A 143,309-nucleotide genomic window follows, 5' to 3' on the forward strand; every position below is an offset into this window, starting at 1 on the left:
TTGTAATTTCATGAGGTCCCAGTGATTAATCTGTGGTTTTATTGCCTGAGCAATTGGGGTTGTATTCAGAAAGTGTTTGCCAATACCAATATGTTGAAGGGTTTCCCCTACATTTTCCTCTAGGAATTTCAGGTCTGATATAAAGGTTTTTGATCCATTGGGACTTAATTCTTGTGCATGGAGAGAGATAAGGATCTATTTTCATCCTTCTAAAACTACATATCCAGTTTTCCCAGCACCATAAGCTGAAGAGGCTGTCATTTCTCCAATGAGTACTTTTGGCACTTTTGTCAAAGATCAGGTGGTTGGAGCTACCCGTACTTAGTCTCAGGGTAGCCTCCATTCATGGTGATCCTTCTACCTCTTCCCAAGTGCTGGCATTAAATTCATGCACCACCATGCCTGGCCAGTCCTTTTTTAAGACTGCAGTAGTTTATTTTGAGTTGTTTTGGGAAGGGAGGTGGGGTCTCATGCATCACAGGCTAGCTGTATTAATAACAATGAACTCCTAACCCTGGTCTCCACCTCCTAAGAACTTGACTTGCCAGTATAAACCACTACATTCAGATAGACAGTGCATTATTCCTTCCTATTTAAATTTTATTTGGGAGAGGGGAGGGGAGGGATTGTTCCAGGGTCTCTTGCCATTGAAAATGCCCTCCAGAGGCATGTTCCACTTTTGCATCTGGCTTTACATGGGTACTGGGGAATCAAACCTGGAGTGGTAAGCTTGGCAAGCAAGCACCTTTAGTCACTGAGCCACTTACTCATTTCATACCGGGTCTCATGCATCCCAGGAGTGACAAAATAATAGGTGTGAGTCACTATGCCCCATTTATGCACTGCTAAGTATGGAAGCCAGGGCCTCTGCATGCTAAGCAAGCACTTTACCAGCTGAGCTACATTCTCATATTTCCATGGTCTCTATGTAGCCCAGGCTGGCCTCAGACTCACAGTAATCCTCCTGCTTCTACCTCCCAAGTAATGGGATTACACACATATACCATCATGCCTGGCTAACATACATTTCTTTTTTTTTTAATTTTTGTTTGTTTTATTTATTTATTTGAGAGGGACAGACACAGAGTAGAGAGAGAGAGAGAGAGAGAGAGAGAGAGAGAGAGAGAGAGAGAGAATAGGCGCGACAGGGCTTCCAGCCACTGCAAACGAACTCCAGACGCGTGCGCCCCCCTGTGCATCTGGCTAATGTGGATCCTGGGGAACCGAGCCTCGAACCGGGGTCCTTAGGCTTCACAGGCAAGCGCTTAACCGCTAAGCCATCTCTCCAGCCCCATACATTTCTTTGATGATGATGTTTTTGAGGTAGGGTTTCATTCTAGCTCAGGCTGACTTGGAATTCACCATGCAGTCTCAGGGTGGCCTTGAGCTCATGGCGGTCTTCCTACCTCTGCCTCCTGAGTGCTCGATTAAAGGTGTGTGCCACCATCCTGGCTTAACATACGTTTTTAAAGATTTTATTTTATCTATTAGAGACAAAGAAAGAGGGAGGGAGAGACAGAGAACGAGAGTGAGAATGGGCGGGCCAGGGCCTCCAGCCACTGCAAATGAACTCCAGATGCATGTGCCACCATATGCACCTGGCTTACGTGGGACCTGGAGAATGGAACCTGGGTTATTTGGCTTTGCAGGCAACGCCTTAATCACTAAACCCTCTCTCCAGCCCACCATACATTTTTTTTTAACTTTTTTTTTTTTTTATAAAATTTTTTATTTATTTATTTGAGAGCGAGAGACACAGAGAGAAAGACAGATAGAGGGAGAGAGAGAGAATGGGCGCGCCAGGGCTTCCAGCCTCTGCAAACAAACTCCAGACGCATGCGCCCCCTTGTGCATCTGGCTAACGTGGGACCTGGGGAACCGAGCCTCGAACCGGGGTCCTTAGGCTTCACAGGCAAGCGCTTAACCACTAAGCCATCTCTCCAGCCCTTTAACTTATTTTTTAAAGAGAAAGTGAGAGACATAGGATTAGCCTCATACTGGATGCCCCATGCCCACTAGGTGGTGCAACTGTCTAGAGTTCGATTTCAGTGGCTGGGGCCCTGGCGCCCAACTGTGTCTCAGGATAGAAGGGAGGGAGGGAGGGCGGGAAGGAAAGAAAAACCAAAGAAACGGAGAGGGGAGAGGAGGAAGAAAATACAAAGCAAGCCAGCTGTGGTGGCGCACATCTTTGGTCCTTGCTCTCAGGAGGCAAAGGTAGGAGGATCACTGTGAGTTCGAGGACAGCTTGGGACTACAGAGTGAAGTCCAGGTCAGCCTGGGCTAGAGACCTTGTTTCAAAAAGTGGGGCGGAGGGCTGGAGAGATGGCTTAGAGGTTAAGGCACTTGCCTGCACAATCAAAGGATCCAGGTTTGATTCCCCAGTACCCACAATACAGATACACAAGGTGGCACATGCATCGAGTTCGTTTGCAGTGGTTACAGGCCGTGGCACGCCCATTTTCTATTTGCCTCTTTGTTTCTCTCTGTTTCAATTAAATAGAAAAAAAAAAAAAAAAGGACGGGCGTGGTGTTGCACGCCTTTAGTCGCCCTGAGTTCTATCTAGGCCAGCCTGAGTCTACATAGTGAATTCCAGGTCAGCCTGGGCTAGAGTGAGATTCTACCTCGAAATACAGAATAAAAAAAAAAAGAAAGAACAAGAAAATACAAAGCGCAAAGGATTTACAAACGTCTGTGGTTGGTGGTGGGAGGTGGGCGGGGGGGGGGCGGGGGGGGGAAGCGCGAACAAGTTGGAAAAACAGTAAACGCTTGCAGCAAGCGACTGCAGTCGCTCCGCTCGCCTCCGAGCCGCCGTACTCTTCCGGTCCCGGAATCCCCGGCAGCGGAAGTCGTCATTCAGGCGCCGGCGCCCCACGCCGAGCATCCTGCGGTGCAGTGGGCTGCCATGTCGATGGGCCCCGGCGGCGGCGCGGTCTCGGAGCAGGAGGACTCGGTGCTGTTCCGGCGCGGCACCGGCCAGGTGAGGTCGCGGGCGGCGCCTGACCCGGCGCGTCGGTTCGGGGGGGTCCCCGTTCGAACCCCAGCCGCAGGCTCATGCGGGGCCCAGCATGGGTGCCTCGAAGGGTGGGAGCCGAGGCCGCGCTGCGACGCCCCGGTGACTGGGAGCATTGCGGGGACAGAGTCGGGCGGAAACCAATCAGGAGGCTTTGCTGAAGTGATCCAGCCTCTGATCAAAAGGGGAAGCAGTTTAGACTAACGTGTTCGGAGTAGAGACAGACAAAAGGATCCCCTTTCGCAAGCGAAAGCTAGTTTGGCCCGAAAGGGCAACTCAACAGCTGGAACGGTTGGAAAGGTGGAATTGCGTGTTTTTTGAGATACGCTGATTTGGAAAGGTGAGAGACAGCTAGATCTCGTGGGAAGAGGGAAGATGGGTTGGGCTTGGTGGCACAGACTTATAATCTTAGTATGTGTTTGGTTGAGACAGGAGGATCGGGGTTGAGGCCCTCCTCGGATACGTGGTGAGTGAGTTCTACGCCCGTCTGGGCTATGTGAATGTCTCAGAAACCCAGCAAAGGCTGGAGAGATGGCTTAGCTGTTAAGGCGCTTGCTTGCAAAACCAAAGGACCCAGGGTTTGATTCCCCAGGACACATGTAAGCGAAATGCGCAAGGTGGTGCATGTGGTCTGGGGTTGGTTTGCAGAGCCAGAGACCCTGGCGTGCCCGTTCTCCATTTTCTCTTCTCTTCTCTTCTCTTCTCTTCTCTTCTCTTCTCTTCTCTTCTCTTCTCTTCCTTTTGCCTGTTCTCCCATTTTCTTTCTGTCTCCCTCTCCCCCTCTCTCTCCTTTTTCTTCTTGTACTTCTTTTTTGAGGTAGGGTCTCGCTGTAGCCCAGGCTGTCCTGGAATTGACTATGCTGTCTTAGGGTGGTCTCGAACTCATGGCAATCCTCCTACCTCAGCTTCCGTTGTGCTGGAATTAAAGGTGTGCACCACCACGCCTGGCTCAGAATAAATTTTTTATTTTATTTTATTGACAACTTCCATAATGGCAAATAATACCTCAAGGTAATTCCCTCTCTCCCCCCCCTTTCCCCTTTGAAATTCCATCATATCATCTCTCCCTCTCAATCAGTCTCTTTTATTTTGATGTCATGATCGTTTTTTTCCCTATTATGATGGTCTTGTGTAGGTAGTGTCAGGCACTGTGAGGTCATGAATATCCAGGCCTTTTTGTAACTATTGGGGCACTTTGTAAGGAGTCTTACCCTTCCTTTGACTCTTTCATTCTTTCTGCCACCTCTCTGCAATGGACCCTGAGCCATGGAAGGTGTGATATATTTCAGTGCTGAGCATTCCTCTGTCACTTCTCAGCACCGTGGTGCCTTCTGAGTCATCCCAAGGCCACTGCCATCTAAAAAGAGAAGGTTCAGAATAAATTTTTAGGAAGCAGCCAAACTTCAATATAGGAGTCCCACTTTGTGGTCAAATGAAAATGTCCGGTTACATTTGCATTGTATACCAGCAGTGTATGCAAGTTCCATTTACCGTAGATCCTTGCAAATATTTTATTGTATATCCTTTTAATTAGTGTGCAGTGACACCTTGTGGTTTTAGTTAGCATCCTCCCAGTGACTAACAACTTTGATCATTGTTTAACATAATATTTTTCCCCTCTGTGTTGGATCTTGCTGTAGTCCAGGTTGACCTGGAATTCACTGTATAAGTCTCAGGCTGTCCTTGAACTCACATTGATACTCCTACCTCAGCCTCCTGGGAGTGCTGGGACTATAGGTATGCACCACCATGCCTAGCTGGTTTTTTGGTTTTCCGAGGTAGGGTTTCATGCTAGCCCAGGCTGACCTGCAATTCACTATGGAGTCTCAGGATGGCCTCAAACTCACAGCAGTCCTTCTACCTCTGCCCCCTGAGTGCTGGGATTAAAGGCGTGTGCTACCACGCCCGGCTGAAAATGTATTTTTTTTTTAATTTATTTATTTGAGAGCGACAGACACAGAGAGAAAGACAGATAGAGGGAGAGAGAGAGAGAGGGAGAGAGAGAGAATGGGCGCGCCTCTGCAAACAAACTACAGACGCATGCGCCCCCTTGTGCATCTGGCTAACGTGGGACCTGGGGAACTGAGCCTCGAACCGGGGTCCTTAGGCTTCACAGGCAAGTGCTTAACCGCTAAGCCATCTCTCCAGCCCCTGAAAATGTATTTTAAAAGGATTGGATTGAGCATGGTGGCATACACCTTTAATCCCCAGGAGTCTGAGGTAGGAGGATTGCCATAAATTCAGAGACAGCCTGGGCTAGCATGAGACCCTAGTAGGGAAAAAAAATTTTTTTTTTTAAGTGGGTTAGGGCTGGGGATCTGGGTGAGTATTTAAGTTGCTTGCTTGCAAAGCATGGTAGCCTGGGTTTAATTCTCCAGTACCCAAGTAAAGCCAGATGCACAAAATGGTACATGCATCTGGAGTTAATTTGCAGTGGCAAGAGGCCTGGTTCATCAATGCTTTCTTTTTCCTTATAAATAAATAAATGAGCATATTTTAAAAATATTTTTATGGGGGTACACCAGGGCCTCCAGCCACTGGAAAAAAACACCAGACACATGTGCCACCTTGTGCTTCTGGCTTATGTAGGGTGTTGGGGAATCAAACCTGGGTCCTTTGGTTTTTCAGGCAAGCACCTTAACTGCTAAGCCATCTCTCCAGCCCTAAATATATTTTTTTAAGTGGATTGTTTTCTTTTTTTTATGTTTGAGAGTCTTCATATATACTCGATTATATCTAGATGCAATATATATATGTATATATGTATGTATATACACACACACACATATTTTGAGGTGGGTTCAGCTACAACCCAAGCTGACCTCGTATTCACTATGTAGTCTCAGGTTGGCCTTGAACTCATAGCGGTCCTCCTACCTCTGCCTCCTGAGTGCTGTGATTAAAGGTGTGTGCTCAGCAACTCCATACATCTTTTTAAATGTTATTTTATTTATATATGAGAGAGAATAGGTGCCAGGTTTTCTAGCCATTGCAAACAAACTAGACACATGCACCACCATGTGCATCTGGCTTACTTGGGTTCTTGGGAGTTGAACTTGGGTCCTTAGGCTGCGTAGGCAAGCGCCTTACCACTAACTGATTTCTCCAGCCCCTTAATACATATTTTTGATGACACAGATCTGCCCCTAAGTTGTGTTTGTTCTTTCTCCTTCTCAGAGTGATGATTCTGACATTTGGGATGATACAGCATTGATAAAAGCATACGATAAAGCTGTGGCTTCGTTTAAGGTAGGACACAATTACTCTCTCCTGTATTTCCTCATGGCACTCTTCAGTAGACTATTAATGGTATCAACAAAGTACTAAGTGTATATTACTTTTCACTTTGAGGTTTAGATAATATTGCTGGTGAGTTAAATCAGATGACTTCCTTTAGAAGTTGATAGTTTTCTGGGGCTGTAGGTTAGTGGTAGGGTGTGTGCCCAGAAGTTGATAGTTTATCAGTATGTCATCTTCCCTGCAGAGTCAATTTAAATGAGCAGATAATTCGATAATCATATGCAGGATGACTTCCTTACCTTCACCACATGCCTATAATATGTGGTTAAAAGAGGAAGTACACCCACACACAAATAAATAAAAATATTTTTAAAAAAGAGCTGGACATGGTGGCACATGCCTTTAATCCCAGCACTTGGGAGGCAGAGATAGGAGTATCACCATGAATTTGAGGCCACTCTGAGACTACATAGGAAATTCCAGGTTAGCCTGAGGTAGAGTGAAACCCTACCTCAAAAAAACGAAGGAGCTAGGCATGGTGGCACACACCTTTAATCCCAACACTTGGGAGGCAAAGGTAGAAGGAGGACCACCATGAGTTATAATTATAGTTTTATATATATATATAATTATAATAAATGTAGTTATAGTTGTAAGTCTTGAGCCAGTCTTTAATTAAACATATTTTTTAAATTTTTTTGTTTAATTTTATTTGAGGGTAACAGACAGAGAAAGAGGCAGAGAGACAGACAGAATGGGCTCACCATGCCTCCAGCCACTGCAAACGAACTCCAGATGCATGAGCCACCTTGTGCATCTGGCTTACGTGGGTACTGGGGAGTCAAGCCTTGAACCAGGGTCCTTAGGTTCCACAAGCAAGCACTTAACTGCTAAGCCATCTCTCCAGCCCCTAATTAAATATATTTTATTGATTTATTTGAGAGAGAGTAAAACAAAAAGGCAGAGGGAAAAAGATAATGGGCATATCAATCAGGGCCTCTAGCCATTACAAATGAACTCCTGACACATGTGCCATGCTGTGCATCTGGCTTATGTGGGTACTGAACAATCACACATAAGTCCTTTGTAAAAACAAAAATGTATCAGTTTGTAACTTGGACATTTTTGTTCCTGTTTTCATAGCATGCTCTCAAGAATGGTGACATATGTGAACCTTCAGATAAACCAAAAAGCACACCTAGAAGAAAACCTGCTAAAAAGAATAAAAACCAAAAGAAGAATGCCACAGCTCCCTTGAAACAGGTTATTTTATTTAATTATCAGGGTTTTTGCTGTGTAGCCCAAGCTGGTGCGGAGTTTGATGGTATTATTTGAGAGGAATACCTGAGGGCTGTAGACTGAATCAGCAGTATTTACTTGCTTGCTCGCTGTCTGTCTCTCTCTCTCGCACTCTCTCTCTCTCTCTGTGTGTGTGTGTGTGTGTATGCATGTGAAAATGCATACATGCATAGGCATGTGTGTGCAGGTAGAGGCCTGAGGTCAGTGTTGACTATCTTACTCATTCTCTCCCTTATTTATTGAGACAGCGTCTCTCACTGAACCCAAAGCTTGCCCGTTTGGCTAATCTAGCTATACCAATTGCCTGAGGCTCTCATCTCCCTCTTCTGAATGCTGGATTACAGGTTGCTTGCTACCACGCCCACCCAGCATTTTACATGGGCACTGGGCATGTGCAGTCAGGTCCTCAGTCTTATGCGGTAAGCACTTTACCAGCTCAGTTATATCCCCAGTCCTTTATTATTATTTTTTAAAATGTTTTATTTATTTGTTTGAGGAAGAAAGAGAGAGAATGGTTATGCCAGGAACTCTAGCCACTGCAAACAACTCCATATGCATGCATCACCAAATGCATTATATGGGTTCTGGGGAATCAAACCTGGGTCCTTAGGCTTTGCAGGCAAGTGCCTTAACTGCTAAACCATCTCTCCAGCCCTTCCCTTCCCCTCCATCTGGAATAACTATGTGGTCTCAGGGTGGCTTTGAAGTCATGGAGATCCTCCTGCCTGTACCTCTGCCTCCCAAGTGCTGGGATTAAAGGAGTGCGCCTCCATACCTAGCCATGAGTTAACATTTAATGAGCATTTCCTTTGTGCTTGGCTAGACTATTTAACCCTCTGGGGGGCTTCTTTTTGGAAGTGGGATCTCATATATCCTGAGCTGGCCTAGACCTCTAGCTGAGAGAATGACTTTGAATTTCTCACTCTTCTGCCTCTACCTTCCAAGTAATAGGACTATAGGCATGTGCAACATACCCAGTCTTACGGGGTGCTAGGGATCTAATCCAGAGCTCTGTGCATATGAGGCCAGCACTCTACCAACTGATGCACATCCCCACGTACTCCTTCTTATGCTTATGACAAATAGTGGTAGATTACATTACAGCCACTCAGCAGACTGGGCAAAGACTTAAAGTGACTAAGAACCATGTCCATGAGTGTTTGCTGGGAGATTTGTATTTCAGACTTACATGTTTTGGGCTATAAGCCTTTTCCACTATATAACTTTGCCTTCCTTCCATATCCGTTAATTGGAGACCTTGTTCTATACCCACTTTGTCCTAACAAGATTATGTATACTATGCTCTCTGTAAAAGAAATGATGTTTGCATGTGTGTATTTTGGTTTTTTTTGTAGTGGAAAGTTGGTGACAAATGTTCTGCTGTTTGGTCAGAAGATGGCTGCATTTATCCAGCTACCATTGCTTCAGTTGATTTTAAGAGAAAAACCTGTGTGGTGGTTTACACTGGATATGGAAATAGAGAGGAGCAAAACCTATCTGATCTCCTTTCTCCAACCCATGAAGCAGCTAACAGTATAGAACAGAATGCTCGGGAGGTGAGGAAATAAAACATGTTCAGCTCCTGGAAACGTGCTAGATGAGGAACAAAACAGTATAATTTAACCCATTGAGGCATTAAGTAACTCCTAATATGTTCTGTCTCTTTCCCTCCCTCCGTTTCTCCCTTCTTCCTTTCCAATGATAGAAATAAACTCGGGTCCTAATAGACAAGTGCTACACCACTGTATAATGAAAATCTGGTTTGTTTCTTTTCTTTCTAAAGAATGAACATGAAAGTCAAGTCTCAACAGATGAAAGTGAAAGCTCCTCAGGGTCTCCAGGGAATAAACCAAACAAGTCCAAAGCTTCTCCGTGGAGCTGTTTTCTCCCTCCACCACCACCGCCGCCACCAGGGCCAGGATTAGGACCAGGCAAGGTAAACTCTTGCTCAGGAAGTAATTATCTCCTCAACTGAGTGCATGGTAGCTTTCTTTAGGTCTTATAGATACACATCAGAATTCACTGAAAAGGAAATAAGATAGTGATGTAAAATAGTTTATTATGAAGGAGTTGCTAGAATACTTTTGTGGAGCATGAGGTAGTAGAATAATAATTTAACAAATGTTCTTAAAGTTAGAAAGTATAATAATATTGTTAGCTGACTGACATGCTATAGTTTCCCACGTCACGTGTATCTGGTATTTGAGCAACAGTAGTGTGTATTCACATCTAATTAGAGGCAAAATTCCAAGTGGCTCTCAGATGGTTTTGTAGAGTTAAAATGTAAATAATGTATTGTGCCTCTTTCAATTCTAAGTAGTAGAAATCAACTTTAGAAAAATAATTTATTATAGGCTAGGTTATCCTGGAATACTAGCTAGTTATTTTCTTTTTTTTTTTCCTTCCTCAATGAATTAAAAGACAGGAAAAGTTTGAAAGTGAAGCAGAGCAAAAATTTATAAGGAAAAGATGATGACATCAAAAGAAGAGAGACTGATTGGAGAGAATGAAGCTGTGAAAGGGAAAGTGAGGGGTGGGGAGGGAATTTGGTTTATTGTCTATAATTATGGAAGTTATCAATAATACAAAAGAGAGGGGGAAAAAAAGCCAGACGTGGTGGCACATGCCTTTAATCCCAGTATTCAGGAGGCAGAGGTAGGAGGATTGCCTGAGAGTTCGAGGCCAGCCTGAGACTCCATAGTGACTTCTAGGTCAACCTGGGCTAGAGTGAGCCTCTACCTTGAAAAAAATATATATATACAGTTTAAGAGAAGGAAAGAAGACAAAACTCTTATGAAACAGGAGGGGTAGCGAGTGGATAATACCCCTAACTAGTTCTTTTCTGTTTCTACTTTTTCAAGGTAGGGTCTCAGGCTGACCTGGAATGCACTGTGTAGTCTCATGGCAAGACTCAAACTCACAGCAATCCCCCTCGCCTCTGCCTCCTAAGTACTTGGATTAAAGGCACGTGCTGCCCCTCCTGCCCCTAAGTAGTTCTCATATGACAAGTGGTGGTTTCTTCCTTGATGTGTTATTAAGATACTTTTAGAAATCAAGCGTGACTCCTTAAAACTTTTCCTTAAGGGTTTATGTGATAGCCAAGCATATTGGCTCATAACTGTAATCTGTGACCAAAAGTGAGAGTAGCACTAGTCTGTGCCAGAAACAAAGATTTAGAGGGCAATTTGATGGGTACAAGGAATCTATTTAACCATATAAGTGGAGTACTTTCCCCCCTTAGGTCCTATGACCTCTCTATACATAGTCCTTTTTTTTGGGGGGGGTTCTCGAGGTAGGGTTTCACTGTAGTTGAGGCTGACCTGGAATTTATTATGTAGTCTCAGGGTGGCCTCAAACTCACTGCGATCCTCATATCTCTGCCTTCCAAGTGCTGGGATTAAAGGTGTGTGCCACCATGGCCAGCTCTATACATAGTCTTTGATTAGGTTTTTAGTACCAGGCATAAATTCCTTTCCATGGAGCAGGCCTCAATCTAGTCAGATAGCAGTTGAATATCCCCAGAAAGACTGCCACTGTAGGGTTGGAGAGATGGCTTAGTGGTTAAGGCGCTTGCCTGCAAAGCTTAATGTCCTGAGCTCGTTCCCTAGTGCCCATATAAAGCCAGATGTACAAAGTGACATATATGTCTGTAATTCACTTATAGCAGCTAGAGGCCCTAGTGTCCCCATTCTGTTGGTCTGTGTCTCTTTATCTCTCTCTGCTTGCAAATGAATATATGTACTTTTTAATTTAATATAAGAAAACTGCCACTATAGCACTAGTTAGCACACCCTGCCTGGCCGAGCAGTTGTGCAGCTAGCAGCTTCCACTGCTGTTGGGACTGTTGATGACTTTCCTCCCCCAGTAGCCTAAAGGGCACTGTGCAGCGCTGTGACAGGGAGGAGACTTCAGCTCAGATCCACCTTGATTTCTCATCCTCCTGCTGATTGTAATTTCACCTATTTACAACTCATTAAAACTCCATTATGTATATGTAGTATAACATCTTCATTCTGGATAGTAATTTTTCTTGTTTTGGTTTTTATTATTCCTATTACTGATGTTACTAAATTAATTTTCCTTTGAAATATATTTTTTTGGTTTGGTTTTGTTTTTTGGGGGGCATTTTCAAGATAGGGTCTCACTTTAGCCCAGGCTAACCTGGAACCCCGTCTATAGTTCTAGACTTGCCTCAAACCCACAGCAATTCTACGTCTGCCTGCTAAGTGCTGTGATTAACTGTGCCACTACACCTGGATGAAACATTTACATCAAGAATAACTCTTTGGGCTGGAGAGATGGCTTAGCGGTTAAGCGCTTGCCTGTGAAGCCTAAGGACCCTGGTTCGAGGCTCGGTTCCCCAGGTCCCACGTTAGCCAGATGCACAAGGGGGCGCACGCGTCTGGAGTTCGTTTGCAGAGGCTGGAAGCCCTGGCGCGCCCATTCTCTCTCTCTCCCTCTATCTGTCTTTCTCTCTGTGTCTGTCGCTCTCAAATAAATAAATAAAAATTAAAAAAAAAAAGAGTAACTCTTTGTTATTTGGTTTTTATTATTTTCCTATCTCTGAAGTCACTAAATTAACTTTCATTTGAATTATTTTTTATAGCCAGGTCTAAAATTCAACGGCCCACCTCCTCCACCACCCCCTTTGCTGTCATGTTGGATGCCTCCTTTTCCTTCTGGACCACCAGTAAGTACAAAAGGCCTGATTAATTTGCTTTTATACCTAGTTTGGATTTTGTAGAACACAGGAAATTAGAAAATATCACTGTAGACCATTCCCAATGCCAAATTCTAATGAGTAAAAATTTATTTTAATTTAATTTATTTATTTGAGAAAGAGAAAGAGGCAGCTAGAGAGAATGGGTGCGCCAAGGACCTTCACCACTGCATACAAACTCCAGATGCATGCACTACCTTGTAGGTCTGTCTTATGTGGGTACTGGGGAATCAGACCTTGGTCCTTAGACCTCATAGGTGAGTGACTTAATTGGTAATCCCATTAGTAAAAATTTAAGCTAAATTTCTGCTTGGTTTTTTTTTTTTTTTTTTTTTTGAAGACCCTTTATAACTCACAGACCTCTATACTTTGTTTTTTGTCATTCTTTGAGTTTTAAAATTTTTTGTTCCAATGGTAAATTATTTCCATATTAACTGTTTAAAAAGACTCCTCCCCCGCCCTTCCAAGGGTCTCACTATATCCCAGGATGACCTGGAATTCACTATGTAGTCTCAGGGTGGCCTCAAACTCAATGATCTCTTATCTCTGCCTCCTAAGTGCTGTGATTAAAGCCGTGCGCCACCATGCCTGGCCTAAAAATAATTTTTTTTTTTTGTTTTGCTGTTTTGTTTTGTTTTTAAATATATTTTTATTTATTTATTTATTTGAATGAGAGAAAGGCAAAGAGAGAGAATGAGCATGCCAGGGCTTCTAGCCACTGCAAGTGAACTCCAGATGCATATGCCTCCTCGTGCATCTGGCTTACGTGGTTCCTGGAGAATTGAACCAGGATCTTTTAATTTGCAGGCAAGGGCCTTAACCGCTAAGCCATTTCTGTAGCCTAATATTAGGTTTTAAAACAATTTATATAAGAGGTATCAGAAGGTAATAGGAAACAATATGATTAATACTCATCTTTTTCTGTAAAATTAATCTTCAGAGTAATATTTTTGCTACTTGAATTTAATTTGTATCTTTTTGCACTTCCAGATAATTCCCCCTCCCCCTCCCATATCTCCAGACTCCTTGGATGACAGTGGTGCTTTGGGAAGTATGCTCATCTCTTGGTACATGAGTGGCTATCATACTGGCTATTATATGGTAAGAAGTCAGAGGACATTTTCCTCACAACTTTTTTTTTTTTTTTTAAATTATTTTACTTACTAGCTGGGCATGGTGGCACATGTTTTTAATCCCAGCACTTGGGAGGCAGATGTAGGTGGGTCGCTGTGAGTCCGATGTTAACCTGAGACTACATAGTGAATTCCAAGTCAGCCTGGACTAGAGTGAGACCCTACCTTGAACATCATATCTATTTCCTAGGGGGGAGAGAGTGAGTGTGTATGGGTACACCAGAGCCTCTTGCAATTGCAACAAACTTAAGGTGCATGTGTTACTTTGTTCATCTGACTTTTCTTGGTTACTGGGTAATCAAACCAGCAGACTGCAAGCAAAAGCCTTCGCAGGCATTGCAGTCAGGTTCACATTGCTGGTAGAAATCACCCAACCAAGAGCAGCTTGTGGGAAAAAGAGGTTTATTTTGGCTTGCAGGCTCGAGGGGAAGCTCCACAGTGGCAGGGGAAAATAATGGCATGAGCAGAGAGTGGACATCATCCCCTGGCCCACATAAGGTGGACAACAGGAGCAGAAGAGTGTGCCAAACACTGGCAAGGGGAAACTGGCTGTAACATCCATAGGCCTGCCCCCATCTCTACACTGCCTCCAGCAGGCATGAATTCCCAAATCTCCATCAGCTGGGAACCTAGCATTCAGAACACCTAAGTTTATGGGGACACCTGAACCAAACCACCACAGCAGGCAAGCACCTTAACCACTAAAACCATCTCTCCAGCCCTGTTTTAATTCTGTTTAATATGCTAAGGCTGGCCTCACATTCCTGGGTTCTATAATGCCCCTGTCTCAACATCTGTTTTTCTGGGATTGCATATGTTCATTATCAGTACTGGGCAGTTTTCTTTTGGATGTTTTAAAACTTTTTTTTTTATTTATTTGAGACAGAGAGAGAGGAGAGAGAGAAAAGAGTTCACCCAGGCCTCTAGCCACTGAAATGAACTCCAAACACATGTGCCACCATGTGCATTTTGCCTAAATGGGATCTGGATAATTGAACCTGGGTCGTTCAAACATCTTAACCACTAAGCCATCTCTCCAGCCCTTCTTTTGGATTTTTATGGGTTGGAGTCTTTTTTTTATTTGTTTTGTTATTTAAAAGAGAAAATGGGGCTGGAGAGATGGTTTAGCAGTTAAGCGTTTGCCTGTGAAGTCTAAGGACCCTGGTTCAAGGCTCAGTTCCCCAGGACCCACGTTAGCCAGATGCACAAGGGGGCACACGCGTCTGGAGTTTGTTTGCAGTGGCTGGAGACCCTGGCGTGCCCGTTCTCTCTCTCTCTCTAACTGCCTCTTTCTCTCTCTTATCACTCTCAAATAATAAAATAAATAAAAATTTAAAAAAATATATTTAAAAAAAAAAGAGAAAATGTGTGCACCAGGGCCTTTAGTGGCTGCAAATGAACTCCAGATGCATGTGCCACCTTGTGCATCTGGTTTACATGGATCTGGGGAATTGAACCTGAGTTCTTTGGCAGGCAAGCACCTTAACCACTAAGCCATCTCTCCAACCCCCATTTTCTTTTTTGTTTAGTGTTCAGTTTTTTAGTAAGATTGCTTTTCATCATTATGTGTAGATAGAGCTATATTCCAGTCCATCCTATAAGCTTCCTGATTGTTCATCATTACTATTGATAAGTGTTTCTGATGTTTCTATTTTGAGGCTGTAAAATTTTGTTGCTATGATTATTGTTTTTTTTTGCTTCTTTTGGGGGGAAGTTGAGGTAGGGTCTCACTCTAGCTCAGGTGGACCTGAAATTCACTATGTATCTCAGGGTGGTCTCGAACTCTTGGCGATCCTCCTACCTGTGCCTCCCAAGTGCTGGGATTAAAGGTGTGCGCCACCACGCCTGGCTTTTATTTATTTATTTATTTATTTGAGATTGGGTTTCACTCTAGATCAGGCTGACCTGGAATTCACTATGTAGTCTCAGGGTGGCCTCAAACTTGTGCTGAACCTCCTACCTCTGCCTGCCAATTGCTGGGGATTAAAGGTGTGTGCCACTACGCCTGGCTCTCCCTTTTTTTTTTAAATAAATATTTATTTATTTATTAGAGAGAGAGAATGAGCATGACAGGACCTGTAGCCACTGCAAACAAACTCCAGGTGCATGTGCCATCTTGTGTATCTGGGTTATATGAGACCTAGAGAATAGAATCTAGGTCTTTAGGCTTCACAGGCAAGCGCCTTAACCGCTCAGCCATGTCTCCAGCCCTCTGTTTTATTTTTATTTTATGGTAGGGTCTCATTCTAACCTAAGCTAACCTGGTTCTCATTCTGTACCAGGCTGGCTTTGCACTCACAGTGATCTCTTACATGCCCAACATATTTTTCATTAATAACATTATTTAGTTGCAATTTACATTGCATAGAGCTCTCTACTTTGTGGGGGCTGGGCTGTTGTTTATGAGACATGGTCTTAATTTGTAGTCCAGGGTAGCCTTGAACTTCTGGTCTTCCTGGTAATGCCTTCTGTGTGCTGGGATTAGGTTTATGCCACCATGCCCAGGTCACCGTTTGTTTTTTTTTTTAATTGTGGTCCTGACCAATGCAATCTATATTACTTTGATTTCTTTTCTTGATTTTAGAACAGTTGACAGGTAGCAGCATTCTCTGGAATATTTGCCATAAATTTTGTGTTAACCACATAAATTATTTACTCTTAGGAGTATTACTGCATATGTATATTAATTAAATTTAATTTAGGTTAACTTAAAGTAGAAATATATGAACTTCAAAAGTATGAGGGCCCTGAGCTTGGTGGCACATGCTTTTAAACCCAGCACATGGAAGGCAGAGGTCAGAGGACTAAAAATACAATTTCCTGGAGCTTATAGTTGTTTTTTTTTTTTTAATGGTTTTTCGAGGTAGGGTCTCACTCTGGTCCAGGCTGACCTGGAATTCACTACGTAGTCTCAGGATGGCCTCAAACTCACAGTGATCCTCCTCCCTCTGCCTCCCGAGTGCTGGGATTAAAGTCGTGCGCCACCACGCCCGGCTGGAGCTTATAGTTTAAAATTTTCCCAGTTGAATAAGCCTGGCCAGCATCCTCAGCCATTTGTGGCCCCAGACGAGTTGGGTGGTCTGGAGGGAGCTGGCACCTCTGCCTTCCGCCACAGCTACCTGGCGGCTGTGGGTCTCAACAAGGGCCACAAGGTGATGAAGAATGTGGGCTGGAGAGATGGCTTAGTGGTTAAGCGCTTGCCTGTGAAGCCTAAGCACCCCGGTTCGAGGCTCGGTTCCCCAGATCCCACGTTAGCCAGATGCACAAGGGGGCGCACGCGTCTGGAGTTCGTTTGCAGAGGCTGGAAGCCCTGGCGCGCCCATTCTCTCTCTCTCCCTCTCTCTTTCTCTCTGTGTCTGTCGCTCTCAAAAAAAAAAAAAACAAAAAGAATGTGAGCAAACCAAGGCCCTGCCTACACCTGACCAAGGACACCACGTTCATGTGAGCCATGTGCCATGGAGCTGCTCAGGTGTCCAAGGATAAGCGTGTGTTCAAGGACTGAGCACCTGTTCCCCCAGTAAACCCAAATCACTCCTGCTAGGTATAGACCAGTAATGGTTGTAAGCCTCAAGTCTGTCATTAACATGTTTATACTGTGTTCTCATCATTTTGTTTATTTGCTTTTCTTACAGGGTTTCAGACAAAATAAAAAAGAAGGAAAGTGCTCACATGTAAATTAAAGAGTAAGTCTATATTATAAGAATTAATCTTATCCTTGCACAAGTTTTATAGCTTGCAAAAAACAAATATTTTGAACGTGAATGGTTCTTAGGAAAATGGCTGAGTGGTTAAAGCACTTGCTTATAATCTTAATGACCCAAGTTTGAATCCCCAGTAACCTACATAAAGCCAGATGAACAAAGAGGCACATGCATTTGAAGTTCCTTTGCAGTGGCTGAAGGCTCTGGTGCACCCATTCCCTCTGTTTGTGTTTTCCCTTTTTCTTTTTTTTAACTTTTATTAACATTTTCCATGATTATAAAATATATCCCATGGTAATTCCCTCCCTCCTCACCCCCCCCCTTTTTCTTTTTTTTTAATTTTACGTTTTGGTTTTTCGAGGTAGGGTCTCACTCTATCCCAGGCTGACCTGGAATTCACTATGGAGTCTCAGGGTGGCAATCCTTGTCCCTCTGCCTCCCGAGTGCTGGGATTAAAGGTGTGTGCCACCACGCCTGTCTATTTTCTCTATTTTTGTATTTGCAAATAAATAAGTAAAAATATTTTTTTATATTTATTTATTTATTTATTTGAGAGCGACAGACACAGAGAGAAAGACAGATAGAGGGAGAGAGAGAATGGGCGCGCCAGGGCTTCCAGCCTCTGCAAACGAACTCCAGACGCGTGCGCCCCCTTGTGCAACTGGCTAACGTGGGACCTGGGGAACTGAGCCTCGAACCGGGGTCCTTAGGCTTCACAGGCAAGCACTTAACTGCTAAGCCATCTCTCCAGCCCATGAAAAATATTTTTTTAAAAACTTGCAGTATAGGCTGGGTGTGGTGATAACCACCTTTAATCCCAGCAGTTGGGAGGGAGGCAGAGGTAGGAGTATTGGTGTGAGTTTGAGGCCACCCTAAGGCTAATGAATTCCAGGTCAACCTGGGCAGGAGCAAGACCCTACCTTGAAAACCAAAATATAAAAATATAAATAAATTTGGATGTCAAAAAATTAATGCAGTATTTTCCTTCTCATGCAGAAGCCCAATCATCTGTAGCTAGGATCCACATATGAGAGAAAACATGTGGCGCTTGGCTTTCTGGGCCTGGGTTACCTCACTTAGTATAATCCTTTCCAGGTCAATGCATTTTTCTGCAAATTTCATAACTTCATTTTTCTTTACCGCTGAGTAGAACTCCATTGTATAAATGTGCCACATCTTCACTATCCACTCATCAGTTGAGGGACATCTAGGCTGGTTCCATTTCCCAGCTATTATAAATTGAGCAGCAATACACATGGTTGAGCACGTACTTCTAAGGCAATGAGATGATTCCTTTGGATATATGCCTAGGAATGCTATAGCTGGGTCATATGGTAGATCAATCTTTAGCTGCTTTAGGAACCTCCACACTGATTTCCACAATGGCTGGACCAGATTGCAGTGGTTAGAGGCCTAGCACATCCATTCTCATTCTCTTTCTCAAATAAAAATACAAAAAAAAAAACCTTGTATGATTTTTGTTTTATTATTACCACTTTAAACTTGAAGTTTTTGTTTTTACAGGTAACTCATACAGTGTTCTTTAACAGGTGAGTGCTTTTTTCCTTATATTTGGAAGACTAGTCCATGCCAGTTTTCATACAAGTGCTTTGTTCCTTCCTGGATTTATTTATTTTTGTTGTTTTTGTTGTTTTCAAAGTAGGGTTTTGCTCTAGCCCAGGCTGGTCTGGAATTCACTTGGTAGTCTCAGGGTGGCCTTGAACTCATAGCAATCTTCCTACCTCTGCCTCCCAAGTACTGTGATTAAAGGTGTGCGCCATCACACCTGGCCACAGCCCGCTTTTTAACATCCTTATGTCTCATAACAGAAATCTATGAAAATGTTCAAGTAGTATTGCATTGTCTTTAATGTATTTTTGTTTTTGCATTATATAAAAATGTTTTAAATAGTTTTATTTACCATGAAAAGCATGTTGCTTTATATATGTGTGTGTATGTATGTGCGTGTGTGTAAATGTGTGTGTGTGTATATGTATGTATGTATGTATGTATGTATGTATTTCTTAATATTTTAAAATTTATTTGAGAGTGAGCACACCAGGGCCTCAAGCCACTGCAAACGAACTCCAGAGGCATGCCCTACCTTGTACATCTGGCTTACACGGGTCCTAGAGAATCGAACCTGTGTCCTTTGTCTTTGCATGCAAACACCTTAACCGTTAAGCCATCTCTCCAGCCCCTTTTCATAATTCTTACATTTTTTAACTATACCTGTGTTTTCTTTGAAATTCAGGTTCCGTTCTCTCCCAAGGAGATGGTATGTTGATGGTTCCTGGTCGCTGTGTACAAATGTTGTCATGAACATTTTTTGCGAGTCCTCATGATCAGCGGCTTCCCTTGTTCTGTGTGCTCCATATGTAAACAACCACTGACGTGCTTTGAGGGCATCATCAGTTTGAATAACTGAGCTGTGGGAAAATGATGCTTAAACTGAAGGTCATAGAGTATTAAAGTCAACCTTTCATAATCGTGATTGAGCACAACTGAGTGATTGTAACTTTCTTAGTATAAGCTTTTTATTACTGCCTTTAAAAATAAAGAACCTCTTTTGAATCCTTGACTGTATAAATCGCTTTCTTTGGAATGTATTCAGTGGAAGCTAAAATCTCTTTGAAGTGTAGAAAGGCACTCTCCTTCAACCCCAGCAAGAGGGAGGAGGAACACCGTAAATTTGAGGCTACATAGTGAATCTCAGGTCAGCTTGGGCTAGAATGAGACCCTACCTCGAAAAACCAAGGGAAAAAAAATGCTGGAGAAATGTTTCAGTCGTTAAGGCACTTGCCTGCAAAGCCCAGTGAAACAGGTTCAATTTCCTGGACCCACGTGAAGCCAGATGCACAACTTTGGCTTATAGTTCTAGCAATCCAGGATTGAAGACTAATTTGCTGGTGCTACATAAAAAAAGCCAGGCATCTCATTGCAAGATACAGCATGATTGTATGTGTATGATGCATGTACGTGTCACTTTATTTGCCAGCAGAGCTGCTAGCAGCAAACGAACTCCAGACTCCACTGTGTTTCTGACTTATAGTAACAGGAATTTCTCTGGAGTGATTACTCAGACACCAATGAGAGTAGAAAAGTAGTTTATCTGGGGACCCCAGCTAGGATCGCTCCCATGGAACTCCAGACCCCAAGGTCAACCTGCACTTTTATTTTATAATCTACAGCAGCAAGACAGGACTGAGCAAGCAAGCGGGGCTTTCCAAAAGCATGCTAGGCAGGAAGCTAGGCAGTGAAGTTGCCAAGACTGTTACCAAAGGTAGCCTTTACTTTGCCTTAGCCTTTTCCTCCTGACTGCTCTAGGCCCCTTTACTGGGACTTGGTCCATTCCATTAAGCAAGAAGAGGCTGTGTTTGGCAACAATCTGCACCTTCAATAAATCAGCACTTAGATAGTGGTCTTTATTTTTTTTAATTTTATTTGCGAGAAAGCAAGAAAGAGACGGAGAATGGGCATACCAGGGCCTCCAGACACTAAAAACAAACCCCAGATGCATGCACCCCATATGAATCTGGCTTATATGGATCCTAAGAAATTGAACCAGAGACCTTAGGCTTCACAGGCAAACTGCCTTAACCAGAGTCATTTCTTCAGCCACCAAGCTGCTTTATATTTTTTTTTAATTTTTTTTTTATTTTTGGCAATTGTGAATGGGATTCCCTGACTTCATCCTCAGCACGTTGTTAGTATATAGGAAGGCTACTGATTTCTGTGTGTTTGTATCCTGCTATGTTACTAAAAGCATCAGTTCTAACAATTTGCTGGTAGCCTTTAGGGTCCTTTCATGTATAGAATCGTATCATCTGCAAATAATAATTCATCTCTTCCTTTCCAATTTGTATACCTTTATTTGTGTCTCTTATGCTACAGCTAAAATTTCCAGTACTATATTAAATAAAAGTGGTAACAGTGGACACCCTTGTTTCTGATTACAGTGGAAAAGCTTCAAGATTTTCCCCTTTTAGTACTATTTTAGCTGTAGGATTGTCATGAATAGCCTTTATTATGTTGAGATGTTACTTCTATTCCTAGTTTCTTTAAGACTTTTACTATGAAGGGATATTGGATTTTGTCAAAAGCTTTTTATTATTTGTTTTAGCTATTTTTGTTTTTCAAGGTAGGGTCTCACTCTAGCCCAGGCTGACCTGGAATTCACTCTGTAGTCTCAGGCTGGCCTCGAGCTCATGGTGATCCTCCTACCTCTGCCTCCCGGGTGCTGGGATTAAAGGGGTGCACCACCATGCCCAGTCTTCAAATGCCTTTTCTGCATCTATGGAAATGATCATGTGATTTTTGTCTTGCAGTCCATTTGTATGGTGTATTACATTTATTGGTTTGCATATGTTAAATAGTCCCTGCATCTCTGGGATATAACCTACTTCGTTGGGGTGAATGATCTTTTTGATATACTCTTGTATGCTATTTGCCAGTATTTTGTTAAGAAATTTTGCATCAATGGTCATGAGGGAAATTGGCCTGTAATTTTTTTTTTCTTCTTCCTGCAAGTGATAAGAGCTGGGTATTGAAGTCACCCACTGCAACTGTGTTTGGTGTTATCTGTGACTTTAATTTTAATAGTGTTTGATGAAATTGGGAGCCCCCATGTTAGGTGCATATATATTTAGAATTCTAATGTCCTCCTGTTAGAGTGTTCGTTTAATTAGATATCTTTCCTAACCAGTGTTGAAGTCTACCCTGTCAGACATTAGGATAGCAATGCATGCTTTTTTTCTAGACCCATTTGCTTGAAATACCTTTTTCCATTCTTTCACCCTAAGATACTGTCCATCTTTTATGGAAAGGTGAGTTTCCTGGAGAAAACAAATAGAAGGATCTTATTTAAAAAAAAAAATAAGGAAATAAATAAAAAATAAATGAATAAACAGAATATTTAAAAAAACACATCACAAAGAGTCTGGAAAAAAAAAAAAAAGGCCAGGCTTGATGGTGTCTTTAATCCCAGTACTTGGGAGGCTGAGATAGGAGGATTATTGTAAGTTTGAAGCCAGTCTGAAACTAATTTTGAGAGAGAGGAGGAAAGGCAGATAGTCAACAGGTGCACCAGGGTCTCTAGTTGCTGAAAATGAACTCCAGATGCATGCACCACCTTCTGCATCTGGTTTATGTGGGTACTGGGGAATTGAACCTGGGTCCTTGGACTTCACAGGCGAGCAACTTAACTGCTAAGTCATTTCCCCAGCCCTCACTTCATGTCTTAATTGGAGAATCAACTTACTTAAACTATAATTTTACAGTTTTTACAGTTGCCATTTCTTTTTATTTGTACAACATGTTGGCATCAAACACCTGAAGGAGTGGGGACCTTATGAATACAGCCAGGACAGCAGTGGAGAGAGTCATGAACAAAAACATCACAGTCCACACAGAAGACATTCTGGCACACATTACAGACGTAGACCTGCAACCAAAAGAAGAAAAGTTAAATACAGCACAGACGGAAGACATTCGTGTTTCTTTGTTCTTTCTTAAAAATTTAATCTTTTTGTTTCCTTATCTTTCTTAGATATTATGTATTTATTTCCAAGCAGAAGAAAGAGAGAATGAGTGTACCAGGGTCTCCAGTTAGTGTACACAAACTCCAGACACATGCATCACTTTGTGCATCTGGCTTTATGTGAGTACTTAGGAATCAAACCTGGGGATAAGAGGCTTTGCAGGCAAGAGCCTCCACTGAGCCGTCTCTCCAGCCCCATTTTTTTTTTCTATTTATGTTCATTTATTTATTTGAAAGTGACAGACAGAGAAAGAGAGAGAGAGAATGGGCATGCCAGGGCCTCCAGCCACTGCAAATTAACTCCAGATGCATGTGCCCCCTTGTGCATCTGGCTAACATGGGTCCTGGGGAATCGAGCCTCAAACTGGGATCCTTAGGCTTCACAGGCAAGCGCTTAACCGCTAAGCCATCTCTCCAACCCCAGCCCCATTTTTTTAAACTTATTTATTTGAGAGTGATAAGAGACAGACAGAGAATGGGTGCACCAGGGCTTCAAGCCACTGCAAACGAACTCCAGACGCATGCACCCCTTATGCATCTGGCTAACGTGGGTCCTAGGGAACCAAGCCTTGAACCGGGGTCCTTAGGCTTCACAGGCAAGCACTTAACCACTAAGCTATCTCTCCAGCCCCTTTAAAATAAATAAATAAATAAATAAATAAACATATATATATATATATATATATATATATTTGTTTTGTTTTGTTTTGTTTTTTGTTTTTTTGAGGTAAGGTTTCACTCTAGCCCAGGCTGACCTGGAATTCACTATGGAGTCTCAGGGTGGCCTTGAACTCACGGCGATCCTCTTACCTCTGCCTCCCAAGTGCTAGGATTAAAGGCGTGCGCCACCATGCCCAGTTAAAATATATATATTTCTAAGCTCAGCGTGGTGGCACACACTTTTAATCCCAGCACTCGGGAGGCAGAGGTAGAAGGATCACCATGAGTTTGAGGCCACCCTGAGACTCCATAGTGAATTCCAGGTCAGCCTGGACTAGAGTGAGACTCTACCTCAAAAAAACCAAGCAAACTGCCGGATGTGATGGTGCACGCCTTTAATCCCAGCACTCCAGAGGCAGAGGTAAGAGAACTGCCATGAGTTCGAGGCCACCTTGAGAATATATAGTGAATTCCAGGTCTCTGATCTAGAGTGAGATCCTACCTCGAAAAACCAAAAAGCAAACAACAACAAAAAAAACCCAAGCAAACTACCAAACAAATAACTACTTGGGAACGATAAGTAAGCTTAAAACCAGGACTAGAAGCTAAAGAGATGGCTTAGTGCTTAAGGTACTTGCCTGCAAAGCCTAAGGACTCATGTTTGACTCTCTAGGTCCCACGTAAGACAGATACACAAGGTGGAGCATGCATTGGGAGTTCAACTGCAGTGTCTGGAGGCCCTGGAGTGCCAACCCCCCTACCCCATAAAATCAGTTAAAAAAAGAAACCTGGGGCTAGTTTCTTTCTTTCTTTTCTTTCTTTTTTTTTTTTTTTTAGGTAGGGTCTCACTCTAGCTCAGGCTGACGTGGAATTCACTATGTAGTCTCAGGGTGGCCTCGAACTCATGGTGATCTTCCTACCTCTGCCTCCTGAGTGCTAGGATTAAAGGTGTGTGCCATCACACCTGGCTGGGGCTAGTTTTGAATGCTTAAAAGGTAATCTGATAGATTCAAATAGAAGTAGAAAAATTTATCACAGATTTAGTTATTCTCAATTGCAATAGCTATATTCCCCTTTCCATTTAAAACTTTAAGGACTATTGCAAATGAAGGTGGGTGTGGTGCCATACACCCATAATCCTAGCACTTGGGAGGCAGAAGCAGAAGATCAGAAGTTCAAGGTATCCTCAATTAAATGGCAACTTTGATTACTGCTTGGGCTCTAACAGGCTGTCTCAAAAGAAAACAAAAGTCAAGTGACACGCATAAAATAACCTGTTAATCCTGGCACTCAGGAGGCAGAGACAGGAGAATGGCTATGAGTTTGAGTGAATTTTTCAGGTCTGGGCTAGAGTGACACCCTACCTTGAAACACAAGAAAGAGAGATGGCTTAGCAGTCAAGGCACTTGCGTGAAAAGCCAAAGAACCCAGGTTCAATTCCCCAGGACCCACATAAGCCAGATGCACAAGGTGGCACATGTCATCTGGACTGGAGTTCATTTGCAGCCGCCAAAGATCCTGGCACACCCATTCTTTGTCTCTCTGTCTCTCTCAAATAAATAAATGAATATTAAATTAAAATTAAAAATAATAAAGTAGAAAATTCATTGTTCTGGGGATATGAGAAGATGGCTCAGCAGTTAAAGAAGCTTGCAAAATTTACCAGTCCAAGTTTGATTCCCCAATAACAATATGACACCAGATGAATAAAGTAGCACTGAATCTGGAGTTTGTTTGCAGTGGGTAGAGGCCCTGGCATGCTCATTCTCATTCTGTCTCTTTATTTGAAAAAAAAAAAAAAAAAAAAAGGAGGAAAAGTCCCTAAAGCAGAACATGGTGCCTCACACCTTTAATCCTAGTATTCGGGATGCCTAGGTACCAGGATCCCTGCGAGTCTGTGAGGCCACCCTGAGACTACATAGTGAATCCCAGGTCACCATGGGTTAGAGTGAGACCCTTGAACCCCCACCGTCAAAAAAAAAAAAAGGCAATGTGAGGGCGGAAGAGTTAAGATAGGAATGGTGGCACAGGCCTGTAATCCCACACTTGGGATGCTTCATGGCTGCCTCTAAGCTTTGCTGTTGTTTTCAAAACACAAAACAACATTCTTATTTATTTGAGAGAGAGAATGGGTATGCTGGAGTTTCTTGCCCCTGCAAATGAACTCCAGGTGCATGTGCTACTTTTGAGCCTGGATTTATGTGGTTATCTCGAATAGGCAGGTTTTGCAAACAAGTGCTTTTAACTGCTGAGTTACCTCACCAGAGCCAAGCTTTGTTGTTTCTTAAGACAAGGTTGCGTTAACTTTCTAGACCCAAGCACTTTCCCTGCATTTCTCTCCTGGTAGCTGGGCATATAAGAACATGCTCTATCTTCAAGATTTTTAAGTATTTTCTCATTGGCACAATCTTTTATTTGAGATTGTAGTGCTAATTTCAAAATGTGGCATAATAGGATGTAAAGTGCCTGATTATGCGTCTAGAACACTGACACAGTGCAGCTTGGAGACTAAAAATAAGGTACTAGAATATATGTGTCTAGAACACTCCACACCGGCACAGTGAGCTTGGAGACTAAACATAAAGAACTACAATACCTTTACAGTAAAATTAGAATGCAGACTGACAGAACTATCATTCAAGATATTTGCTCCTTCTGACATCAAAATAAAAGACTGACTGAGAAGGGGAGGGGATATGATGGAGAATGGAGTTTCAAAGGGGAAAGTGAGGGGAGGAAGGGTATTATCATGGGATATCTTTTTATAATCATGGAAGTTGTTAATAAAAAAAAAATTGACAGGAAAAAAATATTTTCTCCTAACTACTATAATTATGAGTAATAATCTGGTATAAGTCTGGCAATCTAAAAATGTATTATAGCAGCATTTTTAAAATATTTATTTTGTATCAGTTAAAACATAAATAAAGCCAATGAACTTACATGTTGGTCTTTCAATTCCCCCTGACATCCATAACAAAATCTGAAAAATTTGAAAGTAAGTTTTTAGAATACATTCATTAAAATAACTCAGCAAACTCTAGAACCCTTTAATAAATAATTGTAGGGCTGCAAAGATGGCTCAGAGGTTAAGGTGTTTGCCTTCACAGCCTAACAACCACGTTCCATTCCTGATCACTCATGTAAAGCCAGATGCACAAAGTGGTACATGTGTCTTTTTATATTTGTAGAAACAAGCACAGACTCAAAAAAAGAACAGTAAGTAAATGTCTTATACATGGTTTGTAGGAGAGTTTTAAGAATTCCAATAGGCCGGCGTGAAGATGAACACCTTTAATCCCAGCACTCAGGAGGCAGAGGTAGGAGGACCAGATTGCCGTGTTCAAGGCCACCCTGAGACTGCATAGTGAATTCCAGGTCAGCCTGGGCTAGAGCAAGACCCTACCTTGAAGCTCCTTTTGAAATATTTTGAATATTTTGACTTATTTATTTACAAGCAGAGAGAGGAAAAAGAGAATGGGCACAGCAGAGCTTATTGCCACTATAAACCAACTCCAGATGCATGCACCACTTTTCTGTAACTGGCTTTACGTGGGTACTGGGGAACTGAACCAACTGGATATAAGGATTTGCAACCAAGTGTCTTTAACCACTGAACCATCTCCCCAATCAGAACCAGGATTCTCTCTCTTTCTCTCTCAATCTTTGGCTTTTCAAAAAAATATATATTTCATTTATTTATTTATTTGAGAGAGAGAGAGAATGGGCACGCCAGGGGCTCTAGGCACCGCAAACAAACTCCAGATACATGCACCCCCTTGTGCATCTGGCTTTCATGGGTCCTGCGGAATCAAACCAGGATCCTTTGCCTCTGCAGGAAAATGCCTTAACCACTAAGCCATCTCTCCAGCCCCTAATCTTTGGCTTTTTGAGGTAGGGTCTCGCTCTAGCTCAAGCTGACCAGGAATTCACTATGCAGTCTCAGGCTGGCCTTGAACTCACAGCCATCATCCTACCTCTACCTCCCAAGTGCTGGGATTAAAGGCATGTATCACCATATCTGACCAGAACCCGGATATTCTGTATCTTATTTTCTACAAATATTTTTCCAGATAAGTAATAATCTTTTCAAACATTAGTTTATACTTGTAACATATAAATTAATCAAAATTCATATACCTTTCTCCATTATATTCTTCCAAGGAAATTTCTTGAAAAGCATCCAAAGGAAACAAATGATGATAAGACCGTGCCAAATGAGGTGCAGACACCAGGGTAAGACCTAACACAAAGCAGAGACATCTTGATAACCCAAACTTCAGAAAGAGATTGTAGGTATTAATTTTTAAGCTTACCTATGGCCATAAAAAGATTCCAGGATGAAGTCTTAGTTTTGTAATATGTGTGACTTCTCTTGGCCTATTTGCTTATTCATTAATGAAACAAATTTTAAAATTCTATTGTTTAATTTATTTAATACAATTTTTGTTTTGTCTTTTTCAAGGTAGGGTCTCACTCCAGCCCAGGCTGAACTAGAATTCACTCTGTAGTCTCAGGCTAGCCTCAGTGATCCTCCTACCTCTGTCTCCTGAGTATTGAGATTAAAAACATGTACTTCTCCAGCTAATTCTGTTACTTTAATTCTACTTATTTATAACTATTTTACAAAGGTAATTGCCAGAAAAATGTCTACTACATATATTACAATGCTTTTGTATTGAATGCTGTTGGCTGGGTGTGGTCATGCACGCCTTTAATCCGAGCACTTGGGAGGCAGAGGTAGGAGGATCACCGTGAGTTCAAGACCACCCTGAGACTAAAAAGTTAACTCCAGGTCAGCCTGGACCAGAGTGAGACCATACTTGGGGGGAGGGAACACAGACAATGTATTTCCTTTGCACAGATTAAATCACTAATAGGCAGACCCCAACATCTCCATTTCAGCAGCAATACAGGTGGGAAGTTTTTAAAGACTGATTAACTGAGTAAGGAATAACTGGTTTCTTACCACATATTTTACATTCCACAGGAAGCTCACAGTATTTTGCCCGACACTGTGGGCAGAAGTAGCCTCCTAATGTAAGCCCTGGTTCAGTACTGTTATCCAAATGCCTATGGGAGGAAAAAAAATTAAAACACACACTTTTAAAAAGTGATATGTAATATGGATTTGAAAAGAGCTAAAGAATGTCACCCAGATCTTAAACTATGGATTCTGTTTTCAAATCTATTCAAAATTTTATACTGAATATGTATGTCTTATAGCTCACTAATGCTATTCACTTTTCTCCATTCTCTCTCTCCCTCTCTCTTTTTTTTTTGAGGTACGGTCTCACTCTAGCCCAGGCTAACCTAGAATGTACTATGTAGTAGTCCCAGGCTGGCCTCAAACTCACAGTGATCCTCCTAACCATGCTTTATGAGTGCTGGGATTAAAGGTGTGTACCAACACATCTGACTCCTATTTTTGGCTTTTGGTGACAAGGTCTCAATCTGAAGTTGACTTCAAATTCACAAGTCTCCTTCCTCAGCCCAAGTACTGGGATTATAGGTGTGAGCCTATAATCCCATAGCATGCCTGGCTCCACCTCTTTCTTCTTCCTCTTTTTTTTTTTTTTTTGAGACAGGGTCTCATATAGGCCAGGTCTGCCTCAAACAAATTATATAGCTAAGAATGACCTTGAACTCCTGCTCTTCCTGCCTTTATCTCCTAACTGCTAGGATTTCAAGCATATACCACACTATTTTATGCAGTTTACTAGGAACCAAGCCTAACTGAGCTACATCCCTACCACCACTTTTATTTTATTTTATTTTTATATTTTGGTTTTTCAAGGTAGGGTCTAGCCCAGGCTGACCTGGAACTCACTACATAGTCTTAGGGTGGCCTTGAACTCACAGTAATCCTCCTACCTCTGCCTCCTGAGTGCTGGGATTAAAGGTGTGCGCCACTACACCCGGCTCATTTTATTTTATAATATGTCCTGAAAATCACAACATAAATGTATATGAAAATAGTCATTCTCTTTATAACTATGCAGAAGGTACTCCTTTATAAAAGTCATCACATTTCAAGCCCATCTATTTAAGTTAAAACTCAAGGGGAATGAAGTTTAAATGTTAAATGTTATCACTGACAGCTGCTCTTAACTTACGCCATGCTGAAAGAAGGTTTCGCATCTTGATCAGACAAAGAAGCAATGGTGTGCTGAGGAAATCCTTTGCAGAGAAAAAAATCATTAATTTATTTTTATAAGCAAAGAACAGAATTCTTTTTTTTTGGTTTTTCAAGGTAGGGTTTCACTCTAGTCCAGGGTGACCTGGTACTCACTATGTAGTCTCAGGGTAGCCTTGAACTCACAATAATCCTCCTACCTCTGCCTCCTGAATACTGGGATTAAAGGCGTGCACCACCACACCCAGCAAGAACAGAATTCTAAGACTAGGAATCTAAAAATATTTCTAATAGAAAGTCAACAAAGTTGTACAAAAGCCTCTTCCTGCCTTTTAGATATGTACTTACATGATGATATTATATGATACTGTATGATGAAACTATAATTTTGAGCTATAGAGGAAATGATGAAATATCTGTTTATACATTGGACCTCAGACTCCAAAGTTCATACATATATTTAAACCTGACAACCAAGGTTCAATTACCCAGTTACCACATAAAGCCAGATGTACCAGGTTGCACATAAGTCTAGACTTGGTTTGCAGAAGCCAGAGGATCTGGCATGCCCATTCTCTGCTTCTGTCTTTTCTCACTCTTAAATAAATGAAAATTTTGGGGGAAAGAAAAGAACCCAGGCCAAGAAAGCCAAAAGTCACATGTCCTCTCACATATGTGGATCCTAGCTACAAATGATTGGACTTCTATGTGAGTGGGAACAAAACTCAGTAAGCAGAGTCCAGTAAGCTAGAAAGAAGATATAAAGGTAATAGAAAGGGAGGTGGGAATGAATAGGATGGTATTGTATATATGTAAGTAGAAGAACAGATTAATGGGGGTGAAAAGGCCCAAGTGAGGTCAGGAGAAGAGACTGAGAAAAGTGAAGGTGGAGGGAAGGCTAATCAAAAATCTAAGAGGATATAAATAAGTTATATAGAAACCTACTTTTTTGGACAATGGAACACACAGGAGCCATAGATTGTTACTAGAAAATTTTCAGTGCCAGGGATGGGTTATCTTCCAGTGAGTTGTTGGCCAGGGAGATTCTTGATAACCCCCAAAACGTTACAGGCCATCTATTCCCACCAGGAATAAATGATAAGACCCTATTGCTGAATATTCCACATACTTGGGCTGCAAGGTCACTGAGAAATAAAACTGGAGCTGAGCTGAAAACCTCCTGCATGTAGACCAGCTGACAGAAAGTTGGAAGAAGCTATGCTGCATGCAGCTCAGTGGGAGAGAGAGAAATCACCATGGAAGATACTCAACAATGGATACTGCAAGCCTTAAATTTGGCCAGCCAGGCCAAATGAGCCAATGGCTGCAAAAGTGGTATGTCTGTTATGGGGGAAACCAACCACTTCCTAATTGGACTGGAGAACCACTCCATGGGAGGGAATGCACCCCTGATACTGAAAACCCAAGACAGGGGTTGTCATGAGCCCTAGGAGTGTAACATTTGCTAGTGTCTGGCTAAATATATATACTATGCTCACCAAACTTCCCAGTAAGCACTTCTCTTAATGTCCACACCCATCTACTAATGCTACTCTCACTTTTGGTAGAGAACCTTCTCTTTTCAGATGGCAGTGACCTTAGGATGACTCGGAAGACATCATGGTGCTGAGAAGAAGTGACAGAGGAGTGCTCAGCACTGCAATATCTCTATCACACCTTCCAAGGCTCAGGGTCCATTGTGAAAGAGGTGGCAGAAAGAATGTAAGAGTCAAAGGAAGGGTAGGACTCCTTACAACGTGCTCCTCCAGACACAAAATGGCCTGGATACCCATGACCTCACAGTGCCTGACACTATACATAAAACCATCCTAATAGGAAGAAAAGATCATGACATCAAAATAAAAGAGAGACTGATGGAGGGGGCAGGGGATATGATGGAGAGTGGAGTTTCAAAGGGGAAAGTTGGGGGGAGGGAATTACCATGAGATATCGTTTACAATTATGGAAATTGTCAATGAAATAAATAAATAATTTAGGGGCTGGAGAGATGGCTTAGCGGTTAAGCGCTTGCCTATGACGCCTAAGGACCCTGGTTCGAGGCATGATTCCCCAGGACCCACAAGCTGGCGTTTGCATCTGGAATACATTTGCAGAGCTAGAGGCCCTGGCATGTCCATTCTCTCTATCTGCCTCTTTCTCTCTGTAACACACTAATAAAAAAAAAAAACAAAAACCTGCAAAATCAAAAAGAAAAAAAAAAAAAAGAATTCTTAAATGTTAAAATGACAACTTATGTAGAAAACAGAAAGCCCAGTTTGAACAAAAAGATGCATATTAAAATAACATACCCATACGAATGAGTGAGCACTCAGAACTTGAACTGGCAGGAGGAGGGCTGACGTGATGTGTTAACAACTCTTTATAGTGGGCTTCATCTAAAATAACATGGTATGTGCCTAATGAGATGAAAAGAGAAAGGAAAGGTCAAGTTTTGTACATGTAATAACTTCTGTGATTCTGTAAAAGTTTTATCATGAGAAAATACAGATTTTCATACTAACTTAACTAAATTACCATTTTTAAAATACCTTAATATTTCTACATCAACTTCCTTTTTTTTCATCCACTTCTCTAGGATTAAGAGTAATCACAATTTAATTAAAGCCAAATTACATATAGTTATGTTATTAATTTTTCAAAAGTTATAAAACTCCCTCTAGGGACTGGAGAGATGGCTTAGCGGTTAAGGGTCTTGCCTGCAAAGCCTAAGGACCCAGGTTCGATTCCCCAGGTCCTACATGAGCCAGGTGCACATGGTGGTGCATGGGTCTGGAGTTCATTTACAGTGGCTGGAGGCCCTGGCACGCCATTCTCTCAATCTGTCTCTAATAAATAAATAAAAATAAATCTTAAAAAAAAAAATTCCAGGGCTGGAGAGATGGCTTAGTGGTTAAGGCATTTTCCCGAAGAGGAAAAGGATCCTAGTTTGATTCTAGCACTAGGGAGGCAGAGGTAAGGATCACTGAGTTCGAGGCCATTCTGAGGCTAATAGTGAATGTGAATACCAGGTCAGCCTGGACTACAGAGACCCATATTGGAAAAAGGAAAAAAAAAAAAAAATACAAGCCAGGTGTGGGGGTGCATGCAATTAATCCCAGCACTCAGGATGCAGTGGTAGGACGACCACCATAAGTTCAAGGCCACCCTGAGGCTACACAGTGAATTCCAGGTCAGCCTGAACTAGATATGGTGAGACTCTTCCTTAAAAACAAAACAAAACAAAATCCCTCTAAACATTGACCTATTAAAACTTCTGTACTTAAGCCGGGCGTGGTGGCGCACGCCTTTAATCCCAGCACTCGGGAGGCAGAGGTAGGAGGATCGCCGTGAGTTCAAGGCCACCCTGAGACTACAGAGTTAATTCCAGGTCAGCCTGGACCAGAGTGAGACCCTACCTCGAAAAACCAAAAAAAAAAAAAAAAAAAACAAAAACAAAACTTCTGTACTTAAGAGATGGATACTTATAAAATCAATATGTATTAATATATTAAAGATGACTATCCACATTGGACTACAGATATAGGATTATTTATTTATTTACTTGCAAGCAGAGAAAAATAAGACAGACAGACACACACACACAGAGTGACAGAGAGAATAGGTGTGCCAGGGCCTCTAGCCGCTGCAATCAAACTCCAGATACATTTTGTGTATCTGGCTTACATGGGTACAGGCGAATCGAACCCTGGTCACTAGGCTTTGCAGGCAAGCACCTTTACTACTAAGCAATCTCACCACCCCAGGATGTTTTAAGTTAAAACATCCTAATAAATTATTTCTTACATAATGATTATAAATAACTACTGAAGACAGTAAATACATACCTCCAGTTTCACGAGCCAGTACGGTGCAAACCCGAACCTCTGCAGACAATCCAATAACAGACACTCTAATTTTAGCTGCCTTCAGCATCTTCATAAAAGCCCCCAAAATGAAAGGTTTTTATGGGAAAAAGAAAAATATTTATCAACAATGTCTGTAAGAAATAATGTTCTGAAAACTAGTGATAAATTCACCAAAGAATTTTCTATAGTTTTAACTTCCATTTTGGTTTGCTGGTTGTACCTTGATTAGATCATAAATATTAGATGGATCACAAGTTGTAAGGCTGCTAAAGATGATTAGGACTTCTCTGCTTGTGTGTCCAGGCATGTGTCTGAGGAAAAGTAAAATACACTCCAATTAGGCCAAGTAAACTGAACTAGCTAAAAATGTATCCAAGAAGAACAGTATACATGGTTTATACATTTATAGTACCTCATTTGTTTCAACATCGCAAGAGAAGTTAAAATGTTTATTTATTTATTCGCAAGCAGAGAGAGAATGGGCACACCAGATCATCTAGCCACTACAAGCCAACTCAAGATGCATGTACCGCAAAGTACATCTGGCTTTACATAGGTACTGAAGAATTGAACTTGTGTCCTTGGGCTTTGCAGGCAAGCACCTTAACTGCTGAGCCATCTCTCCAGCCCATCAACATATTATTTTAACTCATAGAAAAATATCTTTGTATGTTTGTTTTCAAGGTAGGGTCTCACCCTAGCTCAGCCTGACCTGGAATTCACTATGCAGTCTCAGACTACCTTGAATTCATAGTGATCCTTTATCTTTGCCTACCTAGTGCTGGGATTAAAGGTGTGTGTCACTACGCCCTGCTAGAAAAATGTTTAACTCAATTATAAAAAACATAATAAGCCAGTCATGGTGGTGCATACTTGCAATTCTAGCACTTGAAAGGTGAAAGGAGGACGATCAAGTGTTCAAGGTCATCCTCAGCTACATAGTGGAGTTTGAAGCCAGTCTGGGCTACATGAGACTCAGTCTCAAAAATACAAAATGGGGAGATGGGTCAGTCACTAAAATGTTTGTCATGTAAGCATAGAAACCTAAGTTTGATCTCCAGAATCCACATGAAAAACAAAAACAAAAACTGAAGCCAGGTGTGATGGTATGATGCCTTTAATCTCAGCACTTGGGAGGCAGAGGTAGGAGGATCTCTGAGTTTGAGGCCATCATGAGACTACAAAGTGAATTCCAGGTCAACTTGGGTTAGAGTAAGACCCTACCTCAAAAACCAATAATAATAATAAAATAAAAAGCTGAAAAAAAACCCCACGAACAAATAACAACATCAAACACTAACTTTAGGGTTTGCATAGCCATGCTTAAAGAATTATAAAGAGATGGTTCTCCATGGCAGGTCATATCTACAGCTTTCTTCAAAGATGTTATATGCTTCCTTGGGTTTCCTAAAGAAAGATGGAATAATGTACATTTAATAAATTATGCTACAAGATACAATATGGAAATTATGTTTCTTCTGAAATTTACATACATATTAAAGAACAAAATGCCTTCAATTTATAAATTTATCAGGTTGCAAATATGTTTGGTAGATAGCCTCAGTCATCCTAGAAAACAATATAATCAATATCCATTAGCACACATTTAAAAATATTAACCCAGAATATGTAACTTTCAGTTAACATCTCTATAGTTCATTCTTCTTAAGATCAACATACTGTCCAAATTCAGGATCTATGAAATCAGCATGCAATTTACAAGCACTGACAGGAGTAGCATCTACGCAGAGCTGTCATCACCTGCTCATGTCTGAATCTAAGACCAGATCTTCACATAGGATTGCTCCGAATGCATTATACATACTGTTGTGTTCAAGTTGGGTATAACTGATATTTTAAATATTTCAGGACAGGATGTGGTGATGAAGGCCTTCGAATCCCAGCCGTTGAGAAAATGAGACAAAAGCATTGCAAGTTCCAGGCTAACCTTGACTACATAACAAGACTTGGTATCAGAAAACAAGAAAGGTTTTGTTGAAATACAAAAGGTTGTGTTATGTGTGTACATATGTGAGGGTGCTATGCACATGTGTGTATGTAGGCCAGAGGTCAATGTTAGGTGTCTTCTCAATCACTTTTTACCTTATTTTTATTCTTAAGTAAATATATATATACATATATATTTTAAATTTTGTTTATTTTTATTTATTTATTTGAGAGCGACAGACAGAGGGAGAAAGAGGCAGAGAAAGACAGAGAGAATGGGTGTGCCAGGACCTCTAGCCACTGCAAACAAACTCCAGATGCATGTGCACCCTTGTGCATCTGGCTAATGTGGGTCCTGGGGAACCAAGCCAGGGTCCTTAGGCTTTCACAGGCAAGCGCTTAACTGTTAAGCCATCTTTCCAGCCCTTAAATATTATTTTTTAATTTACTATTTTATTGACAACTCCAGTAAATATAGACAATAACCCATGGTAATTCCTTCCCTTCCCCCACTTTCCCCTTTGAAACTTTACTCTTTATCATACTCCTTCCCCCTTTCAATCAGTCTCTCTTTATTTTGATGTCATCATCTTTTCCTCCTGTTATGATGGTCTTTTATTCTTAAATATTTTTTATATTTTTATTTATTTGAGAGAAAGAGAGAGAGGCACAGACAGAGAGAGAATGGGCTCACCAGGGCCTCTAGCCACTACAAACAAATTCTAGATGAATGCACCACAATGTGCATCTGGCTTATGTGGTACTGGGGAGTGAGACCTGGGTCCTTAGCATTCACAGACAAGAGAGCCTTAACCACTGAGCCATCTCTCTAGCCCATTTTTTTACTTATTTATCTTTCATTCCTTCCTCCCTTTCTTTGTTTGGTCTTTCGAGGTAGGGTCTCACTGTAGCTCAGGCTGACCTGGAATTAGCTCTGTAGTCTCAGGGTGGCCTTGAACTCATGGCGACCCTCCTACCTCTGCCTCCCAAGTGCTGGGATTAAAGGCGTGCGCCATTTCCTTCCTTCCTTTCTTTCTTTCTGTCCTTTTTGATTTTTCAAGGCAGGGCCTTGCTCTATCTCAGGTTGATCTGGAATTCACTAAGTAGTCTCAGGGTGGCCTCAAACTCACAGTGATACTCCTTCCTCCCCTCCCAAGTGCTGTATAAAATGTGTGCACCACCACACCCAGCTTTATTTTTATTTTATTATTGTTTTATTTTTTCTTATTTTTTTTCTAAGTAGGGTCTTGTTATAGCCCAGGCTAACCTGGAATTCACAATATAGTCTCAAGATAGCCTCAAATTCACAGCGATCCTCCTATCTCTGTCTCCCAAGTGCTGGGATTAAAAGCATGTGCCACCATGCCCAGCTTTTTTTTTTTTTTTAATATTAATTTATTTACTTGCAAGCAGAAAGAGAGAGAGAGAGACAGACAGACAGATAGACAGACAGACAGACAAAGAGAATGAGCATGGGCATGCCATTGCATCTTGCCACAGACACATGTATCACTTTGTGCATCTGGCTTTATGTGGGTATTGGGGAATCAAACCTAAGCCATCAGGCTTTTCAAGCAAGCATCTTTAACCACTGAACAATCTCTCTAGACATTATTATTATTATTATTATTATTTTTTTTTTTTTTTTTTTTTTTTTTTTGAGATAAGGTCTCTCACTGAACCTGGGGCTCACTAATTCAGCTAGGCTGGACAGCCAGCAAACCCCAAGTAAGATACTGTTGTTACCTCCTCAGCACTGGTATTATAGGTATACTACCCCCCCCCTTTTTTTTTTGAGGCAAGGTCTCACTCTAGCCCAGGCTGACCTTGGATTCACTATGTAGTCTCAGGGTGGCCTTGAACTCATGGTGATCTTCCAACCCCTGTCTCTTGAGTGCTGGGATTAAAGGTGTGCACCACCATGCCTGGCTCCACCTTTTTTTTTTCTTTTTAAGACAGAGTGAGAGAGACAGAGAGACAGTGAGAGAGAGAGAGAGAATTGATGTACTAGGACATCAGCCTCTGCAATTGAACTCCAGATACTTGCATCACCTAATAGGCATGTTCAACCTTATGTGTGCCTCACCTTTGTGTATGGCTTATGTGGGATCTGGAGAGTCGAACATGGGTCCTTAGGCTTCGCAGCAAGTGCCTCAACTACTAAGCCATCTCTCCATCCCTATACACCTTTTTTAATGTGTGCTGGGGATCAAACTTAGGTTCTCATGCTTGTGTGGCAAGCATCTTAATGACTTAGCCATCTCTCCTGCCCCAAAAGGATGTATTTTTATGTAGATAAACATGGAACAATGTAGAAAGATATAAAATTGTATTTGTGAAGCAAATATTCATTGATGGAAGAATGCCTATAACTCCTTGTTTTTCCTGGGGGACAAAAGCAAGCACAAAAACGTGGGAAAAAATGACTCCAACAAATAGTCAAACTACAGTATTTTCTGTAATATCCAGAAAGATAGCCCATCTCATATCATGTAATATAAGTGAAGGGAGAAGAGACAGAATCTCCAGAGGTGTCAGGTGTGTGATGTACGCCTTTGCTCTCAACACTCAGGAGGCAGAGGTAAGAGGATTGCTGTGCGTTTGAGGTCAGCCTGGGACTAGAGTGAGACTATTCCTCAAATAAATAAATAAATAAATAAATAAGAATCTCCAGAGGCTATTTCTTCTTTATGTATATGACTTTGCTTGTACCACAGAAAACTGCTTTTTTTTTTAAAAGAAATACTTTGTTTTGCTTGGTATGGTGGTGCATGCCTTTAATCCCAGCCTTCGGGAGGCAGAGGTGGATCACCGTTAGTCTGAGGCCAGCCTGAGACTATAGAGTGAATTCCAGGTCATGCTAGGCTAGAGTGAAACCCTACCTCCAAAAACCAAATATAAAAATTTGAAAATTAAATGGATTTCATGAACAGTTATAAAAAGATAATGCTAATATTTTCAGGCTACAAATGTATATTTAAATAAAAATATTCACTTCCATTGTAACATCGTACAGAACTCAGCTTGAAACAGTTAATCTTAGGCCTTAGAGCTTAAGAAAGAAGCATTGTTGCATGTAAAAAGCAGAGAGAAAGGATTCTTCACTTTACTTATCAGGCTGCCATAGAAACAAGGTCATAAAGTAAATTAAAGCAAAGTCCTTGAGTTTTATAAAGGGAATTATATGCATACCTGAGAGCTCAGTCAGCTTTTCAGCTCTTTTGCTCTTAGTTACAATTATTCCAATCTCAAAACAAAAAACAAAAATACATATTATTTTAATATAACAAATTATTTCCTGATGATAAAAATGTATGGAAGTAAATTTAGTAAAGCAAAAGAGCTATGGCGGGGGGGAGGGGCTGAAGAGATGGCTTAGCAGTTAAAGTGCTTGCCTGGGAAGTCTAAGGACCCAGGTTCAATTCCCTAGGACTCAGGTAAGCCAGATGTACAAGGTGTATATGCATTCAGAATTCGTTTGCAATAGCTAGAGACCTTGGTGCACCTTTTTTTTTTTCTCTCTCTCACTCCTATGGAAACAAATAATTTTAAAAAGAGGTATGTAACATACAAGATTTTTTTCCACTGAGGCGTTCTTGTTAAAAATTTTTGCACGTGAGTGCAGGTGAACATATGCTATGGCACGTGTGCCATGGAGGGTATATGGAGGTCAAAGGACAAGGCTGGGTGTAGGTCCCTGTCCTCCTGTCTTCTACTTCATCTGGGGTGGGGTCTCTTGCTTGCTGCTGTACGCACTAGGTTAGGTGGTCTGAGACCTGCAGGAATTCTGGTGTCTGCCTCCTATGGAACAATGGGATCAGAGGCTTGCCAGTGTGCCTGCCTGTACGTGGGTTCTGGGATCCAAAGTCAGGCCCTCACACTCATGCAGCAAGGGCTTTACTCACTGAGCCATCTCCAGCCAGTCCCTTTCATGTTTTCTTTTTAAATTTTTTTGTTCATTTTTATTTATTTATTTGAGAGTGACAGACAGAGACAAAGAGGCAGGTAGAGAGAGAGAATGGGCGCGCCAGGGCCTCCAGCCACTGCAAACCAACTCCAGACGCGTGCGCCCCCTTGTCTATCTGGCTAACGTGGGTCCTGGGGAATTGAGCCTTGAACTGGGGTCCTTAGGCTTCACAGGCAAGCGCTTAACCGCTAAGCCATCTCTCCAGCCCTCATGGTGTTTTTATAAACAAAGTAAGGTATGAATTCACTGCACATTGTTAAAACAGTGAACAATTTAACTTTTACAGTTATTTTGCTTTTCATTGTTAGGTGTACCAAAAATGTCACCAATCTACATCACAGAACATATGCCTTGTTTTTTCAAAATAAATTATATTTGGTAGTAAAATAGGAATTGAATTTTCAATTCACAACTTGTTCACATACCTGACTGATAGGGTTTTGGTCAAAATATTCTTCTACAAAGTATTCCAACAACTGTTTTAAGAAAATAAAAAGGAAATATTATATAAGGGAAAAACAGCAACACTAAAAAATATGTTAATGTTTTAGAAAACATTTATCAAGTGACATTTCTCATGATTGTGTCTGTGTGTGTGTGTGTAAGTATCTTTTGAGATAGGGTCTTGCTATGTAGTCTGGCTGGCCTTGAACTTTTGGTCATCCTCCCTATTTCTGCCTTTTGGGGGATTATAGTCATGCACCTTCACTCTCAGCTTCTCATGACTTTTAAACTTATCAAGTCTTTTCCAAAAAATATTTAATTTAATTTATTTATTTGGGTGAGAAAGAGAGAGAATGATGGGTGCATCAGGACCTCTAGCCACTGCAAAAGAATTTCAGACACACGTACCACCTAGTGCATCTGGCTTTACATGGGTACCAGGGAAATCAAACCCAGCCTGTTAGGCTTTGCAGACAAGTACTTTAACAACTGAGCCACCTCTGCAGCCCCTAAACATACAGATTTTCAAAATGTTTAGTTAATAAATTTTAAACAATAAACACCTGCAATATGAATTGATGGGTGAAGACAGGAATTGAGCTCAGCTTTGTAAGATGAAGCCATGCCCACAGGCACAGATGGCAAGACCCTGCTATCCTAACTACCCAGGAGGTGGAGGCAGTAGAGCCTACTGAAGCCAGGAGTTTGAGGTAGGCTGGGGCAGCACAGCTGGATCTGATCTCAAAAATCAAAATCAACCCCCACTCCCCAAACAAAAAAGACGGATCCATTCGGACCTGTCAAAAACAATGCAAACAAGGGAAAGATCCAATGAGGACAGAAATGAGGGCAGACAGACTGAGGACGGGCTTTAAAAAAATTTTTTTTTATTGTTTATTTATTTATTTGAGAGCAACACACACACACAGAGAGAGAGAGGGAGAGAGAGAGAGAGAGAGAATGGGCACGCCAGGGCCTCCAGCCACTGCAAACAAAGTCCAGACGCGTGCGCCCCCTTATGCATCTGGTTAACGTGGGTCCTGGGGAGTTGAGCCTGGAACCGGAGTCCTTAGGCTTCACAGGCAAGCGCTTAACCGCTAAGCCATCTCTCCAGCCCCAGGACAGGCTTTAACAAAGTAGAAGATGAGTGTATAGGTAAGACACATGCAAATAGGTCAAAGAAGAATAAAGACTGAGTAAAGAAAGACAAGGGGCAACTGACAAGCTTGATCTTGACTTGGTTGTTTTGTTTTGTTTTAAGTACAGTTCTGCTCTAGGCTAGACTACCCTCAAATTCACTGTGGTCTTCCAACCTCAGTCTCCAATGCACTGGGATTAAGGGTGTAAGCCACTGCACCTGGCCCAATCCTGACTTGGTTGGGAGAGAGATTAAAGACACAAGGAGAAGCCTCAGTAGCGCACATCTCAAATCCTAGTTTAAAAGGCTATAGCAGTAGGATTACCAGAGACTGAGGTGAGCCTAGGTGATAGAAAAATAATTATTTAACTTAAAAAATAAAATTCTGGTCTGGAGAGATGGCTTAGCAGTTTAGTGCTTGCCTGTGAAGCCTAATGACTGGAGTTCGTTTGCAGTGGCTGGAGGCCCTGGCGTGCCCATTCTTTCTTTCTCTGCCCCCCTCTCTCTCTCTCTCTCTCTCTCTCTCTCTCTCTCTCTCTCTGTCGCTCTCATATAAATAAATAAACAAAAAATAATTCTGTGACTTTCTCTATATTTAGTATAAATTTAAACGATTTAACTGTACCTTTAACGTACATGTCAATCTGTTGGGCTTCAGATCTTGGTCCTCCATTGTTCTTGATCCATCTATTACCACATAAAGGTGGCGCATCTACCAGAAACAAAAGGGAAAGGGAGAGATGGTCGCTAAGTATATTTCTGACTAAGAAGTAAAAATAGTATTACTGAATATTCAAATATCCTATGCATACATTCTCATCTCTTCTTTGAAAAATTTGTTACTTTACTACTCAGTTTGAAACAAAATTTCCTTAAACTAGTTCTGTGCAAGCAATAGAAAAAATAACAGCGTACCATTCCAAGTCGAACTTGTCCATGGTGCTCAAATACTCTGTTAAAATCACAAGAACACTTTAATGAAACACCATACACAGGCCCCAAATGCAGTACGACTTTCCAACTAATTTGCCTTTTTTTTTCTCAAGGTAGGGTCTTGCTCTAGCCCAGGCTGACCTGGAATTCACTATATAGTCTCAGGGTGGCTTTCATCAAACTCATGGCAATCCTCCTACCTCTGCCTCCTGAGTGCTGGGATTAAAGGCGTGCGTCACCACACCCAGCTTAATGTGCATTTTTTTTGGGGGGGGGGTTTCCAGGTGGGGTCTCACTCTGGTCCAGGCTGACCTGGAATTAACTATGTAGTCTCAGGGTGGCCTCGAACTCTCGGCGATCCTCCTACCTCTGCCTCCCAAGTGCTAGGATTAAAGGCGTGCGCCACCACGCCCGGCTCTTAATCTGCATTTTTTTAGTGATATAAATTAACTTGTTGAATAACCCTAGACATTGTGGTTAATTCCTAAAGACCATTTTACCACTGTGCAAAGTGATTCTAGTTCTGTCCTCTTAGTCAGACAATTGTGGGTGAGTTTCCCTAAAATCCAGCTGAAGTGAAGGTCAGGAAGGCTTAAAGGAATGCCCTTTCCCTTTGTAACACACTTAGGAAGAGTCTTATACCTTCTTCTCTTTGCTTTGAAGAGAATATCTTCTATTGTAGCTTTAAGGGAGCCAGTTTCATCTTCTTTAAGAATTTCCCTGTTGGCAATAATTATTTGTTTGAAAAGATAAACTCAAATATTAGTCAAAAGAAATTAAGACATAAATAGTACAAAGATTTATACATGTATGTTCACAGCAGTAATTATTCACAATAGCCAAACAGTATAAACAATCTCAATATCCATCAACTAGTGAATGGATAAACAAAAATTCAGTAAACACTATAACAGAATGCTATTCAGCAATACTTGCTCATATACACACCATAACACTAATGAACTTTGTAACTGTATGCTAAGTGAATGAAGCCATAACAGACGGCATATTATATGATTACATTTTCATGAAAAGTTCAGAGAAAGCAAATCTACAGCAATGGGAAGTGGATGGATGGCTATCTACAGGTGGTGAGAGGAGAATGAGCATGAAGGAGCGAACTGAAATGATTGCAATGTTCTACAGGTAGATCATGGCAGTAGCAGCACAACTCAGTCAATATTCTTTACAAAGTGCAGAATTAGCTGGGCATGGTGGTGGCATTAAAGGCCTGGGTGGTGGTGGGCATTTAATCCCAGCACCTGGGAGGCAGTTAGGAGGATCACCATGAGTTTGAGGCCAGACTGAGACTACATAGTTAATTCCAGGTCAGCCTGGACTAGAGTGAGACTCTACCTCGAAAAACCAAAACCAAACCAAAACAAAACAAAACCAACCCTAAACAACAAGAACAACCAAAAACAACTAATGTACATTGGGATGTATAAAAATCTAACATCTGCAAAACATACTTCAAAAAAACTGAAGTTAAACAGAGAAACAATAGGAGACAATTCCATCCTACTTACCATGTTCTCTCATAGCCGCCTTCCCACCGCTTAGTTCTCTCAGGTTCTTCATCCATGTTTTTAAAAATGTAGTGTACTATTCTGTACCCTGTAAAAACCAGTATGTCAAAAATTTTCTGAAGATGTCCATTACAAATTGTATCCAATTATTTAAGCAAAAAGTGGGGCTGAAGAGATGGGTCAGTAGTTAAGGCATTTGTCTGTGAAGTCAAAAGACCCATGTAAGCCAGATGCACAAGGGGGTGCATGTGTCTGGAGTTTGCAGTGGCTGGAGGCCCTGGTGTGCCCATTTTCTTTCTCTCTCTCTCCCTCTCTGTGTCTCAAATAAATAAAATAGATAAATAAAATGGGGAAAACAAGGTTTAAAGTAAGAATGCAAAGTCACTTTATTTTTATAATTTATTCAGTAATTGCTGTGTAAAGCCAGGTATGGTAGCACACATCTTTAATCCCAGCACTCGGGAGGGATTAGGACACCATAAATTTGAGGCTACTCTGAGACTACATAGTGAATTCCGGGTCAGCCAGGGCTAGAGTGAGACACTACCGTGGGGAAAAAAAAATACTGTGTAAAGATATAAAATCCTCATGGACTATGATTCTATTTCCAATAAAATATATGAATATTTATAAACATGGGGCTGGAGAGATGGCTCAGCAGTTAAAGGCATTTGCTTGCAAAGCCTGACAGCCCAGGTTTAATTCCCCAATGACCACATAAAGCCAGATGCACAGGATAGCACATGCATCTGGAGTTCATTTGCAGTGGCTGGAATCCTCCAGTTTTGGACAATGGAACACTCAGGAGCCATAGATCATCGTTAGAAAATTTTCAGTCACAGCACTCAGGAGGCTAAATTAGGAGGATTGCAGGATTTAAGCCCAGCCTGGGCTACAATGAGTTCCAAGGACAACCTGGGCTACAGATGACTAAAAAAAAAACAGCAAAAGGGGAGAAGGTTAAGGTGTTTGCCTGCCAAACCTAAGCACCCAGGTTAGATTCCCCAGTACTGACATAAGCCAAATGCACAAGATGGCGCATATGCCTATTCATTTGCAATGGCTAGAGGCTCTGGTGTGCCCATTCTCTCTCTCAAATAAATAAGCCAGACATGGTGGCACATACCTTTAATAACAGCACTCAGGAGGCAGAGGTAGGAGGATCACTGTGAGTTCAAAGCCACTCTAAACTCACTGTGGCCACTACATAGTGAATTCCAGGTCAACCTGGGCTAGAGTGAGACCTTACCTTGAAAAACCACAAAAACAAAATAAATATTAAAAAAATATTTTAAACACTGGGGGGATTTGGGTGTGGTGGCATACACCTTTAATCTTAGGAGTAGGGAGACAGAGGTAGAAGGATCTCTTGGAGTTGTAGACCAGGTTAGGACTACAAAGTGAGTTCCAGGTCAGCCTAGGCTAGAAACCCAACCTCAAAAAAAAAAAAAAAAAAAAAGTCTAAAGAACTTACATCAGGATGTTTAAACAGTAGGATCCAGATTTTAAGGGCAATCTGGGCCATGCAGACAGTCTCAGAAAGAAAACAACACAAAAAGTTTATAAGAGATTAGTTTGTTTCAGAAACCCAGTAATCTTCCTTGATAGTCTGATGTACCAACAGTGACAGTAACTTTTTAAAGTGTATATTTAAAAATTTTTTAAGCCATAAAACATTTTGTTTATTCATGATACATTTCTTCCAAGTACCTCAATTAAAAGTACTTATAAAATATTTTTATATTTAAAACAGGCACACTATATGACCACAAAGACTTCCAGTTCCTAGAGAGATGTCTTGCTATGAAGTTATCCTTCCAACCTCTCTGGTGTCAATTCTGAGTGAACCAGGACGGCCTTTTCCTATCTCGTTCAACAATCCTCTTGCCCTGATCTTGTTCGGAGGGCGTCTCTCCGATATACAGCACCACAGTCTCTAAGGCAGGAGCCTTAAAAGGACCCCCTTCTTGCTTCCATATTTGTTTCTGACTTCTTTGGTCTCCTTCTGCACTTTCTCATAGCAATAGCCACAAAGGACATGCTTCTGATTCAGGTGACCACACTGGGGGCAAACGTCTATATGGTTCTTAACTTTAACAAGCTTCTGAGAGTTTCTTCTCCTACACTGGTTGACTACAATGCTGTGTCTGTTTTTGGGAGCTGCCATCCAAAAGACATTATACAAAAGGCTGGAACTGTCATCTCCAGTGGTGTCATTTGCTAGCTCTGTGAATATGGGTGTGCTATGGATTGCTAAAGCTGGTCCGCATGGAGGTCTGGAGAAGCCTGCCCAGCTCTGCTGCAGTTTCTGCCACAGCAGCTCCCAAGAGCCCCAGAGCAGGCCTGGGCTCACAGGCTGCTGCGGTGCCACCTGCAGCAGCCTAAAAATTTTTTGAGAGAGAGAACTCATGCTCCAAGCCTCAACCACTGAAACAGAACTCCAGATGCACTTGCCTGCAAAGTCAAAGGACCCAGGTTTGATTCCCCATGACCCACATAGATGCACAAGGTCGTGCATGAGTCTGGAGTTTGTTTGTAATGACTGAAAGCCCTGGTGTGCCCATTCTATCTGCCTTTCTCTCTCAATTAAATAATTTTTTTTTTTTCCTGAGGTAGGGTCTCACTCTAGCCCAGGCTGACCTGGAATTCACTCTATATTCTCAGGGTGGCCCTGAACTCACGGCAATCCTCCTACCATTGCCTCCTGAGTGCTGGGATTAATGGTGTATGCTACGCCGGCTTGTTTCTGTTTTGAGGTAGGGTCTCACTCTAGCCCAGGATGATGTGGGATTAAATACGCAGTCTCACGCTGGCCTCAAACGGACAACAGCAATTCTTCTACCTCAACCTTCAAAGTGCTGGGATTTCAGGTGTGTGCCACAACGCTGGCCTGTTTATTATTATTTTTTTTAACTTTTGTTTATTGACAACTTTCATAATTATAGATAATAAAACAACTCTGTCCCCTCCCCTTTCCCCTTCAGAACTCCACTCTCCATCGTATCTCCTCCCCCACTTTCCCCTTCACAAATCCATTGTCCATCATATTCCCCCCCCCCCATTTGTGTCTTTCTCTATTTTTGGTTTTTCGAGGTAGAGTCTCGCTCCAGCCCAGGCTGACCCGGAATTCACTATGTAGTCTTAGGGTGGAGTGGAACTCATGGTGATCCTCCCACCTCTGCTTCCCAAGTGCTGGGATTAAAGGAGGGAGCCACCATGTCCTGCTAGTCTCTATTTTGATGCCATCATCATCTTTTCCTCCTATTATGAGGATCCTGTGTAGGTCGTACCAGGCATTGCAAGGTCATGGATATCGAGGCCATTTTGTGTCTGGAAGACTGCATTGTAAGTAGTCCTACTCTTCTTTTGGCGCGCGCACACACACACACACACACACACACACACACACACACACACATATAAAATCTCCCATCATCCATCACACAATTTTTAAATTGTATTTTAGGGTTGGAGTGATGGCTCAGCAGTTAAAGGTGCTTGTTTGCAAAGCCTGATCTATGTTCAAGTCCCCAGTACCCAGATGCAAAAGTGTTTTTTTTTTGAGGTAGGGTCTCACTCTCACATGCATATGGAGTTTGTTTACAGTGGCAGGAGGCCCTGGCGCGACCATACTCTCTCAAATAAATGAATAAATAAAATATTTCAAATTGCATTTTATCTTTATTATTATTTATTCTCTGCTGTCCGGAAACAAAACGAGAACCAAAGAGGAAACGAACTTAAGCTGGAAAATATTTGGCTTGGGCTGGAGAGATGGCTTAGCGGTTAAACGCTTGCCTGTGAAACCTGAGGACCCTAGTTCGAGGCTCGATTCTCCAGGACCCACGTTAGCCAGATGCACAAGGGGGTGCATGCGTCTGGAGTTCGGTTTGCAGTGGCTGGAGGCCCTGGTGCACCCATTCTCTCTCTCTATCTACCTCCTTCTCTCTCTCTCTCTCTCTCTGTCACTCTCAAATAAGTAAAAATAAACAAAAAAATTTTAAAAAAGAAAATATTTGGCTCATTTTACACACGCACATTTTACAAGCAAGCTCCTTTAACCCTGAGCCACCAACCCAGCCTAACACATCTCAATCATAACGGTCTGTAATGGGAAATCAGAGACAGGACAGTTGTTAGGCTCCTGCAAACCAAAGTGCACTTGTTCCCGGGACTCGAACCCCTGGAAAGACCTAAAAGTAAGCCAGGAGTGTGCTTCCTTGTTCAAAGAGCTCGGAATGCTAGCCGTCTGCCCACAAACCAGAGCTGCAGGCAGCATCGCCGCCGGCAAGGCTTTTCCTCACACCGTACCCGTCCTGGCACGAGGATGACCGACGTGGGTGACAACTGTCGCTGTTTCTTTTCTTTTAGCTTTAGTTATTTACTTGAGAGAGAGAGAACGGGCACGCCAGGGCCTCCAGCCACTGCAAACGATCTCCAGGTGCATGCACCACCTTGGGCATCCACCTTGTGCATCTGGCTTGCGAGGGTCCTTTCGCTTTTGCAGGCAAGCGCCTTAGCCGCTAAGCCATCCCTGAGCCCCTGGCTGTCTTTTTTCAGAAGCGGAGCTCGAGGCCTCGAAGCTGGAGGTCGCTGGCACACTGGAACCCAGAAGCACGGCTCGGGAGAACCATTCCCCGGACTGTGCGGCCCTGCTCGGCCGCCGGAAGCTGCCCCCTCCCTTCATGCGTCCCCATCAGCCCACAAGAGGACAGCCGGGACAAGTCAGCCTCGGTCGTCCACCCCAAGGCCCCTGCTCGCCCGCCAGCCTGCCCTGCGTCGCCTAGCCTCGCCTCGCCTGGCTGCCGCCGCCGCTTAAACCTCAACCCGCGGACTCACCCGCCCAGCAGAGACGACGCTCGGCCGGAAGCGCCGCCCAGCTCTGAGAGCGCCGCCAAAAGTCCTCCGCCGCGCGATGCAGCCGCACAGAAACGTTCCGGCTGCGGAGGACCGTGACTGCCGGACGGGGGCGCCGGCGCGCAGAGTGCCCTCCTCCCCGCAGGGCGGCGCCACCGGCCTGCTGGTCTGCAGAGCGAGAGTGATTGCCACCGGTTTACATAGAGACTTAATCCCTGTGGTCCTGGGCTTGTCTTTTTTTTTTTTCTTCTAAATTGTGTGTGTGTGTATATATATATATATATGAGAGAAAGAAGCAGCGAGACAGAGACAGAGAATGGGCGCCAGGGCCTCCAGCCGCTTCTGCAAAGGAACTCCAGACGCATGTGCCATCTTGCGCAGCTGGCTTACCTGGGTACTGAGGAATCGAACCCGGGTCTTCAGGCTTTTCAGGCAAGTGCCTTAACCGCTGAGCCATCTCTCCAACCCCTAGGAAGTTCCTAGTTTTAACCTTAAAAAAATTTTTTTAAATTTTTATTTATTTTTTTATTTGGTTCTCCAGCCCCATCATTCTGTTTCTTTTGTTTTTCGAGGTAGGGTCTCATTCTAGCCCAGCTTGACCTAAAAATCCACTATGTAGTCTCGAACTCACGGCGATCCTTCTACCTCTGCCTCCGGAGTGCTGGGATTTAAGGTGTGTGCACTACCATGCCCCTCTGAAGGTTGTTGTAAAAACAGCAATTAAAAAATAAATAAATAAAAATAAAAGCATGAATAAAACAGGATTTTCCCCAATAAATTAAAATTACAGCATATTTGTGAAGAGGGCTTTCCCCATCCTAACCTCTTTTTGTAATATTTTATTTATTTATCAGAAAGAGGTGGTGGGGGGGAGACAGAGAGAGAATGGGTGCTCCAGGGCCTCTAGCTACAGCAAACGAACTCCAGGAGCAGGCGCCACCGTGGGTTCTGGGGAGTCGAACCTGGGTCCTTAGGCTTCACAGGCAAGTGGTTTAAACGCTGAACCATCTCTCCAGACCCCCATCCTAAATTTTGCTCCATATAGATTTTAGATCCGGAGCTGAACTAGGAAGGGGAAGGAGGGCACTAGTCACTGGCCGCATACCCTCTCTAGCTTTACTTTTGCCTCTGACTCTTTCCTGCATTTCCTGTGGATTCCAGGGAGGACAACACATAAACATCTTGAGAGCTTGTTTGGAGGCTCTAGTGGGGAAGCGCAGCTATCCCCACACCCCTGACCACAGGACGGTTCCTCTGGGGACGATCCTTTTCCACCTAGCGCCACAGCTTCGAGAGGGACGCACATGGGGCACCAGGGAGAAAAGGGACACCGGCCTAGCTAGCCAGATCAGCCGAATCAACCCTGGCAATCAACGTCGGGTGACAGATGTCGCAGTCAGGCCGCCCTCATATCCAATTATACCAAGGGACCAAAACTGCTCCCAAGCAGCAGAAAGCTTAACAGGACAGATCATCTTGCAAATGAAGGTGATTATTCAAAGGGTCAAGTGAGACTGCACCCTAGAACAGAAGTCAGTTCATAGGAATCAGACTGCTCCCCTCGAGTGATGACGGTGGTAACACCTTCTGCAGAACCAGGACTGACATGACATGATCATGATCAGCTCCAGATCACCTGTCAGCTATGCAAATCCCAGCCCCTTCGTTTCCCTTTTCTTTCCTTTTTTTTTACATGTTTCCCTTTCCATTACCCTCCCCCGCTCCCCAAGTAAGGTCTCTCTCTAGAACAGCCTAACCTGGAATTCACTCTGTAGTCTCAGGCTGGCCTCTAACTCACAGCGATCCTCCTACCTCCACTGGGATTAAAGGCGTGTGTCCCAAAACTCGGCTCTTCCCCCCCCCCTTTTTTTTAATGTATTTTTATTTATTTGAGCAAGAAAGAGAATGGGTGCACCAGCGCCTCCAGCCACTGCAAATAAACTCCAAGTGCGCGTGCCACCTTGTGCATCTGGCTTACATGGGAATCAAGCCTCGAACCAGGGTCCTTAGGGTTCACAGGCAAGCCCTTAACTGCTATGCCATCTCTCCAGCCCTGTTTTCCTTTTCTGTAAAAGCTCAGAGTTCCTGTCAGCCCAGACACAGACTTGGGCTCAGCACCCCCCTTTATCTGTGGCCATGTTGATGGTCACTTTCCTCTCTGCCCCTCACCACTCCTTGTGTCTGGTGTACCTGAGTGGGGGATCAAACCTAATCAGTTGGGACAACTGGAGCAGGGGATTTGGCCTAAAACATCAATAAGACTGCTAAAGCAAAAGAAAACACACACAAATGGTCATCTTAGCAAAAGTATGACTAATTATTCTAACCTACAAAGTGACAAGAAGGAAATTGTTTTACAAATGATTCTCCAACTATAAAGAATGAAACAAGAACCAGGCATAGTGGCACATACCTGTTATTCCAGTACTTCTGGCTGCGCCAGGAGAATCACAAGTTTAAGACTGGCCTGGGCGACATGACTCTCTCAAAACATAAAATAAAAAATTATATAAAATAAAAAACGAAGCTGGGTGTGGTGGAATCTCAGCACTCGGGAGCCCAATGTAGGAGGATCACTGTAAGTTCAGGGTCAGCCTGAGACTACGTAGTGAATTCCATGTCAGCATGGGCTACAGTGAGACCCTACCTCAAAAATAAAATAAAATAAGCCGGGCGTGGTGGCGCACGCCTTTAATCCCAGCACTCGGGAGGCAGAGGTAGGAGGCCACCCTGAGACTCCATAGTGAATTCCAGGTCAGCCTGGGCTAAAGTGAGACCCTACCTCAAAAAAATAAAATAAATAAAAATAAATAAAATAAAATAAAGAACACTAGGTGTGGTGATGCATGCCTTTAATCCCAGCACTCAGAATGGCTGTGAGTTTGAGGCCACCCTGAGACTACATAGTGAATTCCAGGTCAACCTGGGCTAGAATGAGACCCTTCCTCAAAAAATAAAACAACAACAAAAAATAATGGGGCTGGAGAGATGATGGTTCAACGGTTAAGGTGCTTGCCTACAAAGCCTAACAACCTGAGTTCAAATCCTCAGTACCCACATAAAGCCAGATGCACACTGACACATGATTCTGGAGTTGTTTGCAGTGGCTGGCGGCCCTGGCATACCCATTTTCCCTACTTGCAAATAAATAAATAAAAATATATTTTTTAAAAATACTTCTTCAGCCAGGCGTGGTGGTGCACATCTTTAATCCCAGGACTCGGGAGGCAGAGTTAGAGGATCACCATGAGTTCAGACACCCTGAGACTACATAGTGAATTCCAGGTCAGTTTGGGCTATTTTATTTTTTTCTTTTTGTTTTGTTTTTCAAGGTAGGGTCTCACTCTAGCCCAGGCATATGCCACCATGCCTGGCCTGGCTAAAAGAATTTTTAAAAATATTTTTTATATTTTATTTATTTTTAATGTATTTATTTGAGAGAGGCAGGCAGACACACACACAGAGAATGGGTGCACCAGGGCCACTGAAAATGAACTCCAGATGCATGCACTACCTTGTGCATCTGGCTTATGTGGGTCCTGGGGAATTGAACTGAGGTCCTTTGGCTCTGCAGGCAAATGCTTTAACCACTAAGCTATCTCTCCAGCCACCAGCTAAAACTTTTTAAAAAAATTTTATTTGTAGCTGGGCATTTTTTTGTTATATTCAAGCAGAGAGAGAAGAGAGGGTGAGAGAATGGTTATGCCAGGGCCTCTAGCCACTGCAAATGAAGTTCAACCACATGCATCACTTTGTGCATCTGGCTTTATGCAGGTACTAGGGATGTGAACCCAGGTTGTTTGGCTTTGCAGGCAAAAAATGAAACAATCTAGGGCTGGAGAGATGGCTTAGCGGTTAAAGCACTTGCCTGTAAAGCCAAAGGACCTTGGTTCAATTCCCCAGTACCCACATAAGCCAGATACATAAGGTGGCACAAGCATCTGGAGTTTGTTTGCAATGGCTGGAAGTCCTGGTGTGCCCATTCTCTCTCTATCTCTCACTCTGCCTCTTTCCTTCAATCAAATAAATAAATAATAAAATATATAAAAATTCTTGATTATATTCTTGATTATAATGAGTAAGTAACCTTATGGTAAGGAAAAAAAAACAAATTATTCTTGGCCCATGAACAGCTGAACACAGCAGTTAGGAAACTTGCTAACAGCTTAGCTAGTGGCTCTAACTGAAATATACACAGTGTGGAACCTGAAAGACTAGGAGAGGTAAACCTGTCAGTTCCAATGCCTTTGTTTTTCTTTTTTAAAAGTATTTTAAAAAAATATTTATTTTTATTTATTTGAGAGCGACAGAGAGAGCGCGAGCGAGCCAGTGCATGCGCGCGCCAGGGCCTCCAGCCACTGCAAACAAACTCCAGACACCTGCGCCCCTTGTGCATCTGGCTAACGTGGGTCCTGGGTAATCAAGCCTCTAACTGGGGTCCTTAGGCTCCATAGGCAAGCGCTTAAATAATAAGCCATCTCAAAAGCCCTTTTTAAACAAACCTCCTTTTTAATCCATTTTTTAATTTTATTTATTTGACATTGAAAGAGAGAGAGAGAGAGAGAATGGGAGCACCATGGCCTCCAGCCACTGCAAATGAACTCCAGACGCATGCGCCCCCTGTGCATCTGGCTAATGTGGGTCCAGGGGAATTGAACCTGGGTCCAAGCAACTTAACAGCTAAGCCATCCCTCTAGCCCCCCCCCCTTTTTTTGAGGTAGGCTCACTCTAGCCTAGGCTGACCTGGAATTCACTATGTACTACAGTCTCAGGCTGGCCTCGAACTCACAGCTATCAAACTACCTTCAAGTGCTGGAATTAAAGGTGTGTGCCACCACACTTGGCTTTTTTTTTTTTTTTTGGTATTAAAATATTTTTCATTTATTTGCAAGGAGAGAATGAATGAGAGAGGAAACAGCCTCTTGTAAACTGCAAACAAACTCAGGATGCATGCATGACTTTGTGCATTTGGCTTTATGTGGATACTGGGAAATTGAGCCGGGGCAATTAGACAGATTATAGAGCAGTAGAATCATGAGCAGCTAGGTGATTATAAGATACTGTTTTACTCTACCCAGCCCAGCCTGGCCTAAAATTCATGATGATCCAACCTCAGTTTCCCCAGTGCTACGAGCAAAGGCATAAGTGACCACTCGCAGATTAAGTATGAGATTCTGAAACAGAAGTCCAGGGAGGAGACACTTTCATCCTAAAGCTGAGCTAGAGAAAGGACTCTGTATGAGGAATGCCCATGCCAAGTGAAGTCCCAGTCCTAGGGCACCCATGATGAAAGCGACCACCCCTTCCCCATTTAGGGTCTTACAGACATATAATTCAGATACTTCCTGTGAAGCTTCTTTTGTTAATTAAAGGTATTCCAAATTTGCTCAAAATTAAAACAGAATATTTATTAACATCAGAGCAGTCCTACATTATACAATATGCAAAGCCAGCCGGCCTAGGATGGAGAAAATAGAACCTAACAGTCCAAAAGACAGGGTTTCTATTTAGTTTTACCACTTGCTAGTATAATTGGACCAAGTAGCCTATCAAATTACTGGTTGCTTTAGCTATACAATGAGAATTAAAAGATGGTCACATGCAAAAGACTGTTGTGAAGACTAAATGAGATTTCACATATGTATGTATACAAAGTATTAATTACAAATACTAGTTATTAGCATAAATAGGCTTTATTTCAACAATACAAAGCCGTATTATAAGATATCCCATATCACTTTGGGTAGTGGGTCCATGTATATTTAGACTCGTATTTTTTTTTTCATTTTATCAAAATGGAAAACATTGACTACCTACTTTTAATATAAAAATCACACATGTAGGGTATCATTTGAAGTAGGGAAATTTACAAGATGGATTACACTCTCACAAGCAATTCCTTGGAAAAATGGTTAGGACCAAGTAGAATCCAGACATAAGAACTACAGTTCGGAATGGAAAAAAAGTCTCTGAGATTTAGGGCTGGAGAGATAGCTTAGTGGTTAAAGCACTTGCCTGCAAAACCAAAGGACCCAGGCGCAATTCCCCAGGACCCACATTAGCCAGATGCACAAGGTGGCACGTGTGTCTGGAGTTTGTAGTGGCCGGAGACCTGGGCACACCCATTCTCTCTCTCTCTGTCAAATAAATAAATAAAAATAATTTTTTTTAAGTTTCTGAAATTTAAACTAACCTTCTTTTCAAGACTAAGAAACCATGTCAGTGGCTTCATTCAAGTTGTTGATGCCAATCCCAACAGAAACACTGGAACTGCTTTCCTAAAGTCTGCAGTGGTAGCACCATATTTTTAAAAAAGTACTTATTTTATTCCAGAGTCAAATGTTATAAATTTATAAAATTTTATAATTTTACAATTCTTGCTATTTCATTTTCTGCATTTAGCAAAATTATTCTGTGAGTTGAGGACACCGGCAAACTTGTCTTCATAAACTGAGTTTGAGCCGAACACAAAAGGAGAACATCTGTAAATCCAGCAATTAAGGAGGTGGAAGCAGGAAGACTGCAAGTTGGGGGATAGCCTGGGCTATGTCGTTAGATCCTGTGAAAAACCAAACCAAATTTAAAAAACCAACCAAGCCAACAAAAAGCATCAACACTTGTAAGAACAAGGAGTTGATGGTGTTCTAGAATCCTTTTCTACTGTCATGAACCCAAAAGCTATGAAACTATTTTCCGCTGTGTGCAGCATTTCAAAAATTTAAGAAGAAATTTCTTCATCTTGAAGAAATAAATTATTACATGAAAACATTATTGAAAAGTTTATCTTTGGAAAATAATTCAAAATTGCATACAGACACTGGGTGTGGTGGTGCACACCTTTAATACCAGCACTGGGGAGGCAGAGGTAGGAGGATCACCATGAGTTCAAGGCCATCCTGAGACTACATAGTGAATTCTAGGTCAGCCTGGACTAGAGCAAGACCCTACCTCAAAAAAAAAAAAAAAAAAAAAAAAATGTACATAGACAATCATGTAGTTCAGTGTCTGAAAGGTATACAAAAGATTTTCAGCAGAACAGACCAAACTGAGATGGATGAACAAAATCAATTTGGTTTGGATATATTATCAGATAATTTAACCTTACTAACAGGAATTTTAAAATGGGTATGTGTGTGTGTGTATGTAAAATTTTGGGGTACCAATTGAAATAATTTGGTGTTCTTTGAGATAGTATTCTATTTCCAGACACATTAGCCTCCTCATAGCCCAGTGATGAGGAAATCATAAATCAGCATAGCACCCAAGATAATCAGTTCCTCCTTTTCCCCCAGGCAGGATTTCACTCTAGCCAAGGATGAGAGGGAACTCACTCTGCAGCCCCAGGCTGGCCCCAAACTTACAGTGATCCTCCTACCTCTGCCTTCAAAAGCTGGGGCTGAAGGTGTGCACCACCATGCCCATATAGTTTAAAAAAGATAAGCAGGAGGCTAGAGAGATTGCTTAGTGGTTAGGGCATTTGCCTGTAAAACCGAAGGACCTAGGTTCAATTCCCTAGGACCCAAGTAAGCCAGATGCACAAGATGGTGCATCCATCTGGAGTTTGTTTACAGCAGCTGAAGACCCTGGTTACCCTTTTTCTCTCTCTCTCTTCCTCTTTCTCTCTCTACTAGGCCTTTCTCTCTCTCAAATAAATCAAATAAAAAGTTATTTATATATAAAAAAGAGAAACAACTCCTGAGTGTAGTTTTCTACAGCTTAATGTTAACAGCACTAAGGACATAAAAGAGATATATAATAGAAACACCAGGCTTAATACCTTACAAAATATGTACAGAACTTGAACATTTTCCTATGTGACACAATTCAAGTCATAATTATATATTTAATTGGATACTCTGATATAGTGGGAAGTTTTAATTGGTTACCAAAAAAATGTGTGTAAACTATAAAAGAAAAAATTACTTCAAAAATACACATAATTCTAATCCCAGGTTTAAGCATTGATTTTTCCAAAGTAAATATATATGTGTATGTGTGTGTGTGTGTATATATATATACATAAAATTTAAATATCACACATTTGTTAAGTTTACATGATCTTAATTATTATGAAAACATAAAGCAAAAGAAAAACCCTCTAATTATTTATATTAACAGAAAAAAATCAATAGGGAAGCTGATAGGATATATTATACACAATAGCTAAAATACAAAGGGCCAAAGTTTTGTTATCAGAGTCGTGAAAAGACACCAAAGCTGCGTGTTAGGAAACAAGCAGCTTCACTCTGCGGACATCACTGGACAGACTCAAAAGAAATGAGCATAAATAACAGTCACCTGAAGGACTGCTAGAAAGATAATGACATCACCTCCAAGGAACACACTCAGACATGTCCGGGGAATGAAAAGTTCACAGCACAGTTCATACTGGGACCTTCACTGTAGGTTTAAAAGCCTCAAACAACATTTCATTCTTAATACAAGAAACAGTGTCTCCTCTATAAAACCCGTAAGTGGAGTGTTGAGCCCAGTTGATTATCAAAAGCTATTTTATAAAATGCTTCAATACTGATGATATGAAACTGAGGGCATTAAAGCTATCAAAACTTTGTGATGATCACAAGGTTTGGCTTCCCAGGTTAGTGTCCAAAGTCACTTTGCGTCCGGAGAGCCCTGCGGAGACGTCAGGTACCCTCGCCTTCCCCGGCGGCGGTGATGCGCCTGCCTTACACTTTCCCTTTATCGTAATCTCCAACCATCCTCTTGATGTGCGACAATTTGCTCTTCAGCTCCTTGCAGTAATTCCTCTTTCTCTTGTAATCTGAAGACTGAAAGGGAGAATAATAAATTCAAACGCTAAAACTATGTCTGCTGAGAGTGCACAGGTGACCAGAACGGGAGCATTCGTGATAAATGGCTGGAAGTGTTGAATGAATGCACACAAGGTGTTTGGCAGGATCACCAATCACAAAGGTACCTGATTCTCTTTCCTCAAACATATCATCTAACCAGGACTTTACAAAGGATAGATCCATTTTTATTTTTATTTAAAAGAAGGTTTTTTTGGGCTGGAGAAATGGCTTAGTGTTTTAAGGTGCTTGCCTGCAAAGCCAAAAGACCCAGGTTCGATTCCCCAGAACCCACATAAACCAGATGCACAAGGGGGCGCATGCATTTGGAGTTCCTTTGCAGCGGCTGGAGGCCCTGGTGTACCCATTCTCTCTCTCTCCCTCCCTCCATCCCTCTCTCCCCACTGCCTATTTCTCTCTCTCAAATAGAGAAAAATAAAATATTAATTTTTTTTCCATTTTTAAATTTATTTGTTCTTTTCTTTATTTCAGAGAGAGAGAGAGAGAGAGTGAGTGGGCAGGGGTGCACCAGGGCATCCTGCCACTGTGCTACAGACACATGCAGCACTTTTTGTATCTGGCTTTATGTGAGTAGTGGGGAATTGAACCTGGGACATCAGGCTTTGTAAGCAAATGCCTTTAACCATTCAGTCATCACTCTAGCCCATTTTATAAATATTAATTAATTTGCAAGGAGAGAGTGAGAAAGTGAGAATATGAATGGGTACGCTTGGGCCCCTTCAAATAAATTCCAGATGCATGCACCACTTTTTAGATCTGGCTTTACATGGGTACTGGGGAGTTAAACCCAGGTCATCAGGCTTTGCAAGCAAGCACCTTCACCAATAAGACATCTATCCAGCCCCAAAATATATTTCTTTCTTTTTTGGGGGGGGTGTTAAGGTAGGGTTTCACTCTAGTCTAGGTTGACCAGGACTTCACTATATAGTCTCAGGGTGGCCTTGAGCTCATGGTGATCCACCTACCTCACCTCCTGAGTTCTGGGATTAAAGGTGTGCACCACCATGCCCAGCTGTATTTCTTTTAGACTGGTGGATTCTGAGGGCTTCTGAAGGTCAATAAGTTCTCTTGATGACTTAATGCATTTTTAAAATAATTTTATTTATTTATTTATTTGAGAGAGAGGGAAAGAGGCAGAGAGAGAGAGACTGAGACAGAGACAGAGAGAATGGGCACTCCAGGGCCTCTAGCCATCACAAATGAACTCCAGATGCATGCACCACCTTATGCATCTGGCTTATGTGGATACTGGGGAATTGAACCTGGGCCCTTAGGCTTTGCAGGCAAGCACTTTAACTGCTAAGCTGTCCCTCCAGCCCTGACTTAATGCATTTTTTTCAAATGAGTGTATCAGGCTGGAGGAATGGCTCAGCTGTCAAGGCACTTGCCTATAAAGCCTAATGACCTGGTTTCTAAGTGGCATGCCCATTCTTTCTCTCTCTCTCTCCCCTCCATCTCTCTGCTCGCAAATAAATAAAGCCTGATGGCCCTGGGGTTCAGCTCCCCAGTACCCATGTAAAGCCAGGTGCACAATTTGTGCATTGGTCAATTTGTGAAAACTACCTACAGTGACTTGTGCATTTATTTGTTTGTATACTTCAACTTAATTATCTATCTATCTATCTATCTATCTATCTATCTATCTATCTATCTATCCATCCATCCATTCATCCATCTATCTCAGCTTAGGCTGTTGCTGCCAACAGCTGGAATTACAGTCCCAACTTCTCAGTGACACTGTTCGTGTATAAATGGCAGGGCCACTGTCTATAATCAATGCATGTGTAAGGTACAGTTAGTCAGAGTAAAGGTTAAATAAGAAACACAGAATACAAAAGTTTTTTTTTTGAGTCTTGAAATCAGGATACTTACTCTCTTAACTTGTTTCAGTCTGTTGTATTCATCAGCAGCCGCCTATTAATGAGAATAAGAAGAATGTGTTTAGCCTAGTGGGGCATTTTCTCTCTCATCATCATTGGTTGCTTGTTTTGTAATTTAATTTTATTATTTATTTCCTTATTTGAAACAGGGAGAGAGGAGAGAGAGAGGGAGAAAGAATGGGCACAGCAGAGCCTCCAGACACTGCAAACAAACTCCAGATGCATGCTCCACCTTGAGCATCTGGCTTATGTGGGTCTGGTGAATTGAACCTGGGTCCTTTGGCTTTGCAGGCAAATGCCTTAACCACTAAGCTATTGCTCCAACCCTCATTAACATTCTTGATGTTATCCTTTGGAGCCAAAAACTGACAGCTTATCATAAAAACGTAGAGAATTAATATAGTCTTAACATCCTTAGAACTCTTATGTTAAGGGCTGGAGAGATGAGATGGCTCAGTTAAGGCATTTGCCTGCAAATTCTAATGACTCGTGTTCAGTTCCCCAGTACCCACATAAAGCCAGATACGAAAACGTGGCACATGCATCTGGAGTTCATTTGCAGCAGCTAAAGACCCTTGTGTACCCATTTTATCTCTCTCTGTCTTTTTTCTCTCTCAAATAAATATTTCTTAAAAATCTTTTTTAAAAAACAAAAGGAAGAGATCAAGTTATCATTATTTGCAGATGACATGATTCTATACACAAAGGACCCTAAAAACTCTACCAGCAAACTGTTAGAGCTGATAAACACCTACAGCCATGTAGTAGGATACAAAATAAGCACGCAGAAATCAGTAGCCTTCCTATATGCTAACAACAAACACACAGAGAATGAAAGCAGAGAATCAATCCCATTCACAATTGCATCAAAGAAAATAAAGTACCTTGGAATAAACCTAGCCAAGGAAGTAAAGGATCTCTACAATGAAAACTTTAAAACACTCAAACAAGAAATTTACAGAAGACACTAGGAAATAGAAAGACATCCCTTGTTCTTGGATTGGAAGAATCAATATTGCAAAAATGGCAATCTTACCAAAAGCAATCTATACATTTAATGCAATCCTCATAAAAATTCCAATGGCATTCTTCACAAAAATAGAAAAAACAATCCAAAAATTTATTTGGAAGCACAAAAAAATTCTCGAATATCTAAGACAATATTGAGCAACAAAAATAAGGCTGGTGGTAGCACCACACCTGATTTTAACCTATACAACAGAGCCATAGTAACAAAAACAGCATGGTACGGGCACAAAAGCAGACATGTAGATCAATGGAACAGAACAGAGGACCCAGATGTAAGTCCAAGTAGCTATAGCCACCTGATATTCAACAAAAATGGCAAAAATACTCATTGGAGAAAAGACAGCCTCTTCAGCAAATGGTGCTGGGAAAACTGGATATGTATCTGTAGAAGGATGAAAATAGATCCTTCTCTCTCACACACAAGAATTAAGACCAAATGGATTAAAGACCTTAATATCAGACCTGAAACTCTGGAACTGCTAGATGGATCTGGAAAGGATTATATACTAAGTGAGGTAACTCAGACCCAAAAAGCCAAATGTCACATGTTCTCTCTCATATGTGGATCCTAGCTATAGATGACTGGACTTCTGTGTAAGTTGGAAGAAAACTCAGTGTCCCCCCTTGTCTCTACATCTGCCTCTTTCTGTCTCCCCCTCTTCAAGTAAGTAAATAAATAAAATATGTAAGTTTAGAGAAAACATGTCTTTTAAAACGTTATTTATTTTTAATTTTTTTTTTTTATTTTTGGATTTTCAAGGTAGGGTCTCACTCTGGTCCAGGCTGATCTGAAATGTAGTCTCAGGGTGGCCTCAAACTCACAGTGATCCTCCTACCTCTGCCTCTTTGCTGGGATTAAAGGCATGCGCCACTATGCCTGGCTCTAAACATTATTTATTTTTACAATTAAAATTTTTGTTGTTGGGCTGGAGAGATGGCGTAGTGGTTAAGCGCTTGCCTGTGAAGCCTAAGGACCCCGGTTCGAGGCTCGGTTCCCCAGGTCCCACGTTAGCCAGATGCACAAGGGGGCGCACGCGTCTGGAGTTCGTTTGCAGAGGCTAGAAGCCTTGGCGCGCCCATTCTCTCTCTCTCTCTCTACCTGTCTTTCTCTCTGTGTCTGTCACTCTCAAATAAATAAATAAATAAATAAAAATTAAAAAAAAATTTTGTTGTTGTTTCCGAGGTAGGGTTTTGCTCTGGCCCAGGTTGACCTGGAATTCACTATGTAGTCTCAGTGTGACCTTGAACACATGACGATCCTCCTACCTGTGCTGAGATTAAAGGCATGTGCTACCTTCCCTCGCTAATTCTTTTTTTTTACTCTTTAATTTTATTTATTTATTTTTCATTTTTTGTTTTTTTGAGGTAGAGTCTCACTCTAGCCCAGGCTGACTTGGAGTTCACTATGTAGTCTCAGAGTGGCCTTTAACTCACAGTGATCCTCCTACCTCTGCCTCCCAAGTGCTGGGATTAAAGGGGTACATCACCACAATCCACTAATTTTATTTAGAGACAGAAAGAATGGGCATGCCAGGGCCTCCAGCCACTGCACATGAACTCCAGATGCATGTGCCCCTTTGTGCATCTGGCTTTATGTGAGTACAAGGGAATCGAACCCAGGTTGTTAGGCTTTCTAGGCACACAAGCATCTTAACTGCTGATCCATCTCTCCAGCCTGTCTTGTAATTATTATTATTATTATTTTGAGATAGGGTCTCACTCTAGCCCAGGCTGATCTGGAATTCACTATGTAGTCTCAGGGTGAACTCGAACTCACAATGATCCTCTGCCTCCCGAGTGCTGGGATTCAAATGCCAGGCAGAATTTTTTTTTTTTTTTTTTTTTTTGTAATTCTTAACTATATTAGTATAGCCTACAATTTGAAAAAAAGAATTTTTTCATGCAAAATTCAATTTAAACTATGAAATTACAGTTTGATTTGGGAAGAAGTGGTTAAAAAGGCACTTTTGTAAAGCAGGAGGAGCATTCATTTGCAGTGGAAAGAGTCCTTGGCAAGCCCCTACACATCTGCAAACAAATGCATTTATTGTTGATTTGCATATGTGTGTGTGTGGGCACAGCATGGTCTTCCATCACTGCAAAAGGAATGCCAGGTACTTGTGCCACTGTTTGCAGCAGGTTTTACACAAGTGGCTAGGGAACTGAACCTGGGCTGGCAGACGTGGCAAGCGAGTGCTTTTAACCATTGAGCCATCTCCCCAGTCCCAAATAAGTAATGTCTTAAAAAAGAAATTACAGGGCTGGAGAGATGGCTTAGAGGTTAAGGTTCTTGTTTGCAAAGCCTAACGATTCGGGTTCGATTCCCCAGTACCCATTTAAAGCCAAATGCCCAAAGTGGCGCAAGAATCTGGGATTCATTCGCAGTGAATAGAGGCCCTAGTGTGCCCATTCTCTTTGCCTCTCTCTCCAGTAGCAAGTACAAAAAAGGAAATTACAGTTTTATAAGTACAAATAAAACTTTTATCAACTCTAGTATAAAGGATACTCTATCTCCACAAATGACAACTAGTTTTTAAAAAAATATTTATTTGCAAGCAGAGAGAGAATGGGGACTCCAGGGCCTCTAGCTGCTGCAAACTGCAGATGTATGTGCCACTTTATGTATCTGGCTTCATGTGGGTCCTGGGGAATCAAACCCGAGTTGTTAGGCTTTGCATGCAAGTGCCTTCACCAGTGAGCCATCTTTCCACTCCTACAACTAGTTTTTCTGGTTTTGTTTTTTTTTGGGTGCGAGGTGGGGGGAGGTGGGGGTAAGGTCTCACTCTAGTCCAGGTTGACCTGGAATTCATACTATGTAATCTCAGGGTGACCTCAAACTCATGGTGATCCTCCTACCTCTGCCTCCTAAATGCTGGGATTAAAGGTGTGCGCCACCACGACTGGCCACTCCTAGAACTAGTTTTAATGTCATACACACACACACACACACACACACACACTTATTAGAGAGAGGGGGAAAAAGAAATTAGGCATTCCAGGGCCTCTAGCTTCTGAAAACAAACTCCAGACACATGCACCACTTTGTGCATCTGGCTTACATGGGTCCTGGGGAATTGCAACAGGGTCCTTTGGCTTCACAGGCAAGAGCCTTAACCGCTAAGCTACTTCTCCAGCCTTCCTAGAACTAGGTTTCATGCAGTATACATCAGGTTGGTAGCTTGGCATTGTGCAATACATCTGTTTAGAATGTAGGAGGATTAGGAGTTCAAGGTCATGCTCAGTTAAACAGTGAGTTTGTGGACGGCCTAGGTTACATGCAACCCAATCTCAAGACCACCCCTACACCCTGGGGGGAGGGAATCAGCTCTGAACTTACCATGTACTCTTCACTATCTTCTCTATAGTCATCTAGTTCTTTATCTAGACGGGTGAGCTCTCTGTTGACCTCATCAAGCTCTGCTTGTAAACGCTTGTACTCCTGCAGACCTGTGTCAAAATTTCTCTTATAGAGTTGTCTCTGTTGGTCTGAAGTGACGGGTGGATATTCCCTAGGAATTGAGAGAGAAAAATGACAATTTATGCATCTTGTACACACGTAAAATCCAGCGTTTCTCCTAAAAGACAGTAGCTGGAAGGGAGGAGAGGACCACATTTTCAGTTGTCTGTTGTTCCCAGGGAGATAAAGTAAGATTCAATTACCTTCTACTAAGAATGATCACAGAGGACGTAAGGGTTATGTGGCTGTGACATCGGGCTAGTATCTCCTCCTCCCTCAGCAACCCATCCTGCCCAATACTGCACAACAGGTCAACAGGACAAACTTCCCAACAGAGGAGGACTCATTTTTGACCAAGAGTACAGAGGAGTACTTGTGCCTATTGGGCTTAGGTGGCAGAACATTTGCCTACCATACCATACACCAGACCCTAGGGTTACATCGCAGCGCCACATCAAAAGAAAAATCGCACTCCTCCCCACCAGGTAGGGTGTCTCTCTAGCCCAGGCTGACCTTGAACTCACAGTGATCCTCCTACCCTATCTCCTGAGTGTGGGATTAAAGGTGTGCACCACCATACCCGATCTGATTATACTTTTTTTTTTCAAATATATTTTTTATTTATTTGAGAGAGAGAGAGAGAGAGAATGGGCACACGAGGGCCTCCGGCCACTGCAAATGAACTCCAGACACATGCGCCCCCTTATGCTTCTGGCTTACATGGGTCCTGGAGAGTCGAACTGGGATCCTTTGGCTTTGCAGGCAAGCAGTTTAACCACACTAAGCCATCTCTCCAGCAACCCCCCACTTTTTGGTTTTTACTTTAAAAATTCATGATTCAGTTGGGCATGGTGGCGTAGGTCTTTAACCCAGCACTTGGGAGACAGAGGTAGGAGCATCATCAGCATCATCACTGTGAGTTCAAGGCCACCCTGAGACTTCATTGTAAATTCCAGGTCAGCCTGAACTACAGTGAGACCCTACCTTGAAACATCAAAAAAAAAAAATAAATAAATAAAAAATAAAAAGTTAAAAATTCATGATTCAGTTTAAATTGCCTAAAAATCCTATTCTGCTCCCAGCAATGAACAAATCAATTCGTTAAAACGTAAATGAAGGTTAGAACACGTGGGTACAGGAATGGTTTGGCTTCCATCACAAACACATATAGCTGGATGGAGTCGGATAAATGCTGCTACACACTTAAGGCTGCATGAAAATACGAGGCCTAAAGTGTGATTTACACTTTCAGGCCAGCAAGACCCATACGTGACACCAGACTAGACCAGCCCTTACAGAACACAGGAGACAAGGTCTCCTCAGTAACAATTATACCCTTTTACAGAAAGATCTACACCTTCTCATTTAGCAGACAATTTTTAAAAACATCTTACACAGAGATAAAAAACAGCAAACTAGGCTGGGTATGGTGGTGCACACCGCTAATCCCAGCACTCAGGAATCAGAGGTAGGAGGATCACCATGAGTTCGAGGCCACCCTGAGATTCCATAGTGAATTCCAGGTCAGCCTGGGCTAGAGTGGAACCTTACCATGGGAATAAAAGAAAAAAAAAAAAAAAAAAGCCAGCTAGGAGGCCTGTGTTTAAAATGGCCATTAGCTGGGCTGGAGGGATGGCTTAATGGTTAAGGCGTTTGCCTGAAAAGCCAAAGGACCCTGGTTCGATTCCCCAGGACCCATGTAAGCCAGATGCACAAGGAGGCACATGTGTCTGGAGTTTGTCGGCAGTGGCTGGAGGACTTGGCGTGCGCATTCTCTCTGTCTCCATCTCTGTCTCTCTCTGATTCTCCAAATAAATAAAACCTAAAAAATAAAAATGCTTCAAATGGCCATTTGTCAACAGCTGCAGAGCTCCTGGACAGTGCTGGGTCTGGAGGTGCAGATCCCCACTGAAGCAAGCAGGGAGATGCGTGGCATAAAGTCTTTTATCACCCATATCCTTAAAGCAGGACAAGATGGGCGACCATACCAGCTGACCCCCGAGGGCACAGACGGCCACAAAAGCGAGCCAGAACTCTCTACCGTGCCCGGGAGCCGTGTTCCACTCCCTCAACAAAGACGTTTTCTCAAGAAGGCTCTCCTATCTTCCCTCCATTGGGCACAACGCTTCCAGGGGTTTACTACCCACACACCTCTTCTTCCACGTCCTCCTCTCCCCCCTCCTCCCTCCCCCTCTTTCTTGGTGGCATCACTGTCCCCATCTCTAGGCTCATTCTCACTCCCCACCACAGCTTTAGCCACCTTCTTCTTCTTTTCCTTCTTGATCAACTGGGGAGCTCCTGGATGCGTCTCACGAATCTCACACTTTGTGACTTTCACTGCTTCAGCGACAAGCTGAGGGACTTTCGCAGCATCGGAAACCACATCTTTCTCACCAGCGTCGCAGTCATCAACGTGGTCCTGCTTCCAGGCAGTGCGGGCGTTGTCTGTGGGTTTGCCATGTTTGTATGGGAGGCCTGGCTCGATCACCAGCTTCTTCGGACTTGCCTTTGGACCTAAACTGCACTCGCAAGGGTGAGTGTCCCTTCCATGGTCAGTCTCTCTTTTTTATTTATTTATTTATTTATTTATTTGAGAGCGACTGACACAGAGAGAAAGACAGATAGAGGGAGAGAATGGGCGCGCCAGGGCTTCCAGCCTCTGCAAATGAACTCCAGACGCGTGCGCCCCCTTGTGCATCTGGCTAACGTGGGACCTGGGGAACCGAGCCTCGAACCGGGGTCCTTAGGCTTCACAGGCAAGCACTTAACTGCTAAGCCATCTCTCCAGCCCCATGGTCAGTCTCTTGATCCTGGCTACTATACCATGGTCACAGGTGGAAATCACTGCTGTGGTCACTGACGCAACAGCCATGTGGATAGCCTCCCCCTTGGTGGTAATGACAACCGTCTGCTGGCTGACTTCAGCGCCATCCTCATATGGAAGAACACCAGGAAGCATGATTGTGGCTCCATGGCCGATTGCATTTACTGCGCTGTCTTTCACAACCAGCCATTTGTGAGACGTCAACAGCGTTTCCAAAGGGTCAACCACGCGCTGCAAGTAGCTCTCATCCTTATGGTCGTCAAACAGCCACTGAGCATCAAGTACATCACGCACTGTCACCATGTGGTCCTTTTCACTCATGACTCCAGAAGGAACCCTCCAGAGTTCCTGCACTTGACCACCAACTCCCACTAACAAACCAAGGTGCACACACAGTGTCCGAATGTAGGCTCCAGCTTCACAGCTCACCCAAAAGATTCCTCATCTTTCAGGATCATAGTCAATCATTGCTCTAGTAGACAGTCCTCACTCGAAGCTGCCTTTTTACTGCAGCATTAAGTGGGGGGTCGCTGGAACTGGGCACCCGTCAAGAGTTTCTAGTGCCTGCACTCTGTTGTGATTCCACCAAGCGAGTAGCTCGTTCTGTGCATACAATTAAGCATCCAGTCACTCCGGGACCCAGTCTGCCTCCGTGTCCAGTCTTCTCCAACCCAAGTACTCATTGTACCCAGGGTACACCTCACGGTTTCGTTAATCGTGACAAGCCTTCTAAGCCCTCTTCCCGTGAGGTGAACCACAAGGAAGGTACGTAGTAGGTTGTCAAGATTAATGAAACCTGTCCTGATATAGTCCCCAATCTCCCTCTTCAGAAGATTTGAACCACAAGGAAGAGGTGTGTGGTAGGTTGTCCTTACAGCTAACTTATCAAAATTGTTTAGTAACAACGACCAGTGAAAAGCGTCCAGTTGAGCCATTTTGGATTCTGGTTTCAGTTATGTTGCATTTCAGCTACATCTTCTTCAAATGGCTTCCGGTCCTTTTTCTTTGTATGCTTCTTTGGCAAAATAATGACTTCTGCTTCTGCCCTGATTATACCTTTTATATTATTGCTCATTTTCAAAAAAAATCATAATTGTTACAAATAAAAATTATTGCACATTGAGAATCAATGCATTCTGATGGACTGAAAATCATAAAATTTAAGGTCTAAGCCGTCAGAATGCACTGGCTTTCAATAGACAATCCCACAGGATATTTTATTTAAATACTTGTTGGCAGTATTAAGACAACTTCTGAAACACAAAGCTTGTTTTGATCATTGTAGCAACAAAGCAGCCGGCTGGGAGTGGCTGTTTCCTACTAACTACCACCTACCATCTTCTGACTGGCTTATTTGTTTATTTTTTAGTGTAGTTTTTGCCAAGTAGAAACAGGTTATCTTGCTCTTTCATTATGAAAGTAGGCGTTAAAAATGTATACACCCCAGCACTCGGGAGGCAGAGGTAAGTGGACTGCCGTGCGTTTGAGGCCACTCTGAGACTATATAATGAGTTCCAGGTCAGCCTGGACTAGAGTGAGACCCTACCTCTAAAAACCGAAAAAAAAAAAAAAAAAAAAAAAAGTATACACATGGGCTGGAGGTAGATCATGCTAAACTAAATGCTTAGTGCATGTGATGCCTTAGGTTCCATCTCTGGCATACACACAGAAAGAAGTACACATATGAAAACATGCTCATTGCCTAAATAGTCTGGCAGTTCACGAGTGTATGAAGAACTACAGCTGGGTTCTATATCTCTGCACCCCAGCTATTCCTGGCATATGAAGTAAAGGCATCCAAACAGCCCACTGAGAAAATATTTGCAACTGTTTCACAGGACTAAGAATTTTTTTTTTTTTTTTTTTTCCCGAGGTAGGGTTTCACTCTAGCCCAGGCTGACCTGGAATTCACTATGTAGTCTCAGGGTGGCTTTGAACTCATGGCGGTCCTCCTACCTCTGCCTCCCAAGTGCTGGGATTAAAGGCGTGCGCCACCACACCCAGCTTTTTTTTTGGTTAGGACTAAGAATCTTCGTTGCTTAGATCTGACAGTCAAATGTCTTTATTTTTTTTTTTAAGTTTTAGAGAGACTTTATTAGATTAAAGAAGAGAAGGAGAAAATAAAGTGCAGAGCTCTTGCCATGTGGAGAGCAGGAAGGGTAACGAGCCCATGTGGGAGTTAAGAGGGGGTGCTCCCCAGCTGGGCTGAAACGACAGAAGCTTACCAGAACCCTTGAAGTTCAAGAGCCAGCCAAGAGCTCTGTAACAGAGGGAGCAATTAAATGATTTGTTCAAATGAGAAACAGAAGGGCTGGAAAGATGGCTCTGTGGTTAAAAGCACTTGTGTGTAAGGTCTGACTGCCTCTGTCCAATTGCCCAGTACCCACATAAAGCCGGATGCACAAAGTGGCTAATGTACCTGGAGTTCGTCTGCAGTGGCAATGGGCCCTGGTGTGCCCATACCCCCTTACTCTCTCTGCTTGCAAATAAATAAATTATAAATATTAAAAAAAAAAGAAATGTAGGATTTCTTGAAGTTTTCAGTTACATTTTCCATTATGCCAGGCAGATGTTTTACAGATAGATGGGTAAACCAGGCCAAAACACTGTGGGTGAAGAAAGCAGCTGTGAGAACTTCTAGTGAATAGAGAGCTCCCTAACACCACACCCCACTCATGTCTCTTAACACACAGCAAGGTTTTGATGAACCACACACTGCAAAGGCTTTGTGTGTGTCCCAGTGCCTACAACATTTGGCATGAAAAGGCTATGCGCCACACCTGTGTTTATTTGGCAGCGGTGAAGCAGAATGAGCCAGCGATGCAAAGAACCCTAACCCTGGCCAGAATACTCAACTGTGGTTACCTCAGCTGTTTATGAACTGTTAGCCACGGTTCTTTGGGTTAAACCTTCTGTTTTCCACAAAAAAAGTGTCACTTGAGGGGCTGGGAAAAATGGCTCAGTGGTTATAAGGCATTTGCGTGCAAAGCCTGCAAGCACGGGGTTCAGTTCCCGAGCCACCCACTTAAGCCAGGCAGGCATTGCTTTGTAGCAGCAAGACACCCTTGCACCAAGGAAAAAAATTCAGCTCAAAAAAAAAACAACAAACTAGTCTTGGGCTGGAGAGATGGTTTAGCAGTTAAGCATTTGCCTGTGAAGCCTAAGGACCCCAGTTCGAGGCTCAATTCCCCAGGACCCACGTTAGCCAGATGCATAACGGAGCGCACGCATCTGGAGTTCGTTTGCCGTGGCTGGAGGCCCTGGCGCGCCCATTCTCTCTCTCTCTCTCTCTCTCTGCCTCTCCTGTCGCTCTCAAATAAATAAGTTAATTAATTAAAAAAAAACTGTCTTCCAGTCCTGGGGGGGTCCAAAGAAATGCAATGGCATCACTGACCCATGTCAGAGGAATGGCCCCCGCCCGGTGAGCCCCGGTGAGGACGAGAACGCGCTGCGGACTGGGGAGGCGAGGCGCGCCCCTACCTGATCCAGTCCTCCTCCAGCTCGTCGCAGGACTCGCCGCCCGTCGTGTAGTCCGTCTCGTAGTGGTCTGGCTCGGCTCTCCTCGACTTCCCGGCTCTCCCCTTCGTGGGAGCCCGTTTGGAAGGCGAATCTAAGTTACCGCTGCTGCCGAAACGGGGCTGCCTGAAGTCGTCCACGGGTGAGGTCACGGGCAGCTCCTGAGCCACTTCGGGCGCCCTGGCGATTTAAATAAGGGTCACTATCGCTGCTGGCGACCGCAGAGGGCGGTGACAGCTGGGAGTCAACGTGCACCCACCGAGCTAGACACCTGCTTTCCTGCTGCATGCAGCGCGGCCCAAGTTCACAATCTTCTAACACACAGGGAGGCTCTAAGTTCTGATCCGGGGTCCTGTGTTTAAGCTTCTAAGTAAAAAGGGAGCTCTGGGCTGGAGAGACGGCTTAGCGGTTAAGCGCTTGCCTGTGAAGCCTAAGGACCCCAGTTCGAGGCTCGGTTCCCCAGGACCCACGTTAGCCAGATGCACAAGGGGGCACACGCGTCTGGAGTTCGTTTGCAGGGGCTGGAGGCCCTGGTGCGTCCATTCTTTCCCTCTCTCCCTTTCTCTCTCTGTTGCTCTCAAATAAACAAACAAAAATTTTTAAAAAGGGAGCTCTGGTTTCCTTTTAGGAAGTTCAGGCTGACCAGAGGACTGTTTACCTCCCTGGTGCCAGAGCCCTTACTCTACAAAAGGCTGTCAGGAAAATAATGAGCATGATTCTTTTATACAGGTTGTTCCAGTTCCGTGGAGTGGAGACTGGAGAAGAGGATGTAGATCAGCTCTCCATATGACTAATTTTATGCTAGTGTATGTAGATTTTCTTTTAAGATAAAAAGTTTGAAAGAATAAATAAACTTAAGAACCAAAATAAACAAAAAACAACAACAACAACAACAAAAACCCGGGCTGGACAGATGGCTTAACGGTTAAGACACTTGTCTGCAAAAAATGAAGGGGGACTCAAGTTCAGGTCCCCAGGACCCATGTAAACCAGATGCACAAGGTGGCACATGCATCTGAATTTCCTTTGCAGCGGCTAGAGGCCCTGGTGCGCCCATTCTCTCTCTCTCTCTCTCTCTTATTCTCAAGTAAATAAAAATAAAATATTAAAAAAAAAAACATTATTACATCACAGTGAGTTACGAGTTGATTAAGTCAGTTGTGGTGGCTCATGCCTTTAATCCTAGCCTTTGGGAGGCAAAGGCAGGCGGATTGCTGTGAGTCTGAGGCCAGCCTGAGACTACATGGTGAATTCCAGGACAGCCTGACAACCTGGGCTAGAGGAAGTCCCTACCTTGAAAAACCAAAAAAAAGGAGTTGATTAAAAGGCCAGGCATGGCATGGTTTACTTATGTACGGCAGCACATGCCACTAGTCCTGGCTCTCAGAAGGCTGAAGCAGGACATTCTCAAACTTGAGGTCTGCGTGGGCTACGCAGAGAGACCATGTCTGAACTCTTACCCTTCCAAAGACACAGTTCATGGGAGTTTCATGAGTATTCTTTGAAAACTTCCTCTGTTAATCTTAAAGCCATATAGAATGAACGGGAGGGTTGCCTTGACACTGTTTTTCTAATGCAATTATGATGCACTGCATCAGATTTAAAACTGCTTACAATATTCCTGTCACAAGCTTGAAAACAAAGGCTATCACAGCAGTCATATGCTGGGAGCCAGGATGAGTACAACCTACTTCCAAGGAACAAATGCGGCTTTATTTCCCTCTGCAAAACGCAAGGACAGAAGTGAACAAAGAAGGGTTGGGACTTTCTAAATGCCCTTGCTTTTCAAACCAACTTGTGAACCATGTCTTGGGTTTTTTCCCCCGTCCTTCTTTCCTACTGCTTCCAATGCACAAAAGCCATAAACTGAGCTTTATCGACCTTGTCTGCCGTTTTCTAAATGAGCTCTCTCACTGTTGTCAAAGTCCTCGGTTTCTAGTTACGGCTCATCTCTTGTAGACCCTAAGGCTTTGGGGAATAAGGATATATGGTTGGGGTTCATAATGGCATTTATTTCCTCTTTCTACCTTTATTTGGTAGCATAGCTTTGTGTGGTGTGTAAATGCCACTTCCAGTCCAAGGAAAATGTGACTTTCTCCATAGTCAATGATTACCAAGTTCATGAACACTCTGCCCAAACTACCAGCTTCTTGCTCTGAGTTTGCAAAACAAGCCCCTCTCTTTTAAAAAAATATTTAGACAGGGTCTCATATACTGTCCTTGAACTCACTATGTAGCTGAGAGTGACCTTAAACCTCCTGATCTTCCTGCCTCTACTTCCCAAGTTCCAGGATTACAGGCATGTGCCTCCACACCAGACTAAAAACTCACTAGTCTTACTACAAACTAAATACAGTAAGTCTATTTGAGAAGTAGGGGTCAGAGAGGGAGGAAGATAAATGGAAAAATGAAATTAGATGTTGGTATTATAAATCTTTGCTTTGGAAATTTTCCACCACTCCCATTCCTACAATTTCCTCTTCCCGCACCCTTGAAACTGCTACACAGTAACATACTTGATCTAGCAGAAAGCCTCAAGCAAAATGCTTAGCAAGAAAAGTACTTATAGGGACTGGAGAGATGGATCTGTGATAGACAACATTTCCTGTCCATGGGCCTGAGGAAGCCCCTACGGAGTGCTGGAGTTCAATCCCCACCAGAGCTTGTGAAAAAAATAAATCAGTCCAAGACTGTGGCTCAATTCAGAAGGGGTGGAAGACTGAAGGAGCTGGACCTCAGACGTCCCACTCTGGCCACCCCCGAGGAGCACACGCAGGGCCGCACGTGCATGTGCATGGTTAAGATTAATCAACACGTGGGCTGCAGAGATGGCTCAGCAGTTAAGGCACTTGCCTGCAAAGCCAATGGACCCAGGTTCGACTCCCCAGGACTCATATAAGCCAAATGCACAAGGGGGCGCATGCATCTGGAGTTCATTTGAAATGGCTGGGGGCCCTGGTGCACCCATTTTCTCTCTCTCTCTGCCTGCCTATTTCTGTATATATCTCTCTCTCTCACGAGTTAATAAAAATAAAGTAACTCTTTTTTTTTTTTTTTTGGTTTTTTCGAGGTAGGGTCTCACTCTGGTCCAGGCTGACCTGGAATTAACTCTGTCATCTCAGGGTGGCCTTGAACTCATGGCAATCCTCCTACCTCTGCCTCCCGAGTGCTGGGATTAAAGGCGTGTGCCACCACGCCCAGCTAAAGTAACTCTTTTTTAAAAAAGATTAATCAACACGCATCTTCCCCTTCGATTCAGAAGAAACACTTACCTCTGCTCAATCAGCTAGCCCCCTCCCACCCCGCCACACTTGAACTTCAAAACTAGCAAGGGCAGAGCGCACACAGAACCAGATTCCTGTGCGACAGGCCACACATCCTATGAAATCAGCAAGCGAAGACATATTTGTGCTGTGGAGCGGAAGGAGCACCCGGTCCACCTTCCTTAGCCGGCTCTTCTGAGCAGCACGCAGGTCTCCACGAACAAAACAGTGATCACTGGAGACTTTAAGAAAAAAGCATGAACTGCCCCCGGTTTTGTGTGTGTGTGATTTGGATGCTTTTGAAAGGAGGGTGGCACAAAACAATTGATCTGAAATGAGCAGACCTTCACCTTTAAGCTCATCCTATCGGAGTAACGTGCTACTTACGGTGGCGTTGATTTGTAACTAGACTCTGGATATGCGCGCTTGCCATTCACTTTGCCGTTGGAGTATGCCACAGAGCTGTCAACTCTCTCTGCATAGTCAGATGGTGGTGAAGGCATGTCTTGTGCACCTACAGACACATTTTTAACCTAAAAAAGAGAGAAAAAAAAAAAGCCCAAAGAGTCAATCATTGTTTAGTCTGTAATTGAAAGGGATGAAAAAATAGGAGAAAAAAATTTATTACATTAAAAAAAAAATCCCATTCCCATCCCCCTGCACAGGACCAGCTCATCTTAACCAGGCTAGGCTAGAGAGGCACACCAGGGCCTCCAGCCACTCCAGATGTATGAGCTACCTTGTGCATCTGGCTTTATGTGGGTACTGGGGAATAGAACCTGGGTCTTTAGGCTTCACAGGCAACTGCCTTAACCGCCAAGCCATCTCTCCAGTCCTTTTTTTTTTTTTTTTTTTAAACGCAGGGTCTCACTCTAGCCCAGGCTGACCCAGAACTCACTATATAGACCAAGCCGGCCTTGGTCTTACAGAGGTTCTCTTACCTCAGCCTCCCAAACTGCTCGGACTAAAGGCGTGCACCACCATACCTGGTGTGGTAGTTTGAATAGATGGCCCCCAATATATTCAGTGTTTTATTAGCTTGTAATTTTCATCTGCAGCCACCTGGCTGGAGGCAGTGTCACTGGGTGGATCTTAGGGTCCAGCCCTTAGGTGTGGTGGCGGGTTTGAGATTTCAATCTAAAGAGATGCAAAGTGTGTCTAGCTGGAGTTCCTGAAGTATGCTGTGCTGTGTGGCTTTTGACTTTTAGGCTTGTGTTTCTCTCTCTGTGTGTTTGGTCCTGTGAAGGCAGGCCAGCTTCTTCTGCCATTATGGAGCTTCCCCTGGATCTGAAAGCTTCAATATAAATCCCTTCCTCCATAACTGTGCCTGGTCTGGAAGTTCATCTCAGTGACCTGAAGCTGTCTGCTACACCTGGCTATAATTCCCATTTCTAACAAGCTCTCAGGTAATCCTGATGACTCCCTCTGTCCAGACACATTTGGACGATCACTGATCTAGGACAAAGGATGCTGCTTCTTCTTAATCCACTCATCTCTGAAGAGGAAATGTTAAGGCCACAGGAAAAAAAAAAAATTAATGAACTTGCCAAGCATGGTGGTACATACCTGTCCTGGCAGAATTTGGGAGGCTGAGACAGGATTATAAATTGAAGACCTGCTTGGGCTATGGAGTAAATTCAAGTCAGCATGGGCAACTAAGTGAGAGCCTGTCTTAAAAAAAAAAAAAAAAAAAGGAAAAGGAGGGCTGGAGAGATGGCTTAGCAGTTAAGGCATTTGCCTGCAAAGCCAGAGGATCCTGGTTCAACTCTCCAGGACCCACATAAGCCAGATGCCCAAGGGGGAACATGCATCTGGAGTTTGTTTACAGTGCCCGGAGGCCCTGGCGTGCCCATTCTCTCTTGGTATCCCCCTATGCTTCTTTTTCCCTCTCAAATAAATAAATAAATAAAGTTGTTTTGTTTTTTTTTATAAAAGGAAAAATAGGGGGCTGGAGAGATGGCTTAGTGGTTAAGGCATTTGCCTGAGAAGCTAAAGGACCCAGGTTCAATTCCCCAGGACCCATGTAAGCCAGCTGCACAAGGTGGCGCATGCATCTGGAGTTCATTTACAATGGCTGAAGGCCCCGGTGTGCCCATTCTCTCTCTATCTCCCTCTCTCTCGCAAAGAAATAAATAGCCAGGCATGGTGGCATATACCTTTAATCCCAGCACTCAGGTGGCAGAGGTAGGAGGATCACTATGAGTTCAAGGCCACCCTGAGATTACATAGTGAATTCCAGGTCAGCCTAGACTAGAGTGAAACTCTACTTCAAAAAACCAAACCAAAAAAAAAAAAAAAAAAAGAGAGAGAGAGAGAGAGAGAGATACTAAAGAAAAAAGAAAGGGAAATAAACTAAAAGTCTGTAATTTATACTATACCATTTTTAATATAAGACATTTGTTATTTTCTCTTAATTTCCATTCTTTTTCTTTTAATTTAATTTAGTGGAGAAAGAGAATAAGGTAGATACGCGCGCGCGTGTGTGTGTGTGTGTGTGTGTGTGTGTGTACACACTCATATGGAGAGAGAGAGGGAGCAAGAAAGAGAGCATACTTTCCTGCCTGGTTTTTGAGTTCTCTCCTATTTTTCTTTTTTTTTTAAATTTATTTATTTTTTTTAACTTTTATTAACATTTTCCATGATTATAAAATATATCCCATGGTAATTCCCTCTATTTTTCTTTTAAAAAAAATTTTTTTTTTGTTATTTTTATTTATTTATTTGAGAGCGACAGACAGACAGACAAAGAGGCAGATAGAGAGAGGGAGAGAATGGGCTCGCCAGGGCTTCCAGCCACTGCAAACGAACTCCAGATGCGTGCGCCCCCTTGTGCATCTGGCTAACGTGGGTCCTGGGGAATCGAGCCTTGAACCAGGGTCCTTAGGTTTCACAGGCAAGCGCTTCACTGCTAAGCCACCTCTCCAGCCAGCCCTCTCTCCTATTTTTCTGCGTGTGTGATCTCTCTGTAAGCTTTACTTTCTCTTAGTCTTGTCTGACCTCTTTTGTGAGAAGAACCTTGTGGCTTAGACTCTCATGCTTTGTGTACATTCTCTCTCTCTCTCTCTGAGACTTTCTCCATTTTCTCTTTTTTGGCTTGGGCTTTCAGCTAGCCTTCCCCCTGGGTCCCAACTCTCCCTAAAATAAGCCTCAAAATACACAATTCACCCATCTTGGAATCTGTATTTTCAATTCTTTGCTAAGCACATAAAAATCCAAAAGTTGGGATCCCCAAGCCTGGGACCTCCTGCATCCTTATGGAATTTAATCCCTCCTTGGACCAAAAATCCTGTGTCATAATCACTGTAACAACACACACCCAAGTTATTTTGCCAAGTCCCCAGAATACACAGAGGTCTTTTTGATTGTTTCCCTGCTCAGGGTTAGAAAGGAACAGGATCATTTCCCTCAGCAGGTGGAATTCAGCAGTGGCAGCCAAAGCAGCAGGTGGGTTTCCAGGGAGTGCATTTAGACTCCGCCACCAGGGAGCTTGGGCGGGAGCCTTCTTGGCTCAACTGCATCACCCGGCACAGGCAAATGCGCGACCAGGTCAAAGGCCTGCTTGTATTTCAAAGACCTCATCAGAACTTAAAATGGCACTTTCTTAAAAGCCTGTTTTACACTTCTCTCGAACTCTTCCCCCTCTCCAGCAGCAACTTTAGCAGAGCCCGGGTGCCCTTTTAGAGACGGGCCACCCCTGCCAATGCCTCTCCCCCTTTCTTTGCCAACTAATCCTTCGTCAGGTTTCAAATCTTAGTTCAAGTGTTTCCACCTTCTAGTACCTGCCGGGTGAGGCACCAACCTGTCCCATACCCCTACATGTGAGCCTATCAACCTCCAGCCAGAGTATCTACTGACTACCAAACAACTGGTCACGCCCAGTAATGGAGACAATAAACTATCTCAAGCTCACTGTGACTGCTCACGAAAGCTCGGATGACAGATCACTTCCTAGGCAAGACTTTATAGGTAGGTGTTACTCTTCTCTTGGAAATGAGGAAGCTATGGCCCAGGGGACCCAATAACTTTCCCAAAGATCAGACCTAATAAAAATGGGAACCTGGGCAGGCTCCCGCTTTGCTTTTTCACTCTGCAAAGCCCAGCCCAGTGCCTACCACATATCGAGAACCCAAAGTTTGTTCTGGAAAGATTTCCTCCTTGGAAGCTAGAGGCAGGAGAACATGGATTGAAAATTCACATCAAGACCTGTCTTGAGGGCTGGAGAGATAGCTTAGTGGCTAAGCGCTTGCCTGTGAAGCCTAAGGACCCCAGTCTGAGGCTCGAATCCCCAGGACCCACGTGGAGTTTGTTTGCAGTGGCTGGGGGCCCTGGTGTGCCCATTCTCTCTCTCTCTCTCTCTCTCTCCTCTTTCTCTCTTTGTCGCTCTCAGATAATAAAAATAAAACAAACAAACAAACAAAAAGACCTGTCTTGAGAGACCTGGAGAGACCGGTGAGTGGTTAAGGCACTTGCCTGCAAGGCCTAAGGACCCAGGTTCACTTCTCCACTACCCACGTAAAGCTAGATGATGCACAATGTGGCACATGCATCTGTAGTTTGTTTGCCATTTGTTTGCTAGAGACTTTGGTGCACCTATTGTCTACCTCTTTCTTTCTCTCTCTCAAATAACTAAAATCTTTTTTCAAAACAGATCTGTCTTGGGCTGAAAAGAAGGCTTAGCAGTTAAGGCATTTGCCTATGAAGCCAAAGGACCAAGGTTTAATTCCCCAGGACCCACGTAAGCCAGATGCACAAGGGGGCGCATACATCTGGAGTTCAATTGCAGCAGCTGAAGACCCTAGTGTGCCCACTTGCTACTTCAAATAAATAAAATAAATTTTAAAAATACTTAAGTTGGGCATGGTGGCCCACATATGCCTTTAATCCCAGCACTCGGGAGGCAGAGGTAGGAGGATCACAGTGAATTCAAGGCCATCCTGAGACTATATGGTAAATTCCAGGTCAGCCTGGGCTAGAGTGAGACCCTACCTTGAAAAAAAAAAATAATAATATAAAAATATCTCCATTTAATATTTGTTGGCTGTAGGTTTGTTATAACAGCCTTTATTATATTGAGATATGTCCTTTCTATTCCCAGCTTCTGTAGGACTTTTTCTTTTTCTGTTTCTGAAATATCAGAATGCCATTAATGATCTCAAATGATCTCTACAACAGGCAGTTATAATGAAGACAAACTTTTACTCAAAACAATTATACATATTAAAAAGGTACCAGTTATTCAAGTGTGAACAAAATCTTGGCAACAACATTGAAGCCTTCCCCTCCCCTGTCTTCTTGGAGAGTTAATGAAAACAGCCGCCCGCCCACTTCTTGGAGAGTTAATAGGAACACCCTCAATCCCTATGGAATGCCAGGAGAAAAACAAAGGCCAGGACTCTGAGGCAGGCAGCTCAGGTGCTCTATGGGCACCTGTCAGTCTCTACTTTCCACACCGCCCCCCGCCCCAGGAACTTCAGCATCATGTGGGCCCATCTTCTCCACTCTACCCCCAGAATTCAGAGAGAATAAAAGGTCAATTTTGGGGAGGAAACATTTTAAAAAAACATCTCATGGGCTGGAGAGATGGCTCAGCGGTTAAGGTGCTTGCCTGAGAAGCCCTAAGGAATCAGGTTTGATTCCCCAGTACCCATGTAAGCCAGATGCACAAAGTGGCACATGATTCTGGCATTCGTTTGCAGTGGCTAGAGGCCCTGGCACGCCCATTCTGCCTGTCTGCCTCTTTTCTCTGTATCTCTCTCTCTGCTCGCAAATAAATAAATATAAAAACTAAAAAATATATTTTATTTATAAGCAGAGGGAGACAGAGGAAACAGGCACAACTAGGGCCTCTAGCCATCTCTTCAGCACAGAGAGAATATTTTTTCCTCACCAAAATCAACTTCATTTGGAATGAGTAAAAAAAGCAAGAGGTTGCAATGATAAACCTTCCTCCATTTTTCTCTCTGTCCTGCCTTCACTCCAGATTCACATGTTGAGAGTCGGGCTGGCCTGGCATCCAGCCACTGTAGCAAGGTGACAAAAGCCATCTCTACTTCTAAGAAGGAAAGTTCATCTAATGAGCGTCTATCGTGTGCCAGGCACAGTCAGATTCTGTTTATTTATCTCCAACACCCAGCTTGATAGGATTATCAGTACATCTGATGAGGAAACTGAATGGCTGTGGTAAAAGTGACTTCAGTTAGCTGGAAAATGAGGTGGTGGCTGGGGAATATGAACCCTGACCCACCTAGTTCTAAAACCCTGCCCACTCCGACCTCAAACAGGGCTAGAGGAACACGTTGTGGCGAGGAACACGTTGTGGCGAGGTACTGTGACAAAGGAAATCATTCGCACTGCACCCTAACAAGATTGGAACCCCTCTTTGCCAGGGAACCTCCTGACACAAAATTCAGTCACCAGGCGCCTTTGTTTATTATAGTCACCCTCAGAAGGGCTTTTCCAGCTTGGTGAATGGAGAAGACAAGAGAGAGGAGAAGAGTGAGTAATCACCAAGTACCATCTCCAGCTTTACAACTGCCCAACCCAGCCGCGTGAGCTACTGTCCCTGCGTTTCGAGTTCTCAAACAGCAAGTGGTCCAACTTGTTTTTCCTGTACTCTGGCATTCTTATCGCTGCAGGCTCTGTCCCCTCCCTCCTCTGAAAAGCTCAAAATAGCCTCCAGAAAGTCCACGTCTGGTCATTTGAAAGTAAATGCTTCCCCAGAGACTAATCCCACAAATGAAGAGGTCATAGGCCAAGTCAGTTTTGACCGCCTGATGAATTCACGTTGCTCAAGTGGCTCCGAGGCTTGCGGACACCGCCCCCTGCCCGGCTGCACGTTGCCCAAAGAAGAATCCGAAGTCAATGGGCTGCTGGAGGTTTTGGAGCAGGTGAGGCAGCGAAACCTTACACTCCCTGAGCGAACCACATCAATTACCTCCCCGATGACGACAGTAAAGACGATACTTTCGGCACACATGTACTTTTATACCCAACAGGACAAGGCAGGAAACGCCAGACACCACCTGAGGCTCCTGCAGAACCTTCCAGTTCAGCCAGCGTGCCATACAAGTACACCTACTTTAATCCAAATGCCATGTGGGTCTGCAGGACAACAGCTGCAGCTAAACTCCAGAGAAGTGGGGTTTCAAAAATGTGCTCCCCAGACCAGAAATGTCAACATCACCCCACCCAGACCTACTAAATCAGCAGCTACGGGGTGGGGCCCAGCAAGCTGTGTTAACAAGGCCTCCAGGGGATTCTGATTGTAGCAAAGGCAGAGAGCCACTGATGCAGGGCAGACAGCTCTGCTGTAGGGTGTTTAGACCATGGCTCCTGTGCACATGGTTGGGTTTGGAAACATGACCTCTTGATGCTGGAAATCTAGGAACTGCCGCTATCCGAGTGCCACAGAGACAGTCAAAGCTCTGCCCCTCAAACCCGATCTGGCCTGTCCTCCACCCTCTCTCTCCCCACTCACAGTGTAGAGGGTCAGGGCCTGCCTTCCATACTCCACCCTGGTGGGTGTGAAAGTCGGACAGGACGTTTCCTCTTCTGTCACATTTCATTCCACAGATAAGCACGCAATCTTTCCCAGGGTAAGAGCCTCCAGTACCAGTAGTCTTCGGCTGAGAGGACTGCTTTTATATTCAAGAAGGCCTGTTTTAAGCCTGGCAAGGTGATGCAGGCCTTTAATTACTGCCCTGTAGGAGGATCACCTTGGGTTGGAGACCAGCCTGGAACTATAGAGAGACCCTGCCTCAAAAAAACAAACAAGGGGCTGGAGAGATGGCTAAGCGGTTCAGGTGTGCTTGCCTGCAGTCTAACGAGCCGGGTTAGATTCCCCAGTACCCACATCAAGCCAGATGTACAAAATTGTATACACATCTGGAATTCGTTTGTAATAGTTAGAGGCCCTGGTGTGACCATTCTCTCTTTCTCTGTGTCTTTCTTCTCTCTCTACTTGCAAATAAATACATTAAAATTTTTTTTGAAAGGACTAGAGAGATTGCTTAGCAGTTAAGGTGCTTGCCTGCAAAGCCAAAGGACCCAGGTTTGATTCCCCATGACCCACGTAAGCCAGATGCACAAGGTGACACATGTGTTTGGAGTTTGTTTGCAGTGGCTGGAGGCCCTGGTACTGAAAGGCCCAAGAATTCAGAAGCCCAGAAATACTATCACGCTCCAAAGGGAGCTTAAGCGGGCCCCTGCATACCTCAAACTCCAGCCTTTACTCTCTGTTGGAAACAAGTAAAGAATCCCTCTTCTCATTATATCAGAGCCCGCTCCTAATATAAAACTAGGTAATAAGGGCATGAGATAGCCCTCAAGGACGGGAAATGAATAATAAAGTGAACCACTTATTTGGTTTCTGTAAATAGCCTGCACCATAAGCCTTAGTAGCCCACACCATAAGCCGTAGCAGCCTGCCTCAGACCACCAAGGTCATAGGAGACTGATACCACACTCTGCTACCCCCACCCAAGGACCTGCGCAAATGCTGACCACCAAGGTCATCGGAGACTGATTGGTCCACGAGGGGCTTGAACAAATTAAACTAATTGGCTTAGAAACTATGAAGTGGCACAAACTGACTGGCTCGCACACCACGGGCTCCTGATGTTAAAAAAATAATTGGTCTCGGGCTGGAGAGATGGCTTAGCGGTTAAGTGCTTGCCTACGAAGCCTAAGGACCCCGGTTCGAGGCTCAGTTCCCCAGGTCCCACATTAGCCAGATGCACAAGGGGGCGCACGCGTCTGGAATTCGTTTGCAGAGGCTGGAAGCCCTGGTGCGCCCATTCTCTCTCCCTCTATCTGTCTTTCTCTCTGTGTCTGTTGCTCTCAAATAAATAAATAAAAATTTAAAAAAAAAAAGGTGTGTGCCACCATGCCCATTTAAAAAAAAATGATTGGTCTAATGCACAGGCTTTGTTAGAAACCCTATAAAAACTGTCCTGTTCCTGCATTTGGGGCTCTGCAGTCCTCTACCCCTGCGCGGTGTACGACTGTGGGCCCCAGCGCGCTTGGAATAAAATCCTCTTGCAGTTTGCATCAAGACCGCTTCTCGTGAGTGATTCGGGGTGTCGCCATTTCTGGGCAGAGCGTGGGGTCCTCGTTCTGGGGGTCTTACAGTACGACCATTCTTTTTCTTAAATAAGTAAATAAATAAATAAAATATTAAGAATTGTTTTAGCCAAGTGTGGTAGCACGCGCCTTAAACCCAGCACTTGGGAAGCAGAGGTAGAAGGATCGCCATGAGTTTGAGGCTACCATGAGACTACATAGGGAATTCCAGGTCATCCTGGGCTAGTATGAGACCCTACCTTGAAAAAAAAAAAAAACTCCAGATACATGCACCACCTTATGCATCTGGCTTACATGGATACTGGGGAATTGAGCCTTGAACTAGGATCCTTAGGCTTCATAGGCAAGCACTTAACCGCTAAGCCATCTCTCCAGCTGAAGAAAAAAAAATTTTTTTTGCTTATTTTTATTTACTTATTTGAGAGTGACAGACAAAGAAAGAGGCAGAGAGAGAGAGAGAGAGAGAGAGAGAGAGAGGGAGGGAGGGAGGGAGAATGGGTGCACCAAGGGCTCCAGCCACTGCAAACAAACTCCAGATGCGTGCGCCCCCTTGTGCATCTGGCTAACGTGGGTCCTGGGGAATCAAACCTCGAACCTGGATCCTTAGGCTTCACAGGCAAATGCTTAACTGCTAAGCCATCTCTCCAGCCCAAGAAAAATTTTTATAAAGTCAGTTTTGGTAAACAGATCTAAAAGAAAGACTAACATGAATTATTCATCTTGTACTAGTCCCTGCTAATGCAGCTTTGGCACCCATAATTTACTAATCCTCCTGTCACTCCCAACTCTCTAAACCACAGCCCAGACTGGAAGGGATTAGGGCAACATGGCACCTTCAGTGGGAGAAGCCAACAGACACATTCAAGACTGTTCAGAAACACAGGGTATGCTACTTAAATTACACGTTGAATTCAGACCTGGCCAGAGACGTCAAAACCAGGAGGAAGAAAAATCACAATTCATTCATACTGCATGTTTATAGCACATATTCTCTACACAGCACCTTTTTAAAAAATTCTTTTTCTGGCTGGGTGTGGTGGCACATGCCTTTAATCCCAGCACTCGTGAGGCAGAGGTAGGAGGATCGCTGTGAGTTCAAGGCCACTCTGAGACTACATAGTGAGTTCCAGGTCAGCCTGGGCTAGGGTGAGACCCTACCTTGAAAAACAAAAAAACAACAGTAAATAAGTAAATAAAAGTTATTTTTCTGGAAACCATCTTCCCATTACATTCACATAGTTAACTTTGGGAACATCCATATGCCACACACACTATGTGAAGGAGACTCTTCACCTGGCCACAGTCAGTTAGTATAAGGACAGACACCTGACCCACGCTAACTCTGCTGGAGTCCCTCCAAGCCTGTTTTCATATGAAGCACGAATACAAAACAAGACTTCTAAGCAGTTGCTTTTTGCCTGTGTTTGCAAGAGAAAATGAAGAAAGAAGTGGAGGGGAGCGAGCACATCCCAGGACTTCAGACAGTCTCTGGTCATTGTTCTGGTACAGAGTCACCTACCTCTGTCTCCGAGGCTACACTGCTACAATTTTTTTCTAGGATTGCATCTGTTACCATTCAAAAATCTTACAAGTAAACTCTCCTTCTCACCTAAGCAAATTCAGGTTGTTTCTGTCACATGTAACCAGGGCATCGAACTTCTTTGCTAGTCAGCTGTTCTCCTATCAATATCCCCACTGGGTAGGCAACCATGTTTTATCATTTCCTCAGATGCATCTCTCATTAGTCTTTTGGGACAGGCACAATAATACTGCCTGACTATATAGATAAGAAAACTGTGAGACCTTACCTGGGGGTCGGGGAGGGAGAGGGACACAATCATTAAGTGTTTTTTTTTGCTGAGGTAGGGTCTCACTCTAGCTCAGGCTGACCTGGAATTCACTATGTAGTCTCAGGCTGGCCTCAAACTCACAGCGATCCTCCTACCTCTGCCTCCCGAGTGCTGGGATTAAAGGCGTGCGCCACCACGCCCGGCTTTCATTAAGGTTTTCCCAGGAGCTTACTAGGTTATTTTGATGATGCTAGCTCCTAATGACCGAAAGGAAGAAAGATCACTCAGCACATCAAATGCTGGGTCACGAACGTCCCCACTGCAGCAGCCCAGGCTCAGATAAGAACGTGCAGGAGAATGGAGGACAGAGGTACCTGGCCTCATGTGGTGTTGGACTCAGATGAGCAAAAATGGCATTGTGCAACTGAATTCAGTGACAAGAACTTAGGCAAGCGAGGCAAGAAAAAGCAAAATACTGTGGCTGAAACCATCTCCAAATCATTTCCTATAAGAATATCTATATGAAATATATCTGCCTCCTCAAAAATAATGCCTTTGGGGGGACTAGACAGACGGCTTAGCTGTTAAGGTGTTTGCCTGCAAAGCCAAAGGATCCTGGTAAGCCAGATGCACAAGGGGGGGTGCATGCATCTGGAGTTCGTTTGCAGTGGCTAGAGGCCCTGGCGCACCCATTCTCTCTCTCCCTCTGCCTCTTTCTCTCTCAAATAAATAACTTAAAAAAATATGTATTTTTTTAAAATGCCTTTTGTGTGTGTGTGTGTATATACGCATGTGTGTTGCTGGGGGTTGAACGAAGGCCCTTGTGCACACTAGGCGAGCACTCTGTCACTGGGCTACGCCTCTTTCACGGCCATCCTCACTTCCAGGAGTTACTATGTCTATCTTTGCCTACCACTGATTAACCCTTTATGACAGCAAACAAGTGAGAGGCGAAAGTTCACTCTGGTATTACTGGTGCTGGTCTCCCTTGAGATGGTTTATTTGTTTTTTTAACAGTCTCCTGAAACCTTAAGTAAACAAATCTAACAGCCAGTGAAAACCGACACACCCAGAAACTCTCAGCGAAACCTTGACTTCATAGTTCACAAGGGACTATCCTAGCCGGTGCACAGGTGGCCTCGCCTGGAGCTAAAGGTCGAGAGAAAACATATTCCCTCACAGCTTCCTTCACAGCTCAAGTGGAAGGCATCACCTCAATAGCCACAAGCCACACCCCTTCTGGCTTCCCTAGGACAGTTTGTTTTTGCTCCTTAATTTGTAGAAATAATTTCATCTATGCTTAAGACTTCCTGAAAACTCAGACGTAACAGGATGCCGGGGGTAAGAGGGTCTTTGGGTTATGGATGGCCAGCAGCTGACTTGTAGCCCTCGGCACGCCCCACGCTCCACTCCACTGACCACAACAAGCCCACCCAGGGTGCCCTGTCCTCAACTGACTTCATGGCAACAAACCAGTCTGGCAGGAGCCAGGCCTGGTGGTACACACCTGTAATGCCAGCTACTAGGGAGGCTGAGGCAGGAGGATTCAAAGTTCCAAGCCTGCCTGGGCAATTTAGCGAGACTCGGTTTCAGAGTAAAAAGTAGGGGTGGGAGAAGGACTGGGGAACTAGCTCCATGATGGGTACAGAGCTTGCTTAGCATGCATGAGGCCCTGGGTTCAATCCCTGTTAACTGCAAAAAGGAGAAAGAAATCAATCCAGCCAAAGACTTCCTCTGAACCTGCTTCTCACAGCATCCTGCATCCTTTCAGAAAGGAAGTCTCTCACTCTAAAGACAGCTCAGGGCTGGGGAGGTGGCTTAGTGGTTAAAGTACTTGTCTGTAAAGCCTAAGGACTCATGCTCGACTCTCCAGGTCCCACGGAAGCCAGACACACAGTGACACAAGGGTGCAAGGTTGCACATGCACACAAGAGGGCACACGCATGGCTGCAGTGGCTAGAGGTCCTGGTGTGGTGGCGCACGCCTTTAATCCCAGCACTTGGGAGGCAGAAGTAGGAGGATCACCGTGAGTTCAAGGTCACCCTGAGACTACATAGTTAATTCCAGGTTAGCCTGGGCCAGAGTGAAACCCTACCTCGAAAAACCAAACCAAAAAAAAAAAAAAAGGCAGTCAGTTGGGCTTGCCTCAATAGTAGTAGTAGTAGTAGTAATAATAATAATAATAATAATAATAATAATAATAATAATAAAGACAGCTCAGTTACACAGTCCCATCATACAGGAAGGCTGGTAAGATGAATAAATTGTCCTTCCTTCTGAAACTGAAACTTCTCTAGTCTCTGTCCTTGTCACACAAGTATGTATTTCACACGTAACTGCAATGCACAGTCAATGAAGTTTGCCATGCTGATGACCATTTAAAAGTTTAAAAGGTTGACAACCACTGCCATTTCCAAAACACCCTTACCAACCCTTGACCCCAAAACAGCTACCAGGGTAATGTTCCCCCCCCCTGAAGTAACAAGCTGAGACATAAAAGGGAAGAGGAAAGGAAGCAGAGGTTGTTTGTATTTTGCAAAGGCCAAGCTCTTTTCTATGTGATTTAAAAAAAAAAAAAATCGGGCTGGAGAGAGGGCTTAGCGGTTAAGAGCTTGCCTGTGAATCCTAATGACCACGGTTCGAGGCTCAACTCCCCAGGACCCACGTTAGCCAGATGCACAAGAGGGCATCTGGAATTTGTTTGCAGTGGCTGGAGGCCCTGGCGTGCCCATTCTCTCTCCTTCTCTGTCTGTCGCTCTCAAATAAATAAATTTTAAAAAATCTTATTTATTTACTATTATTTGAGAAAATGAGGCAGATACAGAATGGGCATACCAGAGTCTCTAGCCACTGCAAATGAACTTCAGATGCATGTGCCACCTTGTGCATCTGGCCTCTTTGTGGGAACTGGGGAATTGAACCTGAGTCCTTTGGCTTTGCAGGTAAGTACCTTCCTTCCTTAACCACTAAGCCATCTCTCCAGCCTGTGTGTGAATTCTTTTACAAGTTATTTCTTTCCAGAGCTATACTCTACCTCTTGAAAACAGTAGTAGTTCCTCACCTCTAATAAAACACTTTCCATTTGCCCTACCTTTTACAATTTTTTGAGTAAAATCCAAAGCAAATACTTATGTAACATACAAAGACAAAGTTTAACAAAGTACCCACAATTTTAGGGCCAGAAGGTGAACATTTTATAAAAACTTGAAAGTGATTTTTTTTTACCTACACTTACCCACTCTTCAACATTGGGGGGCTGCTCATCATAAACGTGTTCCTTGTCCCACAAAATATTGGACTTATCATAATGGTCCATCTTCCTCCGGGTTTTCACAGCAAAAAATATTATCAGAGCAAAAGCCACAATAATCATGAACCCCAAGACAATGGCAATAGCCTAAAAAAAAAAGATTAAAGACATTGACATAATTACTTTAAGTGCTTATTTAATTTCAGTTTACCTTCTATGAGTTAAAACTCTAACCTACCTAAGGGCCTACCAAATACCTGTGGTTTGATGGCCGTAAAACTGAAGCGAACTGTTGTACATGTGTTTTAGCATTAAAAGTAACCCACACCAGCTGGGCGTGGTGGCGCCCGCCTTTAATTCCAGTACTCGGGAGGCAGAGGTAGGAGGATCACCATGAGTTCGAGGCCACACTGAGACTACAGAGTGAATTCCAGGTCAGCCTGGGCTAGAGTGAGACCCTACCTTGAAAAACAAACAAACAAAACAAAACAAAAAAACTAACCCACACCAACTGCACTGAAGCTAGCAAAACATGCCTGTATGCCCATGTACGTGTGCACACGAACGTAAACATATGCACACTATTTGATTCAGCTCTCAGAACATGCTTAAGGCTAGGGGATATCATCACCCCACTCTAGAGCTATAGGAAACTGGTTCAGAAATATGTGTCACGAGCTGGGCGTGGTGGCGCACGCCTTTAATCCCAGCACTCGGGAGGCAGAGGTAGGAGGATTGCCATGAGTTCAAGGTCACCCTGAGATGACAGAGTTAATTCCAGGTCAGCCTGGACCAGAGTGAGACCCTACCTCAAAAAACCAAAAAAAAAAAAAAAAAAAAAAAAAAAGTGTCACTGTTAGACATTCTCTCTTCCCCATAACATGATGGCTAACCCCACAATGCACGACCCACATTCCCCAACGAGGAGGGTCCCTGCGAGGGTGGGTTGGGGAGGGGGGACGGACAACAAGGAGGAGGCTAACGATGATACCAACATGGCTGTATACACACTGTGTACATAACTAATAATATGTGCGTGTGTGTGTGTCAGTGTTCCACCAATTCTCAGTCCTTCCTACCACAGACACAGCTGCGATGGGAGTGACAATTCCACCAACTCGGCATCCTTACTTGCCACAGGCAGGCGGTGAGATAGGAGCAGCAATTCTCCCAACACCGAGTCTTAATTCATGGCCGACATGTCAGAGACAAAAGCACCGTGCTACTAAGTCTGTCTTTACTTACCAGACAGTCTGAGGTAAGGGTACCAATTCCACCAACTCTCAGTCCTTAGCACAGACATGTCGCAGACAGGAGTATAATTCTACCCGCTCTGTCTTCAGTTAGCGCAGACGCAGCCGGTGCAATCGGTGCTCAGTCCCGGGCGCAGACCCGCCCGAGACAAGAGTACTGATCATACCCACTCTCGGCCCTTAGTTGCCACACACTGAAGTAGGAGCATCAACTCTACCAGTTCTCAGTTCCTTCTGTGCCACAGACACGTCTGAACAGTGCCAACAAAGACTCCGAAAACCTACGCCCACAACCCTCAAAATAAAGACAGGCAGTCACTGCGGAAAGTCTAACCCCAAAAGAGTGACTCATGCAGGTAAAGAATGGGGATTCCTGAGTCAGTGTAAGGAGAAGGGGTTTGAATGTAATTAGGATGACTGACTCATGGTTTCTGAAGGCACGTTGAATCACTTGGATAGCTTTCCTTCTTTCTTTTCTTTCTCTTTCCTTTTTTTTTTTCTAAATAGGGTTTCACTCTGGCCCAGGCTGACCTGGAATTCACTATGCAGTTTCAGGGTGGCCTCAAACTCATGGCGATCCTCCTACCTCTGCCTCCTGAGTGCCTGGCACTAACGGTTTTGTTTGTTTGTTTTTGGAGGTAGAGTCTCTAGCTCAGGCTGACCTGGAATTCACTATGTAATCTCAGGATGGCCTGGAACTGTGATGATCCTCCTACCTCTGCCTCCCAAGTGCCGGATTAAAGGCATGCGCCACCATGCCTGGCTAGTTTTTTTTTTTTTTTTTTTGGAGGGGGAATTGTTTTATGAAAGAGAGAGAGAATTGGTACACAGGGTCCTCCAGCCACTGCACCAGAACTCCAGACGCGTGCGCCCCCTTGCGCAGGTGTGACCTTGCGCACTTGCATCACCTTGTGGGGTCTGGAGAGTCCAATAGGGTCATTAGGCTTTGCAGGCAAGCACCTTAACTGCTAAGGCATCTCTCTAGCCCTAACATTTTTGTTAAAACCCAAGATTTTCTGCATGTTAGGCAGCCTTTTTTTTTTAGGATCTTGGTCTAGGTCCAGGCTGACCTGGAATTCATTATGTAGTTTCAGGCTGGTCTAGAACTCACAGCAATCCTCCTACCTCTGTCTATTGAGTACTGAGATTAAAGGTGTGCCCTACCATGCCAGGGAAGGTCAATTTGTTTGTTTTTAAATATTTTATTTTTATTTATTTCTTTGACAGAGAAAGAGGGAGAGAGAGAGAATGGGCACACCAGGGCCTCCAGCCACTGCAAAGGAACTTCAGACGCATGTGCCCCCTTGTGCATCTGGCTGATGTGGGTCCTGGTGAATCAAACCTTGGTCCTTTGGCTTTGCAGGCAAATGCCTTAACCCCTAAGCCATTCCTCCAGCCTGGTCAATTTGTTTTTTGACAATGGCATAAAAAATTTTAATGGAAGATGGCTAAGGTGGTGTATGCTTAGAATCCCAGCACTCACGAAACTAAGTAGGATCACAAGAGGCAAGCCACTGAGGGTTATGCAATGAGACCCTGAGATTCAAAACAGAATTTAATGGAAGAAGTCCTTGCAACGCACTATGCCATGTTTTGGTAAGATAAACAAGCAGCAAAAGAAAACTCAAGACAAATGAGATTCCATAAATACTATGTAATAACACTATCAAAAAAATGAAAAGCGGGGCTGGAGATATGGCTTAGTGGCTAAGGCGCTTGCCTGCAAAGCCAAAGGACCCAGGTTCGATTCCTCCAGGACCCACATCAGCCAGATACACAAGGTGGCACAAGTGTCTGGAGTTCATTTGCAGGGGCTGGAGGCCCTGATGCAGTTATTCTCTCTCTCTCTCCCGATCCCCACCCTCAATGCAAATAAATAGGTTAAAAAATTTTTAAGTGAAAAAAGCTAACCGAGAAATATGTGCAAATTATACATATGTATCTAAATTATATCTATATTATTGTACAGATATATTATACATCTGTATCTAAATTATAAAAACTAGGAAACAGCCCAAGCCTGGTATAACAACATATATCTTTAATCCCAGTACTCCACAGTCTGAGGCAGGAGGATCCCCATGAGTTCAAGGCCAGCCTGGGACTACAAAATGAGTTCTAAGTCAGCCTGGGCCAGACTGAGATCCTTCGTAAAAACAAAAAACAAAACAAAACAAAAAAAAACCCAGTTAATTAAAAAATGAGTAGCTGGGCATGGTAGTATATGCCTTTAATCCTAGCACTTGGGAGGCTGAGGTAAAAGGATTGCTGTGAGATCAAGGCTACCCAGAGACTACATAGTGAATTCCAAGTCAGCCTGGGCTAGAGCGAAACCCTACCTCGAATAAACACACTGTACACACACACACATACAAAAGAGTAAAAGGGGGCTGGAGAAATTGCTTAGTGGTTAAGGCACTTGCCTGCAAAGCCTAAGGACACAGATCCAATTCTTCAATACTCACGTAAGCCAGATACACATGGTAGCACATATGTCTGGAGTTCGTTTGCAGTGGATAGAAGCCCTGGTGTGCCCATTCTCTCTCAAATATATATATATATATATATATATATATATATATATATATATATATATATATATATATATAAAAAGGTCTCACTCTATCCCAGGCTGACCTGGAATTCTCAGTAGTCTCTGGGTGGCCTTAACTCATGGTGATCCTCCTACCTCTGCCTCCTAAGTGCTGGTATTAAAGGCATGCACCACCACACCAGGCTTAAAATAAAATATTGAAAAAAAAAAAAAGAGCAAAGGGGGACTGGAGAGATGGCTTAGCAGTTCGCTCACCTGTGAAGCCTAAGGACCCCAGTTCGAGGCTCAATTCCTAAGGACCCACGTGAGCCAGATGTACAAGGTGGTGCATGCATCTGGAGTTCGTTTGAAGTGGCCGGAGGGCCTGGTGTGCTCATTCTCTATCTATCTGCCTCTTTCTCTGTCTGTCACTCTCAAATAAAATTTTTTTACAAGAAACAAGTAAAGGCTAGAGAGAGCACAGGGCGCAGTGGGTAAAGTGCGGCCCGAGAACTTCAGTTCAGATCCCCAGGATCCTTCAGCCTTCAGTGAGACGGGAGAATCCCAAACTCAAGGGCCAGCCAGCCTGGAACATGCAGGGGAACAAGAGACCAAACCAGGCGTGGTGGTGCACGTCTTTTCTTTAATCCCAGCACTCGGGAGGCAGAGGTACGAAGATCACTCTGAGTTCAAGACTACATAGTGAACTCCAGGTCAGCCTGGGCTGGAGTGAGACCCTACCTTGAAAAACCAAAAAAGAAAGAAAGGGAGGGAGGGAGGGAGGGAGGGAGGGAGGGAGGAAAGGAAGGAAGGAAGGAAGGAAGAAAGGAAGGAAAGGAAGGAAAGGAAGGAAAGGAAGGAAGGAAGGAAGGAAGGAAGTCTAATCTCTACTATGGTGCAAGGGGAGGCAGTTGTCCTCCAACCTCCACACATGCAGCACCACATGCACGTCCAGACCCACACTCATGAACACACACAAAGATTATAAAGACAGAAAAGGAACTGGAGACATGGCTTAGCGGTTAAGGTGCTTGCCTGCGAAGACTAAGGCCCCAGGTTTGATTCCCCAGTACCCACATAAACCAGATGCACAAGGTGGTGCATGTGTCTGGATTTTGTTTGCAGGGGCTACAGGCCCTGACATGCCCATTATCAATCTCTCTCTATATATAGATATAGATACAGATATAGATCTGTCTGTCTCTCACTCTCTCAAATAAGTAAATAAAATTATTTAAAAAATTTTAAAAAGCTGGGCATGGTTGCACACACCTTTCATCCCAGCATTAAGGAGGCAGAGGTAGGAGGACTGCCGTGAGTACGAGGCCACCCTGAGACTCCACAGTGAATTCCAGGTCAGCCTGGGCTAGGGTGAGACCCTACCTCGAAAAACTGAAAAAAAAAAAAAAATTAAAAAAAAGAGAGAAAAGGCTGGGCATGGTGGCATACACCTTTAATCACAGCACTTGGGAGGATGAGGTAGGAGAATCACCGTGAGTTCGAGGCCACCCTGAAACTACATAGTGACTTCCAGGCCAGCCTAAACTACAGTGAGAACCTACCTAGAAAAACAAACAACAACAGGGAAAAAAAAATAAAAACAGTAATAATAAAAAAATCCCACAAGTACCATTCACAGCCATTGGCATGGCTAGAATCACAAGCATTGATAAGGAAGTAGAAAAATTAGAAGCTTCATACATTTCTGGAGAGACTAAAAAGGCTGAACCTCTTTGAAAACACTGGCAGTTCCTCAAAAGGCTGGAGTCATCATAAGACTCACCAATTCTATCCCAGGTATATACCCAGCTCAAGAGATATAAAAAGTCACACACACAAGGGCTGGAGAGATGGCTCAGCAGTTAAGGCGCTTGTCTCCAAAGCCAAAAGACCCAGGTTTTCTATTTCCCAGTACCCATGTAAAGCCAGACACACCAAGGTGGCACATGTATCTGAAGTCTGTCTGCAATGGCTATAGGCCCTGGCACACCCATTCTCTCTCTCTCTGCCTCTGCCTCTTTCTCTCTCTCAACATAGTAATATGTGTGTGTGTGTGTATCCGGCTCCCAGTTTTTCAAGGCAGGGTTTCACTCTAGGCCAGGCTGACCTGGAATTCCCTATGTAGTCTCAAGGTGGCCTCAAGCTCAAGGCGATCCTTTTCCCTCTGCCTCCCGAGTGCTGGGATTAAAGGCATGCGCCACCACGCTTGGTACATCAATCTATTTTTTGAAATATTTTTTGTTCATCTTTATTTATTTATTTGAGAGGGAGAGAGACAGAGAGAGAATGGGCGCGCCAGGGCTTCCAGCCACTGCAAACGAACTCCAGATGCGTGTGCCCCCTTGTGCATCTGGCTAACGTGGGTCCTGGGGAATCGAGCCTCAAACCAGGGTCCTTAGGCTTCACAGGCAAGCGGTTCACTGCTAAGCCATCTCTCCAGGCGGTCAATATTTTTTAAGTGTTCTCAGAGTGACTTTCTGCCAACAGCCTCTGACCTTAAGGGAGGAGGGGAAACAATCAAAAAGCTGCTCATACCTCCTGGGGATCCACCACACAGTAGTGATATAAATACTGATCCACGTAGAGTCCAGTCCCTGCCGGAGTATAGAACTGGTTGCAGAGGGCATATATCTGTGAACCATAAATAGATCCAGAAGTCTGGGAAGTCGGGTTGACTCCCATGATGTACACGATCGTGGCAATAAACACCATGATGCCCAGGACCGCGCTGACTATTATCACAGTCAGGTAGTATCTTCTTGTCCTTGACATTCCCGATCTTACGACGCTGGTGACAAATATCACCAAGGAGGCGATGAAACAGAAGGCGGCCATGGCCAACATGAACCCTTTTGCTGCCCTGGGATCTGTATAACCGCCATAGCCGTAGCCGTAGCCGTAGCCGAAGCCGTAGCTGCTCCCATAGCCGCCATAGCTACTTCCTCCCATAGGGTAGCCGCCGCCAAAGATGCCCGTTCCCCCGTAGCCTCTGTCCCAGGCCAGCGTGGAAGCAACGCAGGCAAAAATGGCAATGCACATCACGATGATGAGCATGGACAGGATGCGGATCACTCCCGGCGGTGACGTCCATTTGTAGAAGCGGAGGATTTCGTCCTCCGGGTAATAAGAGTAGGCCGGCTGGGACAGCATCGGTCGAACGTGCATTTCTCCACCATATATGTCATTGCTGGGCGCGTAGTGATTGGGTTTGCTGGAATGCACACGAAACCCTTGTTATAATCTGCTCGGGATAACTGGGATTAGACAATGGTACATGAAACTACGATGACTGTCCCAGGGGATATAGTAAAAGGGACCCGTGGCAGCAGGATCACCACCTGAAAGGCTATTAAGAGATGATTCCTGGGCCAGGCGTGGTGGTACACGTCTTTAATCCCACCACTTGGGAGGCAGAGGTAGGAGGATGGCAGTGAGTTTTTTTGAGGCTACCGTGAGACTATATAGTAAATTCCAGGTCATCTTGGGCTAGAATGTGACCCTATCTTAAAAAATAAATAAATAAATAAATATAGGGCTGGAAGGATGGCTTAGGTGTTAAGGCATTTTCCTGTAAAGCCAAAGGCCCCAGGTTTGATTCCCCAGGGACCCACGTGAGCCAGATGCACAAGGTGGCACATGCATCTGGAGTTTGTTTACAGGGGCTAGAGACCCTGGCACACCCATTCTCGCTCGCACGCTTGCTTGCTCTCTCTTTCAAATAAATAGATAAATAAATAAATAAAAATAAAAATACTTAAAAAGTAAAATACAATAAAAATAAAAACAGGTGATTCTGGCTCCCAGCCCCAGCGTTACCAATTCTGAAATGGAACCAGTATGTGGTAAAGCAAAACTGTGGCCCATGCAGCTGCTAAGGATCTTAGAAGCACACTTGAAAATGACTGCCCCAGTGCTCTATAGAGCAAAGGTTCTCCAAGTTTGCTCCTCACAAGGATCATCTGGAAAAGTGTCAAGTTCTCGGGTGGTGGGGCCTAGCCAGTGCAAGGCTCCGGGTTCCATTACCAGCTCTGGAGGAGGAGACCCTCATGGGGCACTGCCCGTCAGTGAGATCACAGTCGGCCTGGGCGGGACCCAGACTGGGTTTGCAGAAACGGTATCAACCTTTCTGCCTGTGCAGCGCAAGGCAGTGTATGCAGATTCACCGTCTGCCCTGGCCTACATGGGCACTCGTAGCAATACGCTTCCACTGCTTCCAAGGGCACTTGTTCTTTCACTGCAGCTGGTTGCTGGAGTTACCAAGCTTACTTGTGCTGGGTACTGTACTGGGCAATGGAGATATGGATATTTAAAAAAGAAAAGAAGAAGCCGGGCATGGTGGCACATGCCTTTAATCCCAGCACTCGGGAGGCAGAGGTAGGAGGATCGTCACGAGTTCGAGGCCACCCTGAGACTACAGACTGAATTCCAGGTCAGCTTGGGCTAGAGTGACTTTTTTTGAAAAACCAAAATAAATAAATAAATAAATAAACTTCAGGGGATATAGCTCAGCTCAATGGAAGAGTTTTTGCCTAGCATGCACACAGCCATGTGTTCAATCCTTAGTATTACCAAAAAATAAAAAAAATATGTATATACATATTTTTTTTCTTACAGCTAAAAATATTAAGCAAATTATTATATAATATAGCTAATTGTGTCTAACTGGCAAAAACCAACTGCACAATGAAAGCCCATCAACATATACCTAACTGGATCTTTATTCTTCCTTACAAAAAATACTTTGTACTTCAGTTTTCATTGGTGTTGTTGCTGCTGCTGCTGCTGCTTTTGTTTTTTCAAGGTAGGGTCTCACTCTAGGCCAGGCTGACCTGGTATTCACTATGTAGTCTCGGGGTGACCTCGAACTCACCGTGATCCTCCTATCTCTGCCTCCCGAGTGCTGAGATTAAAGCCATGCATCACTATGCATGGCTAGAAATGTAATTACAAGTTGACTGCCTGTGTCAGACCCACTGAAGTGTGCCATAACTGAATCTAAGAAGTCTGGGCCCTAGGGATGGAAAATTCCCTGGTCCCCTTGGCTTCTGCCTTTCTTTCTGCAGACCACCTTCCTCTGCCCCAACCTACACCTCAGTATCTGCAGCTGCTGCTGATCACAAGATGTCAAAGCAATTATCTGTGAGTGAGAAAGGGAAGAAAAAGGACACGGGGAAACTAAAGAGACGGAGCACTGGTTGGCTGGTTTTGAAAATGTCAAGAAGAGAATTCCACTGGGGTTGTTTCTGCGTGGGTGTGCTGAGCAGTATAGCTCTCAGCGGCCCTGGATGCGTCCGCTGGTACAGCCCGGCACTTATTTCTCTGGGGTGCAGACCCCCAAGCAGGATTTCTGAGTCACTGGAAATTCACGTACCTTTAGCTCCACTGGACCATGCCACGGTGTTTTCTAAGGTGGATGTACCAGTGAGACTCCCTTCAATGATGTGAAAGTTCACACCGATCGATGCTTACGATAACCCCAAAGTGGAAAGAGTCCAAATGTCCACCCACAGTGGAATGAGAAACTGTGACACATCCGAGACACGGAAATGGCACAGAGCTGTGCGGCGTGGGCAGCCCGGGCGACGTGGCTGTTGCCCTGAGCACTCGGACTGCTGCTGGCCTAAGCGGCTACTGAGCACGGCGTGGAGTGCATTTCAAACACACAATAGGGGGAGAGCATGAATCGTTCTTGTTCTCTGAGACAAAGTCTCACTCTGCGGCCCGCTCGGGAGCTACGTAGCCCAGGCTGGTGAGAACACAGGCAATCTTCCCGAGTGCTGCGTGTAAAGGGACGTGCCACCATGCCCGGCTATGAATAATTTGGGGGAAGAGGAGGCAAACTTTCTTTTAAAAGCAGGGTCTCATTCTAGTCCACGTTGACCTTGAACTTATAGAAATCCTCCTATCTAAGCTTCTCTTGTGCTAAAAAGGTGTGAGCCACCATCCCCTGCTATGAATCCCCCCCATCCTGACGACACTACAGAGGCAGGATCTCGCTCTAGCTCAAGGTAAGCGGGAATTCACTCTGTAGCCTCTGAGGCTGGTGATCCTTCTACCTCTGCTTCCCAAGTGCTGCGATCAAAGGTATATTACCAGCAATCCCAGCCTGGATCATTTTTTTTCTCAATTTTTATTAACATTTTTCATGATTATAAAAAGTATCCCATGGTAATACCCTCCCTCGCTCCACCCACTTTCCCCTTTGAAACTCCATTCTCCATCATATCCCTGGATTTTTTTTTTTTTTTTTGGTTTTCCAAGGTAGGGTCTCGCTGTATCCCAGGCTGACCTGGAATTCACTATGGAGTCTCAGGGTGGCCTTGAACTCATGGCGATCCTCCTACCTCTGCCTCCCGAGTGCTGGGATTAAAGCCGTGTGCCACCACACGTGGCTTGGATAATTTTTTTAATATCAGTAGTTGAAACATTTAGATATGCTGGCCAAGTTGAATATGTTAAAATTATTATTTTTTTCTCTCTTGGCTAGCTCCTGAACTTCAAGGCTTCAAAGGTAAGCTTCCCACGCTGCCGAGATAAGGGGGAGACACCCACCTTACTCCTACGGGGGCTCTCTACCCCCACCTGTCCCTCACATGGCAGGAGCTCCCTATACTTTCTTCTCTTTCCTTCTCTTAATCTAATAAAGTCTCCCTTAATCTTAAAAAAAAAAAATTAATCTTTTTTAGCTGGGCGTGGTGGCGCATGCTTTTAATCCCAGCACAAGGGAGGCAGAGTAGGAGGATCACTATGAGTTCCAGGCCATCCTGAGACTCCAGAGTGAAACCCTACCTCAAAAAAAAAAAAAAAAAAAAAAAAATCTTTTAATTTATTGTGGTTGCAAGAAAATGCATAATTATATGTACAAGTTTTGTGTTTCTTTTTTTATTGTTGTTTGTTTGTTTGTTTTTGTTTTATCAGGGTAGGGTTTTGCTGTAGCCCAGGCTGCCCTGGATTTCAGTCTGTAGACTCAGGGTGGCCTCAAACTCATGGCGATCCTCCTACCTCTGCCTCGCGAGTGCTGGGATTAAAGGCATGTGCCGCCACGCCCAGCTTGGTTGTCTTTTTTAAGATATATTTTTATTTTTATTTATTTATTTGACAGAGAGAAAGAGGGAGTGAGAGAGAATAGGCATGCCAAGGGCTTCCAGCCACTGCAAACAAACTCCAGATGCATGCACCACCTTGTGCATATGGCTTACATGGGTCCTGGGGAGTTGAACCTGGGTCCTTTGGATTCATCAGCAAGTAAGTGCCTTAACCTCTAAGCCATCTCTCCAGCCCTGATGTGGTCTTTTTATGTATAGTGCAAGGAATTGAAGCCAGGACATATTCCATCACTGAGCTACATCCCCCAGCCAATTGCACTGTATTTCTATGATGCTATTATGACACGCAAAAAAAGATGAACTATAAATACATTCAGGTAACATGGATAAATCTCATAACACTGAATTTAACAAGAGAAAAGAATATATACAATGCCATGATATTCATGTAACATTTAAATACAAGTAAAATTAAACTGAATTCTTTGGGATGTATAAGAGAGTCACATGATGAAGAAAGGCCAGTGACCAGGAGAAACCTCTAGAAACTGTGCTTCTTGTCACAGGTGCTGACTGTGTGGATGTTTGTTCTGCCTTTCTCATCTCACCACAGGTTTTATAGGCCATGCTTTACCACTATTTACTACATCAACACAAAATAAATATCAGGTTAATGGTGAACTACTCAAGTTACCAAATTCTCTAGCATATGTTAAGGACCACATTGTCATAAACAACTGTGACTCTACCATGTTCCATATTAATAGAGGCCACATAACTGGGTCACAACCCACTCCTGACATTGTGAAATATATTTTTGGGTTTGGCTCCTGTTTCCTGGCATACAATGGCTAAAATCCTTAGAGTTTTCTTTTGTAGGCTCATGAGATGACTAATGATCGGCAGCCCCTAAAAAACTAACTTCAGAAAGGGGCTGGTACCTGTCATGGCGGTGCACGCTTTAATCCCAGCACTCAGGAGGCAGAGGTAGGAGGATCACCTTTGTTTGAGGCCAGCCTGGGACTACAATGAGTTCCAGGTCAGCCTAGGCTAGAGTAAGACCCTACCTCGAAAACAAACAAACAAACTAAAACCTAAAATAAATTTACCATTTAAGGGCTGGAGAGGTGGCTCAGCAGTTATGCCACTTGCTTGCAAAGCCTAAGGATGCAAGTTCAATTCCCCAGTACTCATGTAAGCCAGATGAACAAAGTGGCACATGCATCTGGAGGTTGTCTGCAGTGACAGGAGGCCCGGGCACATATGAATATATTCTCTCTCCCATCTATCTCTCTATCTGTACCTCTCTACTTCTAAATAAAAATAAAATATGAAGAAGGAGAGATGCCTTACCAGTTAAGGCATTTGCCTGCAAAGCCAAAGGATCCCAGTTTAATTCTCCAGGACCCATGTAAGCTAGATGCACAAGGGGGTGCATGCATTTGGAGTTCATTTGCAGCGGCTGGATGTCCTGGCGTGCCCATTCTTTCCCTCTCTCTCTCTCTCTCTCTCTCTCAAATAAATAAATCAATTAATTATTTTTTTTAAAAAAGAAACTCTGAGCCGGGCATGGTGGAGCACACCTTTAATCCCAGCACTTGGGAGGCAGAGATAGGAGGAATGCCATGAGTTTGAAGCCACCTTGAATTCCATACATAGTGAATTCCGGGTCAGCCTGAGCTACAGTGAGAACCTACCTTAAAAAAACAAAACAAACAAACAAACAAAAAAAAAACAAGACAAGACAAAAAAAGGAGCTGGAAAGATGGTTTAGAAAGTTAGGCACTTGCCTGCAAAGCCTAAGACCCAGATTCGATTCCCTAGTACCCATGTAAGACAGATGCACAAGGTGGCCCATGTGTCCTCTGACCTCTGCCTCCTAAGTGTTGGGATTAAAGGTGTGTGCCACCACACCTGGTTTATGCTCAACTTTTTATGTCTGGCTTTACATGAACACTGAGGAACTGAACCTGGGCTAGCAGGCTTTGCAAGGGAGCACCTTTAACTGATCAGCCAGCCATCTCTCCACCCCTTTTTAGTTTAGGGATGTGTGTGTGTGTATTCTAATTTATTGGTGGTAAAGGAAAATGGGTGAACCAGGGACTCTTGCTGCTGCAAACAATTTCCAAACACATGTGCCATGTTGTGAATCTGGCTTCCTATAGGTCCTGAGGAATTAAACCAGGGCCAGCAGACTGTTAAGCACCTCTAACCACTGAATCCCTCTATTTGTTTATTATTTATTTTGAGGCAGGTTCTCACTCTAGCCTGGGTTGACCTGGAACTCATTCTGTAGCCAGTTCCTACTTCAGTCTCCCATGTTCTAGGATTAAAGGCATGAACCACCATGCCTAGATAAACTACTGAATTTTTGCTTCCCCGCTCCCCCAACATAGGGTATCACTCTAGCCAAGGCTGACCTGGAGATAAAATAGATTCTCTGTGTGTGTGTGTGTGTGTGTGCGTGCGTGTGTGTGTGTGCGTGCGTGCGTGTGTGTGTGCGTGTGTGTGTGTGTGTATGTATTTTTCAAGGTAGGGACTCAAGGCAATCCTCCTACCTCTGCCTCCTGAGTGCTGGGATTAGAGACATGCACCACTACCCCCAGCTTGACATAATGTTTAAAAAAAACAAATATTCTGGGGGCTGAAGAGATGGCTTAGTGGTTAACACACTTGCCTGCAAAGCCAAAGGGCCCAGGTTCAACACTCCAGGACCCACACAAGCCAGATACACAAGGTGGTACAGGTGTCTGGAGTCTGTTTGCAGTGGCCAGAGGCCCTGATGCGCCCATACTCTCTCTCTCTCTCCCTCTCCCTCTCTCTCTTTTTCAAATAAATAAAAATCAAATATTTGGGGCTGGAGCGATGGCTCAGCAGTTAAGCTTCTTGCCTGCAAGGCCTAACAACCTGGTCTTGATTCCCCAGTATCCATGTAAAGCCAGACACAGAGTGGCACATGTGTCTAGAGTTTGTTGGCAGCAGCTGAAGGCCCTGGTGCCCCCATTCTGTCTCTCTTTTTTTTTTTTTGGTTTTTCGAGGTAGGGTCTCACTTTAGCCGAGGCTGACCTGGAATTCACTATGGAGTCTCAGGGTGGCCTCGAACTCACGGTGATCCTCCCACCTCTGCCTCCCGGGTGCTGGGATTAAAGGCGTGCGCCACCACACCCAGCTCGTTCTGTCTCTATCACACTCTGCTTATAAATGAATGAATGAATGAATGAATGAATAAAAATACTGAGGAAAAAAACCCACAAATATTTAATGTCTGAAAGTTTAAACCATACACATATTTTACATGTCATGGACTGAGAGAATTATTTACTTACAACTCATCAGGTCGATAAGGAGGTGGACTTTCAAAAGGCCGCGTGGACATGGCAGCTGTCACAGGTCAGGTGATCTTTCAGATGAGCAATGCCTCACAGCTCCCCAGATAAGCGAACCTGAACAGGAGAAGTAGGGCAATGGGATTACTACTGGGCCAGAGTTGCTGATGCTGCTGTTTGCTAGCATCAGGATGAAACCCAGTCTTCAGTCTCCTAGGAAGTGTTCACTCCACAGTATTTCGCTTACAATGTCCTCTGCCGCTTTTACGTAAAGGACCATTAATTCCTCAAGCACAGGAAATCACTAATATTCCTCATAGCACCTAATATCATACTCTGCACAGCCATGGCAGAGAAGAATCTTTAAACTTGCAATTTCAAGTTATAGTAATAATAACCTCACAAATTATCAGTTCACAGGACAAGTGGAAAAAATATTTTATTTATTTACTTATTTGAGAGAGTGTGAGAGAGAATGGGTACACCAGGGCCTCTAGCAAACTAAGTCCAGATGCATGTGCCCCCTTATGCAGCTGGCTTACGTGGGTCCTAGGGCATTGAACCTGGGTCCTTTGGCTTTGTAGGCAAGTGCCTTAACCACTAAGCCATCTCTCCAGCCCCTAAAAATTTTTAAACTCATTTTATTTTATTTATTTGTGAGAGAAAGAGGCAGATGGGGGGGGGATGGGCATGTCAGGACTTTCACCTGCTGCAAACAAACTCCAGACACATGCGCCACCTTGTATAGCTGGCTTATGTGGCTCCTAGGGAATCAAACCTGGGTCCTTTGGCTTCACAGGCAAACACCTTAACTGCTAAGCCATCTCTCCAGCCCGTCGCTAAAAATTTTAAAAATAGTCACTTTGGGGCTGGAGATAGCTCAGCAGTCAGTGGTCACAGCCAGACCTAAAGAGGCTGAAATTTATTCCAGAAAATCCACTGTTGAGCATGCTGGGAAAGTACCTCATCCCTTCTCAGCACTTCATGGCCCTCAGGTGATCTGTGAAGCAGCAGTGAGTTCTTTCCAGGCAACCCCAGTGTTGATTAGTAGAGAAGGGAACTACAGAGCCACTAGGTGAACTCTATGTGAGCAGGAATTTTTTTTTTTTTTTTTTTTTTTTTTGCATTTTGTTCACTGATAAAAACACCTGGCACATGGTAGATGTGCAAATGTTTGTTCAACATTTACATGAACCAGACTGGACTCTGGCTCCAGCTTTTGCCTGCAAAACCTCCTGTGCTGAAGGTAACAAGAGTAGCACAGCATTAGCCTAAGGTTCACTCGAGAAAGATCTACAATGTACGCACACTGTCTCTTGTACAGGTTAGTCTGCACAATTGTACCTCACTGTTAGGAGCAGTTAATTCAAACTTTAAAAACTTTGTTCTGAAGCCGGGTGTGGTGGCGCACACCTTTAATTCCAGCACTTGAGAGGCAGAGGTAGGAGGATTGCTGTGAATTCAAGGCCACCCTGAGACTACATAGCTAATTCCAGGTCAGACTGGACTACAGTGAGGCCCTACCTCAAAAAAAAACAAAACAAACAAACAAAAAACTTTGGGGGTAGGGCTGGAGAGATGGCTTAGCGGTTAAGCGCTTGCCTGTGAAGCTTAAGGACCCTGGTTCGAGGCTCGATTCTCCAGGTCCCACATTAGCCAGATGCACAAGGGGGCGCATGCGTCTGGAGTTCATTTGCAGTGGCTGGAAGCCCTGGCGCGCCCAATCTCAATCTCACTCTCTCTATCTGCCTCTTTCTCTCTCTGTCACTCTCAAATAAATAAATAAAGATGAACAAAAAATAAAAAAAAAAAAACTTTGGGGGTGGAGAGATGGCTTAGAAGTTAAGGCACTTGCCTGAGAAGGCTAAGGACCCATGTTCTACTCTCCAGATCCCATGTTAGCCAGACAGACAAAGGTGAGGCAAGTGCAAGGTCGCATATACCCACTAAGTGACATGAGCACCTGGCATTTTATTGCAATGGCTGAGGCCCTGGCATGCCAATTCTCTCTCCTCTCTCTCTAAAATAAGTAAATAAATAAAAATTAAAAAATAAACTTTATTCTGGAAAATCATGGCAACCCTCTTCCATATCCCAGGCCCTCAGAATAAAATTGAGCTCCGAAGGGAAATCTTAGCAACACCATCACAAATAGCTAATTTTCCAAACACAAGAGGGGAGACAATATCTCTATATTCTTTCATTTTTCAAACCCACCTCACTGAAGTACAAAATCAAGAAATGTCAACAGAACGAATCTGGGCAGATGGCTCAGTGATTAAAGGTGCTTACTTGCAAACCTCCAAACAGAGGTTCAGTTCCCCAGTACCCATGCAGAGCCAGATGCACAAAGTGGCACAGGCATCACTTGCAGTGGCAAGAGGCCCTGGTGCACCTATTCTCTTTCCCTTTCTCCTTGCAAGTAAATAAATAAATAGCACCAAACCAGGTGTGGTGTACACGCCTTTAATCCCAGCACTCAGGAGGCAGAGGTAGGAGGATCGCTGTGAGTTCGAGGCCACTCTGAGGCTCCATAGTGAATTCCAGGTCAGCCTGGGCCAGAGTGAGACCCTACCTCCAAAAAACAAAAAACAAAAAAAACTCAGGCCAGGCATGGTGGTGCTCACGTTTAATCCCAGGACTTGGGAGGTAGAGGTAAAGACTGCCATGAGTTCAAGGCCAGCCTGGGTCTACTGAGTGAGTTCCAAGTCAGCCTGGGTTATAGTGAGACCCTATCTCAGGGGGGGGAAAAAAGCCACAGATCATTAGTACATAGCCCTTCAGCTACCACAAAAGTTAATTTCTTCACACTCTAATATTTAAGCCAAAATGGTATGGCGCTTTAAAAGGCAGAAGTCCAGATTAAGTGGCTTCCTAAATGTTTGAAAAAAAGAGCATTAAGAAAAGAAAAATGGGGGTTGGAAAGATGGCTTAGCAGTTAAACACTTGCCTGTGAAGCCTAAGGACCCCAGTTCGCGACTCGATTCCCCAGGACCCACGTAAGCCAGATGCACAAGGGGGCGCACGCACCTGGAGTTCGTTTGCAGTACCTGGAGGTTATTTCTGAGACTGCATGTCACATGGTGACAAACACTGACCTTATCCCTTCTACACCTACAACTCAGTCACTCAAGACTCTCTCTAAAGCCAGGCACAGTGGCTCATACCTGTGATCCCAGCACTCGGCAGGAGGACTGCCATGAGTTTGAGGACAGCCTGGGTGACAGAGTGTAAGAACCTGACTCAGGCTGGAGAAATGGCTTAGCGGTTAAGTGCTTGCCTGTGGAGCCTAAAGACCCCGGTTCGAGGCTCAATTACCCAGGACCCATGTAAGCCAGATGCCCAAGGGGGTGCACGCATCTGGAGTTTGTTTGCAGTGGCTGGAGGCCCTGGCACACCCATTCTCTCTCTTTCTGCCTCTTTCTCTCTGTTGCTCTTAAACAAATAAATAAAAATTAAAAAAAAAAAAGAACCTCTCTCAAAAAAACAAAAGGCTATCTCCAAAACTCCACGTTCAACAGCAATTATTGAAGACACTAAATTAATTCAGATTCGGTCCAAAGTTGTCAAATAAAATCCCTTCTCAAACTGTCATTTCCTGGATTTAGAGTTTAGTCTTATTATGTCTCCTCCAGCAGCAGAGATCTTAAATTGGGAAACAATTTTAGAAGGCTGATTTGAAAGGCTCGTGCCACACCTTAGTTTCTTTTCTGGAGGTTACCAGGCAGGGAGAACACAGAGAAAGAATCCTGGGAATCTGGAGTACATGTTTGTGGGGCTGGGCAGATCCCCAAAGGGGCAAAATAACAACAGCTAATTAGTAGACAAGAACAGGCCATTTATGTTCACTTGTAAGGAAAGCTCTAGTGGTGACCACAGACAAAGTGGACCCAACAAATTTACCCAGATTTGCAGCTGACCAAACGCTGGAAAGGATAACTACAACCCTATCTAGTAACCCTTGGGCTGGGACTCCATCTACCCTGAGCAAGATGTCTCTGAGCAAATGAGACCTTGTAGTTCCATCAGCATCAAATTTAGAAGCCTACCAACCCCAACAGGTTATTCATTCTCTCTGAGCTTCAGTGACCTACCTCCTCTGTCAAAGTTGGGCATAATCCTGACCTTGGCAAAATGAAAGAGAAAACAAGTAAATGTATTCACACACACCGAAGTGGTTACCCTGAAGGTAAGAAACTTAAGTGCTTAGGAACTCAGGTATTTTGGAGGCATGAATAAGTTACTTAAAACTCAGGGCTGGAGGCGCAGTTAGCTTCGTGGCAGAGCAAGCCAAAGGCCCAAGCACCGAACCCTAAAACGTAAAGGCGCCGGGTGTGGTGGCACACGCCTTTAATCCCAGCACTTGGGAGGCAGAGGTAGGAGGACTGTCCAGAGTTCGAGGCCAGCCTGAGAATACAGAGTGAATTCCAGGTCAGCTTGAGCTAGTATGAGACCCTACCTCAGAAAATAAAAAATAAAATGAAATGAAATAAATGGCAAACCTGCTACTGGTACACAGATGTTTTGCTCCTTGCTTTCTTCCCTAAGAACAGAGAGACAGAGACTGGTGGAGGAAAAACAGGGTAAGCAACTTATAAAAAAGCCACAGTACAGAATAAAGGTGACCTGGCTCAGTAGATGTTCATTTTTAAAAGTGTACTTTCAAAAACAAAACAAAACAAAACAAAACAAAACAAAACAAAAGTGCCAGGTATGGTGACACATGCCTTCAATCCCTGAACTCTGGAGGCAGAGGTAGGTGAGTCACTGTGAGTTTGAAGCTAGCCTGAGACTATAAAGTGAATTCCAGGTCAGCCTGGGATAGAGCAAGACCCTACCTCAAAAAAAAAAAAAAAAAAAAAAAAAAAAAAGGCAAACAAAATGTGCATTTAGAGCTGGGGAGATGACTCAGCAGTGAATGGGCAGGCACTTGCAAAGCATGTTGGCCTGGGGTTCAATTCCCCAGTACCTGAGTAAAGCTAGATGCAGAAAGTACATATGCATCTGGATTTTGTTTGCAGTAGCAGAAAGCCCATATTCATTCATTCTTTACCGCCCCTTCTGCTTATAAATAAAACTTTTTAAAAAGTGCATTTACTTGGTAAAAGTTTCTGTAAAAGCTATACCACCCTTAGGGAGCACTCAAAAATAGTGCTCACATCTAGGGATGGAGTAGTTATTAAAAAGAAACATGAAGGGGCTGGAGAGATGGCTCAGCGGTTAAGGCACTTGCCTTCGAAGCATAAGGACCCAGGTTTGATTCTCCAGGTCTCATGTAAACCAGATGCACAAAGTGGTGCACACACCTGGAGTTTGTTTGCAATGGCTAGAGGCCCTGGTGTGCCCATACTCTCTTTCTCTCTCTCTCTCAATCTCTCTCTACCATAAATAAAAATAATCCAAGCAGTGAGGAGGTTCCTAGAACAGCTTAAAAGAGATCTACCATAGGACCTAGCTATAGCACTCCTAGGCATATATCCTAAGGACGCATCTCATTACCTTAGAGATACTTGCTCAACCATGTTTACTGCTGCTCAATTCACAATAGCAGGGAAATGGAACCAGCCTACATGTCCCTTAACTGATGAGTGGACAATGAAGATATGGCACATTTATAAAATGGAGTTCTACTCAGTGGTAAAGAAAAATGAAGTTGTAAAATTTGCAGGAAAATGGATGGATCTGGAAAAGGATTATACTAAGTGAGGTAACCCAGGCCCAAAAAGCCAAGTGCCACATGTTCTCTCTCATATGTGGATCCTAGCTACAGATGATTGGGCTTCTGTGTGAGTAGAAAGAAAACTCAGTAGCAAAGGCCAGTAAACTAGAAAAGAGTTATAAAGGGAAGGGAAAAGAAGGGAGGGGTACTTAATAGGATGGTATTGTACATATGTAAGTAGAAGAATAGATTAATGGTGGTGAAAAGGCCCAAAGTGAGGTCAGGAAAAGAGACTGAGCAAAGGGGGAGGGGGAGGGCTAATCAAAATCTAAGAGGACATAAATAAATCATATGGAATCCTACTTTTTTGGACAATGGAATACTCAGGAGCCATAGATTGTTACTAGAAAATTCTCAGTGCTACGGATGGGATACCTTCCAGTGAGTTGTTGGCCAGGGAGGGCCCTCGTGCCCCCAAAACATTATAGGCCATTGCTGAGGCCCTTGATTTCCCACCAGGAATAGATGGTAAGACCCTATTGCTGAAGACTCCACATACTTGGGCTGCAAGGCCACTGAGAAAGTCTGCTGGAACTGAGCTGATAACCTCCTCCACGTAGACCAGCTGACAGAAAGCTGGAAGAAGTCGTTCTGCATGCAGTTCAATGGGAGGGAGAGAAAACACCAGTGAAGATAATCAACAGTGGATACTGCAAGCCTTATATTTGGCCAGCCAGGCCAAATGAGCCAATGGGTGCAATAGTGGCACGTCTGTCATGGTGGAAACCAACTGCCCTCTAATTGGACTGCAGGCCCACTCCATGGGAGGGAATACATCCCTGATACTGAAAACCTGCAACAGGGGTGTAGTCATGAGCCCTAGAAGTGTAACACCGGCTGCTGTCTGGCTAAATGTATACACTATGCTTATCAAACTGCCCAGTAAGCACTTCTTTTAATGTTCATACCCATATATTAATGCTACTCTTACTTTTGGTAGAAAATGTTCTCTTTTCAGATGTCAATGGCCTTAGGATGACTCAGAAAGGATCATGGTGCTAGAAAGAAGTGACAGGAGTGCTCAGTACTACAATATCTCTATTATACCTTCCAAGGCTCAGGGTCTATTGTGGAAGAGGTGGCAGAAAGAATGTAAGAGCCAAAGGAAGGGTAGGACTCCTTACAATGTGCTACCCCCAGACACAAAATGGCCTGGATATCCATGACCTCACAGTGCCTGACACTACCTACACAAGACCATCATAATAGGAGGAAAAGATCATAATACCAAAATAAAAGAGAGACTGATTGAGATGGGGAGGAGGTATGATGGAGAATGGATTTTCAAAGGGGAAAGTCGGGGGAGGGAGGATATTACCATGGGATATTTTTTATAATCATGGAAGTTGTTAATAAAAAAAATTTGAAAAGAGAAATAATAATCCCAGCACTCAGGAGGCAGAGATAAGAGGTTCAACATGAGTTCAAGTCCACTCTAAGACTACATAGTGAATTCTAGGTCAGCCTGGGCTAGAGAAAGACCCTACCTCAGAAAACCAAAAAAATAATAAATATTTAAAAATAAAAAGAACCAGGCATGGTGGTGCACGCTTTTAATGCCAGCACCCAGGAGGCAGAGGTAAAAGGATCGGCATGAGTTTGAGGTCACGCTGAGACTACGTAGTGAATTCTAGGTCAGCCTGAGCTAGAGTGGGACCCTACCTTGGAAAAACCAAAGAAAATAAAAAGAAACCAGAGTCTGGTGCCATGACACACACCTTTAATCCCAGCACTTGAGAGGCAGAGTTAGGAGAATCACCATGAGTTTGAGGCCAGCCATAGACTACATAGTGAATTCCAGTTCAGCTTGGGCTACAGGGAGACCCTACCTCCAAAGAGAGAGATAGAGAGACAGAGAGAGACAGAGACAGAGAGATTAGGGTTGTAGCTCAATGGTGGATTATGTGCTAAGCACATATAAGGTGCCTGAAGACCCAAGTTCAATCCCTAACACTGCAAAAGCAAACGAACAGAATCTAAAATCTGCACTTCAGGTCCCATACTAGGTACCTCGCCAGGAGGGTGACTAAGACTGTTAAAGAAAGATCTTAAACAGAAAACCAACAACAATCGTATCTTAAGACAAATAACTGGGAAAACAGAATTCTTGGACTGGAAAATTGATGCCTTTTAAGGGTCCTTTAAGATTATCCCAACGCCTTAAGAAATACTTTTAAAGCTATATTTTTAGTCCTAGCAATGATTTAAACACACACACACACACACACACACACACACACACACACAAACCAAAGGGTGAGATTTCATCTCGATGTTAGGAAGTTCTCCTTTGGCTTCGACTCCACCCTGCCAAGAATAACAGATAACCATTCTGAGCTCATGCTGCTTATGTCGAGTGCAAGTTGTTAGGCATTGTTTTTGTTGCTGGAGACTGGCATGGGGGACTTCAAGGTCGGTGGCCATGCTTCACAGCCCTCTAAAGGAGACCAGGGCACAGCACACCAACACTAGGTATGTGCTGAGGGGGAAACACAAAAAGGAGAGGTGAAAAAGCCACTTGGGTTTGGCATAAGCAGTCCTCAGATCACTTTCATCAGAGTGACAAGGACAGAAGCTATGTTAGACACAGCGCTAAGGCCGGAATGTCCTTACAGGACGTTAAACTGAAAACCAGCATCTCCAGCTAATATTAACATATAAAAATTGTTCGTGCTTTGAAAAGTCCTCTTTAAAAAAAAGTTAGGGGCTGGAGAGATGGCTTAGCAGTTAAGGCGCTTCCCTCCAAAAGCCTAAGGACCCAGGTTCGAATTCACCAGGTCCCACATAAGCCATATTCACATGGTAGTGCATGCATCTGGAGTTCATTTGCAGTGGCTAGAGGCCCTGGAGTGCCCATTCATTCTCATTCTCTCTCTCCCTCCCTCCCTCCCTCCCTTCTTCCCTCCTTTTCCCTCTCTGTCTCCAATAAATAAATAAATAAAAATAAACCAGAAAAAAAAAATTTTAAGTTAAGTTAAAATTTAAAAAAGACTTAAAGAGCTTTGCTTTGAAAACTTGTTTCTTAAAATAAACAGTAAGTGGATCTTGGGATATAGTTCAATTGGCAGAGTATTGCTTAGCATGCTTTAAGAGGCTCTGGGTTTTATTCCTAACACTCCACAAAAACAAAAAACAAAACAAAACAAAAAGGCTGGAGGGATGGGTTAGTGGTTAAGACATTTGCCTACAAAGCCAAAGGACCCAGGTTCAATTCCCTAGGACCTATGCTAGCCAGAGACACACAGGAGCGCACACATCTGGAGTTTGTTTGCAGTGGCTGGAGGCCCTGGCATGCCTATTCTCTCTCTCTCTCCCCCTCTTTCTCTGTCAAATAAACACATAAATAAAGATTAACCCAGGCATGGCAGTGCACGCCTTTAATCACAGCACTCAGGGAGGCAGAGGTAGGAGGATTGCTGTGAGTTCGAGGCCACCTGGAGACTACATAGGGAATTCCAGGTCAGCCCAGGCTGGATCGAAACTCCACCTTGAAAAACCAAAATTAAATAAATTAATTAATTTATTAAATTTTTTAAAAGGGGGGGATGCTGGGTGTGGTGCAGTATGCCTTCAATCCTAGCACTCAGGAGGTGGAGGTAGGAGGATCAGAAGTTTAGGGTCATCCTCAGCTACCAAAACCCTATCTTAAAAAAAAAAAAAAAATTTGAGCGGGCTGGAGGGATGACTTAGTGGTTAAGGTGTTTGCCTGCAAAGCCAAAGGACCCAGGTTCGATTCCCAAGGACCCACGTTAGCCAGATGCACAAGGTGGCGCATGTGTCTGGAGTTCGTTTGCAGTGGCTGGAGGCCCTGGTGTGCCCATTCTCTCTCTTTCTCTGCCTCTTTCTCTGCCTCTTTCTCTCTGTCAAATAAATAAATAAAAATAAATAATTTCTTAAATACAAAAAAAAAAAAACACTGAAAAATTCAAGAGGAATTTGTTCCTTTTAGATCAAATGTAGCAAGCCAATCTTCCTTTAAAAAGTTTAAGTTGTGGGCTGGGGAGCTGGCTCAGTTGGTGAAACTGCTTGTCAGGCAATGAGGACCAGAGTTCAGATCCCCAGAAAGCCCTGGAGAGGTAGAGACAGGTGGATCCCCGGGGCAAGCTAACTCTGGGTTCAGTGAGAGACCTGGTTTCAATAAATAAAGTGGAGGACAACTGAGGAAGACATCCTACGTCTGGCTCTGGCCTCCACATGCACACATGTGTACACATGCACAGCATACACACTCAAAAAAAAATAGTTCAGTGTGTGTCTGATGAAAGCATTCTATCTAGCTGGGCAAGGTGGTACATGCTAAGAAAGAAAGAAAACATTCTATCTATGAGCCTGGGAAAATGGCTCAGCAGTTAAAGGCACTTGCTTAAAAAACCTGTTGGCTGGGGTTCAATTCCCCAGCCACCCACATAAAGCCAGACAGGTGCGCACACATGTGCGAATAAATACGTTTTACCGTTTTTATTTATTTGCTTTTTTTGAGTTAGGGTCTCACCCTAGCTCAAGCTAACCTGGAATTGACTATGGTAGTCTCAGGGTGGTCTTGAAGTAATGGCAATCCTCCTACCTCTACCTCCCAAGTGCTGGGATTAAAGGCATGCACCACCATGCCTGGGGCAATACATTTTAAAAATAGTTTTTGTTTAAAAAAAAAAAATCTAGGCCTGGAGAGATGGCTTAGTGGTTAAGGCTTTTGCCTGCAAAGCCTAAGGACCCATGTTTGACCCTCCCAGTCCCATATAAGCCAGATGCACAAAAGGCGATGCAAGTGTGCAAGGCTGCACATGCGCACAAGGTGGCACATGCGCCTGGAGTTCGATTATAGTAGCTGAGGCCCTGGTGTAGCAATTTTCTCTCCCTCTCTCTCATACACACACACACACACACACACACACACACACACGTAAATAAATACATTTAAAAAAAAAGCCGGGTGTAGCAGTGCACACTTTTAATCCTAGTACCCAGGAGCCCAAAGTAGGAGGATCACCTTGAGGTCAGCCTGGGCTAGAGTGAGACCCTACCTAAAAATAAATAAATAAATTAATAAAAATAAAAAATAGGGCTGAGATGGCTTAGTGGTTAAGTGCTTGCCTGTGAAGCCTAAGGACCTCGGTTCGAAGCTCGATTCCCCAGGACCCACGTTAGCCATTCTCTCTCCCCCTTCTCTCTCTCTCTCTCTCTCCCTCCCTCTTTCTCTGTCTGTTGCTCTCAAATAAATAAATAAAAATAAACCAAAAATAAATAAGTAAATAAATAAAAATAAAAAATAAGCCAGGCATGGTGGCACACGCCTTTAAACCTAGCACTCAGGAGGCAGAGGTAGGAGGATCACCATGAGTTCTGAGTTCCAGGTCTGCCTGGTTCAGAGTGAGACCCTGCCTCAAAAACCCAAAAACAATAATAATAATAACAATAATAATAAATTACTTAACTAACTAAAAAGGAATCACTCTAAGCAGCATATTTTTCTCCCCTGCTGTGAACTGTACCCATGGCAACCTTGTGTATACTCAGATGAGAAGCCCTCATCTTGTCAGACCCCCAAATTCAAGTCTCATTTCAAGTGTAATCTCAGACATGCTCCCCAAGTTGCTCCGTACCAAGTCTGCAATGTTGTACATGTAAATTCCTCCCCGTCTGTAACTCCCCACCAAGCACACCACCACCTTCTCTACCTCCCGTGGAATGCAAACTTCACAAGCACTATCTGTCTTGACCGTCATTTTCCCTGGTCCTTTTTGCTAGTCCTTAGCGAAAAGGTGTGGACAATCAATATATGGTTAATAGGGTTGGAGAGATAACTCAGGTTAAAGATGCTTGCTCTACAAAACCTGACTGCCTGCGGTTTGACTCCCCAGTAAAGCCAGATGCACAAAGTGGTGAATGTGCCTGGACTTAGTTTGCAGTGGCAGAAGGCCCTAATATGCCCGTTTTCTCTCTCTCTCTCTCTGCAAATAAATATTTTTGTTAATATATATTCATATATATATTAGTAAACAATATATTAATAATAAATAATATATATTCATATATTATTATATTATATATATGAATATTCATATATGAATATATATATGAATAAACAAGCCAGGCTTGGTAGTGCATGCCTTTAATCCCAGCACTCGGGAGGTAGATATAAGAAGATCGCCAAGTTCTAGACCACCCTGAGACTACACAGTTAATTCCAGGTCAGCCTGAGCCAGAGTAAGACCCTACCTCAAAACACCAAAAAATATATATATATATATTAATTTAAAAAATATGTATATAGAGACACTAATGCATAAACTAGTGGGGTTGGGCTTTCAGTCCAAAAGTGAATGCCTCTTAACACACATGTAACAGTAAGTACATTTCTTCAAGTCATTCAGCTATGGTGGTAGGTGCTTTCCTTCTGAAAAAGGGAAGTGGGAGAAAGGATGCAACAGTATGGGATTCACCAGGAAGCCTGCTAAAAAAGGCAGAATCCCAGGCCCCAATCCAAACTACGAATCAGAACTGTACTTCAGCAAGACTCGTAGGTGCTTGCGTGATGGAACGGGGGCACAGCTCTGGGCTGGCAACGCTGTGCATGGCAGAGCAGGGCCTGGGTTCAATCCGCAGCGCGCTGCCACACCCCCCTCACCCCGACACACGTCACCCATCCATTTCAAAGAGGGATAAACATGCACATGCAGGAAACGCTATCGATGGATTGGTTTGAAAGTTGACTCCGATGGTTAAGCAATTAGTCTGTACAGTTTAGTCTTTATGGCTAGGTTGAGTTCTCTGTATCTTGCTTAATAATGTAAACTGCAGTTCGTTTTTCTTCTTTCTTTTGCGTGCTGGGGACTCAAACCCTAGCGATCCACTAAGCCACACCTCCAGGCTCTTAAAATGGGAGTTCCCTTAATATCTGCACAAGATCTCCCCAACAAGGAGGCCCAGCCCCGGGCTTCCCTAACAGCCAGGAAGCTGCCAGGAGATAGAGAACCAGTTTCACATTATCTCGTTAGCTTCCCCATCGCGTAACAAAGGAAAGGCCCAGTGAGTAAATGCCAAGCTTAAAAGAAACGCGTCGCTCTCCCGAAGAAATACTTGTATTTAAAATGCCTATAAGAACAGGGCGTGGTGGCGCACGCCTTTAATCCCAGCACTCAGAAGGCAGAGGTAGAAAAATCGCCATGAGTTCGAGGCCAGCCTGAGACTACATAGTGAATTCCAGGTCAGCCTGGGCTAGAACGAGAACATACCTCAAAAACATAATAAATGAATAACTAACTAACTAACTAACTAAATAAATAAATAAATAAGGCAACTGTTTATATGTACGCACGGTGCAAAGAAACTGCTCCGCATGGGGATGCATAAGCCACCTCCGTCTAGAGAGAACTAGTTTTCAATCACAGCAAAAACCACGAGATGTGCCTTATTACTGGGGAGCGTTTCTCTGTTCCGGCGATCCCAATAATACACCTGAAGCGCTCCAGGGCCACACGCACTCACGCCTGCCGGGAGAGCAGCCGGCTCCCCGCCGCCGCAGGTGGTTCCCCCGGTGGCACTGTGCCCCGGGCGCGAGCCGCGGATGCCGGGGAGGCTCCCGCTCGGCCCGGGGCCCCGCCGACCTCAGGGGCTCGGGGTGTGCGCCCCCACGGGAGGCTGGGCGCCCCGGGCGGGCTGTGTCCGGAGGCAGGCCCTGGGATGGTCACCGAGGAGGACTCCCCAGCCAGGGGCAGCTTCTCCTCGAAGTCCAGCCTCACTCGAAATTTACTCCCAGGTCTCCCGCGGCTCAATCGACGTGGAGGGGCGCACACGACACCCACGAGGGGGTGAGGGGTGGTCCACTCCGCCCTCCCCTTCTCCCGGGAGATGCGAAGGGACTGCAACCACGCGGGGACGGGGACGAGGGGTTCGATCCCGCCTGGACCAAGGACCCGAGGGATTCCCGGACCTGCGGTGCCCATGGCGGGGCGCAGGGCTCTCCCTCTCCTTTCTCTCTCTTTTTTCTTTCTTTCTCTCTCTCTCCCTCCCTCTCTCCCTTTCCGCAAGCTCCGGCCTCCCATGCAACAAAAGTTTCCCTCGGCGCGGGGGGCACCGGGCAACTCCAAGCACGACGCCTCCAGATCAGCCGAGCCCGGGGAAGGAATCCCCGCAAGAGTTTTCTCCACGCGCGGCCCTTCGGGGACCCGCGCACCCCGGTCCACACTCACGAAACCCGTCGTCCCCCCCCACACACACCCCGAAACCAGCGCGGCAGATCCAACCCCGCGCGTCCCCGACGCCGCTCCCCCTCCAGCTGCCCACGGCCGCCGGCCGCCGGGCCGAGGTCAGGGGAAGGGGCGGAAGAACCCACCCGAGACCGCGGACCCCGCCGGGAGCGCTCACCTGGCGCGCACCTGACGCCGCGCGAGCCGCCCGCAGCAGCCCGGACCCGGCCGAGGACTGGGCTCCCCGCCCCCCGCCCCGCCTCGGGGCATGCGCACCTGCGCCGGGCTGCGCGCCAGGCCCACCTGCTGCGCCCCTGGCCGGCGTCCGTGCGCCCCCGGCTCGGCTCTTCCTTTCCCCCTCCCGCGCTCCAGCCCGGGTCTCCCGTGCCGCCGCTGGCCCCCGCCCCGGGGAAGAGGTGGAGAGCCCGAGGTGGACCTGGTGTGTGGGCGTGGGGTGGGCCGCCGCCTCCCGCCGTGACCCATTCACCTGAAACTCGCCGGGGAGGTGGCGGGGAGGAGGGAGGAGGCCGGGAGCGGCGCCCAGTTAAAGGAACCGCGCGCCGTTTTGGCACGGGATGCTCGGGGCGCGCCGGGGAAGAGGCTCGGGATCCCGGGGCAGGGGCCGCACCCCGCCGCTCCGCGTGCATCGGGCGGAACCCCGAGTGCGCGTCGGAGAGAGGCCTGAGAGAGTGATGTCCCCACCGAGCTGTCGGGGCTGGGGGTGCTCGGCACGGCGATGAGCGAGGCATGTCCCTTTGCAAGACTGCATCCCGCCCCCCGGAATTCGATTAAACGTTTGCTGGGAGAATGCTAATGCAGAAGGGTTGCTCCGACGGAAGACCCGGGATGTTTTCAAGTCATGCGCTCATGTAACAAGAGTGTGAGTTCAGGAAAGGCCTTGCACCCAGCCTGGTTAAAAAGAGCGTAGACAGGGGTGTTTGGGTGCCAGTTCTCCATCCTTACTGCACGCTATGGTTTTCGTATCCCCATGTCGCGGTCTCCCCTTCTCACACGCGCACCACTTGCAGCTGTGGTATGACTGAGTCTAAGCTATTTCAATAGTCTCTTTTGGCTTAAAAAGAAGAAAAGCTCAGGACAAGAGAGAAAGCTTAGCGGTTAGGGCGTGCTTGCCTGTGAAGTCTAAGGACCCATGTTCCGACTCTCCAGGTCCCACATAAGCCAGATACGCAAGGTGACTCACGCATCTGGAGTTCATTTGCAGTGGCTGGAGACCCTGCGCATTCACCCTATCTGCCTCTTTTCTCTGTCCAATAAAATAAGTAAATATATTTTCTAATTTCACTTGTGGCTGCTAGTGTATTTTCATTTACATGCTGCACCAAACTATGTAGAGTATGTGTGTATGTAATTTGTATTTCTTTTTTTGTTTTAATTGCGTGCCGAGATGTAGTAACTTTATTTGTTGTAATTTCACTATTTGCATTGAAGACTAGGACTTTAGTTTAAGTTCTGCTTCCTTTGGTGGTCCAATCTGGGTTGCTAACTTCTGTCCAATTCCAACCACTTTTCTACCTTTAATTCAGTGGTTTGAGATGTGACTCTTCCTACCTTAGATCTTAAATACAATTCAGTACTTAAGGAAGTAAAAAAAAAAAAAAAAATGATGAGTCTTAATGGATCATTAATCTAATTGGTAATCTCATGAAGTCATTGGCCTCAATTATCTCAATATGACTATGTAGTATTTGAATGATGTAGATTAAGTTGAAATTAACAAGGGGAAGTCAAGTTAATCCTCTTATTGTTAGCTGTCAAGGTACTGCAATATTCAGACATTCCAACTTCATTTATAATTAAGCAAAGGAGCACTTCCTAACACTCTGAGATTTGTAAACACATATATATCTATTATTTTACATCATATTTTGACCTGTTCTGAATGATAGGAGTTTTTCCATTAAAGAGAAAAAAAATTAGTTTGTGGAAACCAAAAATTTGTCTAACTTTTTTTAGGGTCTCTTTCTAGCTCAGGCTGACCTGGAATCCACTATGTACTCTCAGGCTGGCCTCGAACTCACAGTGATCCTCCTACCTCTGCCTCCCGAGGGCTGGGATTAAAGGCATATGCCACCATGCCCGGATTTTTTTTTTATTTTATTTCATTTCATTTCATTTCATTTCATTTTATGTGATAGAGAGAAAGAGGCAGAGAGAGAGAGAATGGGCACGCCAGGGCCTCCTGCCACTGCAGACAAACTCCAGACACATGTGCCACCTTGTGCATCTAGCTTATGTGGGTCATGGGAAATCAAACCAGGGTCCTTTGGCTTTGCAGGCAAGCGCCTTAACTGTTGAACCATCTTTCCAGCCTCCTCTTTTTAGTTTGTCAAGGTAGGGTCTCTAGCCCAGGCTGACCTGGAATTTCACTATGTAGTCCCAGACTGGCCTCGAACTCACAGTGCTCCTCCTACCTCTGGGATTAAAGGTGTGCACTACCACACAGGGCTTTATATTTCTTTTTTAAACCCAACATATATGTATGTGTTCAAAGGGTAAATTGTTGTGACATATGGATTACATATGTCTTGTTCTCTCTCTCCCACTTTTCCCTCTCTCTCCCTCTCTCTCACACACACAGCTAAGGGTGGAACCCAGGGCCCCAAAAATGTTAAGCAGCCAGGTGTGGTGGCAGATGCCTTTAATCCCAGCACTCTGCTGGAAGCCAAGGTAGGATGATTGCTCTGAGTTTGAGTACTGTGCCACCTTGCCCCAGCATTTTATTTTTTAAAAAATATATATATATATTGGGCTGGAGAGATGACTTAGCGGTTAAGACGCTTGCCTGTGAAACCTAAGGACTCAGGTTTGATTCCCCAGGACCCATGTAAGCCAGATGTACAAGGTGGCACATGCATCTGTAGTTCGTTTGGAGTGGCTGGAGGCCCTGGTGTATCCATTCTCTCATTCTCTCTATCTGCTTCTCTCCGTCTCTCTCAAATAAAATAAATAAAGAAAATATTTAAAAATATATTTTTATTATCAGGACTGGAGAGATGGCTTAGCGGTCAAGGCTCTTGCCTGAGAAGCTGAAGGACCAGGTTCAATTCCCCAGTATCCACGTAAAGGAGATGCACAAGGGGCACATGCAGCTGGAGTTCATTAGCAGTGGCTAAAGGCCCTGGCATGCCCATTCTGTCTCTATCTACCTCTACCTCACTCTCTCTCTCTCTCTCAAATAAATAAAATATTTAATTTTATTTAAGAGAGAGAGAAGCAGTGTTGGGATTAAAGGCATGCACCACCACGCCTGGCCATGTACAATTTTTTGTGTGGATAGATGTTTCAATTCTCTTGAGTAAACTAGGTTAAGTGTTTATCATTTAAAAATAGTACCATGTATTTTATGTTATTTTTCTTATTCACCTTGTGCTGGGGGGGGGGGGTCGGGGAAGGTGATTTCTCATGATTTATTTATGGCCCTCCTGCCTCAGCCTGGATTGCTGGTGTGTGATACCACACCATGCTATTGATTTTTTAATTTGTTCATCTTTGACTTCAACTCCTCTAACCCTCCTCCTTTTCTTCCTCATTCACACCCCCACCCCGTATTCTTCCATTATTTCTTTCAGTGCTAGATATTGAACAGCCTGAGGTCTTGCACGTAGGTAGGCACATGCTCCTCCTCTGAGCTGTATCCCAGCCAACAACGTTTTCTCTTTTATCTGTGCATAGTGCTGGACAAAACTCATGTGTGACATGTGCATTGTATGTTCAGATATCGTACATGCATGTGGAGGAGGCCAGAGGCTAATGTTGGATGTCTTCTTTAATCACTCTCAACCTCCTTTTATTTTTCTTTTGTTTTGTGGGGTTTTTTTGTTTGTTTGTTTGTTTGTTTGTTTTTTTGAGACAGAGTCTCTCATTGAACGTAGAGCTCACAATTCCAATAAATTAAATAGCCAGGAAGCCCTAAGAATTCACCTGTCTCTGCCTCCCCAGCACTAGAATTATAGGCCCACCATGCCCAGTTGGTACATGGGTTCTGGGGATCTGAACTGTTTGCATGGTAAACACTTTACATACCGAACACTCTCTCCAGTCCCCTAAACCCCTGTTTTTATTTTTTAGTTTTTCAAGGTAGGGTCTTACTCTAGCCCAGGCTAACCTGGAACTCACTAAGTAGTCTCAGGGTGGTCTCAAACTCACAGTGATCCTCCTTCCTCTGCCTCCCAAGTACTGGGATTAAAGTCATGTGCCACCATGCCCTACCTCCAACCCCTATTTTATTTTATTTTTTTATTTTTTTTTCCAACCCCTATTTTAATTAAACCTACCATGTGTTTACTATTGACTCATGCATATGGAACAAAATAAGTTAAGCTACATAAAATTGGCAGTAATTAATCATTCTTAAGTGCAAAATTACAACTTCATATGAGTTTGTTGAAATATACCATTTTTATTTGATTCAAATACTCCAAATGATGCTTACAACATCAAAAGATCTAGATACCATGTTCTTTGTACTATTACCTAGTATTGTGTGTATTCAGTAGTTGTAGAAAGTGTCTAGAAAGAAAGTCCAGCCTTAAGCATATCATTCCTTGGTGGCAAAACAAAGTTGGTTGGAAGATAAATGATGCCATACTCAGTTTAATCATGTTACATAATCAAATTATAGCAAAAATAATTATGTATTACCAAATATTCCTTGGCAACTCACATTAGTATTATCCACTACTGCATAATATTTGATCAAAATCCACACTAAGCTGGGCGTGTTGGCACACGTCTTTAATCCCCAGCACTTGGGAGGCAGAGATAGGAGAATCACTATGAGTTTGAGGCCACCCTGAGACTACATAGTGAATTCCAGGTCAGCCTGTGCCAAAAAAAAAAAAAAAAGAAAAGAAAAGAAAAAAGAAAGGAAGGGAGGAAAGAGAGAGAAGAGAAGGAGAAAAAGAGAAGAAAGGGAGGGAGGAGGAAAGAGAGAAGGAGAAAAAGAGGGCTGGGAATATAACTCGGTGGTAGAGCACTTGCCTACTATACAGGAAGGTTCCATCCTTGGCACCATAAGAAAAGTAAGATTGTTGGGAAGCACTCGGAACATTCCCAAGATGTACCATATGCTAATGGCATAAAACAAGTCTCAATCAATTTAACAGGCCATTGCTGTAACACAACCAACTAAAACAGTCCCTGTCACATAGGCATCCCCAGACTATTGAGAAATATCATCGTGATTCCCATATTGAATGTTCCAGACAAGTCTTGTCCATTTCTTACCCAGCTTCCTGCCATGAGGAAACCAGCACATTCATACCTCAAGGTTTAGATTGCTAGTTCCAGGGTTTAAAAAGAAAAAAAGGGGTGGGGGGGATGGTTGCACACGCCTTTAATCCCAGCACTCTGGAGGCAGAGGTAGGAGGATTGTTGTAAATTTGAGGCCAGCCTGAGACTACATAGTGAATTTCAGGTCAGTCTGTGCTAGAGTGTAATCCTTCTTAAAAAAAAAAAAAAAAGAGAGAGAGAGAGAGAGAAAGAGATTCAAATAGCTCCACTCTACTGAACCAGTTTAGTGAATGAATTCAATGACTGGTATCTAATTTAAGGGCGACTCAGTGTAAAGTACCTGAGAGCTGTCCTGAAAGGCTTCCATTATCCCCAGCCAGTCACAAGGAGGGAGGCTCCCAATCCACATAGGACAGTTTCCTTGGATGCATTTATGGAAGAAGTCATGGGGATGGCATCAGGAAGCCTGTCTCTAAGAGAATGACTTCACTAGGTGAGTAAGCCTCAAACTGCATGATGCCTGCGTGTTAAGCAAGGTGCTCCTGGGAGGAATTACGGTTTAACAGAGCGTCAGCACCTGAGCAGGAACTTGGGCAAGTGTGGAATCATAACAACAGCCATCCTTTGCCTGGGATAAACGTGTGCCAGGCGCTGCCCTTCCTGCAGTGCATACTTCATAGTTATTTTTGTCTTCACAATGTTATGGAATGCTGTCGTTTCTTCCTATGTTAGGCATCGGGAAACTAAAACTCACAGTGGCTTAATCATTTACTCAAGTTATCTACTAAGTTGTGGGATCTCAATTCAAGCTCAGGTCATCTGGTTCCTGAACTAATATCCTCTGCAAATTTTGTATTTAGATTACTTATTCTCTCTAAGCAATATTCTGTGGTTGAGCAATGTTCTGTTTCTTCACCTCAGTGTAGGATACATGGCTGTTAACTGTATAAGAACTCATTTCACTGTACAATATGCTTACTACACTCTTGCAGGAAAGAAATTATATATATGTAGATGATAGATAGATAGATAGATAGATAGATAGATAGATAGATAGATGTAGATGTAGATATATAGATATAGATATAGATATAGATATAGATATAGATATAGATATAGATATAGATATAGATATAGATATATTACAGATGATGGTGGTAGAGAGAGAGAATGGGCATGCCAGGGCCTCTAGCTACCGCAAACAAACTCCAGACATATGGGCCACATTATGCATCTGCAATGTGGGTACAGAGGAATTGAACCTGGTCAGCGGGCTTTGCAAACACGCACCTTTAATTGCTGAGCCATCTTCCCAACTCAGAATTTTCTATTTTGAAAGAAAATGTTTTTTTCTTGTTTGAAACAGAGTATGATTATAGGCTGACCATGAACTCACAGCCTTGTGTCCAATGTGCAGGTATGTTATAAATAACATTCTTCAAACACCCATGGAAAATAACTACATGGGATCAGAATAAGTCATTGTCATCTGAGGGAGGAGTAAAGCAGTTGGTGTGGATGGAATCTTGTCACATTTATACAGATAATGCAGAGACTTTAAGCTGATTTCTTCCTTCCTTCCTTCCTTCCTTCCTTTTTTCCTTTCTTGCTTTTTTTTTTTTTTTCAATATAGGGTTTCTCTCTAGCCCAGGCTGACCTGGAATTCACTATGTAGTCTCAGGCTGCCCTCGAACTCACAACAGTCCTCCTACCTCAGCCTCCCAAGTGCTGAGATTAAAGGCGTGCGCCACCACACCTGACTGGTTTCTTTCTTTTTTCAAGGTAGGGTCTCACTCTAGCCCAGGCTGACCTGGAATTCACTGTATTGTCCCAGGATGGCCTCAGACTCAAGGTGATCCTCCTACCTCTGTCTCCTGAGTGCTGGGATTAAAGGCGTGCACCACCACACCTGGCTGATTTCTTTTTTTTAAGTTTCTCTGAACACATTTGCTTGACTCTTCCTCCCTTCCTTCCTTCCTTCCTTCCTTCCTTCCTTCCTTCCTTCCTTCCTTCCTTCCTTCCTTCTTTCTTTCTTTCTTTCAGAGAGAGAGAGAGAATATGGGTACACCAGACCCTCCAGCCACTGCAAAGAACCCCAGATGCATGCACCATCTTGGGCATATGGCTTACATGGGTCCTGAGGAATCAAACTTGGATCTTTTGGCTTTGGAGGCAAATACCTTAACTGCTAAACCATCTCTCTAGCCCTCATTTTTTTAGGGATTTTTGTTGTTGCTGCTGTTTAGTTTTTCAAGGTAGGGTCCCACTCTAGCCCAGGCTGACCTGTAATTCACTATGTAGTTTCAGGGTGGCCTCCAACTCACGGTGATCCTCCTACCTCAGCTTCCTGAGTGCTAGGATTAAAGGCGTGCGCCACCATGCCCAGTTTAAGGATTTTTTTTTTTTTATTGACAGCTTCCATACTTATAGACAATAAACCATGATAATTCCCTCCCCTACTATACTTTCCCCTTCACAAATCCACACTCCATCATATCCCCTCCCTCTTCCCATTAGCCTCTCTTTTATTTTGATGTCATTTTCTTTTCCTCCATGCATGTGTGAAGGTATTGCTAGGCACTGCGAGGTATGAATATCGAGGCCAATTTCCGTCTGGACAATTGCATTGTAAGCTGTCTGACTCTTCCTTTGGCTCTTCCATTCTTTCCACCACCTCTTCCGCAATGGACCCTGAGCCTTGGAAGGTGTGATAGAGATGTTTCAGTGCTCTGTCTTCGTAGAATTATGGTGTCTTTTGGGTCATCCTAGGGGTCACCACCATCTGAAAAAAGAAGCTTCTCTAACCAAAAGTGAGTGTAGCATTAATATATGGATATGAACATTAAGTAAAGTGCTTACAGGGCAGTTTGGTGGACATAATATATGCATTTAGCCAAACAAGAGCAGGCATTACACTCCTAATGCTCATGCCCTCCCCTCCCCCCAACCCCCACCCCAGGGCTTTTGATCAGGCTTCTAGTACCAGGCATGTATTCCCTCCCATTGAATGGGTCTCCAGTCCAATTAGAGAGCAGTTGGTTTCCCCCATAGCAGAATGCCACTATTGCACCCATTGGCTCATTTGACCTATCTGGCCATACTTGAGGTTTTCACCATTGATGGATTCTGTCTCCCTTAGGGCTGTATACAGTACAGTTTTTCCAGCTTTCTGTCAGCTGGTCTACAGGGAAGAGGTTTTTCAGCTCAGCCCCACTTTGAATTATCAGTGACCTTGCAGCCTAGGCATGTGGAATCTTCAGCAATAGGGTCTTACCATCTATTCCTGGTGGGAAAACAAGAGCCTTGGCAATAGCCCATAATGTTTTGGGGGCATCAGAGACCTCCCTGGCCAACAAACTCACTGGAAGGTATCCCATCCCTGGCACTGAAATTTTTCTAGCAACAGTCTGTGACTTTATCCAAAAAAGTAGGTTATCATATGGCTTATTCACACTATCCTGAATTTTTAAAATGTTTTTATTTTTTTTATTTTAATTAGTTTATTTATTTGAGAGTGACAGAGAGAGAAAGAAAGAAAGAAAGAAAGAAAGAAAGAAAGAAAGAAAGAAAGAAAGAGAGAGAATGGGCACGCCAGAGCCTCCAGCCACTTCAAATGAACTCCAGATGCATGCACCCCCTTGTGCATCTGGCTAACATGGGTCCTGGGGAATTGAGCCTTGAACCAGTGTCCTTAGGCTTCACAGACAAGCATTTAACCGCTAAGCCATCTCTCCAGCCCCTATCCTGAATTTTTTTTTTTTTTTTTTTTTTTTAGCGACAGACACAGAGAGAAAGACAGATAGAGGGAGAGAGAGAGAATGGGCGCGCCAGGGCTTCCAGCCTCTGCAAATGAACTCCAGAGCGTGCGCCCCCTTGTGCATCTGGCTAACGTGGGACCTGGGGAACCGAGCCTCGAACCGGGGTCCTTAGGCTTCACAGGCAAGCGCTTAACCGCTAAGCCATCTCTCCAGCCCCCTATCCTGATTTTGATTAACCCTCCCCACACCCTTCTTTTACTCAATCTCTTCCCCTGACCTTGCTTAGGCCACTCCACCTGCAGCAATCTGTTCATCTATTTACATATATACGGTACTATCCCCTTACGTCCACCCCCTCCTCCCTTCCTCATAACCCTTTTCTAGCTTACTAGCCTCTGCTGCCGAGTTTTACTCCAACTCACACACAAGTCTGAACATTTGTAGCTAGGATCCACATATGAGAGATAAGATGTGACGTTTGGCTTTCTGGGCCTGGGTTACCTCACTTAGTATAATTCTTTCCAGATCCATCCATTTTCCTGCAAATTTCATGATTTCATTTTGCCTTACCACTGGATAAAATTCCATTGTATAAATGTGCCACGTCTTCATTATCCATTTATCATTTGAGGGACATCTAGGCTGGTTCCACTTTCTAGCTCTTATGAATACAGCAACATAAACATGGTTGTAGAAATATCTCTAAGGTAGTGAGAAGAGTCTTTAGGATATATGCCTAGGAGCGCTATAGCTGGGTCATATGGTAGATCTATTTTTAGCTGTCTCAGGAATCTCCACACTGATTTCCACAATGGCTGCACCAGATTACATTTCCCATTCATCTTTTTCCTCATCCTCACTAACATTGATTGCCATTTTTTCTTTTTTTTTTTAATTTTTAGTATATTTTATTTATTTGAGGGAGGAGGAGAGAATAGGTGTGCCAGGACCTCCAGCCACTGCAAATGAACTCCAGGTTCTTCCTTGTGCATCTCTGCCTCATATAGGTCCTGGAGAATCGAACCGGGATCCTTCGACTTTGTAGGCAAATACCTTAACCACTAGACCATTTCTCCAACCCACCATTTGTTTTCTTGATGACAGTCATTCTGACAGGAGTGAGATGGAATCTTATTCTTAAAGTAGTTTTAATTTGCATTTCCCTGATGGCTAAAGTTGTAGAACTTTTTTTTTCAATTTGGTTTTTGTTTTTTTGAGGTAGAGTATCACTGTAGCTCAGGCTGACCTGAATTCACTATGTAATCTCAGAGTGGCCTCAAACTCGTGGTGATACACCTACCTCTGCCTCCCAAGTGCTACAATTAAAGGCATGTGCCACCACCCCTGGCTTTGAACATTTTTTTTAGATGTTTATTTGCCATCTGTATTTCTTCTTTTGAGAACTCTCTAGTTCTTAAGCCATATTTCAATTGGGTTATTTGATTTCTTATTGTTTAGTTTTCTGAGTTATTATTAATCCTCTGTCAGATGTGTAGCTGCCAAAGATTTTCTCCCATTCTGTAGGTTGTCTCTTGTTTGTTTTTTTCAAGGTAGGGTCTTGCTCTAGCCCATGCTGACCTAGAATTCACTAGGCGATCCTCCTACCTCTGCTTCCTGAGAGCTGGGATTAAAGGCATGGGCCACCACCCCCAGTTCTTTTTTAACAAATATTTATTTGTTTATTTATTTGAGAAAGAGGCAGATACAGAGAATGGGTGCTCCAGGGCCTCTGGCCCCTACAAACGAACTCCAGATGCACGTGCTACTGGAGAATAGGGTCTTGCTCTAGCCGAGGCTCTCCTGGAATTAACTATGTAGTCTCAAGGTGGCCACCAACTCACAATGATCCTTCTCCCTTTGCATCCTGGGAAAAAAAAAAAAGTTATAATTTTTTTTTTTCCCCAAGGTAGCATCTCACTCTAGACCAGGATGACCTGAACTCACACTATAGTCCCAAACTGATTTCGATCCTCCTATCTCTGCCTTCCCAGTGTTGGGATTAAAGGTGTGCATCCACCATGCCTGACTTCATGCACTTTTTTTTTTTTTCCGGTTTGTTTTTCAAGGTGGGGTTTCCCTCTAGCCCAGGCCGAACTGAAATCCACTATGTAGTCTCAGTCTGGCCTCAAACGCACAGTGATCTTCCTACCTCTGCCTTCCATGTGCTGGGATTAAAGGCGTGCGCCACCACACCCAGCTTGCTTTTCACACTTTTATAGTAAAGAACAGCATAGAGTAGTGTTGATCATATTTGGCAATACATGATTGGTTACTCCTATCTCTAGGTGGAACAGGGTCACAGGGAATAGGGGGAAGATAAGATACTGCCTAGCCTGTGGCAGATGTTTCTTATTTTTCTTTTCTTTTATTTCTCAGAGCCCCTTATCATGAGGGCTCCCCACTCCACCACAATACAGTAACATATTATCCTAAGCTACTGGGCTTCAAGGTTGCTCACATGCATGCAGACACTGTCTTCTTTGTTCTGCGAAGGCCCTTACAACAACATGAATTCCTCTATCTGGAATGTTCTCCTTCTTCCTTTGTGTCTGAAGGTTAATATCCTAAAATATTATATATTGTATCACTAAGTGACATTACTATGCCTCCCAAAATTTGTTTTTGTTTTGTTTTGTTTTTCAAGGTAGGGTCTCACTCTAGCCCAGGCTGACCTGGAATCCAATATGTAGTCTTAGGGTGGCCTCAAACTCACAGTGATTCTCCTACCTCTGCCTCCCAAGTGCTGGGATTAAAAACGTGTGCCTCCACGCCCGGCTCCCCAAAGTAATTTGAGGTAAGATGATACTTGACCCTAGCTACTTCAACAAGTGCAGGTTTACCCTAAGAACGAAGATACTCTTTAGCATACCCACCATGCCATTAATACACCTCCCAAAGACACGCACAAAAAATCCCTAATGTGCATAGCATTTTCACATCACTTTGATTGGTCCAAAATCTAGGGGCCAATCAGAAGTCATTCCTCACACTGCGTTGTCATGTTTTTTTGGCTTTGTTAAACTGTGAGCAGTCATATTGCCAATATTTACTTCCACAACATTTCTAAGGTTGGCAAGTCTCAGTTTATACTCCATTATTAGATTTAGGGGAAATAGTTTTTATTAAAACAATAAAAAGCCAGTATATCCAGGTGTGGAGGCTTATGCCTTTCATCCCATTACTTAGGAGGCCAAAGTAGGAGAATCACCATGAGCTCAAGACCATCCTGAGACTACAGAGTGACTTCCAGGTCAGCTTGGGCTAGAGTGAGACCCTACCTTGAAAAAAGAGGTGGGGGAGGGGCTGGTGAAATGGTTTAGTGGTTAAGACTCTTGCCTGTAAAGCCTAAGGACCCAGGTTTTTGTGTTTGTTTTTGTTTCTTGTTTGTCCAAGGTGGGTCTCACTGTAGCCCAGGCTGACCTGGAATTCACTTTGTAGTCTCAGGGTGGTCTTGAACTCACGGCGATCCTGCTACCTCTGCTTCCCAAGTGCTGGGATTAAAGGCATGCGCCACCACTCCCAGCTAGGACCCAGGTTTGATTCCCCAATACCCACATAAGCCAGATGCACAGGGTGGCACATGTGTCTGGAGTTCATTTGTAGTGGCTAGAGGCCCTGTCGTGCCCATTCTCTCTCTCTCTCTCTCTCTCTCTGCCTCTTTCTCTTTCTTTCTCTCAAAAAACAGTATAATGATGGACGTCATATCATATCAGGAGGACAACCAGAAAGAGAGATACATTTGAATGCTTGTTCAGGTGGTGCCCTCCAGATCTCTTTTTTCTTTGGAATTAAGTGTTCTTTGGGGCAGTATATTGATTCTGTGTGACTAATTCATTCCCCAATAAACTTTTAATTTTTTTGTTTATCATTTTTATTTATTTATTTGAGTGTGATAAAGAGAGAAAGAGGCAGACAGAGAGAGAATGGGGCGCGCCAGGGCCTCCAGCCACTGCAAATGAACTCCAGACGCGTGCGCCCCCTTATGCATCTGGCTAACATGGGTCCTGGGAAATGGAGCCTCGAACCGGGGTCCTTAGGCTTCGCAGGCAAGCGCTTAACCGCTAAGCCATCTCTCCAGCCCCCAATAAACTTTTGTCCAGAAAGAACATTTCATATGCTATGCAGTCAGAAGAACAGGAGGAATGGGTATGGTGGCGTAAGGGGTCTTTAATCCCAGCAGAGGGAGGAAGATCACTGTGAGTTCAAGGCCACCCTGGACCTACAGAATGAGATCCAGGTCAGCCTGGGCTACAGGGAGACCATACCTTGAAAAACAAAGAGAGAGAGAGAGAGAGAGAAGAAAAGAAATACATCATCCTAATTCATTAAAATATTGACTTTAAAATTACTTATTGCCGGTTGTGGTGGCACACGCCAGTAGGATGTTGCTGAAAATTATTTATTTATTTACTTATTTTGATTTTTCAAGGTAGGATCTCCTTCTAGCCCAAGCTGACCCAGAATTCACTATGTATGTAGTCTCAGGGTGGCCTTGAACTCATGGCAATCCTCCTACCTCTGCCTCCCAAGTGCTGGGATTAAAGGCGTGCGCCACCATGTGTGACTTTTTTTTTTTTTTTTTTTTTGCCTTTTAAATATTGATTTTTTTTTTTTTTTCTAGCCCAGGCTGACCTGGAATTCACTCTGTATTCTCAGGCTGGCATGGAACTTATGGTGATCCTCCTACTTACGCCTCCCAAGTGCTGGGATTAAAGACATGTGCCACCATGCCTAAAAAAATTATTTATTGATTTTTAAAAATTTATTTATTTGAGAGAGAGAGAGAGAGAAAGAGGCAGAGAGAGAGAATGGGCATGCCTAGGCATCCAGCCACTGCAGATGAACTCCAGATGCGTGCACCCCCTTGTGCATCTGGCTTATGTGGGTTCTGGAGAATCGAACTTGTGTTCTTTGGCTTTGCAGGCAAGCATGTTAAGCCATCTCTCCAGCCCTTTTAAATTTGTTTTATTTTTTTGTTTTGTTTTGTTTTGTTTTTTTGAGATAGTGTCTCACTCTAGCTCAGGCTGACCTGGAATTCACTACGTAGTCTCAGGGTGGCCTCAAACTCGTGGTGATCCTCCTACCTCTGCCTCCCAGGTGCTGGGATTAAAGGCATGTGCCACCACACCTGGCTTTATTTTTCATTTTTGTGGTAGGGTCTCACTCTAGCCAAAGTTGACTTGGAATTCTCTATGTAGTGTCAAGCTGGCCTGCTTCGAACTCACAGCGATCCTCCTACCTCTGCCTCCCGAGTGCTGGGATTAAAGACATGTGCCACCACACATGGCTAAGCCTTTTATTTTCTATGAATTCTGCAATTTCTCTTCTCTGAGCATATACACTAAAACTGATTGGAATCTCCTGATTGCCTGGCGTGAAATCACTTAACTTGAATTACGTACGCACCTGTAGGTCCTTCCTCCTAGACCATGCGTCCTCTGAGATTCCCCCGCTCTCCTCCTGGTCCCTTGCATACGCTGCTTTGAGCACAGGATCAGCATCCAGTGCTGCAGTATTTATTTATTTATTGCTTATTTGAGAGCAACAGACAGAGAAACATACAGGGAGAGAGAGAATGGGCGCGCCAGGGCCTCCAGCCACTGCAAACGAACTCCAGATGCATGCGCCCCCTTGTGCATCTGGTTAACGTGGGCCTGGGGAATCAAGCCTCGAACCGGGGTCCTTAGGCTTCACAGGCAAGTGCTTAACAGCTAAACCATCTCTCCAGCCCAGTGCTGCAGTATTATGCCTGAGTATCTTGGAGTGGAATTCTGCTGGTAATGATATTGAGGAGAAACTCTGTTCTTGCTCTCTCTGCTTATCTCTTCAAATGTGTTCCCTACAGGAGGGGGTTAATAAGGAAGCTTCCTTTACTCGCCCCCCTCCCCAGACAGAAGGAAAAAAAAAATAACAGGAAACCAACTCACAGAACACAATGAAGATGGATATCAAATATTTGTTCCTTTCTGTGCAAGAGAAGTTTAGCGCAATATGAGGTCATGATGACAGCACATGAAAGAATCAGAGTTGCTTTGAACTTGAAGAATTTCCAGAAGAAACTTGGCTGTTTTTGGAAAAAAAAAAAGGGGGGGGGGGAATAGAATGAAAACACGGCCTTTTAACCAAAGCAAGTAGGTATTATTCCAAACACCCACAGTTGTCATCTGGAAGCTGCTTAGGACACTTCTGACCAGGAACCTGCAGACAGGTAAGTTGCCTCTTCACTGGGCTCCTACAGGATTGGAGCACTGAGGCAAAAGAAATAAAAGATCTTGTTTATTGAGTACATTCTGTGTGACACAGCCATACCATTGTCATTGCAACATGCCGAGTTATATATTATCTTCATTTTGTGGACAAAGAAACTCAGTCATAGGGCTGGAGAAATGGCTTAGCAATTAAGGCACTTGCCTGCAAAGCCAAAGGACCTAGGTTCGATTCCCCAGGACCCACGTTAGCCAGCTGCACAAGGGGGCACATGTATCTGGAGTTCGTTTGCAGTGGCTGGAGGCCCTGGCATGCCCATTCTCTCTCCCTCCCCCTCTTTCCCTGTCAAGTAAATAAATATTATTTTTTGAAGGAAGGAAGGAAGGAAAAAAAAGTATATGGAAGAGAAGCCAGGTGTGGTGGTGCACGTCTTTAATTCCAGCACTCGGGAGGCAGAAGTAGCAGGATCATTGTGAGTTCCAGGCCACCCTCGAACTACATAGTGAATTCCAGTTCAGCCTGAGCTAGAGTGAAACCCTATCTTGAAAAGCAAACAAACAAACTATATATATGGAATGGGGGATACACAAAACTAATAGTGGCATGAATTAATTTCATAGAAATCTTTTTCCTGGATACCATTCTACAAGTCAGTAAGGGGAAGGGGAGTTCTAAACAGAAGCACTCCATAAAAGGAAGAGAAAGCATAACCCTTGTGGTTTGATTCAGGTGTCCCCCATAAACTTAGGAATTCTGAATGCTAGGTTTCCAGCTGATGGCGATTTAGGTATTAATGTCTCCTGGAGGCAGTGTATTATTGGGGAAAAGTTTATGGGTATTATAGCCAGCTTCCTCTTGCCAGTGTTTGGCACACTCTCCTGTTGCTATTGTCCACCTGATGTTGGTCAGGGGGTGATGTCTACCCTCTGCTCATGCCGTCGTTTTCCTCTGCCATCGTGGAGCTTCCCCTCAAGCCTGTAAGCCAAAGTAAACCTCTTATTCTTCCCCACAAGCTGCTCTTGGCCAGGTGTTTTCTACCAGCAATGCCAACCTGACTGCAACAACCCTAAAACCATGGGCTCTGGCTGGTAACTCCCAGGGCCATAATTGCCTCCCCGCCCCGCCCCGACACCACCACAGTGAGCTGTTGGTCAGGGAGACACATGGTCCCCCTAACAATAATAATATTAATACAGACCATTGCCAAAACACCTGGTTACCTGGAAGAACTGAAAGGCATTGCTCAACACACCACAGCCCGCGGGCAAAGGACATCAAGTTACCCTGCTGGAACTGAGGGAATCCAGTTCCCTCCTGGCTAGCCCACATAGTGCTGGAAAGTGCTATGAGAATGGCTGGAGACTAATAGGTGCCCACTAATTGATTAAGCGGGATCCTCCCAGATACAAAATCCACCAGTCAAGCAAGAAGCATACACAGGGGCAATAGTGGCACACAGCCCACGCAGGTATGCAACTGCTCATGGGAGAGAACTCATATCTGGCTCTGGGAACCAAACCAGATCCACTAAGACAGAAAACCAATAGGCTCAAGAAAGAACCTCCACTGCTCTTTAAGAACAGTGGATAGCTGGGCGTGGTGGTGCATGCCTTTAATCCCAGCACTCAGGGGCAGACGGATTGTTGTGAGTTTAAGGCTTCCCTGTGACTACATAGTGAATTCCAGGTCAGCCTGAGCTACAGTGAGACCCTACCTTGAAAACCAAAATGAAATAAACAAAACAAAAGAAGTGGCCATACATATCAATATATCTAATAATTAGGTTTATCCCCTGTTGCAGTCCAGTTCACATTGCTGTTAGAAATCACCCAACCAAGAGGAGCTTCTGGGAAAAAGAGGTTTATTTTGGCTTACAGGCTCGAGGGGAAGCTCCACGATGGCAGGGGAAAATGATGGCATGAGCAGAGGGTGGACATCACCCCCTGGCTAACATAAGGTGGGACACAGTAACAGGAGGGTGTGCCAAACACTGGCAAGGGGAAACTGGCTTTAATACCCATAAACCGGCCCCCAACAATACTCCCTCCAGGAGGCATTAATTCCCAAATTTCCATCAGCTGGGAACCTAGCATTCAGAACACCTAAGTTTATGGGGGACACCTGAATCAAACCACCACATCCCCTTTTATTCAAATGGTTCTCCCTTAAAAATATTGTTTTTTAATTTTGTTTTGTTTTAGTTTTACTTATTATTTCAGAGTGACAGACAGAGAGAGAAAGAGGCAGAGAGAGAGAGAATGGGCACGCCAGGGCTTCCAGCCACACAAATGAACTCCAGACGCGTGCGCCCCCTTGTGCATCTGGCTAACGTGGGTCTTGGGAAATCAAGCCTCAAACCAGGGTCCTTAGGCTTCACAGGCAAGCGCTTAACTGCTAAGCCATCTCTCCAGCCCCTAACATATTTTTATTTATTTGTTTGCAAGGAAAGTGAGAGAGAGAGAGAAAGGAAGGAAGGGGGAATACAGATGCACAAGGGCCTCCTGCTGCTGTAAGTGAACTACAGACACATGCACCACTTTGTGCATCTGGCTTTATATGAGTACTGGGAGAATCCAACCCAGTCTATCAGTGCCTTAACCTCTGTGCCATCTCTCCAGCCTTGTTCTCATTTTTATTTGGACAATATGTTCTACCTTACAAATGGAGAATACTGGGGAGAACCAGAATACATCAATACATCAAGAAGAGCGAGCCAACTGCCTGCCGTGAGATGGGTCACCTCTACTTCATCTGCCATGGCCCAGAAGTCATTCCCCAGGAAGCTGTCATGGCTATCCTGAAAACCAGTTCCAGGGAAATGGCAACAGACACTGTGTTCGCTCAAGCCTCATCAAAACAGTGATCCAGGGCTGGAGAGATGGCTTAGCGGTTAAGGCATTTGCCTGCAAAGCCGAAGGACCCCAGTTTAATTCCCCAGGACCCATGTAAGCCAGATGCACAAGGGGACGCATGCATCTGGAGTTTATATGCAGTGGCTGGAAGCCCCTTTGTGCCCATTCTCTCTCTCTTCCTTTCTCTCTCTCTCAAAATAAATCAATCAATAAATAAATAAAAACACAGAGATCCAGAGGCTTCAGAGAAAGCAACACTAAATTAGATCCCTGGTTTGCCTGCCAAGGCTCTGAGAACATTGAGAAATCTGGGTGGAAAGATTTTGCGAGCCTCAGGGTAGGTGGGAACAGCCCGAGACACCATGTTTCCCCCACCCCTGCAGAGATTGACCGAGGCCTCTTGGTCCCCACAATGAATACCAATCACCCCACTAAAGACACTCAGCAGAATTGAGGTGGGGGAGAGAGGGGTCTAAGAGTACAGCCCTTTTATTTGAAAAAAGCAATAAAGCCAGGCACAGTGGCGTACGCCTTTAATCCCAGCACTCAGGAGGCAAAGGTAGGAGGATCACAGTGAGTTCGAGGCTAGCCTGAGACTACATAGTGAATTCCAGGTCAGCCTGTGCTAAACTGAGACCCTACCTTGAAAAACCAAAATGACAATAAATAAATAAAAGAAATTAAGCTGGGCACGGTGGTGCACACCTTTATTCCCAGCACTTGGGAAGCAGAGGTAGGAGGACCACTATGTGAGGCTACCCTGAGACTAGAGAGTGAATTTCAGGTCAGCATAGTGAAATGACAACAAACAATGTACTCATTTGACTTTATTATCTATTGGCTTCTTAATAAAGATTTTTTATTTATTGGTGGTGAATTGCATTTTTTTATTTGCCTCAAACTCATAGCCATCCTCTCACCTGTGCCTCCTGAGTGCTGGAATTAAAAGAGTGCACCATCGCGCCCAGCTTGAAAAGCATTAAAAAAATTTTTTTTCGAAGTTGAGTCTCACTCTAGCCCAAGCTGACCTGAAATTCACTCTGTAGTCTCAGGGTGGTCTCAAACTCATGACAATCCTCCTACCTCTACCTCCCAAACGCTGGGATTAAAGGCATGCACCATAAAACCTGGCTTAAACCTGAATTTAAAAAAAAATTTTATTTATTTACTTATGAGAGAGAGACAGAGAAAAAGAGAGAATGGGCATGCCAGGGCCTCTAGCCACTGCATACGACCTTCAGACACCTGTGCCTCCTTGTGCATCTGGCTTACGTGGGTCCTGGGCAATGGAACCCAAGTCCTTAGGCTTCACAGGCAAATGCTATAACCGCTAAGCCATTTCTCCAGTCCCTTTAAACCTGAATTTTAAAGTGGTAAATTAAAACCTAATTTTTGTTTAGTTTTAGGTGTTTTTTGTTGTTTTTTTTTTCAGGCAGGGTCTCACTCTAGCCAGGCTGACCTGGAACTCTGTAATTTCAGGGTGGCCTCAAATTCACGGTGATCCTCCCACCTCTGCCTCCCAAGTGCTGGGATTAAAGGCATGTGCCACCATACCCGGCTTGTTTTAGTTTTTTTGAGGTAGGGTCTCACTTTAGCCCAGGCTAACCTGGAATTCACTAAGTTGTCTCAGGGTGGCCTCGAACTCCCCGCGATCCTCCTACCTTTGCCTCCTAAGTGCTGGGATCAAAGGCATGCACCACCATGCCCGACCCAAATATCCTTTAATAAGACTTTCAATCAAACCTGGATCATAATGATTAGAAAGTTGCTGACAGCCTTTCAGTTCCCTCTCCAAATGAAGATCACTCAGTTACAAGAAAGCTTTGTTGCCAGTTGAAAAACATTGCCAAGAAAGTTACCAACATGGGCTTCAGGCCACTGAGGAAATAAACTGGAGCTGAGCTGGAAGCCTCCTCCTTGATGACTAGCTGTCAGGATGCTGGAAAGGCCTACTGGGGGAGAAAAGTCATCAACAGTGTTAATCAGCAGTGGACCCTGCAAGCTTTATGACTGGCCAAGCAAGCCAAATATGCCAATCGGTGCAATGGTGGCTTGTTTGTTATGAATGGAAACCAATGCTCTCTGGACTTGAGGCCCATTCCAAGGGAAGGCATTCCTGCCTTGTATTGAAAACCTAATCAAAAGCCTATGGCTGGGGAGATCATAAGTCCTAGAGGGGTAACTAGTACTGTTGTCTGGCTAAATGCATATATTACGCCTACAAAACTCTCCTCTGCATATTTATATTTATGCTCATATATTAGTGCTACTCTTGCTTTTGATTCAAGGAGCTTCTCTTTTCAGATGGTGGGGAGCACTGGGGTCACTCAAAACCTACCTAAGTGCTGAGAAGTTTAGCACTCAGACGTCTCTGTCACACCCTCTAAGGCTCAGTGACCATTTCAGAAAAGGTGGCAGAAAGAATGTAAGAACCAGAGGAAGGGAGGATTGCTTAAAGTGCCGTCTTCCACACGAAGTGCCCTTGATATTCATTGCCTCACAGTAGCTGACACTACCTACACGAGACCTGCAAAATAGGAGGAAAAAGAAATGATAACGTCAAAGTAGAAGAGAGGGACTGGAGAAATGGCTTCATGGTTAAAGCACTTGCCTGAAAAGCCTAAGGTTAAACTCTGCATAACTCACGTAAGACCTATGCACATGGTGGCACATGCATCTGGAGTGCATTTGCAGTGGCTAGAGGCCCTGGCATGGCCATTCTCTTTCCCTTTCTCTCAAATAAATAAATGCTTAATAGTTAAACGAATGAGCCAGGTGTGGTGGCTCATGCCTTTAATCCCAGCACTTGGGAGGCTGAGGTAGGAGGATCGCTGTGAGTTCAAGGATACCCTGAAACTACATAGTGAATTCCGGGTCAGCCTGGGCTAGAGTGAAACCATACCTCAAAAAACCAAAATAATAACGACAACAACAACAACAACAACAATAATAAATGAATAGACTAAAAAATTAGAAGGGAGACTAGCTGGAAAGAAGGGATTCAGTGGAGGAGGATTTGGGAGAGGGGCAAAAGGGAGGGTGGTAAGGGGTCATGTTCATGTTATACTGTTTATATTTATGAAAGTTGTCAATAAAATTTAAGAAAAGAGCAGAAAGAAACTCTGCAACAGACAGTCCAAATGCTTGATAATGTTTCCCAATGATTTAATCCCGAGAACTGGTTCTCCAGATGTAACCTGTACATACGGGTCTCTGATGACCTGTTTGTCATTCTTCTTTCAGTCTTAAGATGTCTCTGGTGTTTGTCCCTCGGGCCAGGCACCGCCATATGATATAATTCTCCATCACCAAATTTGCCGAGCAAATCCCCAACTCCCAGTGCATGTTGCTATGTCCGTACGTGGGGGCAAGGGATCATTTTAATTAAAAAGCCTTAACTGGGGACAAACTTTCATCTTATATTCTCTGCAGAAATTAAAAGGAAGATGTAGGAGAGGAGAGTCACATGAAGGGAACAGCCCATTGAGGGACCTCCCAAAGCCACAGCTATATGAGAAAAGGACACACACACACACACACACACACACACACACACACACACACGTCTGCTCTTGGCTAGACGCCCAGAATGTGTTGTTCTCACTATAGTTTATGCTAAGGGGGCAAATGCCAAGGATGTTTCCTGGGCGTTCAGACAGCTCTAAGGAAAATAGAAATACCAAGATCATGAACTTAACCTTGAACTATGCATAGTTTCCTCACTCCTCGGGTGCTTTATAAGCAGTGTGGAAGTGACTCCTTGATGCTGTGACATAAATTGCTAATAGAGCCTGAATACACCAGACGTCAGGGTTTCGGTCCCTTCTGCAATCTCCTCTGGTCACTCAGATTCACCTGTATGGTTCTGAGTCATGAGACAACATGAAAGAGAGTTTATTGCAGGGTAATAAGAGATGGGAGTGGGCGGGGGCAAAGGGACCCGTGCAGAATAAGCGCTCTGATGGAGGGAGAGTGGATAATGGGCAAGGGGCCATTGTTCTGACCTACATGTTTAACGGGCCACAGACGGTTTCCCAAAGTCTCTAACAGCTTTCCTGAGGGACAGCTTCCTGTCCAAGTGATAGGCCCATTGGACTAACTCCTTGTTGTCTTCATTTCTTTCTTTGTGTGTGTGTGTGTGTGTGTGTGTGTGTGTGTGTTTTAAGATGGGGTCTTGCGCTAGCCCAGGCTGACCTGGAATTTGACTAGGTAGTCTCAGGGTGGCCTCAAATTTACAGTGATCCTCCTACCTCTGCCTCCCGAGTACTGGGATTAAAGGCATGCCCCACCGTGCCTGGCTTTTTTCTTTTTTCTTTTCTTTTTTTTTTTTTAATTTGAGAAAGAGAGAGTGAGAGAAAGAGAAAGTGAGTATGAGCGTGATGCCAGGGTCTCCTGCCATTGCAAACAAACTCCAGATGCATGTGCCACTTTGTGCATCTTGCTTTACATGGGTACTAGGGAAGCGAACCTAGGCCATCAGGCTTTGCAAGCAAGTGCCTTATATAATTGAGCCATTTTTCCCACAGCAGTGTGTGTTGGTTTTTCGAGGTAAGGTTCACTCTAGCCCAGGCTGCCCTGGAACTCACTCTGTAATCCCAGGATAACCTTGAACTCAGTGATGCTCCAACCTCTGTCTCCTGAGTGCTGGGATTAAAGGTGTGTGCCACCATGTTAAAATCCTTCTTCTTTTTTTTTTTTTTTGGATTCACTCTGTAGTCTCAGGGTGGCCTCAAACTCATGAAGATTCTTCTACCTTTGCCTCCTGAGTGCTGAGATTAAAGGCATGCACCACCACATCTGGTGGATCCTATTGATTTTTTTTAATTTTTTTTTTGTTATTTTTGTTTATTTATTTGAGAGCGACAGACAGAGAAAGAGGCAGAGAAAGACAGAATGGGTGTGCCAGGTCTTCCAGCCACTGAAAACGAACTCCAGACACGTGTGCCCCCTTGTGCATCTGGCTAACGTGGGTCCCAGGGAATGGAGCCTTAAACCGGGGTCCTTAGGCTTCACAGGCAAGCGCTTAACTGCTAAGCCATCTCTCCAGCCCCCTATTGATTTTTTAAAAATTATTTTTATGGCCGGGGATGGTGGCACACGCCTTTAATCCCAGCACTCAGGAAGCAGGGGTAGGAGGATCGCCATGAATTTGAGGCCACCCTGAGAGAGATGGCTCAGCAGTTTAGGTGCTTACCTTCAGAGCCTAAAGACTTAAGATGCTCCAATATTGACATAAAGCCAGATGGACAAAGTGGCACATACAGTTGGAGTTCATTTGCAATGGCTGGAGGTCCTGTCATGCCTGTTCTCTCTGTCTGTCTCTTTTATCTCTCTCTGCTTGCAAATAAATTTTTTAAAGTGGGCCAGGCATGGTGGCACACGCCTTTAATCCCAGAACTCGGGAGGCAGAGGTAGGAGGATCGCCATGAGTTCGAAGCCACCCTGAGACTACATAGTGAATTCCAGGTCAGCCTGGGCTAGAGTAAGACTCTACCTCAAAAAACAAAAAAGAAAAAACAAATTCAGAGAAAGACAGACAGAGAAAGAGAATGAGAATAATGGTTGCACCATGCTCTAGCTGCTGCAAATGAACATCAGAGTGTCTTCACTGGTGGTATCTCTTTCTCCCATGGAACTGCATGCAGAATGGCTTCTTCCAGCTTCCTGTCAGCTGGTCTACATGGAGGAGGTTATCAGCTCAGTTCCAGCAGGATTTCTCAATGGCCTTGTAGCCTAAGTATGTGGAGTCTTCAGCAATAGGGTCTTACCATCTATTCCTGGTGGGAAATCAAGGGCCTCGAAAATGGCTTATAATGTTTTGGGGGAATCAGGGAGCTCCCTGGCCAACAACTCACTGGAAGGTATTCCATCCCTGGCACCGAGAATTTTCTAGTAACAATCTATGGCTCCTGAGTGTTCCATTGTCCAAAAAAGTAGGTTTCCATATGATTTATTTATGTCCTCCTAGACTTTGATTATCCCTCCTTCCATTTTTCCTTTACTCAATCTCTCCCCCTGACCTCAGTTGGGCCTTTTCACCCCCATTAATCTATTCTTCTATTTACATATATACAATACCATCCTATTAAGTACCCCCCTCCCTTCCATTCTCTTCATTTTATATCTCTTTTATAGCTTACTGGCCTTTGCTACTGAGTTTTCTTCCTACTCACATAGAAGTCCAATCATCTGTACCTAGGATCCACATATGAAAACATTTTTTTTGTTTAATGAGGGGACCAAATGGGAGCTGGGTATAGTGGCTGCTAAGCCTTGCAAGTAAGTACCTTTATAAAAAATTTATTTATTTACTTATTTGAGTGTGACAGAGTGAGAGAGAGAGAAAAAGACACAGGGAGAGAGAGAGAGATTGAATGGGCATGCCAGGGCTTCCTGCCACTGCAAAGGAACTCCAGACGCGCGTACGCCCCCTTGTGCATCTGGCTAACATGGGTCCTGGGGAATCGAGCCTTTAACCGGGGTCCTTAGGCTTCACAGGCAAGCGCTTAACCACTAAGCCATCTCTCCAGCCCACAGGTAAAAGTATATTTAACCACTGAGCCATGTTCCCAGGTCCCTGTGTCTCTTCTGACTGCCAACTCAGTGTCACCATTTGACTCAGTATCCTGTGCCTTGCCTTGCCCTCATGATGGACTGTCCTGCACACTGTAAGACAAAGTAATCCCTCCCTTAAGCCATGTGTCTTCTTTGTTTTTACATATTTTATTTACTTATTTGAGAGAGAGAGAGAGAGACAGAGAGAGAAAGAATACACACACTTTACTCACTGCAAACAAACTCCAGACTCTAATGCCACCTTGTGCATCTGGCTTATGTGGGTACTGGGGAATTGAACCTGGGTCCTTAGGCTTCGCAGGCAAGTGCCTTAACTGCTAAGTCATCTCTCCAGCCCCATCTTGTCTTCTTTGATCTGGGTTCCTGTTGTTTTTGTGACTTTAGTCCGTCTCACTATTTAGAAGAGACATATCCTGCTTAGTAAGTCTAGCTCACGGCTGACTCCAGTCCTGCCCCTTTATCCAAAAATGTTCCAGCCACTCCGGCCTATTATAGCCTCTTCAGGACTCTCCCTCCCTAAAGTTCATGGCATTGTTGAGATCTGTCAAGCTCCAGATAAGGTAGGTAGAAGGGCTCAAGAAACACGGACTTAACACATGCAAGTGTTCAGCCTCTCTTGGATGTTAAACCTAAGCAGCCCTCTACCCCACTTCAGTGGAAAATCCTGAAGGGCCAAAAATGCTTCTCTAACCAACTTCTTTGAATTTGCAAGAGCACTTCGTGATTCTCGAGATGTCTGAGCACTTGAATTCTTTCAGGCTTGGCTGAATGCAGCTCTGTTCGCACTGAGGAAACGCAGGGCACCTACGTCTCTCTTGCAGGGTCTTTGGCGTCGACCTCTTCCGACCTCTATTCCTCTCCCTTCACATACCATCCCATCATCTCAAATCCCATCATCTCAAAATCTCACTCCTGTGAGACTAGGGGGGGCTGGGGCTTAGCTGGATGTACTCCAAGTTTGCATCACAAGGGACTGTCCATGAACCCTGAATTCAAGGTTCTTTCCTTAGTTCCTGTGGACAAATGCAAACTCTCGCTTTCTCATTTTGTGTATTTAACTAAGGTTTTGTTGGTCCTAGGGAATCAAACCCATGGCTTCTTGTATATTGAGCTCCCAGCCCTCCCCTTTTTTTTTTAAAGTAAATCACTCATTTAGTTAAACGGAATATCCACTGTATATCAATTTTTTAAAAATATTTTATTTATTTATTTATTTGACAGAGAAAGAGAAAGAGAGAGAGAGGGAGGGAGGGAAGGAGAGAGAGAATGGGCGTGCCAGGACCTCCACACACTGCAAACAAATTCCAGACTCATGCACCACCTTGTACATTTGGCTAATGTGGGTCCTGGGGAGTTGGACCTGGGTCCTTTGGCTTTGCCGGCAAATGCCTTAACTGCTGAGCCATCCCTCCAGACCATCAATTTTTTTTTTTTTTTTAACTTGAGGTAGGGTCTCACTCTAGCCCAGGCTGACCTGGAATTCACTATGTAGTCTCAGCGTGGCCTGGAACTCATGGTGATCCTCCTACCTCTGCCTCACGAGTGCTGGGATTAAAGGTGTGCGCCACCACGCCCGGGTCAAATTTTCCCTTCAGATTGTATTATGAGATTTATTAAGCATGGTTGGTAATGTATTGAGTAGTGGAAGCCTTCATGAGTGCAGAGCCTGCTACTTGTCCAGGGACCACAGTTGGGGATATATGTGACCCCAGAGCCACAGGGGATGAGCTGCCTCTCAACGACAATATCTTCAAGTTCATCTCTATTGCACGTGGGGAAGCCCCATTTCTTTACCATGTGGATCTTCTGGCGGTCAGGAGACTTGAACTTGGCTCTGTGCAGGACCTCGATCACCTGCTCTTTATTCTGCAGCGTGGTGCGGATGGCCATGATGACCTGGCCACTATGCCCTGGGGCTTTCCAAAAGTACCCAGCATGCCTGTCTGGAGCCTAGACTGGGAACAGCATGTGATCAGCAATATGGATACCCACCAGAAAACTGTCTCCAAGGTCCCTCGAGGCATCTGTACAAGCCACAGGTTATGTCATCTCCCAAGGAAGCTGCTGTTGGCAGCCACTGCACACTGGACCACCACGAGGAAAGGAACCCGCTTGGCTTAACCGTCTGTAGACCCAGCCCTCTCTTCAAAATTATTATTTTTTTTTCGAGGTAGGGTCTCACTCTAGCCCAGGCTGACCTGGAACTCACTATGGAGTCTCAGGGTGGCCTCGAACTCATGGCGATCCTCCTACCTCTGCCTCCCGAGTGCTGGGATTAAAGGCGTGTGCCACCACGCCCGGCACTATTTTTTTATTTTTAAATATTGTGCTTATTTTTTAGAGAGAGAGAAAAAAAAAAAGCCAGAAAGAGAGAGAGGCAGAATGAGTATGCCAGGGTCTAGCCATTGCAAGTGAACTCCAGACACATGTGCCTCCTTGTACATCTGGCTTATGTAGGTATTGGGGAATAAAACCTGGGTTCTTAGGCTTTGAAAGCAAGCTCCTTAACTGCTAAGCCATCTCTCCAGCCCGTTAAAGTTAATTTTTAAAGTATAATTGGAGGAGCTGGAGGGATTGTTTAGTGGTTAAGGCGTTTGCCTGCAAAGTCAAGGATCCCAATTTGATTCTCCAGGACACACATGAGCCAGATGCACAAGGTGGTGCATACATCTGGAGTTGATTTACACTGGCTAGAGGCCCTAATGCATCCATTTTCTCTCTCTCAAATAAATAAATAAATATTTTTTTTAAAAAAGGAAAGAAAATATAAAGTATAAATTGGTATAGAGTACTAAGGACTACTAGTAATTCTCTGCAGGAATTAATGATACCCTATCTTTGCTATTCAAAATTAGAGTATTATTCCAGGTCAGCCTGGGCTACAGTGAGACACTACCTCAAAAAAAAAAAAAATTAGGGCTGGAGTCATGGCTTAGCCGTTAAGGTGCTTGCCTGTAAAGCCTAAGAAACCATGTTTGACTCTCTCCAGATCCCATGTAAGGCAGGCACGCAAAGGTGAGGCAACTGCAAGGTCGCACATGACCACTAGGTGGTACAAGTGTCTGGAGTTCGAATGCAGTGGCTGAGGCTTTCTCTCTCTTTCTCTTTCAAAAAAAAAAAAAAGAGTATTAGCATTTCACTCAGTTTTACACAGGAATGATTGATTCATCATTGTGCTGAAAAGTGAAAGTGGCCTGAAGCTTCACAAACACCCAGATAGATTGAATTCTTGTTTTCCAGCAAGCAGGCTTTGTTACTGAAACCTTATTGGTGTTGACCCAGGTTGATCTTTTAGGTTTTTTTTTTTTTTTTGGCTCAGTCTTTCCTTTAAAATATCATTATTACTAGTCATTACTGTCAGCTTGGCACTTTGTTAGCCAGCCATAGCATTTGTGATGCTTATTTGCATTAGTAGGACGTTTGAACCATAATTTTCAAGGAACTAGACTTTAAGATGGATATAGCTTGATTTTCTTTCTCCCTCTTTCTTCTGTGCCTCTTGCTGTTTCTTTTTTTTTTTAATTTTTTTTTGTTTTATTTTTATTTATTTGATAGTGAC

At 44.0% G+C, this 143,309-nt stretch overlaps 3 protein-coding genes, 1 non-coding gene and 1 pseudogene across 10 annotated transcripts; 1 reads left to right on the forward strand and 4 right to left on the reverse strand.

Annotated features, from left to right (window-relative positions):
* The first annotated feature begins 2,844 nt into the window (after positions 1-2,844).
* LOC101600692 (survival motor neuron protein) lies at positions 2,845-19,678 on the forward strand. Of its 2 annotated transcripts, XM_045134552.1 has the most exons (10): positions 2,845-2,978; positions 6,189-6,260; positions 7,395-7,514; positions 8,906-9,106; positions 9,334-9,486; positions 12,157-12,240; positions 13,261-13,371; positions 17,036-17,086; positions 18,629-18,654; positions 19,359-19,678. In XM_045134552.1, the coding sequence occupies exons 1-8, from the start codon at positions 2,904-2,906 to the stop codon at positions 17,081-17,083; spliced, it is 864 nt and encodes a 287-aa protein (XP_044990487.1). In that variant the 5' UTR covers positions 2,845-2,903; the 3' UTR covers positions 17,084-17,086; positions 18,629-18,654; positions 19,359-19,678. The 2 variants fall into 2 exon arrangements, with proteins under 2 accessions (XP_044990487.1, XP_044990488.1); XM_045134553.1 differs by lacking the exon at positions 18,629-18,654.
* A 2,682-nt stretch (positions 19,679-22,360) lies between these two features.
* On the reverse strand, positions 22,361-48,150 carry Gtf2h2 (general transcription factor IIH subunit 2). Of its 4 annotated transcripts, XM_045134481.1 has the most exons (17): positions 48,103-48,127; positions 44,738-44,797; positions 43,264-43,351; positions 42,377-42,454; positions 41,717-41,753; positions 41,427-41,513; positions 39,645-39,695; positions 38,445-38,499; positions 34,607-34,712; positions 33,526-33,616; positions 33,285-33,372; positions 31,749-31,856; positions 29,420-29,483; positions 28,273-28,376; positions 27,444-27,546; positions 26,247-26,286; positions 22,361-22,547 (listed from the first exon to the last, which is right to left on the reverse strand). In XM_045134481.1, the coding sequence occupies exons 3-17, from the start codon at positions 43,317-43,319 to the stop codon at positions 22,428-22,430; spliced, it is 1,188 nt and encodes a 395-aa protein (XP_044990416.1). In that variant the 5' UTR covers positions 43,320-43,351; positions 44,738-44,797; positions 48,103-48,127; the 3' UTR covers positions 22,361-22,427. The 4 variants fall into 4 exon arrangements, with proteins under 4 accessions (XP_044990416.1, XP_044990415.1, XP_044990417.1 ...); XM_045134480.1 differs by lacking the exon at positions 44,738-44,797 and having other exon boundaries at positions 48,103-48,150; XM_045134482.1 differs by lacking the exon at positions 44,738-44,797 and having other exon boundaries at positions 43,264-43,360; positions 48,103-48,141.
* LOC101601285 lies at positions 45,041-45,673 on the reverse strand (annotated as a pseudogene).
* A 7,972-nt stretch (positions 48,151-56,122) lies between the features above and the next one.
* On the reverse strand, positions 56,123-115,440 carry Ocln (occludin). 3 transcript variants are annotated; one of them, XM_045134052.1, is made up of 9 exons: positions 115,408-115,440; positions 101,200-101,316; positions 93,363-94,038; positions 87,027-87,188; positions 73,308-73,453; positions 69,622-69,837; positions 63,198-63,369; positions 58,824-58,865; positions 56,123-56,909 (listed from the first exon to the last, which is right to left on the reverse strand). In XM_045134052.1, the coding sequence occupies exons 2-9, from the start codon at positions 101,247-101,249 to the stop codon at positions 56,808-56,810; spliced, it is 1,566 nt and encodes a 521-aa protein (XP_044989987.1). In that variant the 5' UTR covers positions 101,250-101,316; positions 115,408-115,440; the 3' UTR covers positions 56,123-56,807. The 3 variants fall into 3 exon arrangements, with proteins under 3 accessions (XP_044989987.1, XP_044989986.1, XP_004651459.1); XM_045134051.1 differs by having other exon boundaries at positions 115,381-115,434; XM_004651402.2 differs by lacking the exon at positions 115,408-115,440 and adding an exon at positions 115,283-115,351 and having other exon boundaries at positions 56,124-56,909.
* Positions 115,441-141,747: 26,307 nt separating this feature from the next.
* On the reverse strand, positions 141,748-141,881 carry LOC123454943. Its single transcript, XR_006633587.1, has one exon. It is a non-coding gene; the product is annotated as a small nucleolar RNA SNORA70 (small nucleolar RNA).
* Positions 141,882-143,309: the final 1,428 nt, after the last annotated feature.

This window comes from Jaculus jaculus, chromosome 14, assembly GCF_020740685.1.
Source record: "Jaculus jaculus isolate mJacJac1 chromosome 14, mJacJac1.mat.Y.cur, whole genome shotgun sequence".
In the NCBI taxonomy this organism is placed as follows: domain Eukaryota; kingdom Metazoa; phylum Chordata; class Mammalia; order Rodentia; family Dipodidae; genus Jaculus; species Jaculus jaculus.

Excerpts from the sequence above, each read along its gene's own strand:
- LOC101600692 (XM_045134552.1), top strand. The coding sequence starts at position 2,904 with ATGTCGATGGGCCCCGGCGGCGGCGCGGTCTCGGAGCAGGAGGACTCG. Across the intron at positions 9,107-9,333 it reads TAGAACAGAATGCTCGGGAG|AATGAACATGAAAGTCAAGT; the intron begins GTGAGGAAATAA and ends TTCTTTCTAAAG. Across the intron at positions 13,372-17,035 it reads ATCATACTGGCTATTATATG|GGTTTCAGACAAAATAAAAA; the intron begins GTAAGAAGTCAG and ends CTTTTCTTACAG.
- Gtf2h2 (XM_045134480.1), bottom strand. The coding sequence starts at position 43,319 with ATGGATGAAGAACCTGAGAGAACTAAGCGGTGGGAAGGCGGCTATGAG. Across the intron at positions 42,455-43,263 it reads GGCGGCTATGAGAGAACATG|GGAAATTCTTAAAGAAGATG; the intron begins GTAAGTAGGATG and ends TATTGCCAACAG. Across the intron at positions 27,547-28,272 it reads TGTGGAATGTAAAATATGTG|GTCTTACCCTGGTGTCTGCA; the intron begins GTAAGAAACCAG and ends GCTTTGTGTTAG.
- Ocln (XM_045134052.1), bottom strand. The coding sequence starts at position 101,249 with ATGTCCACGCGGCCTTTTGAAAGTCCACCTCCTTATCGACCTGATGAG. Across the intron at positions 69,838-73,307 it reads AGTTACAAATCAACGCCACC|GGCGCCCGAAGTGGCTCAGG; the intron begins GTAAGTAGCACG and ends TTAAATCGCCAG. Across the intron at positions 56,910-58,823 it reads GACTGAAACAAGTTAAGAGA|TCTTCAGATTACAAGAGAAA; the intron begins GTAAGTATCCTG and ends TCTCCCTTTCAG.